The 144,179-nt window shown below is 41.7% G+C and overlaps 2 protein-coding genes across 4 annotated transcripts in view; one reads left to right on the top strand and one right to left on the bottom strand.

The window, feature by feature from the left end:
- The window catches only part of KDM6A (lysine demethylase 6A), a 204,571-nt gene extending 197,361 nt beyond the window's left edge, over window positions 1-7,210 (top strand). Inside the window, 3 exon segments of the mRNA XM_019943503.3 lie at window positions 1,592-1,718; window positions 4,762-4,932; window positions 6,063-7,210. Coding sequence (XP_019799062.2) covers window positions 1,592-1,718; window positions 4,762-4,932; window positions 6,063-6,092 — 328 coding nt within the window. The 3' untranslated portion in view covers window positions 6,093-7,210.
- Window positions 7,211-44,968: 37,758 nt separating this feature from the next.
- On the bottom strand, window positions 44,969-94,492 carry DIPK2B (divergent protein kinase domain 2B). Of its 3 annotated transcripts, none has more exons than XM_073799452.1 (6): window positions 94,129-94,492; window positions 85,839-86,103; window positions 60,082-60,216; window positions 53,428-53,601; window positions 50,077-50,365; window positions 44,969-48,798 (listed from the first exon to the last, which is right to left on the bottom strand). In XM_073799452.1, the coding sequence occupies exons 1-6, from the start codon at window positions 94,362-94,364 to the stop codon at window positions 48,458-48,460; spliced, it is 1,440 nt and encodes a 479-aa protein (XP_073655553.1). In that variant the 5' UTR covers window positions 94,365-94,492; the 3' UTR covers window positions 44,969-48,457. The 3 variants fall into 3 exon arrangements, with proteins under 3 accessions (XP_073655553.1, XP_073655554.1, XP_033705403.1); XM_073799453.1 differs by lacking the exon at window positions 60,082-60,216 and adding an exon at window positions 56,842-56,923 and having other exon boundaries at window positions 94,129-94,266; XM_033849512.2 differs by lacking the exon at window positions 60,082-60,216 and having other exon boundaries at window positions 94,129-94,490.
- Between the last annotated feature and the right edge of the window lie 49,687 nt (window positions 94,493-144,179).

Genomic DNA, 144,179 nt, shown 5'->3' with positions numbered 1-144,179 from the left:
GTTAAGAGTCCTAAATGGCATAATATGTGTGAAGTACCTAATACCATGTTTCCTGTCTTGTTCTTATTTTTTATTTATTTATTTTTATAGTATTGTTTTATCATTTTTTGTTTGTTTTCCCACATGGGAGCATAGTGGAGTCTATAAATCTTCCTATACTTATATATAAATAAGTATAAGGAAGTACTTATAAGTACTTAATTATATACTTATACTTATTTATAAGTATAAGTAAGTATATAAATCTTTCTGTACTGCAGAGTTTTAGGCAGTATTTTCCTGTGAAAAAGACCTTATTTTGAAGCCCTGCTTGGAAAACTTGTTCAGTTAGATCAGTGCCTTCAGAGATGAAGTATATAGGACACAGAGGGCAAAAGGGAGGAACAGGTTCTGTTCAAGAGCTAGCAGCAAAATCTGAATTATATGCTCTCCGTTTTTGCCATGATCTAAATTTTTACTTGCTCCTCCCCTGGCATACATACATACACACATACACACACAGCTGTCCTAGTTTTGACTTGCAACCATAGTCTAAAGCGTTGTTTTGTTTCTAAATAAGTTAAACACACAAGAATTGCTGGAGCCAAACTGACAGAGAAATCCTTTGAAAATGATACTTAAGGGGTTTGCCTTACAACTATAAGGTTGATGTTGTTTTATGTTTGTTAAATAAGTTATCAAATTTTACACATATCTTTAATCTTTTTTATGCTGGCTTTTAATTTATGTGGGTTCTGATAAGTTACAGTACTTTAACCTAGTAACTTGTAAAATAGCAAGGAAGTATGAATTAAGAGAAATTAAATATGCTATTATTTATTATACTTTAAATATTAGTAGTTCCAAGTGAGAGAACTTAGCAAATAATTCCAAGTAGTGACAGCAAACTATAGGAAAATCACAAATTGTGAGAATTCACTATATCATTAGCATCATAAGTATGAGTTTAGAAAAGGTATAAGAAAAGTTCAATTATGTTAATATGAATGAAATATTTCACTGTATTATCTTCAAGTTAAAATCAAGGAATGAAGTGTCTTTTTTCTTCTTCAGCACTACAGTGAAACCATTTTTTGTATGGTGTAGTGACTAAATCCATAAATACTTTTCTGCTTATATACTCAAAAGTTTCAAAAGCAGCCATATAAGTGATGCTGTTTATGAGTGTCTAGGTAGTGTTGATAGAAATAGTGTGCTTTCCTGCCTTACTTAGAATCATAGAGTTCACATCTGGAATTCAGACCCCTTATTTCAAGGATGAGACATTGACTTCCAAAGAGGTTAATTGACTTGCCCAAATAAGAGCCCAAATTAGCAACTTACACTTAAACAAGGTGTCAGGTTATTATATTTTGATATTCAGATATCAATTATTCTCAACTTTAAATGATCTGATATTGTCATTGTCAGACCTGCTGGGCATTGGCCTTATTTTTAAAATCTGAGAATATCTGAGAAATTGATGAAAAAAAATGTGGTTACAGATATTAAAACAGAATCTCTTGGCATTACTTCTATTGATACATCTTTCATGCTAAAAATTTTCAATGTTCAGTTGCTGGTCACAAATAATTTTCCCCCCACAATATAGGTATTGTCTTCTGAGAACTCTGAAGCAGTGTCAGACATTGAGGGAAGCTCTCATTGCTGCAGGAAAAGAGATTATCTGGCATGGGCGAACAAAAGAAGAGCCAGCGCATTACTGTAGCATTTGTGAGGTAAGTAACTGTTCTTATCCACAGTTATTTTATAAACCTCTTACCTCTCCAGTTTTGGTTTCTCTTTAGTTTTTTGTTTTGTTTTTATTTATTTATTTAATTTATTTATTTTTGGCTGTGTTGGGTCTTTGTTGCTGTGTGTGGGCTTTCTCTAGTTGTGGTGAGCGGGGGCTACTCTTCATTCCGGTTCGCAGGCTTCTCATTGCGGTGGCTGCGGAGCACAGGCTCTAGGTGTGCAGGCTTCAGTAGTTGTGGCTCACGGGCTTAGTTGCTCTGCGACATGTGGGATCTTCCCAGACTAGGGCTCAAACCCGTGTCCCCTGCACTGGCAGGTGGATTCTTAACCGTTGCGCCACCAGGGAAGCCCTCTTTAGTTATTTTTTATTTTGTTTTATTTTATTTTATTTTATTTATTTATTTTTGCGGTACGCGGGCCTCTCACTGTTGTGGCCTCTCCCGTTGCGGAGCACAGGCTCAGCGGCCATGGCTCACGGGCCCAGCCGCTCTGCGGCATGTGGGATCTTCCCGGACCGGGGCACGAACCCGTGTCCTCTGCATCGGCAGGCGGACTGTCAACCACTGCGCCACCAGGGAAGCACCATAGTTATTTTTTAAAATGTACTTTTATGTAATGCATTTTACTGAAATTGTTGTGTTCAGTCTTGTTACGTAACTACTATATTAAAATTTAATCTGGTGATACGCCATTTCACTAACTGTGAATTAACTCTAAAAGTATCTACTAGTGTCATTTATCTGGTAGGTAACAGTTGGCCCTCTCTCTCTATCCACAGGTTCCTATCTGTGGATTCAACCAACCACAGATCGAAAATATTCAGGGGGTGGGGTGGGGAGTATTCCAGAAAGTTTCAAAAAGCAAAACTTAAATTTGCCATGCACCAGCAATTATTTCCATTGTATTAGGTATTAATAGGTTATCTAGAGATGATTTAAACTATAGGGGAGGATGTGCATAGGTTATATGCAGTTGCTACACCACTTTTTGTAAGGGACTGGAGCATCCTTGGATTTTGGTATCCATGGAGGGTCCTGGAACCAGTTCCCCATGGATACTGATACAGATGATAAGCGTCAAGTTTAGTCTTGAGATTTTAAACTGGGAACAGTCCAGATGTATACAGATGCCAGTAAAGTGGATATAGTTCAGTATAGCTCCAGGCAGATCATTGTTCAATCCTCTCTGGTACAATTCACAGTACATGGGTCAATCTTCTCCTGTGGCCAAGGCTTGCAAGAGATGCAGAAACAAAGATATGGTACCTGCTCTGAAGGAGCTTACATCCTACTTGGGGAAGACAAATTACAAATAGTTGTAATGTTATATGAGACTGTGGTGAATGCAAAGTTGGTCTTGGTCTTACTGTTAGGATAACACTAAGGGAGAAAATGACCTAATTTTTTCCTTCTAGTATTGGCCTAAGAGTTCACCAAAGTATTAACATTTGAGTCCATCCTTGAAGGATGAGTATGACTTTAGCGGACTAAAAAATGATGACAGTTGGAAGTAGAATGAATGTTGTTATGAGCTATAGGAACAACATGGGAAATGGAATGGTTTCTTCAGAAAACGGTAAATAGTCCAATGTGGCTGGAACACAGACTATGTAAATTCTACATATAAGCCTAGTTGGTAGGAAGTTTGCAGAGCATCTTGAATAATTTTAAGGAATTTGATATCTATTCGGAGGTCATAGAGCCATCAAAAGTTTTTGGGCAGGCACCCAAGTTGGAAAAGTGATTGGAGAGGATGGAGATAAGAAGCTCTTGCAGTGGTGTTAAGAGTTGTTATCCTAAGGCCTAGACTAGAACCTGGCAGTGGGAATATTAAAGAAGGAGAGGAGTACAAAAATATTTCGAAGGTAAAATTCATCAGACAACTCATTAAATGGCAGAAGTGAGGGACAGGTTGAAGGATGTTCACAAATGTTGTAGCTCAGATTATGAGGTTCATGTTGTTGCTCATTGATAGTAATGGAAAACATGGGTAACTCTGGGATTTTAATTAACATAACTTCAAAGAAGACATGAAGTCATGAGAATTTTCTTTCATTGAATACATTCAAGGATATGCCAAAGCCAGGGATATTAATGATCTACTCCAGACCTTGAAATTCTGTAATTCTGATGTTGACTTTTATTTGAGATGATTCAGTCTATCTATCAGCTATTTTAATGCTGTATAACCTGGCTAATCTATCTGGGAGACCAGATAGATTCTAGTTAGGTGTGTTATACCTCAGAAAAATGAATGTATAAGCTTTCCAGTATTTGAGAATGACTTTTATTCTGTACTGTTATTCCTTATCCTGCTTGAGCCTTAGCACCTCATCAGTCTCTCTAACACAGAGGTATTATTTCTAAAATCATGCTATACTCATGACTATACTTTTTGATTGTACTCATACTCCTTAACATGAGGCTTATAGCTGAACATTCACTTACTGTCACTTACCTGTCAGTTTCCTCATCTGTAAAATAATCAGATTATATTCATTCAACAAGTTTGTTTTGAGGTTTGGCTAAGCACTAAGCACTGTGAAATGATATGCTCTGGAGTTACAAAGATGAGTAAAACATAGTCTTCATCTTTGAGGAGCTCAGTCTATTGGGGAAGACAAATATCCATATACAGTGCCCTGTGATAAGTACTATCATTGAGAAGTAAAAGGAAAATAATGATCACTTTCATCTGATTGTATACTAATGTTTTGAATTTAAAACAAATAAATAGGCTGACTTTTATCAAACTTTTGAATTAGGCTTTTGCCAGTGGTTGTAATGAATATGTCATTCCCCAAGGTCACTCCCCTAAATAGACATTACCACCCATGTCTTTGGGTCCGGTGCAAAATAAACCTGATCTATTAAAGATTCTTAAACACTCCTAACTCTTAGTACCCACTCTTAACCAGTGATCACTGTCCACAACTCCATGTGAAGTAGAACTCTATGATTATACTAAAGTAGTACAATAAATAAATACTACTGTCTCTATTGAATGCTTTTTCTCTTGTATAAATAGGTGGAGGTTTTTGATCTGCTTTTTGTCACTAATGAGAGCAATTCTCAAAAGACCTACATAGTGCATTGCCAAGATTGTGCACGAAAAACAAGTGGAAACCTGGAAAATTTTGTGGTGCTAGAACAGTACAAAATGGAGGACCTGATGCAAGTCTATGACCAATTTACATTAGTAAGTGAAATCAACATGTGAGTATATAGTTAGCTGGATAGGGAAGCAGCAGTGTTTGTTCTGCCACCTGATAAGGAGGAGGTAATGAAATATTTAAAATTTCCTTTGGCTCGTCAGATATTGCATGAGTAAACATATCACTCCCCCTCTTCCACTTCCAGGTATTTATTCCTATGAAGTTGGCATATTTCATTTTCACTTTTCTTCCTGGGTGAGACCAGCCCTAAATAATGTCACAGTAATTACATTTAAAAATCTGTGTGCTTTTAGAACACTGTCACATCCTTTATGTCATTTGATAAAATGTTTGTGTTTATAGGTTATTAGTGTCCACAATATGAATCAGTATGTATGCTTTTAAATATACTTCTGCTTTTAGAGCTAACTGTATTTATTTAAAATCTTGTCCTTGCCAGAAGTATTAACTTTATGGGGATATTTGATGGAGCTTAACTTCCTGCAATGTTATATAACCTTATGAAATTCAAGTATCTGTATAAATTGCATACAGTTTTTAATTTTAAACAGCAGATGCTTAGGGGGAAGCATTTTACTCTAGCACATCAGTAGTTTTATGAATAGAAGAGAATTATTGAATTCCCTCAGTACTTTTTCTCTTACATATGTGATCAGAAACTGAACTTTTGAAATTTAGCTCCTCATACTTTCACTTGAATGGTCTTCAGGATTGCTTGAAGAAGAAGAAAATTATCTGGAATATGTTAAACAAAATTTATTATCTAGTTGAGTTAGCTTCTGAAGCAAGTCACTAATGAAATCATAATTGATTTGTTATATTATTTTCCACAAGCCTTCTTTATATTTTTAAGCAATCTCAAAAAATGGTCAACCTAATAACATTCTAAGAGTTTTTGACTAATTGGTGAACAAGTACCAAAAAATGTGGATGTGCTGAGTTGGGTAATGGTCTCAGACTCTTAGGAAACTTGACCAGGTGGGAGACAGTAAGGGAGGTTGGTTTTGCTTGACAGAGTGTGGCAGGCCGTTGAACTTTCTTGAGAATTGTTATTTCCTTTACTTTCATACACAGGCTGTGTTTGTAACCTGGAGCTAGGGAACACTATTAACAATTTGTATACCAAAGTAACATACTTTACTTTTATTTTCAGGCTCCTCCATTACCATCCTCCTCATCTTGATATTGTTCCATGGACATTAAATGAGAACTTTTCTGCTATTCAGGAACTAACCCAGTTCTGCACCACTGGTTTTTGTAGCTATCTCGTAAGGCTGCTGGCTGAAAACTGTGTCTATGCAACCTTCCAAGTGCGGAGTGTCAACCAACTGGACAGGGGAGAGCATTGCTCCTACTCCAGGACTCTCACAAAGCTGATCAGCTGTACTTCAGAAAAAAAAATAATAATTTCCATGTTTTGTATATATCTGACAAAACTGGCAACATCATACAGACTACTGACTTGAAGACAACCTCTTTTATATTTCTCTATTTCTGGGCTGATGAATTGGTTTTCATCTATCTTTTCCCCCTTCAGAATTTTCCTTGGAAAAAAATACTAGCCTAGCTGGTCATTTCTTTGTAAGGTAGTTAGCAATTTTAAGTCTTTCTTTGGTCAACTTTTTTTTAATGTGAAAAGTTAGGTAAGGAACTTTTTTACTGCTTTTATGTTTTTCTGTCTTGTTTTGAAACCATGACGGTTATTACACTTTTGGTTCCTAAATAAAAAGTTTAAAAAATTAACAGCCAAGTCACAAAGATAATGGATTGCACATAGACTAAGGAATAAACCAGATTTGTGATTTTTGTTTCTAATCTTGATGTAAATTTACACTATTTATAAATACATATTTATTGCTTGAAAATATTTGTGAATGGAATGCTGTTATTTTTTCCAGATTTACCTGCCATTGAAATTTTAAGGAGTTCTGTAATTTCAAACACTACTCCTATTACATTTTCTATGTGTAAATAAAACTGCTTAGCATTGTACAGAAACTTTTATTAAAATTGTTTAATGTTTAAAGAGGTTTCTATTGTTTGAGTTTTAAAAAGACTTTATGTACAGTGCCCAGTTTTTGTTCATTTTTCAAATCTGATTATATATATTTTATATATACTTGTATATGTATATATAATATATATAGAAATCTGGATATATATGTATAAAGATTTAGAGCTTAAATTTTTCTCGTTTTAAGTTTCACATCTATGGTAGATTTTTGAGGTGTCTACTGTAAAGTATTGCTTACAAAAGTATGATTATTTTTAAAGAAATATATATGGTATGTATCTTCAAGACCTAAAATGTCAGACTGGTTTATTGTTAAATTGCAATTACTGCAATGACAGACCAATAAACAGTTGCTGCCAAAATGTAGTATAATAGTAGAAAACAAATAGTGATTGAACTTAAGATTTCAAAGGGAATGTTCTATGGGCTTGACAAATCCTGTACATCACTTAGTAGTGTTTTATATGGAAAAAAGATTCAGATGAAGGGCTCTATTTTAGAATGCAAATAAATTAAGAGACTTATTTTTTAATGTTAGGCAGTTTTGACATTTCATGCTTTCCTGCTTGCATGACATGATTTGGGCAGGGGAGGGAGTCTTCCAATTCCACATCACTAATAAAATATAGTAAGCTATATTAGCATTAACACGTCACTTCTAATTACCAATAGTATTTCATTTTATAATAATGGTACCTTGTATTTGGCACATATTCTCATTTTATCATGCTGTTCTCTCTAAGGTTTTTCCAGGAATATTCAATGAAGGCGCATAGAGAATGCTGTAAAGGAAGTTATATATAACTAAAGAGAATTTATAATCCTAACTGGTGAAATGCTGTGCTGACTGCATTAACAAGTGCTCTTTTTCAGATAGTTGTGGAGTATGTTGTCCTCCTAGAAACCGTTTGAAGGCTTTAAAGCACAGAGATATTTTATCCAATTAGTTAATAATTTGGTAAATAATTGAATTTGAATATCTACTAGCAGCAATCATCTCTTAAAATTTCAGAAGGAAATAATTACAAATTTTAGTTAAGAAGCAAGAGTGGTTGTCTAAGTGCTGCTTAAGATGTTTAACCACTGATTTTTTAAAAGAACTCAAGACGGGCTTCCCTGGTGGGCAGTGGCTGAGAGCCCGCCTGCCGATGCAGGGGACATGGATTCGTGCCCCGGTCCGGGAAGATCTCACATGCCGCGGAGCGGCTGGGCCCGTGAGCCATGGCCGCTGAGCCTGCGCGTCCCGGAGCCTGTGCTCTGCAACGGGAGAGGCCACAACAGTGAGAGAGGCCCACGTATCGCCAATGAGGAAAAAAAAAAAAAAAACAAGACAAAACATTTTTGCAAATAAAAATTGCAAGTCAAAGAAATTAACACAACGTTGTAAATCAACTATACTTTAATTAAAAAAAAAAAGTACGTCAACTATCCAGAAGCAAAGATTATAAGAATGCTAAAGCTATGCCTAAATGTTCCTTAACCATTCCTAGTTTATCTTACTAACACAGTGTCTCATTTTTTCTATGGTTTTATTAAGATGGTTTATTGCCAAGATTAACATAAGTTGTCTGACATTTAAGAGTAATTTAGTGGTGTTTCACTAATACAATATTTGGAAGTTAAAGGTTCAGAGTAATACTTGCTCACTTAGTGTTTGAATGGGTAGAGGATAAGAGACAAGTCAAACCTATCAACATTAGTCTGAGGTGTAACTAGATGAACAGAGTCTTATGTAAACTGCTTTCTTTTCTTCAATTTAACTGCTTTAATAACTTACATTTTTCAGGTTGCAGAAGAAATAGCATGCTTTTTTCCTCTCTTTTCTTTTTACTGCTTATATAGGTAAATCCAGCTAAGCACACACTATCTGGGTGCCTTAATAATGAAATGAGTTTGCATCATTTGCACACACATTGTTTAGAGAAAGAAACTAATTATATGACATATTAAAAAAAGGTGTTGATCCAGAAAGTGAGAACTAAATCATATTCTTTTCTCATTGTCACCAGCTAAACAGGAACTCTTACACCATCAGTATAGCAATTTAACTTGTTTAACCCATTTAAGTTAAATCAATTAAATTTTGGCTTCTGTATTTTGAACTAAAATCTAAGTCACTTTTCCAAAGTAGTATTTGACAGTTGGGACTCTCAAATTACTAGTAATAGGCAACTGAAATAAAAGATCACGTAATATTATGAAATTACATTAAATGAAGTGTCTGCTTCTCAGAACTTAAATCTTTAAATTATCATGTGTATTTTCATTTAGTCAATATATTTATTTAGTATCTCCTAAAAAAGAATCTGAATAAGATGTGATCCCTGCCTTTTACTCTTCATACATGCACCTCATATGGGAGATTCATGTAATATGTCAAGCAGAACCTAGAAGAGATAAGAAAGGTGAATAGTATTGATTGGGACTTGCATTTCAGCAGGGTTTGTATCACACCTAGAGCAAGAGGATTTGGGAACTTTGACTAAGGGATTAGAGGAGTGTACTGGAGAGTGGAAGCCCCCGATGTTGAAAAGCCTCCTCTGCCGTGAGAGATGTTTACACTTTACCCTGTAGTTAATGTGGAACCATGCACAGAATTAAGCAAAAGAACAACATTGAATTTGCAGTAGTCTTCGTGCCTGCTTTATCTTCCACATTGCTGCTAGAGGGGCATTTCTAAAACACAGAAATTCAAGGAAGAGGTGATTTGGACTTGGACTTTGGATGTTGTGAGGATGGAAATAGGAGCGCAGATTTGGAAGACAAAAGTAAAGTCCACAGGACCCATTAGATGTCTACCCGTGGGTGGAGGCCCTTCTAACTAGAATGGAAAATCAGAGTAGAACTGCTTGTAACGCACCTAAGTAGTTGAAATTAGGAGAGGCCTGAACCGGAACCATGTATCTTGCTGTCCATCATCGAGGTGGTGCTTAGAGCCAGAGGAGGTAAGATCATACAGGAACTGTATGGTGAGGAGAGGTCGATCAAATACCCACCTAGGAACGTCAGCATGTAAGGGGAGAGGAGATTGCAAAGGAGCAGAAAGCTAAAAGAAACCAGCCAGGGTGATCTTAGACACGCTAAAGTTTTTCAAAAGTAACAATTCCATGTTGCAAAGATGAGGATTAAATGGATTTCTTTGGATTTGGCACAAGATGGTTGGTGACATTTGCCAGAGCACCTTCAGTGGAGCAACAACCGGATGGATTGCAGTGGACGGGAAGAGGTGCTGAATTTGAGGGGGTGGTGGAGTCACTTCGGTCTTCCAAGAGCACCAGGGATGCAATTACATTGGTCTTTGTGAAACAGCAAACAGTCATCAATTTTAAACATTTTGTATCATTGTCTTGAGTGCTTTACACAGTAATTAATAGTTTTGTATATATACCATGAAGCAACCCATGTGGTATTTTGGTTTTGAAAGGAAGAAATACTTTTCAGTTGAACAGGGAAATGAGGATGGTATTTTTTTAGTATGGCCTAAAGATACTTACCCTTTACTGAATACTGTTGCAAAGCATAGTGCTAAGTACTTTAAATATATTCTCTTTAGTCCTCACAATGACCCTCTGATGTACTGTTTTAGCCTCATCTTACACATACGTAAATTGAGGCAAAGAGAGGATCATGTAACTTGCCCAAGGTTTGTGGTTATTAAGTATTGAAGGTAAGATTCCAACTATGTTGATCCGACTCCAGAGCAAGTGCTATTCTACCTCCTACTGCAGAGAAATAGGAATTGCTGAGTGCTTACTCTGTAGTCACGTTTGAAAGAAACTTCATTTTGAATATTTCTTTAACAAGAGAAAAATGTTTTAAAATGTATAACGTATAATTAGGCTGACATTTTTATAGTCCAAACCAGAACCCCTTTGAGATCGAAAAGGGACAATGCTATTAGTTGGGCAGGACAACAGCCAAGAAATGGGGCTATCCTGGGCAAGTTGGGATGTACGTCATAGTGGTTAAGTTTGTGTTAAGAAGAAGCATTTGGGTGCTGGAGAGGGTGTGGAGAAAAAGGAACCCTCTTGCACTGTTGGTGGGAATGTAAATTGGTACAGCCACTATGGAGAACAGTATGGAGCTTCCTTAAAAAACTAAAAATAGAATTACCATATGACCCAGCAATCCCACTACTGGGCATATACCCAGAGAAAACCATAATTCAAAAAGACACATGCACCCCAATGTTCATTGCAGCTCTATTTACAATAGCCAGGTCATGGAAGCAACCTAAGTGTCCATAGACAGATGAATGGATAAAGATGTGGTACATATATACAATGGAATATTACTCAGCCATAAAAAGGAATGAAATTCAGTCATTTGTAGAGACGTGGATGGATCTAGAGACTGTCATACAGAGTGAAGTAAGTCAGAAAGAGAAAAGCAAATATCGTATATTAACGCATATATGTGGAACCTAGAAAAACGGTACAAATGAGCCGGTTTGCAGGGCAGAGACACAGATGTAGAGGTCAAACGTATGGACACCAAGGGGGAAAGAGGCGGGGGGATGGATTGGGAGATGGGGTTGACATATATACACTAATATGTATGAAATAGATAACTAATTAAAAAAAAGGGAACACTGCTACAGATCCTACAGACAGTGAAAGGGTAATAAAGAACTATCACAAACAAAGCATTTGGGGAGTAGTAGTATTTACCTCCTCCTAACATCATATTCCTAGATTTTTGCGCTCTTAGAATGGGAAGGAAGCATGGGTTTAGGTTGCATTAGGACCCTCAATTGTGGTTGAAAAAGACGGTGAAAATGCAAGCAATGAATTAAAGTGGAAATGAGAAAGGAAAAGGAAATTCCTGTTAAGTCTTAGTGATGTCTACTGAGTTGTACCCATCCTAAAACCAAATAATGGCACTTCAACAAACTAACAAGAAAGCGAGTAATATTCTCAATGTAAAGATTAATATGCATTTTTCTAAACTCTTGGTCTGACTACCACTTACCAATCTAGTTTAAGGTGGGAATCTGATTTAACATATTCAAAGTATGAATTATAAGTGTACCAACCTGAAAAAGATGTAGAATCAGTTTTCTCAGGGTTTTAAAACTTCAGTGCCATGTAGTTCAGTGCCATGTAATCACTTCGAAGTGATTAAACATGTCTTAATGTGAACAACAGAAAAATTCCTCATGAACATAGGGACTGTCTTAAGGTATTATAATCATGTGTGTGAAAGTGTAGGATGGCTTCAAATAGATTAAAGGTATGATTAACACCAAGCAATACTCTGAATTACACCTACTTCCAAATGCCCAGTTACAACATTTGTTAAAGAGAGTAAGGGGAAGAAAAGAGAGAGCAAATTCACTGATTTTGTAGGCATGTATAGTTAATTGTACCTAAGCATTAACTTTAGCTCTCCACTTTATGATAGAATAATACACTTGGCAGGGTGAAACTAGATGAGAATGTTATCTTTAGAGAACTTGATATATGTGATTTAAGTGTCATCTTTCATTAAACGTACTCAGATGCAAATTTTGAAATGTCTGCACATGGAAAGGATTCTATGTCTAATAAATGGAAATCAGTACCCAAATCTACAATCAACAAGATTTTCTGGGTTACAGTACTGAAAACATTTGGGAGGGGTGGGGACAAGCTCAAAACGATATGAGTTATTGATACATCAAAAATTTCATTTAAGGAACTTCCCTGGTGGCGCAGTGGTTGAGAGTCCGCCTGCCGATGCAGGGGACACGGGTTCGTGCCCCAGTCCGGGAAGATCCCACATGCCGCGGAGCGGCTGGACCCGTGAGCCATGGCCGCTGAGCCTGCGCGTCCGGAGCCTGTGCTCCGCAACGGGAGAGGCCATAACAGTGAGAGGCCCACGTACCGAAAAAAAAAAAAAAATTTCATTTAAGAAAAACTAAGTACCAAAGGTTTGAAAATACAACTGCTGTATACAAAACCTGGATAGTTTGAAAATATTGATCAGCCTACAAATTATCCTGTCATAAATTTTTCTGTATTAGATGGGGCTCATAGTTCATGAATTGGAATTCCTTTGTAAGATTATCTCCATCTGCTCCTCCAGATAAGGTCTGCACAAAAATTTCATGAATAAAAGCCCACTGAAGAGCCGTGTGTGAACATTAGGTAATTTGCTAGTTGACATTGAAGTTCATGCTAGCACTCTGAAACCTGAATTTTAGGCTTGCTTCAGTATCCATCTAGCTCCCCACCCCCACCCTTTCTTTTGATTTAACTTTATTTTCAAAATATATAACATTTACATGGTTCAAAATGCAAAACTATATTAAAAGGTGTTTTCTGGGAAGTCTTGCTCCCATCCCTTTCACCTTCAGATTTCTCCACCCACCACTGATAAGTAACCATTTTCAATTTATTAACTCATATTTCCTGTGTTTCTCTTTCTAAAAGTAAGTAAATTTGTTATATAGTCTTATTTCCCTTCTTTTTTACACAAGATGTAGCATGTTGTATACATTATTTGGCATCTTGGTTTTTTTGTTTGGTGTTTTTTTTTTTCATAGCAGCTTTGTCATAGCAAAAATGAAAGGAAACAACCCAAATGTTCATCAACAGATTAATAAACAAGTTGTATATTAGCCATACAAAGGAATACTACTGAGCAATTAAAAAAATTTTATTGGGCTTCCCTGGTGGCACAGTGGTTGGGGGTCCGCCTGCTGGTGCAGGGGACGTGGGTTCGTGCCCTGGTCTAGGAGGATCCTGCGTGCCGCAGAGCGGCTGGGCCCGTGAGCCGTGGCCGCTGGGCCTGCGCGTCTGGAGCCTGTGCTCCGCAATGGGAGAGGCTGCAGCGGTGAGGGGCCCGCGTACTGCAAAAAAAAAAAAAAAAAAAATTATTGAATGAAAGATTTTTAAATTCTATAGTGCTTTACAATTTTCAAAAGTTTCACACACATGATTTCATATAATCCCATAACCCTTTAAAAAAAATCCCCTACCCCTATATTGTCTCTCCCCCTGCTCCCCAGCCCTCCCCGCACTACTAACCACTAGTTTGTTCTCTATATCTGGCACCTTGGTTTGTTTTTCTTTTTTCCACTGAATATATCCTAAAAATTATTATCAATTCATGGGACTCCACTGTTGTTTGCATGTACTATATCCAAATGATGGACATTTGAGGGTGTTTTCAGTCTTTTGATATTTCAAATAGTGTCTCAATGCACTTATGCATATGTTGTTTTGTGTTTATGGAGGTATATATCTTCAGGGTAGAGTCCTAGAGGTTTGATTGCTGGGCCAAAAGGTAAGTGCATATATAGTTTTGCTTGATAATACCCTTCATAGCTATACTGTGTTGCACTCACCCCAACAATATATGAACTTGGCTATTTTTCCTACAGTCTCGCCAACAGACTGTATTGCGGAGCCTTTTGGAATTTTGCAAATATGATTGGTGAAAATGGAATCTTAAGATAAATTTAATTTTAATTTTAGGTTGACAGATTTTTCATATAGAGACTATTTGCCTGTGTTTTAAACTTGCTTTTTTATCTTTTGAGATATGGTTGCATACAGTAAGCTGAACAGATCCTAAGTGTACAGTTTGATGAGTTTTGACAAATGCGTACACCATACCTCAATCAAGAATGTATTGCCAAATATACAATGGAGCAAAGACAGCCTCTTCAATAAGTGGTGCTGGGAAAACTGGACAGCTACATGTAACAGAATGAAATTAGAACAGTCCCTAACACCATACAAAAATTAACTCAAAATGGACTAAAGATCTAAATATAAGGCCAGACACTATCAAACTCTTAGAGGAAAACATAGGCAGAACACTCTATGACATACATCACAGCAAGATCCCTTTTGACCCACCTCCTAGAGAAATGGAAATAAAAACAAAAATAAACACATGGGACCTAATGAAACTTCAAAGCTTTTGCACAGCAACGGAAACCATAAACAAGACCAAAAGACAACCCTCAGAATGGGAGAAAATATTTGCAAATGAAGCAACGGACAAAGGATTAATCTCCAAAATTTACAAGCAGCTCATGCAGCTCAATATCAAAAAAACAAACAACCCAATCCAAAAATGGGCAGAAGACCTAAGTAGACATTTCTCCAAAGAAGATATACAGATTGCCAACAAACACATGAAAGAATGCTCAACATCATTAATCATTAGAGAAATGCAAATCAAAACTACAATGAGATATCATCTCACACCAGTCAGAATGGCCATCATCAAAAATCTACAAACAATAAATGCTGGAGAGGGTGTGGAGAAAAGCGAACCCTCTTGCACTGTTGGTGGGAATGTAAATGGATACAGCCACTGTGGAGAACAGTATGGAGGTTCCTTAAAAAACTAAAAATAGAACTAACTACCATACGACCCAGCAATCCCACTACTGGGCATATACTCTGAGAAAACCATAATTCAAAAAAAGTCATGTATCACAGTGTTCATTGCAGCTCTATTTACAATAGCCAGGACATGGAAGCAACCTAAGTGTCCATCGACAAATGAATGGATAACGATGTGGCACATATATACAATGGAATATTACTCAGCCATAAAAAGAAACGAAATTGAGTTATTTGTAGTGAGTTGGATGGACTTAGAGTCTGTCCTACAGGGTGAAGTAAGTCAGAAAGAGAAAAACAAATACCGTATGCTAACACATATATATGGAATCTAAAAAAAAAAAAAAAAAGTCATGAGGAACCTAGGGGCAAGACGGGAATAAAGACGCAGACCTACTAGAGAATGGACTTGAGGATACGGGGAGGGGGAAGGGTAAGCTGGGACAAAGTGAGAGAGTGGCATGGACATATATACACTACCAAACGTAAAATAGATAGCTAGTGGGAAGCAGCCACATAGCACAGGGAGATCAGCTCAGTGCTTTGTGACCACCTAGGGGGGTGGGATACGGAGGGTCGGAGGGATGGAGACGCAAGCGGGAAGAGATATGGGGATATATGTTTATGTATAGCTGATTCACTTTGTCATAAAGCAGAAACTAACACACCACTGTAAAGCAATTACACTCCAATAAAGATTTTTTTTTAAAAAAAGAAAAAGTACTGCCATTGCCCTAGAAAGTTCCCTTGAGTCCTTTTCTATTCTATCACCTCCTCCCTTGCCATTCTCCCAGGCAACCACTTTTCTGATTTCTGTCCCCATATATTAATTTTTCTATTTTTAAACTTCATAGAAATGAAAGCATGCAAAATGTACTTTTTTGTGTGTTTGACTTCTCTCACTAAGCATAACGTTTTTGAAATTCATCTATGTTCATGGGTGTATCTATCAGTAGTTCCTTCTTTTTTTATTGCTGAGTATGATTTCATTGTATGAATAGAATACAATGTTTTTATCAATTCTCCTGCTAATTGTATTGGGTTGTTTCCAATTTTTGCTTCTGATTTTTTTTTTTTTCCGAGAAGAAACATGGCTGGATCATAAGTTGGGTATATATTTAACTTTGTGAGAAATTGTTAGACATTTTTCCGAAGTGGTTGTACCAGTTTATACTTCTCCAGCAATATGTGAGAGCTCTAGTTGCTCTGCATCCTTACAGAGATTTGGTGTTGTTAGATTTCAAAAGTTTAGCCATTCTAGTCGATGTATTCTCCTATGTTTTCTACTAGGAGCCTTATAGTTTTAGTTTTTACAGTTAGGTGTATAAGTCATATCAATTTAGTTTTTGTGTTCTATGAAGTGTTTCAATCAGCTAGTGTAAGTTTTCCAACTTTGCTTTTCTTTTTCAAAGTTGTTTTAGCTTTCTAGGTCTTTTGTATTTCTAGATGAATTTTAGCTTGCCAATTTAAAAAAAATTCTTTTGGAATTTTGACTGAGACTGCACTGAATCTATAGCTCAATCTGTGGAGAATTGACATCTTGACAATATTGAGTTTTCAAACGCATTAAAATCATATTTTTCGGGCTTCCCTGGTGGCGCAGTGGTTGAGAGTCCGCCTGCCGATGCAGGGGACGTGGGTTCTTGCCCTGGTCCGGGAGGATCCCACATGCCGCGGGGCGGCTGGGCCCGTGAGCCATGGCCGCTGGGCCTGCGCGTCCGGAGCCTGTGCTCCGCAACGGGAGAGGCCGCAGCAGTGAGAGGCCCGTGTACCGCAAAAAAAAAATCATATTTTTCCATTGATTTAGATCTTCTGTAATTTCTCTCAGCAGTATTTTGTAGTTTTCAGTAAACAGATCTTCATATCCCTAAGTCTTTTATATTTTTGATGCTACTATGAATTGTGTTTTTAAAATTATAATTTCCAATTGTTTATTGCTATTTTATAGAACTATAAATGATTACTGAATATTGACCTTGTATCCTGCAAACTTGCTAAGCTCATTTATTAGTTCTAGTAGATTTTCTGTAGATTTTTAGGGTTTTCTGCATAAAGAATTATGCCATCTGTGAATCAAGATAGTTTAACTGCTTCCTTCCCTTGTATTATTGCCTTTTATTTCTTTTTCTTGCTTTTTGCACTGGCTGGAACCTCCAGTACAATGTTGAAGTGGTCAGAGAAGACATCATTGTCTGTTCCCAGTTTTAGGGGAAAGTAAGTATGATGTTAATTGAATGTTTTTCAGTGTTTTTCATCTTGTTTTTCATCTTTAGGATGTCCCTTGAAGATTGAGGATGGCCCCTTCTATTGCTGGTTTGCTGAGATTTTAAAAATCAGAAATGTATGTCGAATTTTATAAAATGATTTTTCTGCATTGATTGAGATGATTATATGGTTTTTCTTTTTTAGTTTGCTAATATGGTGAATTACATTGATTGATTTTTTTTTTTTTTTTTTTTTTTTTTTTTTTTTTTGCGGTACGTAGGCCTCTCATTGTTGTGGTCTCTCCCGCTGCGGAGCACAGGCTCCGGACGCGCAGGCTCAGCGGCCATGGCTCACGGGCCCAGCCGCTCCGCGGCATGTGCGATCTTCCCAGACCGGGGCACGAACCCGTGTCCCCTGCATCGGCAGGCGGACTCTCAACCACTGTGCCACCAAGGAAGCCCTGATTGATTTTTAAATGTTAAACTAATCTTATACTCTTGGGATAAACCCACTTGCTCATGATGTTTTATTATTTTATATATTGTTGGATTATATATTTTTGCCAATTTTTTGAACTGAATTGAATTTTTACATCTGTGTTCATGAGGGATATTGGTCAACAATTTTATTTTCTGATAATGTTTTTGTCTGGTTTTGTTATCAGGGTAATGTTGGCCTCAGAGAATGAGTTGGGAAGTATTTTCTCCAGTTCTCTTGAGTTTACGTAGAATTGGTATTTCTAAATAAAATATTTGATAGAATATTTTAATTACAAAATTAATTTCTTTAGTTTATATATTTCTTCTGAAGTGAGCTTTGGTAGTTTGTGGCTTTCAGGTAATTTATCCTTTTAACCTCTGTGGAATCTATAGTTCTGTGTCACTCCTGATATTAGCAAATTGTGCCTTTTTTTTTTCCCCATCAGTTTGGCAAGTGGTTTACAAATTTTCTTGATCTGCTCAAAAAACTAATTTTGTTTTTCATTGATTTTCCCCTATTGTATTTCTGTTTTCTTTTTTCCTTGATTTTCTCTCTCATCTATATTATTTTCCTTCCTTCTGTTTACTTCAGGTTTCTTTAGCTGCTCTTATTCTAGTTTCTTTAGGTGGAAACTGAGATCATTGATTTGAGACATTTTCAGGTATAGTCATTTGGTTCTATAAATTTCCATCTAATTAATGCTTTATCTGTGTGTCAGGGGTCCCCCAAGACCAGGCTCAGGCTTGCTGATTTGCTAAAAAGAATCACAGGACTAAGAAGCTGTTTTATGCAGTTATAGTTTATTACGGTGGGGATACAGATTAAATTCAGCAAAGGGAACACACACATGGGGAGAAGTATGGGAGAGACCAGGCTCAAGGTTCCAGGTGTCCCCTCCCAGTGGAGTTGCCCGGGATGTGCTTAATTCCGCCAGCAACAGTGTGTGACAAATGTACAAAGTGTTGCCAACCAGGAAAACTCCAGGATTTTTATTGGGGGTCAGCACCTGCATGACCTCAGCTACTCAGACTCCAGACCAAGACTCACAGATAAAATGCACGTATTCACTATAAATCACATTAGCAGCATAAACTATCTGGTCAAACTGGTACAGCATGGCCAAGACAGACATTAAAAAAAAAAAAAAAAACCCACAATACTCTTAACAGAACATTCCAAGAGCTCAATGTTTAGTTCCCAGGAGATGGCCAAGAGTTTTTCCTGGGAATGTGCAGAATTTGAGCAATCCAGTCCTACTGAGTTAGCCTTTTTCTTTACAAGCTGCCTTCCACAAACTTGGATGTAATGTATTTTCATTTTCATTCATTTCAAGATACTTTCTGGTTTCCCCTTTGATTTCTTCTTTCAAACATGGATTATTTAACACTGTGTTACTTTAGCTTCCAACTGTTCGGGGCTTTTCAAGATATTTTTCTTTATTTCTAATTTAATTCCACTACAGTCAGAGAATATATTTTGTATGTCTTGAATTCTGTTAGATTAATTGAGACTGTTTTATGGCCTGGAATATGGCCCTTGGTAAATGTTCCATGTGTGATTGAAAAGAATGTATATTCTGCTGTTGGATAGAATTTTCTATAATTGACAGGGCAAGTTTCTTGATAGTATTATTCAAGTCTATTTCTATACTGATTTTCTGTCTATTTTTTCTATCAGTTATTGAGAGAGTAGTGTTGATCTCTACAACCAAAATTGTGGATTGTCTATTTTTCCTTGCACTTCTTTCAGATTTTACTTCATGTATTTTGAAGCCGTGTTATTCATTGCAAAAGCATTTAGGATTGTTATGTTCACTTGATGAACTGACCCCTTTATCATTATGAGATGACCTTTTTTATTCCTGGTAATATTCTTTGCTCCAAGTTCTGTTTTGATCTTTGAGCAAAGATCAAAAAACTCCAGCTTTTCTTTTTTATTCTTGGCCATGCCACGTGGCTTGCGGGATCTTAGTTTGACAGTGAAAGCGCAGAGTCCTAACCATTGGACTGCCAGGGAATTCCCTACTCCAGCTTTTTTTGATTAGCATTAGCATGTTGTACTTTTTTTATGCGTTTGCTTTTAACCTTTAAATAAGGTTTAAATAACCTAAATAAGGTAACCCAAATAACCTTTAAATTAAAAAAATTTTTTTAAATTTTGTTGCTATAACAAATTACCACAAACTTAGTGGCTTAAAGCAACACACATTCATTATCTTATAGTTCTGTAGGTTACGAGTCCAGTATCCATCTCACTAGATTAAGTCAAGGTGTCAGCAGATTGCATTCCTTTCTGGAGTCTCTAGGGGAAAAATCTCTTTCCTGCTCATTTGGGTTGTTGACAAAATTCAGTTTCTTGTTCTTGTAGGACAGAGGTTCCCATTTTCTTACTAAAAACTGAAAGCAATTTCCAGCTTCTAGAGGCTGCTGCATTCTTTGCCTTGTGGACCTCTTCCTCCATCTTCAAAGCTAGCAATGGTTGCTTGAGTCCTTCTTATGTCACATTTCTCTCCCTTATTTTGTCACATCTCTTGGACCCAGCCAGGAAAGCTCCTTTGCTTTTAAGGACTCCTGTGATTAGGTTGGACCCACCTGCGTATTCCAGGATAATATCCCATCTCAAGGTCCATACCCTTAATCACATCTGTGAAGTCATTTTTGCCATGTAAGATAATATGTTCAAGGGTCGGGTGTGGATATCTTTGGAGAGGGGATGGGGGGCATTATTCAGCCTACCACAGGTTGTATATGCCATTTGTATTTAGTGTGCTTATTGATATACTTTGATTTAAATCTACTACTTTGCTCTTTGTTTTTCATTGCTCCCATTTGTGTTTTGTTCTCTTTTTCCTCTTCTTCTGTCTTCTTTTGTATTGATTTTTTATGCTTCTATTTCCTCTCTTTTGTTGGCTTATGAGCTATGTCTCTTTGTTGTATTATTTTAGTAGTTGTTTTAGGGTTTATATTATACATCTTTAAATTATCACAGTCTACCTTCACATATTATATCACTTTAAATATAGTTTAATAACCTTAAAACATTATACTTCTATTTCTGTCATACATTTTACATCACATAGATTATAAACCCTACACACATTGTTGTTAGAATTTTTCTCTGGCTGCTTTAAAGATTTCATCTTTTTTCCCTAGTTTTAAGCAATTTGATTATGAGTGTCTTGGTGTAACTTTCTTCGTGTATCTTTGGCTTGACATTCTTTGGGTTGCCTGAATCTGTGGAATTATAGTTTTCATCAAATTTGAAAAATTTCAGCCATTATTCCTTCAAATATTAGATTTTGAGTCTTCCTTTAAGTATTCTAAGGATTCATATGTTAGGCTACTTAAAATTTTCCCATAGCTCACTGATCATCTGTTCCCTTTTTTTTTGTTTTTTGCCTTTTTAGTTTCTGGGTTTCATATTGGATTGTTTCTATCACTGTCTTTCATTTCACTAAATTTTACTTCCACTGTATCTAATTTGCTCTTGATCCTAACTAGTATATATTTTACATCTTAGACATTGTTATTTTTATCTCTAAGAAGTTTGATTTGGATATTCTTAATATCTTCCATGTCTTCTGCTTTCCTTTCCTTTCTTGAACATATATAATGTAGTTTAATAACTTTAATGTCCTTGTTTACTCATTCTATCATCTATATCACTTCTAGGTTTATTTTGATTGATTTTTCTTGAAATTATGGGTCATATTTTCTTGTTTCTTTGCATGCCTGATGATTTATATTTAATGCCAGACAGTGTGAATTCTACCTTGTTAGGTTCTGTCTTACTTCTATAAGTATTCTTGGGCTTGTTTTGGGATGTAGTTAAGTTACTTGGAAACAGTTTGAAACTTTCAGGTCTTGCTTTTAAACTATATTAGGTGAGACTAGAACAGTGTTCAATCTAGTTCTAATTTTGTCCCACTACTGAGGCAAAAGCATTCAGAGCATTCTACCTGATGCCATGTGATTTATGAGGTTTTTCTAATCCAGTTGGTGGGAACAGGAACAGGAACTATAATTGGCTAAGTTAGCTCCAAAGGACTCTTTCTCTAATCTTTTTGTGTGGTTCCCCTCTCCCTTACACCTTCTGGTCTCAAGTAGTTTCTTCACACCCATGTTGATCCTTTCAGTTGGAAGACTTGAAAGGAATCATAGGCAAATCTCCAGAGATATTGTTTTGTGCATTTCCACCTACTCTGGCGCCCTGGATTTTTAGCTGTCTTGGCCACCTTGAATTCTCAATTCTGTATCTTCAACTCAGGGAAAGTACTGAGTTCTGGGTTCCCTATCTCTTGGTTGCAGTCTGGAAACTCTCTCCAAGCAATAAACTGGGGCAGTGATTACTGTCTTGTGATGCCTGTTTCCAGTGTCTAAAAACTATTGCTTCATATAATTTGTCCAGTTATTTTTTAAGGCAAGAGAGTAAGTTCTGATACTCCATCTTGCTGGAAGCAGAATTCTCTGCTTTTTGTTATAGAACTATTCTCCTTTACTTTTTTATGATTGTTGAATATTATTCCTTTTTCATTGCTGTTGCAAATAGAATTTTCTCTTCCACTATATCTTAGAAATAATAATTGTTTGATATATAAAGACTATTAATTTTTCTGTGTTACTTTTATATTGTTGCCTTCCTAAACTTTTCTTATTATTTGTATTAGTTTCAGCGTTAATTATCTTGGGTTTTACAGATATATTATTTTAACTATAAATATAGTTCTACCACTTCCCTTCCTATTTTTATGCCTCTAACTGTTTTGTTTGGTTGTACTGGTTAATATCTCCGTACAATGCTAAATAGTCACACTCTTCTATTTCAAACCTAATATTGACAACTAACCTCAACTTGTATCAGCTAGGTTTATTTTTAAAGCCTCAGACTGATGTTAAGTTAGGGAACAGTCTGGTGACCAGTGAAGAAAGTCTCTTTTCAAAGTGGGGTTAAATTGAGGGAATCCAGGATCCAATAGTGGATGGTCCCCAGAATGTCTAACAATGTATTGTGAACATTCAAGTGGTTATTATGCTCAACAACATGTATGGGTAAATGAATGTTCTGATCCACTGTGTTCTAAGCCTTTTAGTTTCCCATTGAAGACCTTTCTGTTGCCTTTTCTGCTGCTATTGGATAGAGTGTTCTATAAACATCAATTAGGTCTAGTTGGTTGGTAGTATTCAGATTTTCTATATCTTTGCAGACTGTGCTACTTGCTCCACTGATTATATAGAGAGAAATTTTGATGTCTCCAAGTATAACTGTGTTGTCCATTTTCCCTTTAAATTCTGTCTGGTTTTGCTTCATGTATTTTGGGTCTCTATAGTTAGGTGCATAAATGTTTAGGGTGGCTATGTCTTCTTGGAGAATTGACCTTTTATTGCTGACAATTTTCCCTGTTCTGAAATCTACTCTGCCTGACAATATTATAGATACTCCAGCTTTTTTTGTTTAGTTTTATCATTGTGTGTATGTATTTAATGGGTATGCATTTCTCAGGACAGGAAAGGTATGAACAAGAGATATAACTTTTTTGTATAATTTATATTTAGAGTTCCCATTAACTGACTGAGAGACAACCACAGTCAACTCAGGGTTCAAGACCCTCTCCAGTGTTGAATCTCAGTTCTGCAGGGGACTTAAGTGACACCAAGGCTTGAGGAGGGGGAGTCACTCTGTCAATGCAAACATCTGCCAATATACCTCATTCCCCATTGTCTCCTGTTATCGGGTCACACAGACTTGTTCTTCATCCTGGACATCAGGCCTCTCTCCATTGTTGCCAGCTCTTAGGGCCCCATCCACACTGCTCTCAGCTTCATGAAAATACTTTCTGGGTCTCTTTGTGTTGTATTGGCATGTGAGAAGACTCTGGAAGGCTGCCTTGGGCATTTCTTCCTTGAGTACCCCACATCCGCCCCCCTCCCTTCCCCCTCCATTTCTTTGGAGCTGCCACAATGCAGTTTGATCTGGGGTAGAAGAAATATTCATTTTTATAAGTTTTTATTTTAATAATATATAATATTTTGATATTTTTCTAACTTATCGAAAAATTGTAAGATTAGAACAAAGATCTTTATTCAGATTCACCAGTTGCTTACAATTAGCCACATTTGCTTTGTCATTCTTTCTATGTTGCACGTGTCTTTCCTAAATCATCTGAAACTAAACAAAAAACAAAAATAGAGTAAATCAATAAAATAAAATATTAGTTCTTTGGAAAGATCAACAAAATTGATAAACTTTTACTAGACCAACCAAGCAAAAAGAAGACACAAATTATCAAACCCAGGAATGAAAAGGGAGGGCATTCTACTGACCTTACAAAAATTAAAAGCATCATAAGCAAATGTTATGAACAACTTTAGGCCAACAAACTAAACAATTTAGGTGTCTTAGGCACACATTACCAAAACTGACTCAAGAAGTAGAATCCAAACTTAGGAATATACTCAAGAGAAATGAAAGCATGTCTACATGAAGACTTGTGCACAAATATTCATGACAGCATTATTCATAATAGCCAAAAAGTAGAAAGAACCAAATGTCCATCAACTAATGAATACATAAATAAAAGTGGTCTATCTGTACAATGGAACAGTATTCAGCCATAAAAAGGAATGAGGTATTGGTGAATCTTACAGCATGGATGAACCTTGAAAACATTATGCAAGTGAAAGAAACCAGTCATACAAGACCTCATAGTGTATGATTCCATTTATATAAAATGCCATATAGGCAAACCTATAGAGACAGAAAGTAGATTAGTGGTTGCCTCAGGCAGAGAGAGAGAATGGAGAAATTGCGGGAGGAGAGATAAAGGCTAAAGAGCTTGCAGCTTCTTTTTGGGGTGAAGCAAATATTCTAAAATTGATTGTGGCAATGATCGTACAACTTTGTAGATATACTAAACTCTACACTTTAAATGGGTAAATTTTAAGGTTTGTGAATTATATCTTAATAAAGTTGTTACCAAAGAAAAATTAGAAAAAGCTGAATGGTAACAATAACAAGTAAAGAGATTAAGCTGGTAATTAAAATACTTCCCACAAAGAAATGCATAGGCCCAGATGGCTTCATTGGTGATTTCTCTTAAATATTTAAGAAGAAGTAATGTCATTCCTTTACAAGCTCTTCCATAAAATAGAAGAGAAGGGGACACTTCCCTATGAATTCTATGAAAATAAAATTACCCTGATACTAAAGCCAGACAAAAATACCACAAGAAAGAAAGATCACAGACCAATATCCCATGAACATAGATACAAAAATTCTTCAGAAAATATTATCAAACTGGATCCAGCAACATACACAAAAGAAGTATGCATCATGACCAACTGGGATTTATCTCAAGAATGCAAGTTTAGTTTAACATCCAAAAATCAATTAATCTAATATAACTTATTAACAGAAGTCCAAAACTACACAATCATCTCAATATTTGCCACACAAAAAAATCTGAAAAACTGAATACCTATTCAAGAAAAAATAATCTCAGCAAACTCAGATAGGAGGAAAACTTCTCAACCTGATAAAGGGTTACTATGAAAACTCCACAGCTATCATCACACTTAATGATGAGAGATTGAATGCTTTGCAAGATCAGAAAAAAAGACAAAGATGTCCACTCTCATTTTTATTCCATCATTGTACTGGAGGTTTTGGTCATTTCACTAGGCAAGAAAAAGAAATAAAAGGCACCCAGCAGACTTTTTGAGGGGGGAGGTGTGTTTTTTTTTTTTTTTTTGTCATCTCCCATTGGCATTTCTGGGTTTCCAGCTTCTACAATACCTAGTCCAGGATATATGGAGGCAAAAAGAAACCCAGGGAACTCATGCATGTCATTCTTCAGGACCCTGGGCTCCTAGCCGATCAGCTGCCATGTCTTCTCTCCACCTTTCAAAGTCATTTTAATATTTGTTTTTTTAAAATATAATATTCAGGTTTTCTACCTTAGTGGAAAGGATAGAATGAAGCATGTCCATTCCATCTTGGTCCATAACCAGAGGTCTGGAATATTTATTATTAAAATGTTTATTTTGGAATAATTTTAGATTTTCAGAAAAGTTGCAAAGGTAGTACGGAGAATTCACCTATACTCTTCACCCAGTTTCCCCTAATGTTAACATCTTATATAACCATGTTATCTTGATCAAAACTATGAAATTAACATTGGTACAATTCTGTTAATTAAACTCCAGACTATTCGGATTTCACCAGTTTTTCCACTAATGTCCTCTTGCTGTTCCAAGATCTAATCCAGGATACTACATTATATTTAGTCATCATATCACCTTAGTTTCTTCCAATTTGTGACAATTTCCTGAGTCTTTCCTTGTTTTTTATGACCTTAAAATTTTTGAAACCACTGAAAAGCTCTAAAAAGATAAGAAACTGGCTACATGGGGGGACTTCCAGGGATAGCAAACTAGGTCACTTGGGGCCAGGGGTGAGAGTAAGACTTTTCTCTGTCTACCCTTTAGTTGTGTGCCTTTTGAATTTTGTATTCTCAGTAACCATTAAGATACTGCTTTTATTAGCCAGAGTTCTCCAGAGAAACAAAATCAACAGAATGTATGTGTGTGTCTATACACACACGTATGTATGTATATGTATGTGTGTGTGTATATGTGTGTGTGTATATATATATATATAGAGAGAGAGAGAGAGAGAGAGAGAGAGAGGGACTGACTTATAATGGCTCATGCAAATGTGGAGGTTTGGCAAGTCCAAAATCTGCTGGGTAGGCCAGCAGGCTGGAGACCCAGGGAAGAGTTACAGCTCATCAAAGGCCATCTGCTGGCATAATTCATTCTTGCTCAGAGAGGTTAGTTAGTCTTTGTTCTAATAAAGCCTTCAACTGATTGGATAAGGTCCACTCACATAATGGAGGGTAATCTACTCAAAGTCCATCAATTTAAATGTTAATCTCATCTAGAAAACAGCTTCACAGAAAACATCCATAATTATGTTTGACCAAATATCTGGGCACCGTGGCCCAGCCAAGTTGACACATAAAATTAACCATCAAACTGCTTGTTTTAAAATTATTTGTTTAAAAAAGACATTTGAAGAGTACTGGTCAGGTATTTTGTAGAATATCTCTCAGTTTTGGTTTGTCTGATTTTTTTTCATGATTAGATTTGAGTTATGGGTTTTGAGGATGAACACTACAGAGCTAAAGTGCCTTTCTCACCATATCATATCAGTGGGTTCATGATATCACATAACTTTGTCACTGGTGATTTTGACCTTGATCATTTGGTTAAGGTACTGTCCACATGTATTTTTAGTTTAAAGTTACTATTTTCCCTCTCCATACTCTACTCTTTCAAAGTGAGTCACTAAGTTCAGACCATGCTCATGAGGAGGAAATTAAGCTTTACCTCCTAGAGGGGGTAGAATCTATATGTATGTTACGTGGAATTCTTCTGTAAGGAAATTTATTCTGTAAGGAATAGTTGTACCATCTCCCCCATTTATTTATTCATTCATTTAATCAATTATTTATATCAGTATTGACTCATGGATATTTATCTTATTTTTGGAGTTATAATCAAGTACTACTGTTATTTATTTTGTTGCTCAAATTATTCCAGCTTTGGCCAATGAGAGCTCTTTCAAGTTGGTTCTTGTGTTCTTTTGACAAGCCTCCTTGCATTTTTATGTTTTTTTTTGTTTTTGTTTCTGTTTTTTTGCGGTATGTGGGCCTCTCACTGTTGTGACCTCTCCCATTGCGGAGCACAGGCTCCGGACGCGCAGGCTCAGTGGCCATGGCTCACGGGCCCAGCCGCTCCGCGCACGTGGGATCTTCCTGGACCAGGGCATGAACCCGTGTCCCCTGCATCAGCAGGCAGACTCTCAACCACTGCGCCACCAGGGAAGCCCCCTCCTTGCATTTTTAAAAAGCATTTCCTAATTTTCTGGTACCACAAAATGCTCCAATCTCATCTTGTATTTTCTGTGCCCCAGCCCTAGACTTAGTCATTTCTCTTAGGAGCCCTGGTTCCTTTTATTGATGAATGGTGTTAGAAACCTAGGTCTGGGTGATAGGTGTGCTCATTGCTACTGGGCTGTCACTGCTTTTGGACCCTCTACAATGACAAAACTAGGAAATAGATGTATGTGTACTAATTCATGTATACACATATATCCACAATTCTATTTCTATCTGCATATATTTTAAAATACACATGAGTTCACTGACATTAAAAAGTACATGGAAATTAATGCAAAAAATTAAAATCATTCCTTGCCTTCCCAATCTTCCATAACTGTTTCATCTATAACAACAAAAAAAAGGTGATGTAATTACATACATACACACATAAACATGGGTTTATATTGGTATTGGTGACTTGAATCCAGCATTACAGTGTTCAGTCTAGCCTTCTGTCTTCCCTCTTTGTTTATTTGTAACTACTTACTCTGGTACCATGGCTCCTATTATATACAATTTACTTATTTGTTCAGCCCTAAAATACACGTAAAGTAGTTTCAGAATTACTATCCTGAATCCCTGTGAAGAAAAAACTTTACAAAGTAGAGTACAGTATTTTTATATAGTTCTTTTTGTCTTTAGTCTTTGAGTAGCTAATTAAAATACCATTTTCCAAAGTTACTTTGGTCAGCTCCTTTTATTATACCCACCCACATCGATGAAGTTATGTCATACATCTGTAATACAGTTAGATTCATTTGTCGTAGTCTGCATTCCATCCATCCTGGTCTCCCCTGACAACTTTGTTGAGTTTTTAAAATTTATATACAGGAAAGTTCACTCTATATGCATAGAGTCATGTATCCACCACCCCCAGAAGAGTTCAATCACCCTAAAAATTTGCCTTTGTGTCCTTTCCCAGCTCCTCACACCCCCACCCAGGGCCAGGGCCTTTTTGAAGGGTTGGTTTCCAAGTCTGCAGAAACCCTAACACTGACTCACTGAAACTATTGAGATGAGACAACTGGGGTGCAACAGAACACAAGAATGTGATTTCTTCCTTCTGGCTGCCCTCTAGAGGCTGGATGAGAAGCCTGCATCAACTTCCAGAAGGAACAGAAAAGGTCTGTAACCATCAGTTGGACCTTTGTCTTTCTCAGATACTGTATTTCACACAAGTAGTAAGTGGTTGTGATTATATATGTCTTCCTTCTGGAAAACCATAAAGTCGAAAAGTCTACTTACCCAGACTGGTGGGGAAAAAACGTCTCTTAATATTAAGAACATGACCTCATGACCTAATCTTTAAGCAGCACTGTGAGAGGCCAGAGAGGAGACCTATGTTTTTGAATAGACACCTTGCAATTGACAGTGAAGTAGGTATAACATTTTTCTTATGCGCCACTGTATTCAATTGAAAATATTTCATTTGGTATTTTTGCATCTCTAGTTATTAGCGAGATGGGTTTACGGTATTTTTTTTTCCCCTTTGCTATGTTTGGGCAGGTTTTGGTATCAGGATTTTGCTCCTTTTAAAAAATACGTGTAAGGATGACACACTGGATATGGATAGCGACCCAGATCTGGTCTACTTTTGGAGCTGATAACTGGGGGCAAGTGAGACTGTGAGCCTCATGGGAGTCCTAGCAGGGAAAACTTGAGTGGAGCTTTGTTCTGGATGGACTGGTCAAGCTTTGGAACCAGAGTAGGAGAGCTCCAGGGAGGGGATTAGAATGAGGTGGCAACTGGAAAACACTCAGCTCACCAGGGCATGGATCTCAAGGTGGGGGTTGGGGGCTGGCATTGGATTCCCTCAGGTGGGTTTGATTATCTGGACTTCCAAGAGACCAAAGGTAGCTAAAAGGGTGAACTGTGTCCTTTCCATGTCTGAGTCTAGGGAGATGTGAAGTGACCTTGGAGCAGGAGGGTTTTCTTCTAGGGCTTCAGCAGGGAACTGGTAGCCTGCCTGTTGCTACGGTTAGCCCCTGAGAGATGAGACCACTTAGTCTTCTACCACATTGGGGTCTATTGCCCCTGTTCTTTAGTAACTGGACTTCAGCCCCAAGTAAAACTAACTCATCAAAGGAGTCCCAGAAGCTAGACAAAGGAGGTAATTCAGATCACGGTTAACACATGTTCACCAAAACTTGTTCAAGATAACCACTTGAATAAAAAAAAATGAACATGGGAGGAGTCACTTTCAGTGCAAAATATTTTCTGAGTCAGCATAACTTCCCAACTGCTCAATTCAGGAACTGATTAGAAAAAAAGGATGGTCATTGTTAGGACACAACATGGTGGCTTGTAAACTCAAGTGAAGAAATACTCAAAGCACAGAGCAAAACACAAAGATGGAAAACTTGAGGAACTTGTCATAAATTGGGGTGAATGTATGCATGAATTTCTTTAGTGTACACCCAAGAGCAGAACTGCTAGGTCATAAGGGTATGTGTATCTTCACCTTTATCAGAATATGCTTAACCATTTTCTAATGAGATGGTACCAGTTTGCATACCCATCAGCCATTCTGAGTTACCTTTGCTGCACATCCTCCCCAACATTTGGTATTATCAGACTTTTAAATGTTTGCCAATATGATACGCGTATTGTGTTGTATCATCATGGTATTAATTTGTATTCCCTCTTTAACAATGAAGTTGAACAGTTTTTCATATGTTTATCAGCTATTTAGATTTACTTCTTTGAAACAGCTATTTCAGCATTTTGCTCATTGTTATACTGAGTTGTCTTTTCCCCTTTCATTTGGGTGTAAGTATTCTTTATATATTCTGAATGTGAGTCCTTCGTTAATGAATGAGTTGCAAATATCTTCTTCCACTTTGTGGCTTCTTTATGGAGTCGTCTGATGAATAAAAATTTGTAATTTTAGTGTAGTCAGATGTATCAATCTTTTGTTTTATGATTAGTGCTTTTTGTGTCTCATTTAAGAAAACTTTCCTTGGTCTCATGTCATGAAGATATTCTCCCATATTCTATTCAATAGCTTCAAAGTTTTGTCTACATTTAGTTTTATAATCTATCAGAATGTTTATGTAAGGTGTGAAGTAGGGATCCAGGTTTTTAGCCTCTTTCAATCTGCCAAATATCCTCACATGAGTAGTAATCTTTTATTATCTCCCCCTCGTTCTAATCAAGGACCTCAACTGAACACTCTCTAGCACTTCTCCCCCCTCCTGAATTCTCATTAAACCGACATAGTTCAGATCTTCCCTTTCTCTCATATGGCAAAATGTTTCGTAGAGACAGTGAACAAGATAGTGAACATGGGGCTGATTGTATAATGGATAATGAAGACAAGAAGTGCTTAGTAAGAGGGAAACTACTGAGAGTCAGTATCGGCAGGAAAGGCCCCTCCAGGAGGAGGTAGGCTTCAGCTGGGTTTTGGAGGACGATTAGTCCTAGGAAATCCCAAGCAGGAGAAAGAGCAAATGCAGGGGTGGGCTTCGGCTTGGAGTCTGGTGGTACATCCTGGTTGGTAGTCACTGCCACTGTGATCTGACCCTGTGGCCTGGCACACAGGATCTGCCTAGCTGGATCCCATTCCGAGGGTTGGAGGTGGGACGTGAATGTGAGCAAAGGTCCTGACACCATCAAAACATTATAGCATGATGGTTAAGTATGTGGACTCTAGAGTCAGACCTAGGCTCAAATCCAGGTCCACTGCTTACTAGTGTGTGCCCATGGGCAATTTACTACTATGCGCTGTAATGTGTCCCCCTCCCTAATTCATATGTTGAAACCCTAACTCCCAATGTGATGGCATTTGGAGATGGGGCCTTGGTAGGTAATTAAGTTTGGATGACATCATGAGGGTGGGGCCTTCCGTGATGGAATTAGTGTCCTTATAAGAAAAGTCACCAGAGAACTTGCTCCCTATCCCTGCCGTGTGGGGACATGGCAAAAAGACACTGTCTACAACCACGAAGAGAGTTCTCTCCAGAACCTACTCATGCTGGCACTCTGATCTTGGGCTTCCAGCCTCCAGAACTGTGAGACCATAAATTTCTGTTATTTAAGCCACCCAATCTGTGGTAGTTTGTTATGGTGGCACCAACCTAAGACACTTATCTTCTCTAAGTCATGGTTTCCTCACCCATGAAAAGAATAATATAATATTTACCTCTCAGGGTTTATATGAAAAGTAAATGCAAGCAAGAAACAAACATGCAAATGACAAAATGATTTGTTCCTGGCACACAGTAAACATTCAACAAATCTGTGAAGTTACCCTTAAGGAGTGGAAATGGGGGTAGGGCAAACAGTCAGATATCATCGCAACTTTGGGGAACCCTCTTTAGCATCATAGATTCTGCAAAGGAGACCAGATCAGTTTCCTTGGTCTCCATGGTATGGGGTGGAATCAGTAGTCTTTATTCCAGACCCATCGCTAATACCCTCTCCTGAGTGCCATAGTACAGCTAAGGGATGAATGGATAAGACAGGGCCATCTATGAAGAGGTGGGTTCAAACCCCACAGATGGTGTCCACGTCATTTACGTTAGACTTGCCAGAATCTGAAGAAATTCAGCCAAGCACAAAATTTTAATTAAAAATAAAAACTTGAGCCCAGTCACGGCTCCCATTGCTATTGCATTTCATTGCCATCAGACACACCTGCCTTTGGACAGTTAGAAGCATTGGATGGCTTCCTTGATTGGGAAAGATTGGGGCAGTTCTTTGATGCTCTAAATCTATCTGTGAGCCGGGCCTCTGGCCATCCCTCCAATGTCTAGTTGGTCTCGATGAGGGCTTTGGACCCAGACCAAACTGCCTTGGTCTTCTCTAGGAGAAATGGATTCTTCAGTAAAATGGGGAGTGTACATATGTCCCACGAAGACACGTACAAGAACATTCACAACGGCTTTATTTCTAATAGCTCCAAACTGGCAACAACTCAAATGTCCCTCAGTGGATGAATGGATCAACGATAGATGATATCTCCACACGATGGAGTTCTACTCAGCAATAAAAAGGAATGAAGAACAGATACACGACATGGAAAAACCTCAAAAACATGTTGAGTGAAAGGAACCGGATGCAAAAGAGTACACACTGTGCAATTTAGGTGAACTTCAAGAACAGGCCAAACGAATCTATGGTGGGACCATCTGGAATTATGATGACCTTTGTTGCAGGTGGGAAGGGGCACAGTAGTGAATGGGAAGTTACACGGAGAACGTTTCTTGGGTAATGATGGTGCTCATGTGGGTGTAGAGATATGAAAATTCATCAAACGGTACACTGAAGAGGTACACCTCTTAGATGTCTAAGTCATACCTCAATTAAAATAATAAGAAAGAAAGGGTGGGAAGTGAGGAACGGAATCATCAAACCAGCAGAACACGAAAGGCGGCTAGTTGGAAGAGCCACGTAGGCACGTCCTCTGCGGAAGGGAGCAGGCAGCTGCAGCGTGGCCCCGTGAATGGAGCCAGTGTTCCGGGCTGCTTCGTAGGGGTGTCTGTGTGGAGTCGGCCCAAGAGGGGAGGCCTGACTTGGTCTGGGTGCAGGGGCTGGCTCTACTGGGCCAGGGATTCCTCAGCCTCCAGAAACAAATTATGGCATTGTCTTTCTGGGAAGACAGATAATTTGCTAAAAATTGCACGAGCTTTTGCCAACCCTATTCACAGCCTCTTAACCTTTTGGCAGCTGCTTCAGGAACGTCACAGAGCCAGTTGAGACAGTTTCCAGAGTGTGACAGAGTGGGCGTTAATCCCACAGATTTGCTGCCAAACAGGAAGAAAAATGGCAACTTAAAAAAAAAAAAGGCAAGGACTTCCCTGGTGGCACAGTGGTTAAGAATTCGCCTGCCAGTGCAGGAGACACGGGTTTGAGCCCTGGTCTGGGAAGATCCCACATGCCGTGGAGCAACTAAGCCCATGTGCCACAACTACTGAGCCCGCGTGCCGCAACTACTGAAGCCCACGTGCCTAGAGCCCGTGCTCCGCAACAAGAGAAGCCACCGCAGTGAGAAGACCGCGCACTGCAACGAAGAGTAGCCCCCGCTCACCGCAACTAGAGAAAGCCCACGTGCAGCAACAAAGACCTAACACAGCCGGGGGTGGGGGGGAGAAAGAAAATGGCAAAGGAATAGTGGTTGGAGACTAAGACTGCTTTACTGAAGGGCCAGAGTGCCTCCCAAAGCTGCTGCCCAGTTCTGTGCTGGAGTTTCCTCCTGTTCTCAGAGGGCCTCTCCCACCAACACCGTGGCCTCACTTGCTTGTTCTGTCTACGCTGAGCCGCTTTCTTCATGAGCAGAGTCGCTTGTCCCCTTTCACTCAGCCTAGAGTGGCCCCTGCTTCCCTTTCTTTCCTCCCATGGGTCCCAACAGTGGGACGACAAGTTGGATTTCTCTCTCTCTCCCTCCGTCTTCAACATGTAATTTTCATGCATCTATCCACGAAAAGCTCTATTGTGGATTACTCTTTGGTGTAACAGTAGCCCGAAATTATGCACGTGCAACCTTAACAAAAATTTTTTAATGTAAAAATATTACTCCCCATTTTCTATGAGTACATGAGGGCAATATAAACTATGATTCCCCGCACAACTCACAGCTCTAAGGAGCAACGCACAACTCAAATGGAAACTGAGAGAAAGCAGGCTGCGGATTTAGCACTGAAGCATATAAAACAAAAGGGATGGTCAATGTGAAAATGAGTTTTTCCAACTTTCATTGTTAGTCACCCAGTTTCTGAAATTCTTCTGAAACTTTGTGTGGGTTTCTTTTTAGTTCCTGGGACTTAACTGGAAAATAAACATCAAAACAGCTTCAGATTTTTTTTCAATAAGGTTTTATCTCGGTTTTTTTTTTTAAAAAGCAATCTTGGCGCTGCAAATGAAGTCTGTCTCAAAGTCAAGACCAAGACTCAGAGGCCTTGGTCAAGTCCTAGTTGGCCAGACTGTCTTGGGCATGGCTGGTCCCAGGCCACTGGGCATGCATGAGGGAGAAATCTCCGCTCTTTAAAAATGTCTGCATTTTTTCATAATAAAAAAATACATCTGGGGCTTCCCTGGTGGTGCAGTGGTTGAGAGTCCGCCTGCCGATGCAGGGGACACGGGTTCGTGCCCCAGTCCGGGAAGATCCCACATGCCGCGGAGCGGCTGGGCCCGTGAGCCATGGCCACTGAGCCTGTGCGTCCGGAGCCTGTGCTCCGCAACGGGAGAGGCCACAACAGTGAGAGGCCCGCGTACAGCAAAACAAAACAAAACAAAACAAAACATCTGGATGCCTTTTCTTTTATTCTTGGTCCATGTTAATGCTTTCAATTTTTGTATAGTGAACACATACTTAATATTGTTATTAAAATATTTTTAAAGTTCAAAAAGAATATTTATTAAATACAGAAAAATAGAAATCATTTTCTAAAGAATCCAAAGCCCTTTATCTGAATCCAACCACTGTTAATATTTTGTTATCTTTACTTGCAGTCTTATTTCTGTGCAAAACTTTATTTACTGAAAAAGAAAAAGAAAGAAAAGAAACAAAAACAAAAAACAGGAACAGAAAAACTCAACACATATAGAACATTTTTTTTATCTGTTAGTTTCACTTAGCATTGGGGTCATGGCATTATAACTTCTCTGTAAATGGTATTTTAATGTACTTGCGTATATAATTGTGTGGGTGCAACCCTAAATACATAGGCATTTCTCCACTCTCGGGAATTTAAATTATATACAGCTCTCTGCTATTTAAAATAATGGTGTGATTATAATTTCAATGCATAAGTCTTCTGTTTCTTCTATTTAAAGTCTTCTAGTGTTGCTTTAGAAAAAAAATTTTTGGCAAAGTTATAGACGTATATAGTTTGGAGAGTCATATAGTGCTGCAGGGATTGTTAAAAAAACCAGCTTCCCCCCACCTTTTCCCCTCATTTGCCTTGTCAAACGGCTAACAATATCTTTTAGCTAATTCTTTTGTCTACTTACTACCACTTCTGTAAATAACAGGTTTGAATGGAGACTTCTTGATTTTTCTGTTGTAGGCATTATCTGTTGAATCTCTGCTATGGAAGATACAGACTTGTTTTGCTTTATTTTTGCTCTTCCTAGCCCTCCCCTCCCATGCACACTCTTCCCATACTCCCAATATGAATATATCATCATTCTGGCTAAGTTAATATGTAGTATTGTTAAAAGAAAAATTTCCACAGACAATGTGCTGATCTAGTAGGCTTTTATTCAGTGATTCATGAATTATGGCAGCATCCAATCTAGCAGATAGGAAGGAACTCTGCAGAGCTGTACAAGGTGAGAGATTTTTATGGACCAAAGTGAGCAGAACAAGGAAGTCACACTGGGCATTTGCTGATGGGTTATATGGTGAAAAGGGAAGTGTTGGACCAGGTGAGGTATCTTGTGCAGAGCAGGCAAGCGCTGATTGGCTGACCTAGGCCTTCCTTTTCCGGGAGAGCCGAGCATAGAAACTTCTTTAAATTTTGGCTTGCTGGCATGTGGCTTAGCATGAGTGACTCCATCTTGGGCCTAATCTGGTTACTTTAACAGTTTTGATTCCTATGTCTATATAAATGTCATTCAAAGCTGAGCCATGTAGTATACAATGCTCACTTTTCCTTTCCTGCATAACTTTTTATTTTCTCAGAAGTTCTTAATTGTGTTGTTAAGTCCTTTGCTTGGTTTTCTATGTATTCATTGTTAATTCAAATCCGATGGTCTAAATCTTCTCTCAAAACATTCAGATGTATCAGGTTTGTATGAGTTGCATCTTCCCAAAGGTATGGCTCTTGAAGCCTTCCGACCTGCTCCCCTGTGGACTACACGGCCCTATGCCTGGTGCACAGCTGTCTCCTGGGACCACCCTTTGCCATCATCATCCAGGGACCTCTTCACCTTTCTCCCATACTGGATCCCTTGTTTCCTATATCTCAGGTCTCCTTTATCTTGGTCTACGGTCCCCTTTTGGTAGAACATATCCTCCAATAGTGTCCTAAGACAGAGTGCTTGAAAATGAAAACTTCTGAAAATTTGGGTGTCTAAGATTGGTAGTTTGAATAGATATAGAACTGACTGATTGTTTGGATAGAGAATTGAAGGTGGGAAATAGTTTTCTTTCAGAAGTTGGAAGTCATTCTCTACTGGCTTCTAATGTTGTTAAGAAATACAAGGCTGTTCTGACTCTTGACCCTTCATATGTGATCATCCGTCCCGCTCCCCAGCCTCCGGAAACTTGTAGGGTCTTTCCTTTGTCCCTAGAGCTCTGAACAGTCATCCTTTGTAATGGGCACTCCAAAAGTTCTTCCAATGTAAACACTAATGTCCTTTCATTCTGGGAAATTTAATTTTGTTGTTGATGATTTCCTCCTGTGTGTGTGTGTCTGTCTGTCTGTGTATGTTTCTATTTGTGTATCTGTGTGTGTGTGTCCATGTTTGTGTCTGTATCTGTGTTTGGGTGTATGTGTCTGTGTCTCTATATATGCCTTTGTGTGTGTGCCTATGTCACTGTGTGGTGTCTGTGTGTCTGTCTATGTGTGTGTGTATCCTCTTTGGAAGTCTTATTATTCGATAAGACCTCCTGAACTAATTCTGTAATTAAATTTTTTCTCTCATTTTTAGTCTGACTTTTTGTTTGACTTCCTGGGAATTTTTCCACTGGCCAAACCTGGGAAAATTTGGATCACCCAAAGAAATGATAATAATAAATTATAACCGTTGAATAAAATAAGAATCTCCGAGTCCATATGTATTTATATAAATGTATTAATAAGTAAGTAGGAGGGAAGAAAAGGTTTTTTTACACTAGAATGCCAGCTAATAAATGTAAAAGGAATAATAAACATTTAAAAATCACCATTTGGCAACCATCACAGTAATAATTGATTCAGGCAAGAATCATCAGTGGATGCTAAAATTAGTGAGTGTGAGTTTGATGAATACAGGACATTTACATAGTCTCAAAGTATTTCCTCTCCAATTACAGAGTAAATGTACAGTGGAGAAATCTGGCAGACCTCACCTTAACCAAGTGAATGTCACCAAAAATGGGACAAACTGACCTCATGTATTTTCTGATAGACTGCAATGAAGAGAGCACAGCATCACTTCTGAGGCATTCCTGCCCAAAATAAAAAAAACTAAACTGAGTCATGAGGGAACAACAGACAAATCCAGATTGATGGAAATTCTACAAAATAACCAGCCTTTCCTCTTTAAAGATGTCAAAGTGATGAAACACACAGGCTGAGAAACTGTTCCAGATTAAAGGAGACTAGAGACACATGCCAACTAAATGCAATATATGATCCAGAATTGATCCTGGGCCAGAAAAAAGTTTTTCTATGAAGGACAATATTGGAGAAATTGGCAAAATTTGAATAAGGCCTGTAGGTAGATAACAGTGTTGTATCAGTGTTAATCCCCTGATTTTCAGATTTGTGCTGTGGTTATTATGTAAGCCTTTATTTTATTTTTAGGATATAAACTCTGAAGCATTTAGGGGCACATCTGCAATTTACTCTAAAAGGGTTCAGAAAAAAATGGAGGAGAGGGGTGGTGGGGGAGAGAGAGAGAGAGAGATGGAGAGGGAGAAAATGATAAAGCAAACACAGGAAAAAATTTAACACGGGAATGTGAACACAGGGTATATGGGAGTTATTTGTACTTTTCTTTCAACTCTTCTGAAAGCCTTAAATGATTTTAAAATAGTGTTAGAAAAAAATAGAAAGGAGTGAGGAACTAAAAAGATGACTGGATGCTCTAGACAGTCAGTGGGGTCTGCCAGCTGTGACCTTATGTGGCGGGGGTGGGGGGTGGTTGAGGGACTTCTGATGTTGGGATTTTTTAGCCTTTTCCCAGGAGGCTCACTTGTCAGTTCTCCTGCCTTGGGGGGAAGTGCACAGCCACTGTGCATACATGCGCTTAATCCCCCAGTTTTCAGGGTGACCTGCTGCCCTAGTCTCTGTGCTGTCCCTGAAAACCCTTGGATTGACTCCCTCCAGGGAAGGAGCTTCCGATCTGTTGGATCTTGGAGGGCCATCACCTGGCCATTACCCGGCTGTGAAGGGTTGGAGGATGGGGGAAAACTGGCATCCAATTCCTTCTTAAAATAGCGTCACCCTTATTTCAGCCTTCTCCCTAATTTCTTGAGGGATCTAGAGCCATAAATTCTTCAACGTTTTGAGAGATTCTGTGATGTGAATTGGGATGGTTCTCAGCGTCCTTTGTTGCCAGCTTAGGATTCAGTTCTTTTGGTCCTGCTAAGTTATTTGCTTTCCAGCTTTCAAAATTTTGTTTCTATTTTCTCCTCTCTCATTTCCCCATGTGGTAGTTTATACCTATTAAAAATTCCACTTACTCTCATTTTAGTAGGGGTTACAAGTGTTCAATCCATGATTTTTAACAGTCAGTCTGTGCATAACTCGCTCTGCATTCTTGATTACTTCCTTTGAATAGCGTCCCAGAAGTGAAATTATTGGGTAGAGTGTGCAATTCTTTTTGAGGCTCTTGATGAACATTGCCAGATTGCTTTTCGATAGGATTATATTTTCACCAAGTTTCCATGACTTGCCTCTTTTCCTGAAATTTTGCCTGCCTTGGGTAGGATTATTTTAAAAACACACACACGCACACAAATGTGTTATTTTGACGAAGGAAATATTAACTCACATTTGGCACAATTCGCCCTAAAGAATGATTTTTTCAGAGAGAAGCTCCAGGTAGGGGCATGAGGTGGTAAGCTGGATTCAGCTAAATGGCTGGGGGCAGGTCAGGGGCGGGGTTTGGGTGAGGGTGTGTGAAGGGGGATTTCAACTCTCTACATGAGGCACCATGGTTTGTAGGTAGAAAGGAAGGAATCAGAAGTGAGTGTGTGAGCCCCAAGTCTCTACTGCCTTCCAGTGTGGTAGGGGTAACCCTGGTTCTAGTACAGGCATATTCACTCGGGCAAATTGAACAAAGGAAATGGTGCAGTGGTTCTTCTACTCAATGAGCATCACCCTGGAGTGAGCCCTAGATGGCAGACCTGAATCTTAATTTTATTTATTTATTTATTTATTTTTATTTTTTAAAGTTGAAGTCGAGTTGATTTACAATGCTGTGCCAATCACTGCCATACAGCAAAGTGACTGAGTTATACACATCTGAATCTTCCTTTTAATCCAACTCAGTTTCCATGTGTTTTTCTTAGTCAGGGCCATCTTGTCACACATATAATGCTTTTGTGTTTTGTTTTATGTCTTCTGTTTTATATAGCACAGCCCCAATATGCAAGCCAGCTTCTTTACCTGGTGCTGAACAATTTCTGCTTCATGCACTGAGTTGCTTTTTTGACTTTTTATTTTGGAATAATTTTATTTAATTAATTAATTTATTTATTTTTAAAAATTAATTTATTTTTGGCTGTGTTGGGTCTTCGTTGCTGCACGCGGGCTTCCTCTAGTTGTGGCGAGCAGGGGCTACTCTTCGACGCGGAGCACGGGCTCTAGGGTGCGTGGGCTCAGTGACTGCAGCACGCAGGCTCAGTAGTTGTGGCTCGCGGGCTCTAGAGCACAGGCTCAGTAGCTGTGGTGCACGGGTTTTTAGTTGCTCCGCGGCATGTGGGAGCTTCCATAAAATACTGTGTACTGATCTAATAGATCTTATTGGAATTTCAACAGTTGTCCCACTGAGAAAGAGAAACGTGGACCATTGTAGCTGGGAACCGGCCTGGCATCGTCAGGCCTTCCTCTTGGTGTTGCTCAGAGCTGGCCTGGGCCTCGCAGCTGGGCCTTTGTGTTCTCCTTGAACCTAAACAATTTCTCAGATCACTAACATTAAACAAGACCACTCTGTGACCACGATGAACCAAGACAAAAGAAGTCTACTAAGGTCGGAACACAAACAACGACATGAACATTGTTTAAACAAAAATGACCAAACATCCCCCTATCCTGGCTACTGTGAGTGACTGCTGCTTTCCTAACTATGGCATTACCTTGCTTCATTCCTCCTGCTTTATAGATAAGATCTATTGAGATGTGCAATCATGGATTTACCCCTCTTCCTGATAGCATTCAATCTAGAGCAAAGCCCTGCTTCCTTGAACCCTCCCCCAAATCACCTAAAGAGCCCAAATCTTCTACAAAGTCCTTTCTAACCCCCTCTTACTGAGACACCTCACGTTGCTCCATGATGTGCGCTCTCCCTTGTTTTGATGAGCAATAACTCCATCTTGTGCAACTACAGCAGTGTTGCTGGTGAGTTTGGGCTGGTGGGTATCGACACCACTGATATCCTTTTTCTGCTCCAGGATCCAACTGAAGACCCCACATTGTATGTAGTTCTCATGTCTCCTTAGTCTCCTCCAATCTGTGACAATTCCTTAGTCTCTCTTGGTCTCTCATGGCTAGTGGTAGGTTGTCCCTCAATATGTCTGATGTTATCTCATGATTCAATTGAGGTTTGGCCTTTGGGGCAAGAATACCACCAAAGTGATGCGGTGCCCCTCTCAGTGCATCATATCAGAGGATACCTGATGTCTGTGTGACTTATGACTAGTGACGTTGACCTTGATCACTTGGTAGAAGTTGTGTCTGCCAGGTGTCTTCAGCATAAATTTACTATTTTTCCCTTTGTAATTATGAGTGTGTTGTGGCGAGATAACTTTGAGACGATGCAAACATCCTGCTTCTCATACTATGATCTACTAGTTTTAGCCTCACTGGTGATACCTGCCTGCAAGAATTATTACTGTGGTGTTTGCCAAGTGGTGATTTTCCATTCCCATCATTTCTTCTACATTTACTAATTAGAATTCTACCATAAGGAAGAGCTCTTGCCTCCTCCATTTCTTTACTTATCTGTTTATTTATTTATATCAGTATGGTCTCATAAGAATTGATTTTATTCTATGTGTTATTACTACCATTATTTATTTGATATACAAATTGTCCCAAATTTGCCTCCTGGGAGCCCCTTCCTTTCTGGCAACACAAGAGTATTCCAGGCTCATCTTGTACTTTCCCTGTCTAGTCTTGGAATCAGCCATTTCTCCAAAGAGCTCTGCTTTCTTTTACTGAAGAAACCAAGACCCAGGCACTAGGTACTGGGGTGTCACTGCTTATAGACCCTCTCAGAGACAGAGCTAAGAAATATATTTCTGTACACTCACATCTTAGTGATGTGAGCGGTGGGATGGAAACATACATATGGATGAGTTGATGAGCTCCAAGACTGACCAAGTCCACCAGTGTGCACCCGGACAAACTCCTCTTTTGAGCACGAAGTGCTATTTGGGCATTTTGCCAATTGGTTCTGATGTCTGTCTGCCATTGAGGACCGTTTGTGAGCACTGACTGCTATTTGGGCATTGTGCATACATATGAGAAATCCTTAGAGAGTGTCATACAGAGTGAAGTAAGTCAGAAAGAGAAAAGCAAATATCGTATAATAACGCATATATGTGGAATCTAGAAAAATGGTATAGATGATCTTAGTTGCAAAGCAGAAATAGAGACACAGACGTAGAGAACAAATGTATGGATACCAAGGGGGAAAGGGGTGGGGTGGGAGGAATTGGGAGACTGGGATTGAAACATATACACTATTGGTACCATGTATAAAATAGACAACTGAGCGGAACATGCTGTATAGCACAGGGAACTCACCTAGTGCCCTGTGATAACCTAAATGGGAGGGAAGTCCAAAAGGGAGGGGATATCTGTATGTGTATAGCTGAATCAGTTTGCTGTACAGTAGAAACTAACACAGTGTTGTAAAGCAGCTATACTCCAATAAAAATTAAAAAAAAAAGAAAGCCTGAGTTCATAGTGATACCTCCAGTTCCAGTCTAACATCAGACTTCAAAATTGGAAGGAACACAAAATTCCCTCTTTCTTGACTTGTAACTCCTTTCTCGAGCCATGAGAAGCCCGTCTCTCACCATCCACAACATATTTACCTGCTTGCTCAAAACTTAGTTTCGGAATTGCTAACCCAGATCTTCATGAGAAAAATATTTACTGACTAGAGCACAGATTTTGTGGATGGTTCTTTCTTTCCTCTCTCTTTTTAAATTGAGGTAAAATTCACATACCATAAAATTAACCGTTTTAAAGTGTGTGTACACTTCTTGATGTTTTTCGTCTTATACTATGTAGTCAAAAGGCTTAGTTTCCAAGTTACTTAAGTTAGTTCCTCTGTGTAGTTATTTTATTCATTTGTAATACAGTTGGGTCCATCTGTTATTCTTTGTATTTCATTTTAGTTCAACCCACCTCCTGGTTGATCTTAACTATTTATTTGTGGGTTGTGTGAGGTATTCCCATGGTTCTAAGAGTCAGAGTTATACAAAAAGGCATGCTCAGAAAAGTTTCACTCCCCCCTCATCCCTGCTGCCCCACTCCCATTCCTCTCTTCTTTCCACTGCATTGACACCCACCCCCTGCAGGGAACCAATCTCATTAGCTTCTGGTTTATTCTTTATTTATTTTTAAATTTTTTTTTTGTTGTACGCGGGCCTCTCACTGTTGTGGCCTCTGCCATTGCGGAGCACAGGCTCTGGACGCGCAGGCTCAGCGGCCATGGCTCACGGGCCCAGCCGCTCCGCGGCATGTGGGATCTTCCCGGACCGGGGCACGAACCCGCGTCCCCTGCATCGGCAGGCGGACTCTCAACCACTGCGCCACCAGGGAAGCCCCCTGGTTTATTCTTTAGATCTATGTATCTATACACCCACACATGCATATACACACACACATACATATGTGTGTATGTGTGTGTGTGTATATCTTTTTTTGCATCACAGGTGAACGGATACGTAAGTGTTTTCTTATATCTTCTTCTTTCTTACATGAAAGGTAGCATCCTATAAATACCCTTGTGAGCTTTTTTTCCCTCACGTCATACTATATCTTGCAAATCATCCCATGTCAGTTCCTAGAGACCTTCCCTATTCATTTGTAGAACTGCATAGCACTCCTTTGTGTGGATGTACTGCAGTTTATTCAACCACTCTCCCATGTACGGGCACTGAAGTTGTTTTCTGTATTTGCAATGACAAACAACGCTGCAATCAATAACTTCGACGTACTAATTTTGGTGAGAGAGGCTGGCACAAGATCTGAAAGCAGACGAGTCTGCTTCCAGAGCCGCTGATCCCTCTGCGCTGCCACAGGCAGCTCAGACCTGAGACGATGCCCTGCTCACCCTAGTGGGCTGGGGGTGCTCTCTCTCCTTGTCTGCTTCTACAAAGAGCTCCAATGGGCGGGTCACTGGTTGCTCAGCTCCCCTTTGCTGGCCTATTCCTCTAAGTTGTCTTCTTAGAGGGTCATTACATCTGCAAATCAGGGCCCTCAGCCTGGGTGTTGACCATCCCGCACAGTCCGCAGATGCAACCATTTTTTAAAAATGACGTGAAGAGCTGCAGACCGATCTGACTATACTTGTGTGCACGTGAGCTCAGCTGTGTCAATATATGTGAGCAACAGGCCTGAAGTGGGCAGGAAAGCCACATCACCACACACAGGCAGTGAGCTGTGAGCTTTCAATGGGCCAAGAGGGATACTTGAACCTCTCGGATACTAAGCGCGGGTGGACTTCCCAAGGATCCCAACGTTACCTGCTCAAGGAGGATTCCCTCCTGAGCCTGGTGGAGACCTAGGCTGTGGAGGCGAGTGTAGTGGCTGCCCGGCTGCCATTCATGATCATCCCAGAGTCTGGAGAGTGGGAGGGAAGAAAAATGGCCCCAGTCAGACTGTCCGGCAGCCTGCGGCAGCCTGGTGGTTCCTTTGGTCTGGAGCAGAGCTTTGGGACAGAGATCAGCGTCCCTCCAGAGAGGCTGCAGCACTCACCTTGGCTGTGTGAGGAGCCCTTTCTGCCAGGAAGCCCTCTGCTCTTGCCCTACATTTACCATTAAATATAGAACGCCCGTATGTGCCAGGCTCTTGAGAAACAGTGTATTATTTAAATAGGATAATAACCCTGCAAGGGTAAATCTTTTTCTCATCTTTTTATGAGTGAGGAAAGAGAGACTCAGAGAGGTTAAGCAGCTTGCCCAAGGTTACACAGTAACCAGCAGAGTCACGATTTGAAGCCAGGTCTGTCTGATTCCAGGGCTCTAGACCTTTTCAAAATGAATACAAATCCAACAAAGTATTTATTTTAGCTCTAGAGGAAACATTCAGGCTCATGCAATCACTTATAGGCAGAAGTTAGATGCTACAGGGGAGGACTAGGAAAGCAGGAGACCTAAAAATTGTCACTTTGAGCAAATCGCTTGAATCAGTTTCCTTGTTTGAAAAGTAGGACTTGCCCGCAGAGCTGTGGGGACGCTGAGCTGATAGCTGAAGCCAATGGAGTCTGTTCTCCTATGTCAGTTCCTTTGCCATGATGGTTATTAAATATTTTATATCACCTCTGGCTCCACAGATACTCCCCTTGGTTGTGGAGATCAAGTGAGACCCCAGTAAACTCCAAGAACCCTCTACACAGAGGTTAATTAGTATTCGCAGGCAGCCAGGGCTGGCTTCGTGGGCATCAACGTACAGTCGTACGGGGCCTGCACTTAGGTTAACACTCTGCTGGCCCCATCTTGCAGTTCTCAGTGACAGGAGGCCCCACGTTTTCATTTTGCAGGGGGTCCCACAAATTATGCAGCCGGTCCTGCAGGCAGAAAGACAGTGGCTGGCGAAACGCAGAAAAAATAATGCCTCCAATCAGATTCCAGGGGGATGAGAACATAGTACGATGGCTAGGTCTCTTGAGGGTTGACTCACTTGTCTCCTGGCTGTTGAGGGGAAAGAGCTGTTCTCGAGGATGTGGCTGCGGCTTGTATATGTTCAACATGGTGTCTTTGTCCGTTTGGGCTGCTGTAACAATACCACAGACTGGGTGGCTTATAAGCAGCAATTATTTCTCACAGTTCCGGTGGTCAGGAAGTCCAAAATCATGGGGCTGGCAGACTCAGTGTCTGGAGAGAGCAAGCTTCTTGGTTCATAGCCAGGACCTTCTTGCTGTGTCCTCACATGGCGGAAGGAGTGAGGGAGCTGTCTGGGGTCTCTTTTATGAGGGCATTCATGAGGGCTCCACCCCCATGACCTCCAAATACCATCACGTTGGGGGTTAGGATCTCAGCCTATGAATTTTTGCGGGGGACACAATAAATCAGTCTAGAGCACATGGTGTATGAAGAGCACAAAAGAAAAAGGATTGAAGAACACAGTCATTATTCTCAGCAAGAATATTTTCTGAGCACGTGCTCTGTGCCTAGCCCTGTGCTGGTTGCTACGGGGAATACAAAGAGCTCTGTGCCACTAGCATCTTCAGGGAGCTCCCAGCTGGATGGGAAGGCGGAGCACAGATCTCTCTGGAATACCCTTGAGGTTAGCCTCAAATGGGTGCGGGCCTGGGGTTCAGGGGTACAGAGGTAGGATTCAGAAAAGGCTTGCTGGGAGCTGGGCTGTCAGGAAAAGCTTTGGGTCAAGGTAGGACTCAGGGTCTTCAATGATGCCCAGGACTTAGTCAGTGGAGGAACGGAACCGTCCAAGCCCCAGCCCTGGTTATGGACGCATAACACACTCCTTCCTGGTGGGTCTGGCTTTTGAATCCATCACAATAGACTGGAGCTGGGGAGCATTGCAAGTTGGGTTCTCTGGAAGCAGACACTAAGAGTTCGGGGTATGTGTTTGTTTCCTGTGGCTGCTATAACAAATGACTCCACAGCGAGGGCTTAAAGCGATAGAAATTTGTCCTCTCCGAGTTCGGAAGGCCAGAAGTCTAAGATCAATTTCACTGGGCTCAAAAAGCAAGGTGTTGGGAAGGATGGTCAATCCTCGCTCTCCAGACCAAGCCAGGAAGCAACTGTCTCAAAGACTCTCAGGCAGCCCAAGCCTGCCCTCCCAGAAGCTTGGCCTGGCATCCTCACTGTTACGGTTGCCCCAGAGGTAGTGCCCGGAGCAGTCAAAAGGGAACTCCCAACCGCACCGCGGTGTACCACCGAACAGGACTTTCCTTGGCTACTCTTTAAATGTGAGTGGAGGGACCAGAATTGGGCAGGACAGAGGCTGAAGGGGAAGGCAAGAGGAGCCTGGACGGGTAGCAGGAGTTCTGGAACTATCCCAGCAAGTCACTCTTCCTCCCTGAGCCTCAGTTTCCCCGTCTGCAGCGTGAAGCCTATTAAGCCAGGCACTCTGACCTTAAAGGTGGTGATTCAGAGGTAGAAAAGAGGAAGCCGACTGAGAGGTGCCTGGGGGGTGGAGGGCTGGCAGGGAGGCTGGGCAAAGGTCCAAGGAAGCCCCACTAATGTTTGAGGGGCCCGGGCAGGAGTATGCACAGAGACCCACATACCACGTGGCTAAACATTTTAAAGACACAAAGCAAACTGCTGAATAAAATATATTCCGTTGGCTGACCTTGAAAAACTATTTTTAGAATGACCTGTAAGGCCAAGTTTGAATGAAAATTCTCAGACTACTTAAGAGTCCTGCCCTGGAGGCCACGGTGTGGAGAGAGCTGGCCCTGGTTCCCGGCTGTGGCTACAATGAGAATCTTCGAACTCACAGACCTTCTGCTCCAGGGAGCAGAACTGGCTGAGCGCCCTGCGCTGTGCTTTGAAATCCATCTTTGCGGTTGGGCTGAGGCCACGCTTCCCACGGGCTGTTCCCTGCCACAGGAATATGAGGGCTCTCCATTCTTGCGAAGCTCCTCTGATGGCTGGCTTTGCCTCGAGGACACCCTGACGGTCTCGCCGAAGCTTCTTTCGGTTGTGCAGATGGCAGTCTGGGATGCCCCAACCTGACCTTCTTGCCCTTGCTTGGGGGAGGGAGGGGTCAACCTTACAGCCCGGCCTGATGGCTCTCCCAGCCTTCTCCGGCTCCCTCCTCCTTTCCTCCCCCCCGCCAGGCATCTTCCTTAATGTTGATACAATCCTTGCCCATTTAATCCTGTCTTGACACCTGGTTCTCAGAGGACCTGGACAAACACATTGGCCCCCAGCCCAGCCCTCTTCTCTTCTTACCCCTGGCTCCTTCCCACACCATGAAGTGCCTCTCTGGACACTTCTGGGACAGAAGGGCCTTCCGTCCACGTGTCCCCTTGTCCTGCAGTCTCCTCACCCTGTGGCAGCGCGGGGAGCGTAGCAGGAGGGCTAGGGCAGGGGTACAGTCTTCCCTCCGTGCCAGCCTTTTGACCTCCACGGCTCTGTCACATTTGCCCTGGCCGTGCATGCTTCTGGAACATTCTTTGTAACCACCTGGGCTGGGGGGAGGGAGCACGTGTCCCTGGCCCTTCATATCTCTGTGTTTTTGCACTAACTCAAGAGTCTGGTGGAGAAGAGAGAAAAATGAGGCTCAAAGAGGCCGAGTGAGCGTCCACACCTGGTTCTTCCGATGCCCACCCTTGGGCTCTTCCACGGTGACCCAGCCAGTGGGGGTAATCATGCCACCCGATGGCACGACTGCCCTCTGATGTTTGGCATGTTCCTTTCTCCCTGGGAAACAAAGGTACCTTTCTCCCAGTGTCTAAAAGGGAGCAGCTTCTTTCAACCATGCAGCAAGCGAGCAGGCAGCGGAAGTTCCAAGGAAGTGGTCCCCGGAGGCCAGCAAGGCTCCAGCCCCTCAGAACTTATCATTATACTTGCAGTCTGGGTAGCGGTAGGCAAATCTGGGGTCACAGGTTCTTAGGGGCCTCAAGATGTCCTTCAGCCGGCTGGCGGCTTGGAGGACCTCGGGGTCTGGCCGGGTTCCCTCCCCACAGCGAGCGAGCTCGGCGTCTATCTCCTCCTGCACCGGGGACGGGAACTTGGCCTGGAGAAGTGGGGGCAGCACCTGGCCACACACCAGCACCAGGCTCTGCTTCTCAGGGATGGTGTCGCAGGAGGGCAGCTCGGTCTGGCAGCCAGAGACCAGGCAGCTGAAGATGTCTTTATTCTCTCCCGCCCTGGAGGCCGCTTGGCTGCCTACAAGAGAATGGAAGACATCACACACCCTACAACCTGTTCTCCTTGCGGGAAGGCGTCACTAATGAGAATTGCTGGGCAAAGTGGTTCAGACTCCTAGCATCTCCTGTCACCAGGAGATTTAGGGCTCAGGGACACAATGGCACCTGATGAGACCCTGGGGGGAACTCTCTTGGCTATAATAAGGTGAGGCCTGGGACTTCCCTGGCGGTCCAGTGGTTAAGACTCTGTGCTTCCACTGCAGGGGGGCACGGATTTGATCCCTCGTCGGGGAAGTAAGAGCCTGCATGCCACCCAAAAAATTAAAAAAAAAAAAAGATGAGGCCTGGGGATGGAAAACGCACTTCTTCCTACCAGAACTTGGGCTTCTAATTGCAAGGCTCTCATGCATATCGTGATTCTCCCATTATTATGACTGAATTAGGGAGCTCAGGAAATTCCTAGGGCCGGTTTCATGTGCCCTCTTTAAACACAAAGTTGGGAGAAAGAACAGGTAATCCAGAATATGCCTTCCGTGGGTTGTAGGGGGACTGCTATTCAGCGGTTCACATTCCCGAATATTCTGGTATCAGCCCCACTTCTTCTCATTTGATTCTTCTTGATAAAGGCAAATCAGGACATGAGTAAGCGTAGTTTAATTGGTCTATCTTTGTAGGCCTTCTCATATAAACAAAATCAGAAATTGGAAATTAAAATCCTCTGTCCTACGATTGGGCTCAGAATATCTAGTCACCATTACAGACTGCGATGTTCAAAGGGTTCTAGAACCCTGGATGAGCCTGTGCACATCATCAAAAACACGATTCACTCATACACCTCATTCGGTGCCATGTTTTTCAATTTGAAAACTTTATAAAAAGCAAAGGTGCCCAGATGGATTGCGAAATGTACCACTGAATCAGCCAGATAGTTCAGATAAAGCATCTGATGAGAAAGGCTCTGAGGGGGAGATGTATGTCCCCGCGCTACACAGACCCAATCGGACAACGGCAGTGCCCTCAGAGGGTGAAGCTGGGGCCATAGCACAGTGCAAATCTCCTCCTCCTGTACTGACAAGGTCAAGTCCGGTTCCCCTTTGGAGCTGGAGCAGAGACTTAAAACGGGGAGAGGGACTCTCCTGTCCCAAACTTGGGCTGCTCTCACTATGACACAGGGAGACTGGCGAGGCCCAGTGGTGTGAGCCACACCCCACCCCCAGGCCCCGTTGTCACCCCTCCCTAGCGCCTGTCACCCTGGCTTCCCCTCTGACAGCTGCTCAGCCAGGCCCATGCTGGGTACCTTCCTGCCTGTCGATGACGCCCAGTGCGCTGGCATCCCGGATGAACAGATGCCCGTTGTTGAAGATGCCAAACATGTCCACATCCACGTGGGTGAAGTAGAAGAAGTAGTTCAAATCGTTGCTTCTCAGGGACTCCAGGACACCCAGGAGCTGGTAGGCCAGGTCGGCCGCCTGGTCTGCGGGTGCACCATAGAATTCCTGCAGCGGGCTGGTGCTAGTGCTGACCAGAAATCTGCCGCAGGAGCCCAGGTACCTGGGCAGTGGCCATCCCTCGGCACCCGGGAAGATCTGCCAAGCGAGAGGAGGAGGCATTAGAGGATTAGAGAGAAAAACCTCCTGAGACAGTTCCCTCCCTCTCTCTCTCTCCCCCTCCCTCCCTCCCTCCCTCCCTCTCTCTCATTCTCTCTCTCTCTCTCTCTCCAAGAGCAGACAGAAATATCAGCCTTACTCAGGTACCCAACGTCTCAAGACACGTCAGCAAAGCATCCCTTAACCTTGTTTATACCTCTTGGAACATGGCAATACCTTGCTCCCCCCGTCCCTCCCCCCACCACTTTTTTATTCCATTGTTGATGGAGGGCTTCAGAAAAGGCAGCTCTTCTTTCCATATTGTAGATTGCATTTCAACAAATTTGCCCCAAGCGAGGTAAGAGAATGCCGATGCCCTTGCTACAATTTTAGAGGGTATTCAGGCTTCAGGGAAATGTGTTTATTTGAAGAGTTGTATAGTTGAAGAAATATGACTAGCATTTCAGATTTCACAGACATCACGGCTTAGGAAGAGGTTATGGGGGGGAAAAAAAGAGGGTCAACTTAAGGCTGATTTAAAGAAAATATTTAAAAAAATAACAGTGCAGGCAGTAGATTCTGGGATAGGGCAAAAATTATGAAGGTGACCCTTGGGTGACTCAAGTTTTGGGAACTGCTGCACTGGCCCTGGGCGTGGTCCTGGGCAAATCTGCCTGGTTGGGGTAATTACACACTCACAGAGACTCCCCAACTGACTGGAACGTTCTGACAGCCTAACACTGGTCTAGGGAAGCACACAGCTCTACCCAGTTTCCTCTGTCTCCTTGTAAGAGCTCCAGGAGTTTTGGATTAACATATACACACTACTATATATAAAATAGATAAACAACAAGGACCTACGGTATAGCACAGGGAACTCTACTGAATATTTTGTAATAACCTATAAGGGAAAAGGATCTGAAAAGAATATATATATATATATATATATATATATATATATATATATATATAAAACTGAATCACTTTGCTGTATACTTGAAACTAACACAATATTGTAAATTAACTATATCTCAATTTAAAAAAAAGAGTGGAGGGAATATCCTAGCTTTTTTTTTTTTTGACTATTTACTGAGGCAGCTATATCTAGAATGGTGTTTCTTTATGGGAGAAATGACAGAAACTATAAATATTAACACTTTTTTCCCTCATTTTCCTTCTTAAAAAAACAAAGTCATCCCCCTTTCTGATGATTTTCTGTGGCCTTCTGCCATTTTAACCCGCTCACCATGTTGTGAAGAACCTTTTCTTGTCCCCCCGCCCCGCCCACTGGGGCCTCTCCACTGTGTGCCATGCAGAGAGGCCCCCGGCCCCCTGGCGATGTCTAAATGTGCGGCCATGAGTCATCCCGGGCTTGGGGGCAGATCGACGCCATGCCCTTCCTGGGCGGAGCTCAGGGTGGATGGAGACTCCCAGCCCAGACCTCTCAGGAGCCAGGGCTGGAAGCAGCCAGGTCACCTGCCTTGGCCACTAAGTGTAGGACAATTGGAGAAGAAGGCCTCTGAGCGTGAAGGAAAACCAGCAATTCCTTCTTCTCCTCTAGGATTTCAAATGCCAACGTTAGTAGGCAGCTTTTAGCAGGAAGAGCGTGGACCCTGAAGTCAGACAGCTCTGGGTTTGGGTTCCATTGCTGACACTGGCTAAGGGACTGTGGCCAAGTCACTTCACAGCTCTGGGCTCCACTTACCTCATCTGGAAGAGGGGACAATTATAATATTCCTGTGGGGTTGTCGAGTTGTGAGCATTAAATGAGATAATGATGTAAAACATTTAACACAGTGCCTGGCACATAGCTAGTGCTCAAGAAATGAGTTGTTATTATGTACTTAGCCATCATGCCTTTGGCCAATAATATATAGTTAATATATTATATATAAAAATAATATGGGGCTTCCCTGGTGGCGCAGTGGTTGAGAGTCCGCCTGCTGATGCAGGGGACACGGGTTCGTGCCCCGGTCCGGGAAGATCTCACATGCCGTGGAGTGGCTGGGCCCGTGAGCCATGGCCGCTGAGCCTGCGCGTCCGGAGCCTGTGCTCCGCGACGGGAGAGGCCACAACAGTGAGAGGCCCGTGTAACGCAAAAAAAAAAAAAAAAAAAAAAAAGTAATTATATATTATATAATATCTCATAAATAATTTTAATAATATAAACAATTAGAATTAAATATATTATAAATAATTAGAACAAAATTATATAGTATAAATAATATAAAAATAATAATTATATTATAAATAATTATATTTATTTATAAATAATCATAATAACCAATATAATTATTAATTAGAATGATTAATATTAACACAATACTACAGATAATTAAAATATAATCTCGATATAATTATTATAGTTATTAAAGTCGATATAATATTATAAATAATTATAATATAATATAATTAATAACAATACTAATTATTATTAACTGTTGTGGGGCTTCCTCCTCCTCCACCCCCTCCCCTTCCTGCACCTTCTTCTTTGCCTCTTTCTCCTCCCTCTCTTCGTCTCCTGCCCCCTCTTTTTTTTTTTTTTTTGCTGTACGTGGGCCTCTCACTGTTGTGGTCTCTCCTGTTGCGGAGCACAGGCTCCAGACGCACAGGCTCAGCGGCCATGGCTCACGGGCCTAGCCGCTCCGCGGCATGTGGGATCTTCCCGGACCAGGGCACGAACCCGTGTCCCCTGCATCGGCAGGCGGACTCTCAACCACTGCGCCACCTGGGAAGCCCCTCGTACTGATCTTTGAGACACCTGGTCAAAGTTGCCCTCCTCCACAAAGCCCTTCTGGGCTGCCTCTGGCCGTGAAAGTGGCCATTCCCCGCCACCCCTCCACCCCAGCTCCCACACCTCTTTCCTCTGCAGCAACCACAGCACTTCCCCACTGCAGAAGCCAACACATATTTACTAAATGCCACAAAGGTACTAATGTGGGCTGGTGGCCCCAAGGTGTGCAGTGATGGCAGAGACAGCTCAACCCAGGGCCTGCTCCCTCGGAGCCGGAAGTGAACCCGATCCCTGGACGGGCTTTCCGGGGCCGGGGGTCCCTGCATACCTGTAGGAGGATGGGATGGGCGTTGACAGCTAGCGTGTAGAGGAGACGCAGCTTGTCGCGGTCCGTGAAGTGGTCCATGAAGATGCTGCCAGCGTCGGCCACCTCCGCATAGCGCCGGACCACGCGATCCAGGAGTCGCTGTGACGGGCAGCGCAAGAGGGGGCTGGGCAGGCCCTGCAGCAGGTGGGAGAGATCCCGGGAGGAGGAAAGTCTGCTGAGTGCTCGTGGGCGCCGGCAGGACCGGCACGGGTAGGCCCTGCTATTGGGGGAGATCGCGGGGTTGTGGGGGACCAAGTAGGCCCTGAGGGGGTCTGGGGGGGTTATGGAGCACAGTACCCCTGGGGGGCGTGGTGGGAGGGCCCTGGGCAGGCTATGTGAGGGAGGGCGGGAGTTGAGAAGACACTGCCCTCCCAGGCCTGTCGGGCAGGGGAGACCATCAAATGCCCAGCAGTTACCACGTGGTGCAGAGGGAGCTATGACTGGTGTGAGGTCAGGGAGATATGGGAGCCCACAGGAGCAGGGCCACACCAGAACTTTTGGAGGCACTGGCACCTCCAAAATCCTTTGCCTTCATGGGCCCCTTCCTCCATAAAAAATATTAAAAATGATATTTTACAACTGCATTGGTACAAATGCCTTAATATTATATATTCAAACATGTTCTTGGATCTAAAAGATCGAGTTTTTCTTATGATTTTAAAAGAAATCAAAATATATTTGTGGGCCCCTCAAAGGCTTCTTGGAAGACAGTGAAGTCTAAGTGGAGGCCTGAAGCAAGGGTAGAGTTAGCATGCAAAGAGGGTGGGAGGGTATCTGTGCAGAGGCAACAAGCTGTACAAAAACCTTAGTGACGCATATGACTGCCCAGAATAAAGATTCCATTCTCAGCTTCCTTTGCAGCTAGGTGTGGTAACGTGACTAGGTGCTGGTCAATGAGATATAAGTAGAAATTTCTGAGAAAGGTCCTTAAAGGGAGCGGGTGTATCCTTCTTTACTCCTTCTTCCTTCCTGACTGGAATGTGGAGGTGATGGCTGGTGCTTGGGCAGCCATCTTGGACCAGGGCATGCTAAGTGTTGTGGAGCAGAAAAATGAAAGTAGCCTGGATCTCTGACAATCCCAGAGCCACTATATCAGCCCTGGACAGCTATGTATCAGTTTTTTTTATGTAAAAGAAAAGTATATTTTGATCTTGTTTAAGCCACTGTTACTTGGATTTTTTGTCACATGCAGCTGAGTCTAATCCTAAATGTCACAGAAGAAAAGAATGGAGGCAGGAAGATCAGTTAAGAAGATGCAATGGTCCAGGTGTGAGATGAGAGAATGAAAAGATTTGAGGGTAGTAGAATCTACAAGTCTTGGTGATCGGCTGAATGGGGGAGGAGGCCAAGGAAAAAGGAGGTGTCAGAGCTCGTACCCAACATGAGGGTGGACACCAGAGGTATCATTTGTGGAGGTGATTTTAAAACATGTTCACAAACTCTTTGACACTCCTCCCATCGAGGGTGGAGTCTAATTCCCTTCCCCTAGAGTATGGACTGGCTTTGGTGACTCTAGTGACTGGAATGCTTATGGGAGTGATGCTGTATGACTTCTGAGCCTTGGCCATGAAAGGAGATACAGCTTCTACTTGGCTCTCTCTTGTACCCAGCCAGCATGCTGTAAAGAAACCCAGGCTACATGGAGAGAAAGCAAGACCCTTAGCTCTCACCCAGATGAGTGCCTAGTTGACAGTCAACCTCCAAATTGCCAGACACGTGACTTGGCCATTTCGGGAATGGGTCCTCCAGTGCTGTACTGAACCACCCCAGCTGATGCCATGTGGAGCCTCGTGAGCCTTCCTACCAAGCCCTGCCCAGATTGAATATTTGTGAGCAAAACTGATGATTCCTGTTGTTTTAAGCCCCTGGTTTTGAAGTGGTTTGTTACTCAGCAATAAATAACTGGTATATTTGCTGAGAAGGTTCTGGGCCATCTCTAGAACTATAGCTGGAAGAGGCTCTAAACCCATCTGGTACCCCAATCTCCCTTTATGGTGGAGGCAGCTGCTTCCCAAGGTCCCACTCACAGAGTGGGGCTGCATCTACTCCTGTTTGGTTTGTGCTGGCCAAGTGCAAGCCCACAGTGATATTGGCCAATGGCAAACAGAATTAGGAAACCAAACATTTCCAATAAAATAATGATTCATTATTTTATTGGAAATACACACTTTCTGGGGATTGCCCATTGCTCTGGAGTTTCCAAATCACTACTCCCTTCTCTATACATGGGCAACAGGGCTAACTCACCATCTTCCAATGAAAGACAAAAGGAAAACCAAACACTGGCCTTCTGTTGTCCCTCCCCCTCTCATGCCCGGTTTCCTTATCCTTGCATTTCCTGTCTGGTGACATCCCTAGGGAACCAGCCAGTGGGTCAAGGTCTTCACGGTGTGGTGCAAGTGACCGGGCTTTTGCTCTGCTGCACTGTCACCTCACAGGGGTCTTCAGTGCACGGTGGTACCGAGAGAGATTGTCACGCTTCTCCACCTCAATCTCTAATAGTTTATAAAACAGTCAATGAAATTTAATGGGTACATCATTGTGATGGTCAGTTTTATGTGTCAACTTGGCTAGGCTATGGTGCCCAGTTGTTCAATCAAACACTAATCTAGGTGTTGCTGTGAAGGTATTTTGTAGAGATGGTTAACATCTACAGTCAGTTGACTTAGTAAAGGAGATTATCTTTGATAATGTGGATGGGCCCGATCCAAGAAGTTGAAAGGCCTTAAGAGCAAAACTAAGGTTTCCCTGAGGAGGAAGAAATTCCACCTGTGGACTATAACATCAGGTCCTGCACAAGGTTCTCCAGCCTGCTGGCCTGTCCTATGGATTTTGGACTTGCCAGTCCCCCAATCTCATAAGCCAATTCCTTGAAATAAATCTGTTTTATATATATATATATATATATATATATATATATATATACATATATACATACATATATACACACATACATATATATCATATAATATTATATGTTATATATAATTATATTGCATATTATTATTTTATATAAAATTTATTATATTAACATTTATACTATATTTATTAATATTGGTTAATAAATTATTAATATTGTATTTTTGTGTAATATATTATCATAATACCATATGTACATTACATATATATAATATATACACACACATACACTGGTGCCAAGGGAAAAGCACTTGTTCTGTGCGGAAACAACAGCAACTGAGATGGAAATCTAGCTTTGCTTTCACTTTTGAAGCTTCTAGTGAAATCTGAGTACACGAGAAGTAACTTCCCCAATGAGCTGTCTGACCTTCGGTTGGCTTTTATCCACATCCTGTCATGTGTTTTCTCAAAAAAATCACCAGCAATCAGCGGTGTCCCCATTTAAAGGGTTCTTACCGGAACAGAAGCGTGAAAGTTAAATTGTCTAGACATATGATTCTGTGACTCTGATGGAGAGAGCTGTGCTTGTTGTTCCTCCCTAGAAGCCAGAGAGAGATAAGAGAGTTCAAGAGAGCAGGAGGGGGCTTTCCTCAGAGCAGACCACAACTTAGAAGTCATGCGGATCTTCAGTAACCTACCCGGAATTGCCCTAGTCCTTCTCAAGTTCCATGCCATGGGTGAAATCTACCCAGCTTGAGGGTCCCGTTGGAAGTGGAAGATGGCAGCAGGGAGACAGCATCTCGGTTGGGGTTTGACCGCCTGCCATCACAGAACGTGGGGCACACGCAGCCCATTCCCAGTGGTCCTGTGTGTTGGTGAATTCCGGAGGGTGGCAAGGGAGCTGCATGTGGAGGGCTGACGCAGAAGCCTCTGTGGTGATCACTGTTTGAAACCATGGTTGGCAGGACACAGTTGGGGAAAGGAGGGTAACATTTTCTGGAAGTTCTAAGTGTCAGGCCATATGGCAAGCCTTTCACAGACATTATCCCGGCATACACAGGGACTTTTAGCTTTCAGTTTTCTCTTGCCCTGTGACTCTCCTGGAAATTTAAAGTGATTGATTTTAAAAAAGCTTAAACAGTTTGTGGAAAATGCAGTGACATTAAATTTCGCAGCTCGTGCTGGCCAATGCAAATGGTAGACTGCATTATCAAGTGATCTAGTAAAATGCTCCCATTTTCCAGATGAGAATACTAAGGGACCAGGAAAGGGAGGTGACTTGTTAAAGATCATGCTGCTTATTGGTGCACATTATCCTCAAGTTCATTTCCCATATTAATGATCCCACTTGGTTCTGGATGACTTTCAGCTGTTTCCACAAAGCAAATGCTACTCGAAAGGCCAACATTTATGAAGCAACCTAAATGTCCATCAACAGATGAATGGATAAAGAAGTAGTATATATACACACACACACACACACACACACACACACACACACTGGATTACTACTCAGCCATAAAAAAGAAAGAAATTTTGCCATTTGCAGCAACATGGATGAACCTGGAGGGCATTATGCTACGTGAAAGAAGTCAAACAGAGAAAGACAAATATTATATGATTTATCACTTATATGTGGAATTAAAAAAACACAACAAACTAGTGAATATAACAAAAAAGAAGGAGACTCACAGATATAGAGAACAAACTAGCAGTTACCAGTGGGGAGAGGGAAGGAGGGAAGGGCAATATAAGGGTAGGGGATTAAAAGGTACAAACTATTAGGTATAAAATAAGCTACAAGGGTACATTGCACACCACAGAGAATATAGCCTATATTATTTAAGAAAATCAAAGCAAAGATTTACCATCACTGAATACACTTTTTCTGATGAAAAAAAATATGTAGAAGAAAGAACACTAGCTGCTCTTAGAAAGAGAAATCTAAGAAGTCGGCTTTCCTTTAAGATTGGAAGTCAGCAAGCTGAGGTCACAGTGCTAACAAGGCACGGTTTGATTCAGGAATCTGACCTTCCTTCCAAGGACATATCCAACTAATGAAGAGCTTCATGCTGAAATGAGAATTAATTTTCACTTCTCAGATAGAATCTGTTCTTTTGTTCTAAGGCTTTAAAGAACATAAAAATTAGGCAAATAAAAATTATGTTTGCAAATTACGGCACACCTCTAAAGATAGCAGATGTGCTAACTCCAGTCACTTTATTCCCCTCCTTACCCTTTCCAAGGGCTACCACCATCTTCCCCATCAATGGATCAGGACACAGGCGGTGCCCACACTGACTGTAGAGAATGGTTAGCCCGTGTACTTTTTTCCATGCACCAAGAGGATAGACGTTTCCAAAGTTGGCCATCATGGGCGTGTTCATTGTGAGATATTCAAATACCATGGAACTGTACAGTGTGAAAGTAAAAAAAAAAAGTTCATGTTGCTGCCCACAGAGGCCACCATTGTTCTATGTGGGGATGTACGAATACACACATGTAGTGATGCCAGAAGAAAAAAAAAGATTGGAAGTTAGCTTTTCCGCTAAGAAGGTTGCCCTGGCCAGCTCAATTTGGAAAGCTGAGGGAAATCTTGAACAAATGAGTTTTTACTTTGAGTGAATTTACTTTTATCAAGCTCTCCTAGCACCCAGGGAGAAGAGAAAGTTCTAGTGCTAATAAACCTGCGAGTTGTCTTTCTGGTTGCACACCTCAACACTTTTCACATGATTTAGTTGTTAAATACGCTTGTGAAGCAGGGTTTAGGTTAATTATGTATCCTAGTTAATCAATGTGTCCTAATTAGAACAATGACGATTCAATAACTGTATCAGTTGTGGATAATTAACCGCAAAGTTCCCAAATATGTCTTCAAGCTGCATTGTATTCAAAACCATGAAAATCCTTGTTTGGTTTATGTTATTAAGAGAAACAGCTCACGGTTCTTTTCCAACTTCAGTAGATGGATTTTTTCCCCCTCTTTTATTAAAGTTCTTTCTGATTTTTTTTTTTAATCTGAAACCCAGACTCAATGTGGTTTGTTAACTTTTCATTCTACAAATGCTGGCCACCACAGTGATTATTTTGGAGAAACCCTCTGGGTAATTTTCAAAGTTCAGACATCCAAAAATGTCCTCATAAATCTCAGTCTTTTATGTTACTTTATGATGCAGCTCATCTCAGCCGCTGTTACGAGGTACCATAAGATATTGTAGCCTTATAACAGGCCCCTTGCCCCACTGGGAAGTTTCTCTCTGGTACCGTTCGCCTCGGCTGAGCAATTTAGGTTCCCTGCAACTTAGTCACTGATGGAAAGTTAGTCACAAAGGGTAGAAGCAGGGACAGGAAGTCAGCCAAGAGTGGGGCCAGAATTTGGAGTTTGCCTTGGATCATCTCAGAGTGGATAACATACCCTGCAGCGTTGACTAGATGTTAAAACAACATTAAATCAAAAACTAAACAGGCTTGGTTGGGCGGGGTGAGGGATATAAAATGTTTCCCTCACACCGGAAGGCCTGTCTCTGACAGAGCTCCCATTGCCACATGAAACAGAGCCTCTAGCTCTGTGACATCCTTTCTTTGGGCGGGGTTTCTGTTTGTTTAGATTCTTGATACTCCGCAGAGTTTCTGGGTTGAGCCCTGATAGAATGTTTGAGAAGTTCTGTTTAAATCGATGGGGAGGTCTCCCAGTTGAGAAGTAATGAAGATTCCCCCCTGAACGGGTGGAGTTATGTGGTTTACCCTTTCTCCTGCCTCTACCAGCGCCTCCTGGTGGATCTCCTTCACGTCTAACCTCTCCAGGCCACTGCCTGCCTCCATTCCATCTTGGAATTCATTGGCTTGGGGTGGGGTCTTTGCCTGGATAGGTGGGCAGCCTTCACCCCCCAGCTGCAAAGGTGAAAAACTGGATTCAATACCAACTTCGAGAGGCAGTATGACAAAGTAGTTACAAGCCTGTCCTTTAGAGGCAAGCTAGCTGGCTTCAAATCCCAGCTCTGTCTCTTAACAACAGCCTGACCTGGGGCAAGCTCTTGAATTGATCTGTGCCTTAGTTTCCTCGTGTGTAACTGAGGGATAATATAATAATAATAAGGGGACTCTGTGACTTATCTTCTAAACCTGGATAGTTTTGAGAGTGAAAGGGATGAAATTAATAATTAAATCGGGACAGCTGGCGTATGTTGGAACTGTCTCAAGCAAACCTGAATGTATGGTTACCCTAATAATTGTGGTACCCACCTCATCAGGATGTTGGGACGGTCAAATCTACGGGGAAAGTGTCTGGTACGTTGTTGGGGTAGCTAGTAAAGTAGTCTTATTCAGGCTTCAGAGGTGGCGCTAGGCCTCTCTCTGACGGGACAATGACGCTAAAGCAGGCTGCATGCCAAACTGCTGAGCTACACCCAGGCCAGCAGGGGTGGCGCCGGCACACACTGTAAACCACTAGATAAGACAAGGAGTAAGTCACGGGACTTCTTGCACCTTGAGGGCCTGGCCAGCCCCCAGGGATCAAGAACATTCCAAATACTGTATGCTAACACATATATATGGAATCTAAGGAAAAAAATGTCATGAAGAACCTAGGGGTAAGATGGGAATAAAGACAGAGACCTACTAGAGAATGGACTTGAGGACACGGGGAGGGGGAAGGGTGAGCTGTGACAAAGCGAGAGAGAGGCATGGACATATATACACTACCAAACGTAAGGTAGATAGCTAGTGGGAAGCAGCCGCATAGCACAGGGAGATCAGCTCGGTGCTTTGTGACCGCCTGGAGGGGTGGGATAGGGAGGGTGGGAGGGAGGGAGACGCAAGAGGGAAGAGATATGGGAACATATGTATATGTGTAACTGATTCACTTTGTTATACAGCAGAAACTAACGCACCATTGTAAAGCAATTATACTCTAATAAAGATGTAAAAAAAAAAGGGGGGGGAAAAAAAGAACATTCCAAGACTTACGAGTTAAGACCAAGGCATCTATGACAACAACCAGAGCTACAAACTTGCACGTAGGCTGACTGTTATCAGCCTGCGGCCTGGTGCTAAAAGCTGGGCTCCTTCAGTGACAAACGTCACCCGTGGGGTGGAAGCACCACCGGGGACCTTCCCAACTGGGACTCCAGATTGCTGTTCAAGGCACCTCCCAGCGCTTCTTGGACCTGGATGTAGGTGCTTCCCCAATTCGGTGATGTATAAACCTCTGTCTTTACTATTCCTTCTTAGTTAGTTATACTATTCTTTTCTTAATTAGTATACTGTAATCTTTGTTAATTCAATAAACTCTCTCTAAATTCTTGTTTAACTGAGTGTAGAGTGATTATTTTGCCAGCGAATCCTAAGAACCTTGAAACCTAAAGTAAGGCTTTCGGCAAAACATACATGGGAAGGGCTCTATGAGTATTTGCTATTATTTGCCCCAAAGATAGCACCTTTCCCAATTTTCCCACTTCTGTAAGTGACCTTACCATTCTCCCAGTCTTCCAGGTTAGAATATCTGGAGCTATTTTCAACTTCCTTATCTTAACGGCTGGTCTCTCTCGGCTTTGATTCCCTATGTCAAGTTGTGCTGTCATCATTGTGATCTCTAGCATTGTGTTGTGTCCATTTGTGTCATCAGTCACCTCTCCCCCAGCTTGTGCTCCCCCGGGGCTTAGCTGGCCTGGAGGTGTGCCTTTAGGCAAGTCCCTTTCCCTTTCTGAGGCCGTTTCCTCATCTCTCACGTGGGCATTATGGTAGATGGTTGGTTTACACCAGGTACGTCACTCGGTTGCCTGGCTCTAGCTGGCCCTCTGGACATTGTAGGTACCTGATACTACTTTCCTGGATGCGTGATAAACATCTCACTGTGCTTTACACACTGTGGAGGGCTTTGTGAACACAAGGTAGTGTTGTCAGTTCCAAGGGTCAATGGTAAAATGCCCCCTCCCCAAATTTCACAATAAAATGGATCTCTGAGTAGGAAATAAGGTTGCCTTTGGAGGGTCAAACAAATGTACTCCACATCATGACTATGTTGACCCAGGACTGTCTTTAAATTTGGAAAAAAACAGTTGGGAACCCCAGGAAACCCTAGTCAGGGAGCTCAGTAACTTCAGAGAGAAGGGTTGGGGAATGAGTGTTATCATCTTGTCCCCTATTTGGAGTGGGCAAATAGACATAGTGGTTGGTAAGATTGGGCACCCAGACAGGAAAATCCGAGGGTCAGGAGTTGGCTTTGGGGTCTGGGGAAAAGGGCACCCAGCCCGTGGTCTCCAGCAGCCTGTGGGCAGGTGGCCAGGCCACTGAGGATCACTTGGTTGACTTCCCTCTCGGATCAGTGCTCACCCAACAGGTTTCTGACTACGACTTATCTTCCACTGAGGAACCCTCCTTAGTGGTGGAGCCAGGATTTGAACCCAGGCCTGAATCCCAGGCCAGACTGTGCTGCTTTCTTGCATTGAAACTCAGCCTCTCCTCCCTACTTTCTTCACCAGAAGCTGTGTTTTGGGGGCCTTGTCCTACTTTCGCTACACAGCCTCACTGACCTCACTCCCTTGCCCATCCACCCCGCATACCACTTTTAGGTCCTATTTGTGGAAAGATCCACAGTCTTCAAGTCACTTTTCTTTAGAAATGTAAATTCTCGGATTCTGCCTCAGACCTGCACAGTCAGAAGCTCTGGGGCTGCGATTCAGCAGTGCCAGTGTTAACCAGCCCTCCAGGGGATTCTGATGTCCGCTCAAGTGTGAGAACCACTGTCTTATAGAATAAAATTTAGCCCCCCACCCCCCTGCCCCAGTCCTACCATTGCAATGTCTACCCACTGCTCTTGACCCGTACTGTAATCAGGGGGCATGACACTTGCCACTTCCCACAATTACATCTTATTCTCATTTTCATGGCTTTGCCCAGGACACTCTTCTTTTATTCCCTGGAAGATATGCCCTGGTCAGGGCTACCTCCCCTTGCCTACCTGTGCCCCTTACTGTCAAACCTTTAGCAGTCAGAGGCTCACTTGGTGGTGATCCTGGACCCTTCTTCCATGGGGTAGTCAACATCTTGGGTGACCCTGCTGGTGGAAGTGGCGACTAGCTTTCTCCTCCTATTGGAGTCTATCTCTTTCTTCCCACCTCATCCGTCATCCATCTTCCTCCATTCAGGGGCCCCAGAGGCTTTGCCATTGAAGCATTTGTGGGCTGCTCCAAGATTTTCACTGCGGCAGATGAAATAATCATTGTGGCAGGCAATTCAGCTGATAGTTGGGACAGGCAGGGCAGCTGACACAGAGTAAAACACGTTATTTCATGGTCTGTCATTTTGATTCAGGTATGCCAAGGTTGGTCATAATTCTCCACTGGGCCATTTCATTTTATAGGCTGCTGTTTTTTTTTCTTTCTCTCTTTCTTTCTTTTTAAATCAAAAGACAGGAAGCCAAGTGCTTGTGACAACTCATTTGTGCATGCAAAGTTGCGGAAACTCCCAATGAAACTCAGTAGCTTCTGCAAAGGTCCTGTGGTCCAGGAGGCTCAGAACGAATTCTGATTGTCAGGAAAACCTTCAAACCAGCCTCGAGTTTGCCTGGGGGGAGGGACTACCAGGCTTCTTTTTATCCCCACCCCCTCTGTTGAGGTTGTACCCCCTGTATCAGCCAGGGTTCAATCAGAGAAGCAGAATCACTAGATTTTTTTAAAAAACAGGATTTGAACTTATACAATTGTACAAGCAGGTTAAGTAGTCTCTGTAAGGCTGTTGATCTCCCATATGATGCTGGAGCTTGAAGTCCATAGGCAGGCAGTTGAGAAGGGAAGACAGACGCAAAATGGGGGAAGATCAAGGACAACATGGAACCCACAAGCACAAGATGGAGCTCATGACAATGGACTGAAAGCCATGTCAGTTCTTATTGCCTCTGAGCTTGATGGTGTGGAGACCTGAAGAAGCTGGGGCCCTTTGGCATGAAGCTAACCCTAGCCTGGGAGCCAGAGAAGATGAAGCAGGAGCCCAGGGGAAGGCAGAGCAGACATGCAATACGGTGTGTGAGCCACAAAATGGCCACTGTTGCCCTTCCGCCCTCCCAAACTCCCAACAGAATCTCTCTGACTGGAAACGTAAGGGAAGGGAAGTCTGGGAAATGTAGTTCAGCCTGGTCATGTTGACACATTCCAAACCTACCTCATCACCTTTGGCTCCTTTGCTTCTCTCTTGGTGACTTTTCTGCGACCTTACTGAAGTATCTCACTGGACCCCAACCACCCTAAGTATGTATTTGAGGAGTGGCGGTTTGTCGTTCTGAGGAAAGCCTGGATAGAGGCACAGGCTCGGATAGGCCGCTCTGGGCCAGGGTTGTGGGTGAGGAGCTCTCTGTCAGATGGGAGCCAGTGATGGACTGTCTGGTTAGGTCCTGGTTGGCTGAGCCTCCTTTCTGTTGCCAACCCCAACCCCTATTTCCCCCACCTTTGGTGCCCTCACTCCCCTGCACCCTGGGTATCTTCACAGGGTACCGTCTACCAGGTCCTTTCTGAGATGGAGGGTAGGGTTAGGAGAGAGAGAAAAGCAGCCACTTCCTAGAGAATGGGTATGAGAAAGTAGAACAAGAGGCCCTGGAGAGAGAGGCTGCAAAGCCCAGAATGGCCAGAGCTGAGTGTTTATCCTGACAAGGAAGTGCTAGCCATCCAGACTAAGGTCGGTCACTAGACTCAATGGGTCTTTGGACTGCATTGCAGGGAGAACCAAAAGGAATTTGGGGAGTCTTCCCACAACTCAAATATACTGTCCTAACCACTCATGTGGGTTAGGAAACTTGTCAAAACTCCCCCGAGGCTGTTGCAAATCATTTATTAAACAAAAATTTATCAAGCCCCTACTTTATAGAAGGCATTGTGCTAAGCACGGGAGTCACACATTTAAATAAGAGAGGGTCCTGACCTCCAAAGAACTGGTACTCTGGTGGGGCAGAGTGACATTTATACTACAAAGTTCAGTACAGGGCAAGATGACACAAATGCTACAAGAGGTGTAAACAAAGTGCTGTGAGAATACAGAGGACAGAGCAGTAGGGGAATCCAGGAAGGCTTCACAGACGAGGTGGCATGAACATGGTCTTGAAGAATGAGTAGGATTTTGTCAGGTGGACCTCTAACGTCAATGCATTTCAAGCTGAAGGATCAGAATTGAGCAAAAGCAAGGAACAGACTTAAAGGCCATATCTGGCCAATGGAATCATCAGGAAAGAAAGTTGGGACCAAACTGTGAGGCTCTTGAAAAGCATATTTAGGAATTTAGGTTTTATTCTACAGATACCATACATAATCTTAGAGGCAAAGCTTATTGGCCCTGAAGATGCAACGAACACCCTCAAAAACTGCTGATGGGAGTTCAGTTCAGTTTGGTAATTTAAAAGATTTAAAAAGATTAAATTAAAAAGATTTTAAAATGTTCATACCCTTAGACCCAGTAATTCCACCACAGAAAGTAAGGAAGCAGCAAAGCATAGTACTTAAGGGTATGACTTCTGGAATCAGGAGATAGACCTTTGTTCAAATCCCAGTTCCAACCTTTTCTAGCCAGGTGATCTTGGGCCAGGTAAATAAATCTCCCTAAGCCTCAGATTCCCCATCTGTAAAATGAGAACAAGGATATCTCATAGGTTGTGAAGATTAACTGTGACAAATGTGTATGAAATGCCCCTGGCCCATAGAAAGTAGTCAGTACGTGGTGGTTTTGAAAAGGAAATTTGTCTCAAGAACATAGCACAGGGAGATCAGCTCGGTGCTTTGTGACCACCTAGAGGGGTGGGATAGGGAGGGTGGGAAGGAGGGAGATGCAAGAGGGAAGAGACATGGGAACATATGTATATGTATAACTGATTCACTTTGTTATAAAGCAGAAACTAACACACCATTGTAAAGTAATTATACTACAATAAAGATGTTAAAAAAAGAATATAATATAAAGTTCAGGCAAAGATGTTGCAGAAAGATGGTCATCAAAGTATTATTTATAATAATGACATCAAATGATATAAACACTAGTGAATAACATTATGGTACACCCACGTGATGAAATGGGGCTTATAAAGAATTTTAATGATATGGGGAATAGTATGTGATATAACATTAAGCCATAGAGAAATATGCAACATGAAACATATAACTTATTTTTTCTTAAGTTAAATCTGACTAGAAAAAAGACTAGAAGTAAAAACACCAGTGTGTTAACGGTGATTGCCTCCGGGTGGTGGCTTAGAAAGCAATTTTTCCCCCTACTTCCTTATGAGTTTTTTTTTTTTTTTTTTTTTTTTTTTGGGTACACGGGCCTCTCACTGTTGTGGCCTCTCCCGTTGCAGAGCACAGGCTCCGGATGCACAGGCTCAGCGGCCATGGCTCACGGGCCCAGCCGCTCTGCGGCACGTGGGATCCTCCCGGACCAGGGCATGAACCCGTGTCCCCTGCATCGGCAGGCAGACGCTCAACCACTGCGCCACCAGGGAAGCCCCTTATGCGTTTTAAAAAAATATACTTTATAAATTTTTATAATAAGTATATGTTATTTAATAATAAAAAGAAGGGAATTCCCTGGTGGTCCAGTGGTTAGGAATTGGCGCTTTCACTGTCAGGTCCCGGGTTCAATCCCTGGTTGGAGAACTAAGATCCCGCAAGCCGTGAGGCATGCCCCCCCCCCCCCAAAAAAAAGTTAAACATTGAACTGGGAAGGGAAAGATATGTTATTTTGAGAGTGTCGCAGGTAGCCAGGTTGAGGATGTGTCTGAGAAAGGAAAGGTGAGAGGCAAGGAGACAATTGATGGGAAGAGTTGAGGGTGCTGCATAGGAGAAGGACTTGGCTGAAGGTGTTCTCTGTGCACAGCCAGGAGGTCTGTGTCAAGGGAAGGAGGTCTGTCATGGGGGAGCTCTTGCAGGAAAACGTGCTCAGACAATATGATGGCCTCCTGAGCTGTGAGGGCTTGAGGTATTAAGGTGAAACAGTCAGCTAAAAGGGGAAGCCCTAGATTGTTCACCATTGGGTAATGGGCAGGACTTCAAGGAGGACAGAGAGATCAGATGGACCCAAGGATGATGAATATCAAGAATTAGGTAAGCCCCATGACTGTAGCCATCTGATCCTATAAAAATCAGATAGCTTCACATCTAGGGTTCTTTAGACCCAGAACTGTGAGGAAAGGACTATAATTTTAGGGTGAAAAGAAGGTGCCAATCTCAAGATGCTAGAAGGCAGTTAGATTGGTTGGTTAATTAAAAAGTCATTTGTAGGGAATTCCGTGGCGGTCCAGTGGTTAGGACTCCATGCTTTCACTGCTGGAGCCCGGGTTCGATCCCTAGTCGGGGAAGTAATATCCCACAAGCCATGCGGAGTGGCCCCCCCCCAAAAAAAAGAAAAAGAAAAACAGAAGAAAAAAGTCATTTATATTCTAGAGACGCCCCCCCCCCCCCAAAAAAATGGCATATATGCTGTCCACTGTCTTGTCCCCAGAACTGGAAAGTGTCACAGGTAAATAACCACCTACTGAATCTGAATACATGATGTTGTACAGAAAGTCTCCACCACAGCCAATGCCATTTGGGAGGCCCTAGATGCCAGGTTAGCCTGAATCACTGACCTTCCCAGAAGCCTCTTGGTAGGAGGCAGTGCTTACCTAGAGAAAGTGGAGGAAGGGCAATTGGTTCTTGCTTTTCACCTTTTCTTTTGGTGTCTCATCTTCCCTTTGAGGTGCTGTGCTCAGAAGTGCTTGGGCCAGCTTACCAGGCAAGCCCTTGGGGGAATCACCCCTCCTCCTCCTGAGCAAGAGGCCCCCCATCTATTTCTTCCTCCCCTGCCCTGGGTCAAAATGCCTCAGCCATCTCTCTTCCAAGATAACTATGGAGAGATCAAGCCCTGGAGAAGCTAATGGATAACTGTGTCACCATCCCTCTCACCCAAATTAGGTAGACATTTCTGGTATCAAGAGTCATATTCCAAGGAGTAGAAACCATGGGACTTTCAAGCTTGTTAACACCTGAGTCATGCCAGTAAAGATGCTCTCTTGGGGAAAGACGGGACTTTCAGAGACTCTGAAATCTGACAGCCTCTAGAGATGACCAGGGAGTTAGCACAGGTGTGGATCAAGAGTCACCCTGAAGCCATGAATAGTGAGTGGTGAATCATGTCCTATTCATTCACTCATTCAATCACTCCTCTATTTCCCAAAGATTTATGAAGTGTCTACACAATGTCAGACATGTGTGTGGGAAGACATTGATGAATAAGATGCAGTGCCTCCCCTCAAGTAGTTCCCTGTCTGGTTGGAGAGTCAAAAAAAGAAAGAGAGAGAGGGAGAGAGAGAGGAAGGAAGGAAGGAAGGAAGGAAGGAAGGAAGGAAGGAAGGAAGGAAGGAAAGAAAGAAGGAAGGAAGGAAGGAAGGAAGGAGGAAGGGAGGGAGGAGGGAAGGAAGGAGAGAAGGAAAGAAAGAAAAAGAAAGAAAGGAAGGAAAGAAAGAAAGAAAACAAGGCCATGTACTCTATAGAAAGTGTTTTTCTGGTCTGCTGTAAGTGTGTTATTAAGTCAGATTCTCCTCTGGCTCTCATTGCAGGCTTGATTCCTTTCATATGTGCTGGGCTGAAAGCCACAGGTATTCCCCACACTTTCTTCAGCATTGAAATAGTATCCAAAATGCCAAAGCCTTTTAGAATAAGGTGAGAGTTTCAAAAGCAAGAAAGATGGCTTTCATAGCTATATTTAGGATTTGCATATATGAATGCAATAGCACCAGTTTTTTTCTCTCCTGGACAGTAGATCATTTTGAGATTTCTAGTGCTGGCCATAACAGAGTAACTGGTATCAGTCTTACCCTTCTGATGCAAATAGCTATAAACCCACACAAAACATATAAAACAACTGTTTGTGGGAGTTGGACCACCACCCACATAGGGCAACAACCCTTGAGAGAAAGGATGCACATGAGCTGAGCCCCACATTCACACTGTCTTTTCCCCCAAGGACATTTTCCAAGCTGCAGTGCAGGGTCTTGCTGGGTAAAGGAAACAGCAATTAGGACTTGGGGCTGCCTGAGTAGCTGGGATTTGGGGGACAGGGTCCTATAAAGGAAAAGCCACAGAGAAGGAGCGCCCAAAATATATGTGAAAGTTTCCCTCAGATCTTTGGCCAACTTCTAAGCTGCATAAGAACAGGGTGGGACTCTAGAGCCCTAGCAGAGAACCACGTTAGAAGGCTATATCCCTGAGCAGAGATTTCAGAGGCCACATAGCACTGGAGAGATGGGGGTCTGGGCTAGACATCTTAGTGAGCACCCTGGGCTTTTGATTGGACCTCAGAAAGTCCACATTCCAGTGGTAAGGCTCAGGTCCTACCAGCAAGGACCATGTCCTGGGAGTAAGGGCAAAACTGAAAGAGACCTGCACTAACAAAGTCTTAATCCCAGCCTCAACAGGATTAAGGCAGTGGTTCTAGACTGGGGGCAATTTTGCCCCACAGAGGACATTTTGGACAACATCTGGAAACAGTTTGGGTTGTCACAGTTGGGGGTTGTGATGCTACTGGCATCTAGGGGGTGAAGGCTGGGGGATGCGCTAAGCATCTTAACAAATGCACAGGACAGCCCCCATCCCAATTCCCTAACAAAGAATGATCCAGCCCCAGATGTCAATAGTCACAAGACTGAGAAACCCTGGATTCAGGTGAGCAATTTCGTTGGCTGCTAGAGCAAAACTCAACCATCTTTAGGAGAAGACAATGTAATTTCGAACCTCTACCATGTGTTATCCTTAAAATCCAGCATACAGTTAAAAATTACCAAAAAATGTGCAGAAGCAAGAAAAACTAATTGATAATCAAGAAAAAAGAAAACAACCAACAAAAGCAGAAGTAGAATCAGAGATAATCTGGATTTTAGAATTAGCAAGTATAGAATTCAAAGTAACTGTGATTAAGATTTCAAGAGAATAGAAGAAAAGACAGGCAAAATTAATGAAAGGGAGAGAATTTCAACAGAGAATTGGAATCCACAAAAAAAATTAAGTTGACATTTAGGAATACAAAATGCAATATCTGAAATTAAGAAGTTACTACTGGATTTAACACCAAACTGGGCACAGCAGAACATAAGATTAGTGAGCTATGTATGAGAGAGAATACATGAAAGCTTCTAGAAGTAAACAGGGGGATACCTTTGTGACCATGGGATAATAGAGATATTTAAAAGAAAATAATTGATAAACTGGACTTCATTGAAATTAAGAATGTCAGTTTATCAAGAGATACCATTAAGACAGTGAAAGGGCAAGCCATGGGCTGGGAGAAGATATTTGTAATACATATATCCAACAAAGAACTCATATCCAGAATATAAGTGTAACTTTTACAAATCAGTGAGACAGACAACCCAATAAAAAATGGACAAACAGGTTATGCCAGGACTTTACAAAAGATGGAATCAAAACAGCCAATAAATATATGAAAAGGGCCCTTATATTGTAAGTTATGAGAAAAATACAAATTCAAACCACACAATGAGATATTGCTAGACACCCACCAAGATGACTAAAATAAAAGACTAACAGTATCAAGTGTTGATAAAAATGTGGAACAACAGAACTCTTCCGTTGCTTATAGGAGGAAATCAGTACAACTACTTTGGAAAACTGTTTGGCAGTATTGACTAAATCTGTCCATAGGTACAGTTATAACCCAGAAACTTCACTTCTGTATGCTTACGTTCACCAACTGACATAAATAAGGATGTTTGTTCATCAATGGTAGGATGAATAAATTGTGACATCATCACACACATCGTGGAATATTCTACTGCAATGAAAAAACAAACTACTGGTCATGCAACAACATGGTTAAGTAGCATAATATGTTGAGGACATACTGTGTGATTCCATTTAAATGCAGTTCAAAACCAAATAAAAGTAATTTATGGTGATTTAGGTCGAAATAGTGATTACCATTGGGAGGGGGTGAGGAGATCAACTGCTCCAGTTTGCCTGGGACTGAGGGGTTTCCCAGGATGTGGGACTTTCAGTGCTAAAACAGGGATAGTCTCAAGAAATTCAGATGGTTGGTCACCCTAGAGGCAGTCTTTTTAGGGAGGGCACATGAAAGAGCCTTCTGAGGGGCTGGAAGTGTTCAGTATATTGATGTGGATGGTGGTTACATGAATGAATACATGTATAAAAATTTATCTAGCTCTGCATGTTAGATTTGTGCATTTAAATATGTAACTTACACTTTGAAAAACTTTGAAAAGAACTCTATTTTACAAAGAATAGAGTGAAAAGAAACTAAAGACGTTTTGAGTAGGGCCATGGGGAGAATCTTGGTGGGTAACAAAGTAAAGGCCCAATTTTCATTCTTTTTTTCTTTTTAAATATTGACATATGTCGTGAATTTTAAAATTTATTTATTTATGGCTGTGTTGGGTCTTCGTTTCTGTGCAAGGGCTTTCTCTAGTTGCGGCAAGCAGGGGCCACTCTTCATTGCGGTGTGTGGGCCTCTCACTGTCGCGGCCTCTCTTGTTGCGGAGCACAGGCTCCAGACACGTAGGCTCAGTAGTTGTGGCTCACGGGCCCAGTTGCTACGCGGCATGTGGGATCTTCCCAGACCAGGGCTCGAACCTGTGTCCCCTGCATTGGCAGGCAGATTCTCAACCACTGTGCCACCAGGGAAGCCCCGAATTTTCATTCTTAATGTTTGCTTGTCTTCTTTGACAGGTATTGGGAGTTTGATCTGAAAAGGGTGGAGCAAAACGGTGGTGAACAGGTATGGGAAGCCAAAATGCGTAAAGGAAGCTTCCATTGTTTGGAATGAGTTGTCCCACCTGGAAGATTCACAGAGACCTTGCAAACAATATCACTGAATCTTGGGCAGTGAATGCAGAGAACAGAAAAGGCATGAAAATCCATTTCTGATATTCAAAGGAGCAAAAGGGTAGATTTTACAAATTACTGGATCATAGGAAATATTCTAAGACAGGGTATTAATAGGATGATTTGTGCACCTCTAGAAGAGGAAGTGATGATCTTAAGTAGTTACTGAGGATTCATTTAACTGAATCATTCTAGACTATTTTTTCTTTGACATGGTTAATTGATTTTTAACCATAGAAATGCAATAGACTTAGAATATATAGACTTTAGTGAGGAATTCAATGGTAAGTCTTAGGATAACTCTTTTTTTTTTGTCTGGATTGGGTCTTCATTGCTGTGTGCAGGCTTTCCTCTAGTTTCAGTGAGTGGGGGCTACTCTTCGTTGCGGTGCGCGTGGGCTTCTCATTGCGGTGGCTTCTCTTGTAGCGGAGCATGGGTTCTAAGCGCATGGGTTTCAGTAGTTGTGGCTCGTGGGCTCTGTAGTTGTGGCTCGTGGGCTCTAGACCGCAGGCTCAGTAGTTGTGGCACATGGCCTTAGTTGCTCCGCGGCATGTGGGATCTTCCTGGCCCAGGGATCGAACCCGTGTCCCCTTCATTGGCAGGCAGATTCTTAACCACTGGGAAGTGGTTATCAGGGAAGTCCCTCATGATAACTCTTAAAGGAGACTGTGAATTAAGATTTTGATGGCATAGAAAATTAAGATGATTAGTAATTGGTTAACTGAGTTTACCTAACAGTGAACGGATTCATCCACATAGAGTAAGAAGGCTTTCTCTTTGGCCCTGTTCTATTTAATATTTTTATTAATGACTAGGACCTAGATAAAAGTCGTGTTCATCAAAATTGAACGTGATATGTAGTTGGGTTGATAGTGACTATAAGTAACACAATCAAGGTGACAGGCTGGAGTAATGGATTTAATCTGAGAAGATCATACTTAATGGGATAAATAAAAGGTTCTGTTCTTGAAAACTAAAATCTAGCTGCACAAGGGGTTTTGGCTGACACAACTTTTCACATGTACCAGTAGGAAGGGAATGACCAAGATAGCAAAGAGAATTGGGAATGTTTAGATTGCAAAACCAGGATTTAGGAGGTGAATGTATGGGAGGGGGAAATGTTACGTTTAACACCAAGGAGTAGAAATAACTTAATAGTTAAAATTAGTGAAAGCTACAAGAAGACAGATTTGAGATGCACTTCCTAATGATCCGTTTGGTTCAAAGAAGGAACAGGTTGTTTCTGAAGGTAGTGAGTTTCCTGTCACTGTATGGTAGGACAAAGAATGGAAATAGTGTGAGAATTTGAACTGGTGGGCTTTCGAGGGTCTGTGAACTCCAAGAATCTATGACATATGTGTGGTTCAGTGGGTAGTAATCTATTTTGATCTTTAACAAATTGACCTATTGCTCTGTGGTCTGCTGTCTCATGTTAGGACCAAATTGACATATAGATCCCCAGTTTTATGTCTTTTTGTCTTATTCCTCCCCATTAATGACCAAATTTGTATTGAGAGCTGCCTGACACAACACTGGATTGGCTTCCAGTTATCCTCTGAGCAGTGATTTGGCAAAGCAAATCATAGATTAGGGATATGTAGAGTTTTAAATCATTGTTATTTTCTTGATATGATTACTATTTCAGTTTTTTGCTCTGTGGTTCAAAAGATAATGTTTTTAAATGCCAGGTTTGGTAGGTTTTGGGGCTTCCCCGTTTCATTATTGTTTATGTCTGATTTTATTGCCTTTTAATCAGAGAAAAAAGCCTTCGGTATCTCTACTTTTTAAAATGTATTGAGGGGCTTCCCTGGTGGCGCAGTGGTTGAGAATCAGCCTGCCAATGCAGGGGACACGGGTTCGAGTTCTGGTCTGGGAGGATCCCACATGCCGCGGAGCAACTAGGCCCGTGAGCCACAACTACTGAGCCTGCGCGTCTGGAGCTTGTGCTCCGTAACAAGAGAGACCGCGATAGTGAGAGGCCCGCGCACCGCGATGAAGAGTGGTCCCCGCTCCCCGCAACTAGAGAAAGCCCTCGCACAGAAACGAAGACGCAACGCAGCCAAAAATAAATAAATAAAATGTATTGAATGTTTTTGTGGCCTAATAAACAGTTTTTAGAATGTGACCAATATATCAATTATTTCTATCATTAATTTTTTCAAGTGAATATCTTTATAGATATATATACCATATAGCTTAACCTCTGCTTACTGCATATTATGTGGACACACGTAGAGGCATAGCCAAACCCCAGGACTCTGAGCCAAGTCACGCTATAGCAAAAGCATTTGTCCCAGAGTACATCACGATAGGGATAGCGAGATAGCAAGGAAAGAAATCAAAGAACAAAGGGTGGCTTGATTTATTTAAGAAGGTGCTTGGTTGGCTAACATCTAAGTTCAGGGAAAGTGGAGAGCCCTGTGAAGGCTAAGTCTGCTCTAGATGGTCCATCCTGGTGACTGCCCAGGCTTCAGTAATGCTTTGGCTGGGAGCTGCCTCTGTTCTGCATTTGAGACTCATTGAGAAGGAACCACTGGCAACTCATCTCATGTATACCTTCCCTGAGTCTTCTCTTGCCTCCTTTTTCTTTTCCAACTTGTCTGTGTCAAGGCTGGGGAAACCTTTCATTGTCTCCTTTTCACTCGTGAGATCCATCAAGAATAATTTAGGAGTCATTTTCGAGGACAGGCTGGGTGATCTATGAGTCATTTTTCTATGAGCCTAGGATACAATGGAGACCTGTAGATTCATAATTTAGCCACTGTCTTCTTCCAAAGGATCCCTTTGCCACAAATGCTGAGGTGACGAAGTCTCGGTGGTTTTAACTCTAAACATATCCCGTGATTCAAAGTCTTATTTGTTTCAACTCTCAACAATTATATGATGGAAAGGAGAAAGTGGACTCTGGGTTGGTGGGTTGCCTCCAGAAACTCGCATGGGCAACAAAAAAGAAGCACTACTACATCCCCACAGTCGCGGAGAGCCAAGTCTCGCGATCTCATAGTCACAAAGGGGCCCTGCTTTCCGAAGACCGTTCAGCCAGAGAGTGTGCGCTGATGTCCTGCGAATATTGCTCTGTGTGATGGCGCTTTTAGTTGCTTAAATTTCCTCTTCCATTTCAGCTTTGATTTCCATGTCAGTTAGATAAGTATGAAAATGGTACATCTACCCATCAGCTGTTCTCCTTTCGGCATCAATATAGCCATGTCATTTTTGTAAAAAAATGAATGCAACTTTTTGGAAGGGTCTTTGACCTGGTAGTTTGTGAAGGATTAAAATATTTATAGTCTGAAAACTAGCTGTGACTACAATATAAAATTTCCATCTTCATTCAAACACTTTATCATAACCTGTCTTGTATCAGAACTAATCAAATCTGGTCTGTCTCCCCCATTGGGGTGTCATCTCTCAGAGTGCAGGGACCTTGTCTTGACAGCCTTATACCCTCCTAGGGCATAGCATATGTCCTGCAAACACCCCTTAAATATTTTTGAATTAAATTCAAACCAAAGGGGAATTTTATTATTCGTTTAGCAGTTACCTCTAAAACTATATTCTGATTAAATGGTTAGCATGCATTTTGGTTACTTTGTTTATTTCCCTTATTGTATTTATGTGAATGAGACCAAGGAAGTAAAATTGCCAGGCATCCTGGTTTAAACAAAGCTCCCTGAACACTCTATACCACCATCTAGTGGGAGGAAAATCTCCATGGTCATCAAGCCGGTTCCCAATTGAGGAAGAAACGGGATCTGTGTATAGAACAATGTCAATAGCAGCTGGCAGTTGAGGGGATGGGAGGGGGACACGATGGAGGAGATGTGTTTTCCTCTGATTAGCCACGTGCTTCTGAGGGGGGTTGCCTCTTTGTGCCTGGCGTAATAGCAGAGGAAGCCTTCTTTGTGGTTTTGCGAACAAGCGCATCATGACAAACCCTGGGTGCTGTTCTTGGCTGTGGTTCTATTTGTGGGCTAGTAATTTAGGCTGTGAGATATTCCCATTAGAACGACACAGCTTTTAGAGGAGAAAAGTCACGGTTTTATTAGCGTGTTACACACACACACACACACACACATGCACACACACTGCATTGTTTCACCCTCTTGCTGATTCCTGGTCCTGTCCCACTTCCTGGCAGCCCCTTGCTACAGTGTATTACCTGTGGCTCAAGAGAGTGTCCTTAATACAAAGTTGCACTTGGCCGTGCAGGAGGGGAAGCCATGAACTGGCTGGCTCAGATTCTGATGGTAATCACTGGGGCTTCTCATCCAAGTTGACTTTCTTTATTCATAAGCAGGACTGACAGTCAATGTATACAAGTTTTTGTTTGAGCACTTGTTTTCATCTCTCTTGATTGGATGGGTGACTTTCTTTTCTCCCCACCTTTGGTGATGCTGGGTCTATTTGAAAGCACTTGATAGGTGAGTTTTGCTAAGAAGAAAAGAGCAGGAATTCGGGTACTGCCTGGATAAGGTCTGGGAGGGAAAGGATACAGAGCACCTTGTGCTTGCTGTGGGATCCTAAGGGCAAAGGGTCTCTGGAAAGGACAGGAGGGTGAAGAGACAGTGCCATAATTGGATGGCAATGACCTTGAGCTTGGTGGATGAAAGAAGCATGGGTTTGCCCAGAGTTTATAAAATGGCTACTGATATTTTTCTGGTTTTTATAAGGAAAGGAAAACTCTCTGGTGGGGATGAAAAGATGGACTAGGAGATCCCCCCCTCAAAAAAACAAAAAGAAAGAAAATGGTTATGATTTTAGCTGTGTCTAAACAAGGTGCTGTTAATAGATGCCTTTTTAGTAGAAAAAAGGAAAAGGAGTACCTTCAAGACGGCGGAGGAGTAAGACGTGGAGATCACCTTCTGCCCCACAGATACACCAGAAATACACCTACACGTGGAACAACTCCTATAGAACACCCACTGAACGCTGGCAGAAGACCTCAGACTTTCAAAAAGGCAAGAAACCCCCCACGTACCTGGGTAGGGCAAAAGAAAAAAGAATAAACAGAGACAAAAGAATAGGGACGGGACCTGCACCAGTGGGAGGGAGCCGTGAAGGAGGAAAGGTTTCCACACACTAGGAAGCCCCTTCGCGGGCGGAGACTGCGGATGGTGAAGGGGGGGAGCTTCGGTGCCTCGGGGGAGAGCACAGCAACCGGGGTGCAGAGGGCAAAGCGGAGGGATTCCCGCACAGAGGATCGGTGCCGACCGGCACTCACCAGCCTGCGAGGCTTGTCTGCTCACCCGCCGGGGCGGGCGGGGCTGGGAGTTGAGGCTCGGGCTTCGGAGGTCTGATCGCAGGGAGAGGACTGGGGTTGGCTGCGTGAACACAGCCTGAAGGGGCCAGTGCACCACGGCTAGCCGGGAGGGAGTCCGGGGAAAAGTCTGGAGCTGCTGAAGAAGCAAGAGAACATTGTTTCGGGGTGCGCAAGGAGAGGGGATTCAGAGCACCACCTAAACAAGCTCCAGTAATGGGCATGAGTCACGGCTATCAACTTGGACACCAGAGATGGGCATGAAACGCTAACGCTGCTGCTGCAGCCACCAAGAATCCTGAGTGCGAGCACTGGCCACACCCCCCCACCATCCCTAGGAGCCTGTGCAGCCCGCCATTGCCAGGGTCCCATGATCCAGGGACAAATTCCCCGGGAGAGAACACGGTGTGCCTCAGGCTGTTGCAACATCATGCTGGCCTCTGCCACAGCAGGCTCACCCTGCATTCCAATTATAACTACAATACCCCTCCCTCCCCCGCCACCTGAATGAGCAAGAGCCCCCTAATCAGCTGCTGCTTTAACCCTGTCCTGTCTGGGTGGGAACAGATGCCTGAGGGCAACCTACACGCAGAGGTGGGGCCAAAACCAAAGCTGAACCCCAGGAGCTGGGCAAAGAAGGAAGAGAAAGGGAAACTTCTCCATGCAACCTCAGGAGCAGCATATTAAATTCCCACTATCAACCTGATGTACCCTGCATCTGTGGAATACCTGAATAGACAACAAATCATCCCAAAATTGAGGCTGTGGACTTTGGGAGCAACTGTAGACTTGGGGTTTGCTGTCTATGACTGATTTGTTTCTGATTTTTATATTTATCTTAGTTTAGTGTTTAGCACTTGTTATCATTGGTGGATTTGTTTATTGGTTTGGTTGCTCTCTTCTTTATTATTATTATTTTATATTGAAATAATTTTTTTAATTAAAAATTTTTTAATTTATTATTATTATATTTTTTCTTTCTTTTTCTCTCGCTTTTCTTCTGAGCCATGTGGCTGACAAGGTCTTGGCACTCCGGCCTCATGTCAGGCATGAGCCTCTGAGGTGAGAGAACCGAGTTCAGGACATTGGACCACCAAAGACCTCCCGGCCCCATGTAATATCAATCGCCAAGAGCTCTCCCAGAGCTCTCCATCTCAACGCTAAGACCCAGCTCCACCCAACAGCCAGTAAGCTCCAGTGCTGGATGCCCCATGCCAAACAACTGGCAAGACAGGAACACAACCCCACCCATTAGCAGAGAGGCTGCCTAAAATAATACTAAGTTCACAGACACCCCAAAACACACCACTGGACATGGCCCTGCCCACCAGAAAGACAAGTTCCAGTGCCACCCACCAGAACACAGGCACCAGTCCCCTCCACCAGGAAGCCTACACAAGCCACCGAACCAACCTCACCCACTGCGGGCAGACACCAAAAACAATGGGAACTACAAAACTGCAGCCTGCGAAAAGCAGACACCAAACACAGTAAGTTAAGCAAAATGAGAACACAGAGAAAACACAGCAGATGAAGGAGCAAGGTAAAAACCCACCAGACCAAACAAATGAAGAGGAAATAGGCAGTCTACCTGAAAAAGAATTCAGAGTAATGATAGTAAAGATGATCCAAAATCTTGGAAACAGAATGGAGAAAATACAGGAAACATTTAACAAGGACCTAGAAGAACTAAAGAGCAAACATAGAATGATGAACAACACAATAAATGAAATTTAAAATTCACTAGAATGGATCAATAGCAGAATAACTGAGGCAGAAGAATGGATAAGTGACCTGGAAGATAAAATAGTGGAAATAACTACTACAGAGCAAAATAAAGAAAAAAGAATGAAAAGAATTGAGGACAGTCTCAGAGACCTCTGGGACAATATTAAATGCACCAACATTCGAATTATAGGGGTCCCAGAAGAAGAAGAGAGAAAGAAATGGTCTGAGAAAATATTTGAAGAGATTATAGTTGAAAATTTCCCAAACACGAGAAAGGAAATAGTCAATCAAGTCCAGGAAGCCTAGAGAGTCCCATACAGGATAAATCCAAGGAGAAACATGCCAAGACACATATTAATCAAACTATCAAGAATTAAATACAAAGAAAAAATATTAAAAGCAGCAAGGGAAAAACAACAAATAACATACAAGGGAATCTCCATAAGGTTAACAGCTGATCTTTCAGCAGAAACTCTGCAAGCCAGAAGGGACTGGCACGACATACTTAAAGTGATGAAAGGGAAAAACCTACAACCAAGACTACTCTACAGCAAGGATCTCATTCAGATTCGACGAAGAAATTAAAACCTTTACAGACAAGCAAAAGCTGAGAGAGCTCAGCACCACCAAACCAGCTTTAGCACCACCAAACCAAATGCTAAAGGAACTTCTCTAGTCAGGAAACACAAGAGAAGGAAAAGACGTAGAAAAACAAACCCCAAACAATTAGGAAAATGGTAATGGGAACATACATATTGATAATTAGCTTAAATGTAAATGGATTAAATGCTTCAACCAAAAGACATAGACTGGGTGAACGGATACAAAAACAAGACCTGTATATATGCTGCCTACAAGAGACCCACTTCAGACCTAGGGACACATACAGACTGAAAGGGAGGGGATGGAAAAAGATACTCCATGCAAAATGGAAATCAAAGAAAGCTGGAGTAACAATTCTCATATCACACAGAATAGACGTTAAAATAGACACTATTACAAGAGACAAAAGACACTACATAATGATCAAGGGATCAATCCAAGAAGAAGATATAACAATTGTAAATATTTATGCACCCAACATAGGAGCACCTCAACACATAAAGGCAAATGCTAACAGCCATAAAAGGAGAAATCGACAGTAACACAGTCATAATAGGAGACTTTAACATCCCACTTTCACCAATGGACAGATCATCCAAAATGAAAATAAATAAGGAAACACAAGCTGTAAATGATACATTAAACAAGATGGACTTAATTGATATTTATAGGACATTCCATCCAAAAACAACAGAATACGCTTTCTTCTCAAGTGCCCATGGAACATTCTTCAGGATAGATCATATCTTGGGTCACAAATCAAGCCTTGGGAAATTTAAGGAAATTGAAATCATATCAAGTATCTTTCCTGACAAGAACGCTATGAGACTAGATATCAATTACAGGAAAAAAATCTGTAAGAAATACAAACACATGAAGGCTAAACATACACTACTTAATAACCAAGAGATCACTGAAGAAATCAAAGAGGAAATCAAAAAATACCTAGAAACAAATAACAAAGAAAACATGACGACCCAAAACCTATGGGAAGCTACAAAAGCAGTTCTAAGAGGGAAGTTTATAGCAATACAATCCTACCTCAAGAAACAAGAAACATCTCAAATAAACAACCTAATTTTACACCTAAAGCAATTAGAGAAAGAAGAACAAAAAAACCCAAGGTTAGCAGAAGGAAAGAAATCATAAAGATCAGATCAGAAATAAATGAAAAAGAAATGAAGGAAACAATAGCAAAGATCAATAAAACTAAAAGCTGGTTCTTTGAGAAGATAAACAAAATTGATAAACCATTAGCCAGACTCAGCAAGAAAAAAAGGGAGAAGACTCAAATCAATAGAATTAGAATTGAAAAAGGAGAAGTAACAACAACACTGCAGAAATACAAAGGATCATGAGAGACTACTACAAGCAACTATATGCCAATGAAATGGACAACCTGGACGAAATGGACAAATTCTTAGAAAAGCACAACCTTCTGAGACTGAACCAGGAAGAAATAGAAAATATAAACAGAACAATCCCAAGCACTGAAATTGAAACTGTGATTAAAAATCTTCCGACAAACAAAAGCCCAGGACCAGATGGCTCCACAGGTGACTTCTACCAAACATTTAGAGATGAGCTAACACCTATCCTTCTCAAACTCTTCCAGAATATAGCAGAGGGAGGAACACTCTCAAACTCATTCTATGAGGCCAACATTACCCTGATACCAAAACCAGACAAAGATGTCACAAAAAAAAGAAAACTACAGGTCAATATCACTGATGAACATAGGTGCAAAAGTCCTCAACAAAATACTAGCAAACAGAATCCAACAGCACATTAAAAGGATCATACACCATGACCAAGTGGGGTTTATCCCAGGAATGCAAGGATTCTTCAATATACGCAAATAAATCAATGTGATACACCATATTAACAAACTGAAGGAGAAAAACCATATGATCATCTCAATAGATGCAGAAAAAGCTTTCGACAAAATTCAACACCCAATTATGATAAAAACCCTGCAGAAAGTAGGCATAGAGGGAACTTACCTCAGCATAATAAAGGCCATATATGAGAAACCCACAGCCAACCTCGTTCTCAATGGTGAAAAAATTGAAACCATTTCCACTAAGATCAGGTCCAAGACAAGGTTGCCCACTCTCACCACTATTATTCAACATAGTTTTGGAAGTTTTAGCCACAGCAGTTGGAGAAGAAAAAGAAATAAAAGGAATCTAAATCAGCAAAGAAGAAGTAAAACTGTCACTGTTTGCAGATGACGTGATACTATACATAGAGAATCCTAAAGATGCTACCAGAAAACTACTAGAGCTAATCAGTGAATTTGGTAAAATAGCAGGATACAAAATTAATGCACAGAAATCTCTTGCATTCCTATACACTAATGATGAAAAATCTAAAAGAGAAATTAGGGAAACACTCCCATTTACCATTGCAACAAAAAGAATAAAATACCTAGGAATAAACCTACCTAACCTCCAAATATACAAGTAGGTCATGCAGCTCAATATCAAAAAAACAAACAAACCAATTGAAAAATGGGCAGAAGACCTAAACAAACATTTCTCCAAAGAAAATATACAGATTGCCAACAAACACATGAAGGGATGCTCAACATCACTAATCATTAGAGAAATGCAAATCAAAACCACAATGTGGTATCACCTCACACCGGTCAGAATGGTCATCATCAAAAAATCTACAAACAGTAAATGTTGGAGAGGGTGTGGAGAAAGGGGAACCCTCTTGCACTGTTGGTGGGAATATAAATTGGTACAGCCACTACGGAGAACAGTATGGAGGTTCCTTAAAAATCTAAAAATAGAACTACCATAGGACCCAGCAATCCCACTACTGGGCATATACCCTGAGAAAACCATAATTCAAAGAGTCATGTACTACAATGTTCATTGCAGCTCTATTTACAATCGCCAGGACATGGAAGCAACCTAAGTGTCCATCGACAGATGAAAGGATAAAGAAGATGTGGCACATATATACAATGGAATATTACTCAGCCATAAAAAGAAACGAAATTGAGTTATTTGTAGTGAGGTGGATGAACCTAGAGACTGTCATACAGAGTGAAGTAAGTCAGAAAGAGGAAAACAAATACCATATGCTAACACATATATATGGAATCTAAAAAAAAAAAGGTTTTGAAGAATCTAGGGGCAGGACAGGATTAAAGAGGTAGACATAGAGAATGGACTTGAGGATACGGGGAGGGGGACGGGTAAGCCGGGACAAAGTGAGAGAGTGGCGTGGGCATATATACGCTACCAAATGTAAAATAGATAGCTAGTGGGAAGCAACTGCATAGCACAGGGAGATCAGCTCGGTGCTTTGTGACCACCTAGAAGGGTGGGATAGGAAGGGTGGGAGGGAGACGCAAGTGGGAGGGGATATGGGGATATATGTATACATATAGCAGATTCACTTTGTTATACAGCAGAAACTAACACAACATTGTAAAGCAATTATACTCTAATAAAGATGTTAAAAAAAGAAAAGGAAAGAAGGAAAGCTTGTTTAGCTGTATGTTAATGCACGATGACAAAATTGGTAGAGCAAGTTTTAGCACAAGAAATTGAAGAAAGGGACCCACTTATTAACAACAACACTGCCATACGTATCTATGGTGATGGACTTTTTCTAAAACATCTTCATATCTATAAGCTCACTAATATGAATGAATCTGGTAAAGCAGGTACTATTTGCTGCCTTTTGAGAAACAGGGAATCAAGGCACCCAGCACAGTGTCTGGTGATAGTAGGCATGCAATTAGGATTTCTTAACTAAGTGAAGTAGAGTCATGTGAAATCAAAGATTGTCAGAACTGGGAGGGCCTTTGAGATGATCCAGACACCTCCCCCCAGCACAGTTTTGGAGGACGAATGTCAGGGCAGAGTGGGGAAGTCCTAGACTTAAATGCAATGTCAACTGGTCAGTGAGTGAAGGATCCAAGTCAATAGTCTGTCCTTTGTCCCCATATAGGCTGTTATCATAACATCCACTACAGCACTTTGTGGTGGTTTGTGTTCTTGTCTGTCCTCACCATTGGGCCACATGATCCTGGGGGACAGAGCTTGTGTCTGATTCATCTTTGTCACATGGATGAACAGGAACCAGAAGCTCTCTGCTCTTCCTGGGTCTCTGAGCTCCTTCATGTTCTGCCGCAGCTGTTAGTGGCAGAGTCAGGACTCAACCACAGTTTCCAGACCCCAGGGATCCTTTGCCCCTACCACAATGTCTATACTCATCAAGGTAGATGGCATTAAATGTACTGGGCAGGTTGCTTTGGACTTCCTAGGCCTCCTGGGATAATCCCCACTGTATTATGGAAGTGTCTAGAAAATGAAGGAAAGAGGGAGTCTTCCTTAGTTCAAAGCCCAAGGCCAGTTTAGCCACTTTCTGCGGAATCTCAAGTGTATCTTGTGCACCAGGATGTTCTGTCCTTTGGTACATTTGCTAGGTCCCAGGTGGAGGTATCCAGGGCCGGTGCCTTGGGGGAAATGTGCCTGTCAGCGTGGGACCAGACAGCAATGGGGGCAGGGAGAAGTGATGGGATTTTCAAGGGGTTCTGAAACAAACCCTTGTATATCTTGTTTTGCTCTTCCTGGGGCCTTCTATTTGCTCCTGAGCACGTATTTGAGGCAAAGCAGAGGAGGTCTCATATTAGTCCTTCCCATGCCTCAGTATTAGCTGTGGTCAGCCTGAGAATGGCAGATGGTGGGTACCCAGGCCAGTGCATGGAGGTTCTGTCTGCAGAAAGAGAGGCACAGGGGCATTGCACCTAGGGTGTGTACCATGGTGTGGGCTTTGATATCTGTCCTCTGTCTTCTGGTTCTGCCCAGTGTTGAGAAGCTCCCATAAGGTTCTTCCCACCTGAGCCTCCACTTCCAGTTTCCCACACCAACTCCAAGACCCTTAGGTTGGGTCCTGCCACCACCTCCCCAACCTGGCAATAGTTTGACTTCCTCTGGCTTATTTTCTCCCCACTCCATGCCAGTGAGATTCATAAAGTGCAGAGTACAAAAGGACCACATTGGAAAGCTCAATATCAGATGATGGCCATGTCACCAGCAGCTCGATGCCTCTTGATTTCAAGGCAGTTTCCACACGACTTTAGAGTAAAGCCACATGGTCTTGCCACGTGGTCGAGATATGCAGGGACCAGTGATTCTGCTTTGTTCTGGGTTGCTCATCTCAAAGAGACCAAAAGGAAGGTCTGTTAGTGCTCAGAAGTTACCCAGGCAGCCTTATGTGCCCATATGAAGGGGCTAATGGCCTGGAGAGTCCAAGAAACAGACTTGGCATGCCCCTGAGGGATGCTAAATCCTCCAGCCTCATCATGACAGGGAGACTGAGGTGAGCCTCTCCTCTCTCATCTTTGCTGAAGGTGAGTGGCTCCTCAATCCTTTGAGGCAGCATCTTCTGCCCCAAGGGGCCAGCTGGATGTGTGTGGAGTTACATGACTGTGCTGGTCCGGATGAAAAACACGATACCAGTGGTGATAGTGCAGGAGGGGACAAATGCAGGATAAGATGGCACTGGCAACGTGCTGAAGTTCTGAAGGCAGCCTACTCGTGGGAGTGGGTAGGAGCTCTCAGATGGGAGGAGGGAGCTGTGTTATCAGAGTCTGCTTTTGCAGTGACTCAGGTTTGGTTCTTCTTCATGGTGGGAGATCAAAGAGGAAGCTGATTTTCAAAGTGGGGTCTCTGGATCATGAAACGGGATGCATATGGGAGCTTCTAAGAACGGTCACCGTTTAGGGGTTGGCAAACATTGTGGTGGGGTGGGGTAAGGCTGGTGAGGGTCATCCGTCCTTCAGACCAGAGGTGGGAGCTGGGAACTGTTTTCCAAAGAGTCGCTGAGAGTCATATCAGAGAGAATGGAGAATGACAATGGGAAGGGTCCCTATAACTAAACCTGTTTAGTTCCTGTCTTGTCACAAGCCATGCTGTTACATGACATTGTTTTGTCCCACTTTAGACAGACTACAATTCCTTTTGCCCAGACTGAGATGTGAGCTGGGAACGGATTCTGCACCCTCTCCCCACCCCCGGGGCCAGTACTCTCACCTGCACCAGGTCCGGTGTGAGGCGCTTGGCCTGCAGCCATTTCTGGAACCTCCCTGTTTTCCGCAGAACGCGCTCAATGCTGCAGGTCTTTGGGGCAGCTGCGGAGGCACAGATTCTCCTGTCCGAGATCTCGTTTTGGTGTTTGCTGACCAGCCTTGAGATCTCCACGGGGCGCCAGGATTTGAAATCATCCGAGTAATTTACAGGGTAAGAAGGCAAGTCGTCGGGAATCAGTCCAAGGCGTGAGGCCAGCCAGTTGTCAAACCTGGAAGAATAGCCCTTTGGGGATCAGCCTGGGAGCTGGAGAGAGGGAGCAGGGACTAAGCAGGGACGAGCCACACTGCCAGAGCCAGCAGAGCCCGGGGACAGGGAGATGGGGGAGAACATCTGCTCTGATCCATTTCTTCTCCTTAGACTGGGAAGCTCCAAGCTCTCCTGTGAGAGGACTATTTGTGTTTCCTCAAACTTAGGGAAGTGTATATGTGATGTCAGAAAAGGTGAGGGATCTGCATACCGAAACCAAACTTTTATCTTTTTCATCCAACTGGCACAGAAGGGCTAGCCATGGCTTTCTGAACTTCTACTCCACATGAAGGCAGCAGCTTTACATATGCTGGTACCTTTGATTCTCCTAATAACCCATCCCCACTTTACAGATGTGGAAACTGAGGCTTGCGGAGCTTAAGTGCCTTGCAAGTTCAGATAATATGTTGCTAAGCAGGGATGCAAACTCAGGGCTGCCTGTTAGAAAAACCCATGATCTTCCTGCTTCGCTGCACTGGTTCTAGCAAAGGCCCACTCTGTGAACAACGGCTGGGTCTTGAAACCACAGTTCGTGAAGAGGCTTCTGGTCCTGAACTGGGGAGGGCACTGCCTCTTCATATCCAACCCCAAAAAGCCCCATCAATTTTGCTTTCAGTCCACAGATAAGTTATCAGTACCAACCAAGTGTCAGGGAACAGTGGCTGCTAAAGGGTCACCAAATTCAAAGCTATGTGGGATCCAGGAGGTGTGATTCCACACAATGGAATCCTCCTCAGGGGAGAGGCACTGGCCTATTACCATTTGCTGATTTTCTAGGCACCACCTTGACCCTTTTCTCCAGTCATTCCTCCATCTGTGTGCCGACAGTTCCATCAGGGAAGAATGTTCAATCTCCTGATTAATGTATGAAAAAGTACTAAGAAAATGTGTCTCTTCATTATTATTAATAATTGAGGGTTATACTGCAAATGAAAATTAGGCTTATATGTTATACATTTAATTTATTTTTTTAATTTATTTTATTGTAGTATAGTTGGTTTACAATGTTGTGTTAATTTCTGTTGTACAGCAAAGTGATTCAGTTATACGTGTATATACATTCTTTTCCATATTCTTTTCTATTATGGTTCATCACAGGATATTGAATATAGTTCCCTGTGCTATACAGTAGGACCTTGTTGCTTTTAATTTAATTTCAATAAGAATCTTTAAATTCTTATTATTGGGCATTACTGGGCGACCTCATGATAATGAGTTTTGGAGGAACTAGCTCCAAACCCTACATTGTATTGTTTTCTCACTTATATGATACAGTTACCCTCTTAGGGTAACTAAGACTCTTAGACTGAAAGCTTTTCAAAGAAGGTGCTCTAAGAAACTGTCAGTAAGTACCTTCTGCAATGCAGGACCATTCAAACTGCAGTGGAAGTAGGCACAAAGAATTCCATTCAAGGACATTGCCACAGATCTGTTTAGAAAGACCAGACACCGAAAACTTGCAAGGAATCAACTCTATTGGAATTTTTAGGACAACCATGGGAAATGATCCTCCCCACTGGGAGAATAAGGAAGGGCCTAGGCCTCCGAGGCAGGCCTGTTTCCTGTAGCTACTCTTGTTCATGGGGGTTCAAACCACCCCTCCCCAAGGGCACTGTGACTAAGGATTTACAACTAGGTGGCTCTCTTTGATAACAATAACAGCGATACACATTATGAATCACTTTAGCAGTCACTTTGCTGAACTCTGTATGTGCATTAAGTCAGTTAAACCTTTCAACAAACCTATGAGGTCAGCACTGCTATTACCATGCAGATGAGGAAACTGAGGCACAGAGAAGTTCAGTGATTTGCTCCAAGTCACACAGCCAGGAACTGGAGGAAGTAACCTTCAGGGCTCCAGAGCTTGTACTCTAAACCACTTTGCTGCTACTTAGTCCTCTATCATCTATTTTATGAATTTGTGCTTGGTAACAGACGGGTAACATTATTAGGAGTTATAGCTAGCAGGGTCCTTAAAGATGATTTTGTCCCTGTCCCCCTTCCATTATATATATATATATACATATATATATATGTATATATATATATATATATGTATATATATATATTTAATTCTTTTCCAGATTCTTTTTCCTTATAGGTTATTAATTCTCCGTGCTATACAGTAGGTCTTTGTTGGTTATCTATTTTTTTAAACATCTTTATTGGAGTATAATTGCTTTGCAATGGTGTGTTAGTTTCTGCTTTATAACAAAGTGTATCAGTTATACAGATACATATGTTCCCATATCTCTTCCCTCTTGCGTCTCCCTCCCTCCCACCCTCCCTATCCCACCCCTCTAGGTGGTCACAAAGCACCAAGCTGATCTCCCTGTGCTATGTGGCTGCTTCCCACTAGCTATCTATTTTACACTTGGTAGTGTATATATGCCCATGCCACCCTCTCACTTTGTCCATTATATTTTGAGGATGAGAAAATTGAAGATGACTTGTCTGAATAATCATAGAAAATTAGTGGCAGGGGAGGACAGATCTCAGGGGTCTCTGTCTCCCAGTTTGTGGGGATGGCATGGAGACGGATGCCCTACCCTGTGGGATAACCTCATTGTCCTCTTTTTCTGTCCCCACCTTCTGAGGAGGCTCTACTGAAAGGACAGCACTGACTTGGCAGGTGACTGTAATGGATCCCGGTGCATGTCCAGCCATGGCTTGAGGTGTCCCATGAGGACCAACTGAGGACAAATAAACAGGTTTACAGGCCACACTTCTCCCCCTTTCCAAATGGTAATAACTTAAGGATGCTGAATGGGAAACAAATGAATATTCTTACAACTTTGATTACCTACTTTATTAAACTGAAGAATGTCAGTGAGAAAATGGGCCCTGCTGTTTATTCACTAAAATGTTAATATCCTAGAATTTGGAAAACCACAAAATAGAGGCAGAGTTCTAATCTTCCTTCTGAACTGACACCATGGGCATGTTTGTAGTGACCCTGGCTGAGTTCCTCACTGGGTTAAAAGATGGACAAGCAAGATCATAGTTTCCCAGAGCTGGAAGGAAGAATAAATGTCATGTGGTCCCATCCCTGCAAGCTCCTCAACATGGAGAGCAGGCTGGGGGTGTAGGGGAGAGTGATAACATTGGAACGAGAATGTATATTTCTTGTGTTTGCATCCCGTCAAACACTAAGTTTGTAGCCACGCCTCCCTAAATATTTCGTGCCTCTCTTCCCTCTTCTCTACCCCTCAGGACACTTAAAACATCCAGCATCTTTCCAAAGCTCTCAGAATACAGTTCATACTTCACAAGGCTCTTCCTAAGCCCATCTCCTGCTGCTCCCCTCACAAGCTTGCGTTGGTCTCACCAAACCACTGACCATCCTTGGCTAAGCTGTATTGTTTTGGGCCTCTGAGCCTCCACTCATCTTGTTATATGCTGATCCCTTTATCTGAGACACTTTCTCTTTCCTCCCTGGATAATCCCTACCCGACACATTAAACCCCAGACAGGTATCATCTCTTCTGATTCTCACTCCCTCATCCCCCCAGTCTGAGATAGGTTCCCTCCCACATGCTCCCATGACATCCTGTGTAGGACATTTTGTATAGTCCTCATACTCTGCTTTAATCATTGGTTCATGTCTCTGTCTTCCTTCAGGGCCAGGACTGGGCCTCCTTCAACTTTGTAACTAAGTGCCTAGCAGAGTGCTTTGTTCCAAGTTAGTACCCAATGATTTTAGTTGGATGGATGGATGGTTGGATGGGTATTTGAATGAACAGATGGTTAAGTGAGTAGAGGAATACATGGAGGGATGGACGAATGGGATGCACAGAGTGAAGGTTGGGTGGAAGAATGCCTAGAGGGATGCTTGGATGAATGGGTGAATGGATGGATGGATGGGTGCATGTATGGAGGATTGAATGTGTAGATGGATATTTTTGCCTTAAGCTCTGGGGCCCTGAAGCTCTCAAGATCTCTGAATTCATCTGAGGAAGTGAGTTAAAGCAGTAATTACTATCACCTTCTGAGGTGAAGGAGAAAGACAAGGGCAAGGGAGAAGGGAAGGCAAAAAAAAGCTTAATGATTTACTTATTTTGCTGTGAGTCATCCACCACTCAGAAGTATTTAAACATTCTTTAAGACTTTGGGAATGAGGGGTGAGGATGTAAGGCCATTTGGGTACAGTAAGGAAGGCAAGGTAAGACGTCCATCCTCGTAAGAGCTGAGGAACCCTTAGGAGTGATTCTGATCAGAAATACTGCCATTAAGTACCCCATACCCCACACTTTCACCTTACCTGTTACTCGCACATATGCAAATACTGATCAATCAGATCCTGGTAGAACTTGCCAGTTGGGGTGGTCACTTAGAATTTTATATATAAGGATATATTCAGTAGGAAGAATATGTAAATCAGGTTGACTCATTTTTCTAGCTTCCCTTAACTTTTTCATTCATGATTTGAAAGTCAACATGTAATGCATGGAAAACTGGTACTGAAAACATTCTAATGGTCAAAGATCATTGGTTGTGTATGGGAAGCATCAGATTCATGATTACCATTCTTGCCAAAGAAAAGATAGGGAAAGAAGGAAAGGTGACATCCTTCCACCAGTCATGTGTCTTCAGCCTACCCAGCCAGCCCGGGGAGCTCACCCTCTGTTTGTTGCTGAACAACAAGCATTGTCCAATCCTTATTGAGGACCAGGACTGGAGTTCTAATGCTTGCCTGGCTATAGCATTTCAGTCTAACATCTGAAAGTTTTGGATGGGCTTTCTCCTAAGGTAGCATTATGACCAGTTTTAAAAGTGGAAAAAAAAAAGTGGAGAAATGTTTGGAGATGAACAAAAACGATGAGCAAACACACCATTGGAAAGAGAGGCAAAGGATGTGAACTTGTAGACAATTTAGCAAAGAAGAAATACAAACGGGCAAGAAGCCTGCAAAAAGGGCTCAACTGAGAAGAAATCCATAATAAAAATAATAGTAATAGTAAACACTTGTGAGTGTGCAAAAAGTAAACTCTATAGGTAGAAGTCTCCATTTGGAGATATATATATGTATATATCTCATAATCCTAAAAATTCACTGTATTTTTTGACCCAGAAATTTCACCTTTAGGAATTTGTTACAGGAATTAATCACTGATGTGCATAAAAGTCTAGCCACAGGGATCTTCAACATAGCACTGTTTATAATAATGAAAAGTGAAAAAAAATCCCTTGTTACCCCACAATAGTTGATTAGTTAAATAAATTATGGTTGATTGATGCAATCGAATACCACGAAACCACTAAAAATCAAATTGTGGAGAAGAATAGTTAATGTGGAAAGGTGTTCCGATACATGGTTAAATAAAAGTTTCCAAAAGGGTATGCACAGTATGATCACATTTTTGTTGAAAAAATTTTAATCCATACTTAGAAAAAAGGTGGTAAGGATCATATACCAAAATGTTAACTAAACATTTTGAGGAATTGTCTGTGATTTTTATTTTGTGCTTGCTTTAATCAATATTTCCTGAAAATTCTAAAATAAAGAGATATCACTTTTAAAATAAGGAAAATACTATTTACAATGTAGAGAAAAGGCTATAACAAGTGCACGTTCCCAGAGCCACTTACTACCTCTCGCTGCTTCCTTGCGCTGAGGATGTGATTTCTCAACGTGAAGCATTCCAAACCTCAACCTGCCCCGCCTGGTGTTTCCCTGCTTGGATCTGCACACTTCCCTTTCAGGTGGGCGCACGTGGAAAATGAATTCTGAGGGAGCTGAAGTAATATCCTGAACTCAACTGGAACACAAACCTGTTTGGGGAAATGCTTCCTGAATATGGTCATTACCTGACTGATGAGAAAAACCTCATTTCTTTCCACTTGAAGAGCCGACTGTAATATTCATACACTCTTGTTTACTTATCTGGAGGAGGATATGAATCTGGAGCTCTTCCTCAGTTGAATCCCTTAATTTCCCTCCCTCTTATCTTAAAATATGTCCATATTCTTACTGCCTTCTTTCTCCAAGGAATCAGTGCCACTTCCCCTGTGTTTTTGGTCCTCTCCATCCCATTTCTTAGGTGGGAAATCTTGAGTTCATTTCCAACATCTTCATTTCCTGTCACATCGAGTTGATCAACAAAATGATTCTCTAGCTGAACTGACTTGCATCCTTCCTGCCCTGCTTTGTTCCCAATGATCTTTCTCTTGGACTAGGAGAACTGGTCTGACAGCCCCTGCCAGCATCACCAGGCTGTTCTGCACACTGCTTTCCAGAAGATCTTTCCAAAATACAGGCCTCATCTTGTCCCCACCCTACTTAACATCCTCACCATTGCCTGCTGTACAGCTTCCTCAGTTGGAGGTCTTTCAACTTTTTAACATTCAAAATGCCTTAAAAAATGGTCTAATAGGACATGTACACACTACTATATATAAAATAGATAACTAATAAGGACCTATTGTATACCACAGGGAACTCAATACTCTGTAATGACCTATATGGGAAAAGAATCTAAAAAAGAGTGGATATATGTATATGTATAACTGATTCACTTTGCTGTACACCTGAAACTAACACAACATTGTAAATCAACTATACTCCAATAAAAATTTTTTAAAAATGTCTAATAGGAAAAGTTCACATCCACTCCCTATAACATCTACCATCTCACAAAAGAAGTTCTTTTTGTTGGTATTTTCTATTTGTTATTTCTGTTTAGTAACTTAGTAGAATACTCAAATATGTCTTTGGTTAATACAGATTGGAAATAAAATTATCGTAAATGAATGCCTTCTGCTTAGTCATCAAATCTTACAAGCCAGAGGCAGGGCCTTGGGGGAAGGCATAAGAGAAGAGGCCTATTACAAAGGGTCTATTGAAAAGGCTGGAGACCACTGGCTCACAGGTTAAGTCCCAATTCCTTGGTATGGCATTCAAGGCCCCTGGCCCCATCTGACCCTTCCAACCTCCTCCTGCTGCCATGCCTCCACATGTGCCCCATGCTCCAGCCACTAAGACTTCTCACCTCTTCCCACACCGCTGGGCCTTTGCTCAAGCTGATCCTTCTAACTTAAGCCCCTCTCCTCCCACTAAATTTCAGCTCATCCTTCAAGGTCTTGCTCAGAACACCTTCCCCTGGAGAAGCCTTTCTCCAGTCCCCATTTGGAATTAATATCCTCTCCCTGGACCTCCCCGAGGTCCCTTACACTTCACTTCTGGCCTGCATCAGATCAAGCCTTATTGTTATTTGTAACACCGTTCCCCTTCCCTGATATCCCGGAGGGCAATGACCAGAGTTATAGCAATGCCGTTACAGCACGTGCTGGGTCTTGGCCATAGTAAAGGCCAAGTAAAGGCCAACACATCGACTGTGTGTTGGCAGGCCTGAATTCCAGAGTGTGGTACTATATTCTTTGGTGAGAGCCAGGTGCATTGAGATTTACTGAACTTAGGTTTTCCTCTGATCAAGGCAACATCTCACAGCAGAAAACTTGTTCAGAAACTTTGGAGCAAACTGCCTCGGTTTGAATTCCAGATCTGCCACTTATGAGGTGGTGACCTTGGGCAAGTCACTGAACCTTGCTAGGTCTCAGTTCACTATCTGAATCATGAGTGCAAAACACTAACTGCCAGGATTGTTGTGAGGAGAAAATAAAAACAGCTTTAAATTGTCTGTCACATAGTAAGCTGTCTATAAATTTTATTTCCTTCCCACTATGAGAAATGAACTTGGTAAACTCAATAGTCCCAGGCTACTCCATTCATAGAAAACTTTAAAACTTTAAGCTCCCATTTCCAAAGGAAACTTTGGATTTAGCATTTAGAGCTGGAATTTGGCTTTACACCTTACCCCCTTCCCATCCCAACTTTAACTCATTCCCACTATGATTAAATGGCTTTGCTTCAGCTCCCACCCATAAATTCATAAATTACATCCTGACTTGATTTCAAGAAACTCCTGGACATCATCACATGAAGGGAACAGAATTTTGCCCCTCAGAGTTATCTGATTGAGATTCTGACCTTATTTCTTCTTTAAAGAACTTCTTGCAAATAGATGTCCCGATGCAGGCATTACATTTATCAAGACCGAGGAAAGTCCTTCCAAAATTGTAGCTGGTTCTGACTCGGGGCACCAGAGTAGGAGAGGGAGAAGCCGGCGAGGAGACAGAGTAGCTCAGGCCTGAGACCCACAGCAGCAGGGCTGGCCAGCCCGGGTGGAGGGCTGCAGCTTCAGGCCCCAGCCGCGGCTCCATCATGGGCTTGGGACTCCAGCTGCAGCCCTCGGCTGCCCACTTAGGGCTGTGCAGAGGCAGGTCTTGGCAAAAGAGAGAGGGCTGGCTTCAGGGCGCTGACCCCATCCCAGCTTCCCAGGTTTCTGTTTGAGGATGCTAAGGAGCTTGGGGCTAACGAGGCTGGGGAGGAGGTGAGGAAGTCCATGGAGGATGCTGATAACACCGTTTCCAGAGTTACTCTTCCTCTGCCCTGGGGCGGCTGCTGCAGCCTGGGGAGGGGCTGACTAGCAGATTTCGGGAAGGACAATGGCCAGGGCCTCCCTGTGCAGTCTTTTTGACAAACACAGGATATCCTGGCTGGGCAGGAAAGGTCCATGCAGGATGTATGTCCGACCTGGTTTCCACCTGGGAGTGTCAAAGGATCTTGAAGGTCTCCGCCCTCCACTGTTTTAATTCTGGGTGTATCTGTCCCTATGGATCACACACACACACACACAAACACACGCACACCAGCCCCTCCCCGGCCCCCTGCAGTAGATAATTTGGCCTGTCCCTTAACCAGCCATATTTGGCTGTGAAATAACTAGAAGTCATTTTGCCGGCCATTAAGGGACACATTTGATACTGATTTGAAAGGTGAAGGCTTTTTACTCCTTAGGGAACAGACAAACGCAATCTGAGAAGAAAGGAGGGGAAAGGACCCGGTGGCCTCTGGCATGATAAGGGGAGGACCAGAAAGATCCTTCTGCCTGCACCCAGCTGTGTCTGTCCCTCTCCTCCTTGCCTGAAAGTCCCTCTTCCTTTACTGCCTGACCTCCCTTCTCAGTGGCCGGCCTGACTTGGTGGGATATGACTGCCCCAGGATGGCCTTCCTCATGACACCAAGAAAAGGTCCACAGCATGGAGCAGATGGCAGTGCTAATTTAGGAATATGTAGAGAGGACCAAATCAGGGAAGGCAGGCTTGGGTTGGGAGAAGGAAAAAAAAACTGGGCATGGCCTCAGGAGAATTGGGGAGTTTTGCTAAAGATTGATGGGAAGAGCAGGGTACGGGCAGTTCTCTGATGGTTAAGCATGTGCTTATTAGCTAGCTGTATATGCTCCTCAGTCAAACGTCATGCTTTTTTTTTTTTTTATCGTGGAGTTGTGAGAATTCTTTATGTATTCTAGATACTAGTTCTGTGTTGGTTATGTGGCTTGCAAATATTTTCTCCCAGGTGGTAACTTGTCTTTCGTCTTCTTAACGGGGTCTTTTGCATTGATAAAAAGTACAGAAATACTGAAAAAAAGGTACAGGGCTAAGTACAGATCCCTGGGGAAAGTGCTGCAAATGGTGTTCCAGATTCAATGTGATTTAACAAAATATATATTGTACTTACTGTTACCTCAAGGTTTTAATTTAGGTCCTGCAGGTGATCTCAGCAGCAGGGGAGCTAAGAGCCCAGGCAAGTTGCTCATGGACAGTACAGCAACACGTTGTAGGAAGGGCACTGACTAAAGTTACTAACTGTTCCAGTTTGCCCAGGGCTGTTGGTGTTAGTCCTGGAATCTCAGGTAACCCCTTAATCTTGGGAAAACTCGAATGATTGGTCGCCCATATGAGGACCTGATAGACCTCCCATAAGAGTTGTATGAGATGAGATCTCAGGTGTGCCATTTGGCTATTAGGTTGAAGGACAACATTAAAGGTTGGAGGGCTTGAGAGGCACCTTGGAGGCAGACCTGTAGATCACACACACACACACACACACACACACACACACACACACACACGAGGTTTTTTTAAAAACTTAGTTAACTTTAACTTTTTCTCATGTCATTAAATATTCTTCCATGAGACCATTTATAAGTACTGCATTCCATTATATAGATGTCATACAATTTATTTAACAAATCCCTTATTTTTGACACTTTGGTTGCTGACGGGTAGGATTTTGACAGCTGAAACTCCTGAAAATGATGGAAACCAGGTTTTTTTCCTCACTTCCAAAATGCCATGAATTGTAAGATCTACCATCAATTTAAATAGCAGCGTTTTAGAGGAAAAATATAAAAAACACTATATCAAGTATCCATTAAAAAGTGCTCTAAATTATCCCTATAACTTTAAATATATGCTACTTCCCATTTTTGAATCATGACCAAATTTTGGTTGTGTTTTTCACATTCAGAGTCTGAACGTATACTGAGTTGCTCATTTCAGGGGACTTGCTGCTTTTCATAATGTTCTCATGATTCTTAGTCTCTTTGGTACCTTTAGTGATATGGCAAGTATAGCAGGTAAGATTTTCAGTCTATACGTTCAGATGTGAAGACCTACAACGTTACATTTTATAATTCAACCTAATTTTTATTTTGAGCCCTCCATTCTGGATTGGTGGGAAGTCTTAGCATGGTTATTTCTTGAGTTCTTCCCTTCTCTTCTGGAATTTCATTGTGGTTCGGTGAGATTTACTCAACATTCAGCCACTGGGTGGAGATGTTTGGTACCACTGCCCGCCATGGGGCCTGTTATGATTAGTCCAAGTTGCTTCTTAATCCCTTCAAACTCTACTTGGGGCTCATGCTTCAGCCTGCAAGACCGCCCACCACGCCTTTAGATGAACCTTGAGTGTCACTTCCTTTCTGGGGTTTGCCACTCCCTTACTCTTGCATTCCTAGTCCACCAAGAGGCCATATTTACTTTCTAACTTGCCACATTCTCCCCCTGAAGGAATGAGAAAGGGACTGTCTGCTTGAATTGGTAGGGGATGGGAGGGGCAGAAAGAGGAAAATACAAGGGTAAAAAAACACAGGTTACTGTCTTCAAATGCTTTTCTGCCACACAAAATATATCAGGTTTTGCTTGCATGACTTATTTGGTTGGAACCATAGTTTCACTTTTTCCCATAATTGAGTTATTTGTCACTAGAAGTTAAAGAGCTTCCTTAAGAGTCAACCAGCCCCTGGGACAGATTTTTCAGAACCTAGCAACAATTCTTCATGATGTATACTCCACCAGGGCAGAGATTTTTTATCTCTTTTGCCTCAAGCCTCCAGAGCAGTTTATAGCATATGCTGCCTCATTTTAAGTAAAAATTAGGGATCCAAGTTAATATACAGCTGCAATGACAATTAGATGAACTAATCCCTTCTACACATTGCAAAATTCTCAGTCACAGGCAGCAAGGAGCCTTTTATAACTTCTTCTTTAATTCCGAGGCTGACAGTTTTCTTGTGACTTTGAGTATAAGGGGCTTCCTAATTTCAGAAACACTGAAGATTAAAAAAATCTGTGGCTCAGCACTGAAGAAATCTGCAAGGCAGCCGACTGCCAGGAGGAGAAACAATAAAAGAAGTATTTTGATTTGTTTGATCCCAGGGGTGGGACACATGGGCAAATGGTGAGGCATAAATGAAGGACCCCACTGAAGGGGCCTTGGCTAGGAGGCCAGTGGTTTGGAGTGGCAGGGAAGGTCAATGCGAATGATGTGGGATGGATTAATGTGTGAAGGACACTGGGCATGACATGGAGTCGGTTTGAAGAAATGGTGCCTGAGACCAAGGACATGGCAGTAGGAATGAAAGCAAAGGGATAAATGTGAGGGGTAATAAGAAGCATGGTCTCCATGACTTGGAAACTGAGTCAATGAAGAGAATAAGGGAGAAGCAAAAATCCACGGAAACTCAGAGTTTTCAAATCTGGCTGTCTAGGAAAATATAATACCATTGATAGGTGCCGAGAATGAGGAAGATGAGCTGGCGTTGGAGGAAGATACAAATCCTGGTTTTGGATCTTTGAATTTAAAACATTAACTGCTAACATAGGTCTTATTAATTGATCTCCATGGATATGATTGCTTTAGAATATCAGAATGTGCCCAACGAAACTATTACCCAGTTCTCATATTTCCATCTTGATGATAAGGATATAGCCTTAGATTTTGATAAATATCTTACTGAAATCTGGTACTATATCACCAGCGTTCTCCTGACGTGAGTATGCCAGACTAGTAATGTAAAAAACAGTGAGATGAGCTATCACGGGATTTTCTTGGTGAACCCCTACTGACCCTTACTGATCTCCACTGCCCATTGTAAGTGCTCACAAACAGTAGTTTTGCTCAGTATCCAGCCTAGACTTTCTAGAGGTCACCTTAAAAAAACCCCTGAACATCTTCAGTCTTCTGGCATCTCCCTTATTCAATATTGTAGCAGCTGTGGAGGTGTGCTGCTCTATCTCCTTTCATGAAAGAAGGTGTGGATCAACCGTGAAGAGTGCAGTTAGCTGATGCTCCCCAACTGTTAGCCCTTCAGGATCCAGCTCAGCTTTTGAGCTGAGGCCAGACTCTTCCTGGGCAGCCCCTAGCCAATGACTGAGCATAGTGGAAGTAGTAAGGTCTGGCCATCTCTGCCGATCAGAATTCCTTTAATGAGGAATCTGTGGTCCAGAGCTCCCTGCTAGGTTGGCTGAGGCTTTGTCAGATCTGCATCGTGGTTTTAGGTACTCCCTGCCCCAAACGGCTTCCTCTCCCCAGGCATCTGCAAATCTCTAAACCTCTTGCACTCCTAACTGCATCTCAAGAGTCTGATTCCTGGAGGGCCCAAATGACACAAAAATGATTCTTCTATGCTCTCCTGACATTAGTCCTAGGATCAAATGTCTAAGTTTATTTTTGGAGGGGGGCTGAGAAATAATTTGTTTAACATGAAGTCCCAAGGAAGAGATCTCATAATTCCCTCAGCTCTCTTGGGCTTTGATTCTTTCTCAAAAAATATTAACCCTACTCTTTAATATTTAAAAATTGTTCCCCTTGATGTAAAAGGTGGCAACCTGATAGGGTTCAGCTTTCTCTCTGTCTGCACCATCTTATTCAAGGGGGTAGATCTATTCTTTTGTGGTTCTTCTTTAGATGAGCATGGTTAAAAAATTTTGCCCTTAGCATGTTTACCATCCCTAGTTCCTCACTTTACAATTTTCCTGACCAGGACTTTAAAATCTCTAATAATACCTTACAATGTGGAGACTTCTGTAGTTTTATAAAGCACTTTCATATTTATTATTCCCCTAGATTCTTATAAGAAACTTGTGAAGGAGGAGGATGCAAAGCTAATAATTATTATTATAGATGAGGAAACTGAGGTTTAGAGATGTTTAATGGACAACAAATGTCACACAGCTAGTACGTACCAGACCTGAGGCTTGAACTCAGCTCCTCTGAAAGCATAACACAGGGCACCATCTACTCTACCACAATGCCTCTCGAGATGTGGCGTGAGTTTGTACTGGTGGTTTCAGGGAGTCTAATTTGCATCCCCAGATGTGCAGAAGTGGCTCTGGGTTCTCAGAAGGCTTTCCACATATTTTGGGAACATACCCAAGGAACATGGCATCCTTCTGAATCAGTCACATGGGACTAACCTGTGCCCTCTTTGCTCTGCTCATCAGGGACCAATGCATGAATTGCTGGTGCCTGTGAAGATCTGTATGTTGTCATGAAGTGCCAGCAACTTCAGATGTCCAGGACTCACCTAGGAGAGGTTGCCAGCCATTGGGCTTCTTGGTACTGTTTCTCTTCCTCCATAACCCTGTGTTATTTTTCTCTATTCACCATCACCCTTGTGATGCTGGGTTTGATTTTTCTCTGCTTTCTTTCTTTCTTTCTTTTTTTAAACATCTTTAGGAGTATAATTGCTTTACAATGGTGTGTTAGTTTCTGCTATATAACAAAGTGAATCAGCTGTATATATACCTATATCCCCATATCTCCTCCCTTTTGCACCTCCCTCCCACCCTCGCTATCCCACCCCCCTAGGTGGTCACAAAGCACCGAGCTGATCTCCCTGTGCTATGCGGCTGCTTCCCACTAGCTATCTATTTTACGTTTGGTAGTGTATATATGTCCATGCTACTCTCTCACTTCGTCCCAGCTTACACTTTTCCCTCCCTGTGTCCTCAACTCCATTCTCTACGTCTGAGTCTTTATTCCTGTCCTGCCCCTAGGTTCTTCAGAACCATTTTTTTTCTTTTTTTTTAGATTCCACATATATCTGTTATCATACGATATTTGTTTTTCACTTTCTGACTTACTTCACCCTGTATGACAGACTCTAGATCCATCCACCTCACTACAAAAAACTCAATTTCATTTCTTTTTGTGGCTGAATAATATTCCATTGTGTATATGTGCCACATCTTCTTTATCCATTCATCTGTTGATGGACACTTAGGTTGCTTCCATGTCCTGGCTATTGTAAATAGAGCTGCAAAGAACATTGAGGTACATGACTCTTTTTGAATTATGGTTTTCTCAGGGTATATGCCCAGTAGTGGGATTGCTGAGTCGTATGGTAGCTTTATTTTTAGTTTTTTAAGGAACCTGCATATTGTGCTCCATAGTGGCTGAATCCATTTACATTCCCACCAGCAGTGCAAGAGGGTTCCCTTTTCTCCACACCCTCTCTAGCATTTATTGTTTGTAGATTTTTTGATGATGGCCATTCTGACTGGTGTGAGGTGATACCTCATTGTAGCTTTGATTTGCATTTCTCTAATGATTAGTGATGTCGAGCATCCTTTCATGTGTTTGTTGGCAATCGGTATACCTTCTTTGGAGAAGTGTCTATTTAGGTCTTCTGCCCATTTTTGGATTGGGTTGTTTGTTTTTTTGTTATTGAGCTGCATGAGCTGCTTGTAAATTTTGGAGATTAATCCCTTGTCCGTTGCTTCATTTGCAAATATATTCTCCCATTCTGAGGGCTGTCTGTTCGTCTTGTTTATGGTTTCCTTTGCTGTGCAAAAGCTTTGAAGTTTCATTAGGTCCCATTTGTTTATTTTTGTTTTTACTTCCCTTTCTCTAGGAGGTGGGTCAAAAAAGATCTTGCTGTGATGTATGTCATAGAGTGTTCTGCCTATGTTTTCCTCTAAGAGGTTAATAGTGTCTGACTTACATTTAGATCGTTAATCCATTTTGAGTTTATTTTTGTGTATGGTGTTAGGGAGTGTTCTAATATCATTCTTTTTACATGTAGCAGTCCAGATTTCCCAGCACCACATATCGAAGAGGCTCTCTTTTCTCCATTGTATATTCTTGCCTCCTTTATCAGAAATAAGGTGATCATATGTGTGTGGGTTTATCGCTGGGCTTTCTATCCTGTGCCATAGATCTATATTCCTGTTTTTGTGCCAGTACCATACTGTCTTGATTACTGTAGCTTTGTAGTATAGTCTGAAGTCTGGGCGCCTGATTCCTCCATCTCCGTTTTTCTTTCTCAGGATTGCTTTGGCTATTCAGGGTCTTTTGTGTCTCCATACAAATTGTGCAACTTTTTTTTCTAGTTCTGTGAAAAATGCCAGTGGTAGTTTGATAGGGAATCTGTAGATTGCTTTGGGTAGTATAGTCATTTTCACAATGTTGATTCTTCCAATCCAAGAACATGGTATATTTCTCCATCTGTTGGTGTCATCTTTAATTTCTTTCATCAGTGTCTTATACTTTTCTGCATACAAGTCTTTTGTCTCCTTAGGTAGGTTTATTCCTAGGTATTTTATTCTTTTTGTTGCAATGGTAAATGGCAGTGTTTTGATAATTTCTCTTTCAGATTTTTCATCATTAGTGTATAGGAATGCAAGACATTGCTGTGCATTATTTTGTATCCTGCTATTTTACCAAATTCATTGATTAGTTCTAGTAGTTTTCTGTTAGTGTCTTTAGGATTCTCTAGGGATAGTATCATGTCATCTGCAAAGAGTGACAGTTTTGCGTCTTCTTTTCCAATTTGGATTCCTCTTATTTCTTTTTCTTCTCTGATTGCTGTGCCTAAAACTTCCAAAACTATGTTGAATAATAGTGGTGAGAGTTGGCAACCTTGTCTTGCTCCTGATCTTAGTGGAAATGGTGTCAGTTTTCCACTATTGAGGACTATGTTGGCTGTGGGTTTGTCATATATGGCCTTTATTATGTTGAGGAAAGTTCCCTCTATGCCTACTTTCTGCAGGGTTTTTATCATAATTGGGTGTTGAATTTTGTTGAAAGCTTTTTCTACATCTATTGAGATGATCATATAGTTTTTCTCCTTCAATTTTTTAATATGGTTTATCACATTGATTGATTTGCATATATTGAAGAATCCTTGCATTCCTGGGGTAAACCCCACTTGATCATGGTGTATGATCCTTTTAATGGGTTGTTGGATTCTGTTCACTAGTATTTTTTTTGATGATTTTGCATCTATGTTCATCAGTGATATTGGCCTGTAGTTTCCTTTCTTTGTGACATCTTTGTGTGGTTTTGGTATGAGGGTGATGGTGGCCTCATAGAATGAGTTTGGGAGTGTTCCTCCCTCTGCTATATTTTGGAAGAGTTTGAGAAGGATAGACATTAGCTTCTTCTCTAAATGTTTCATAGAATTTGCCTTTGAAGCCATCTGGTCCTGGGCTTTTGTTTGTTGGAAGATTTTTAATCACAGTTTCAATTTCAGTGTTTGGGATTGTTCTGTTTATATTTTCTATTTCTTCCTAGTTCAGTCTCCGAAGGTTGTGTTTTTCTAAGAATTTGTCCATTACTTCCAGGTTGTCCATTTTATTGGCATATAGTTGCTTGTAGTAATCTCTCATGATCCTTTGTATTTGTGCAGTGTCAGTTGCTACGTCTCCTTTTCCATTTCTAATTCTATTGATTTGAGTCTTCTCCCTTTTTTTCTTGATGAGTCTGTCCAATGGTTTATCAATATTGTTTATCTTCTCAAAGAACCAGCTTTTAGTTTTATTGATCTTTGCTATTGTTTCCTTCATTTCTTTTTCATTTATTTCTGTTCTGATTTTATGATTTCTTTCCTCTTCTAAGTTTGGGGGTTTCTTGTTCCTCTTTCTCTAATTGCTTTCGGTGTAAGGTTAGGATGTTTATTTGAGATGTTTCTTCTTTCTTGAGGTAGGATTGTATTGGTATAAACTTCCCTCTTAGAACTGCTTTTGTAGCTTCCCATAGGTTTTGGGTTGTTGTGTTTTCATTGTCATTTGTTTCTAGGTATTTTTTGATTTCCTCTTTGATTGCTTCAGTGATCTCGTGGCTATTAAGTAGTGTATGTTTAGCTTCCATGTGTTTGTATTTTTTACAGACTTTTTCCTGTAATTCATATCTAGTCTCATAGTGGTGTCATTGGAAAAGATACTTGATGCAATTTCAATTTTCTTAAATTTTCCAAGGCTTGATTTGTGACCCAAGATATGATCTATCCTGAAGAATGTTCCATGAGCACTTGAGAAGAAAGAGTATTCTATTGTTTTTGGATGGAATGTCCTATAAATATCAATTAAGTCCATCTTGTTTAATGTATCATTTACAGCTTGTGTTTCCTTATTTATTTTCATTTTGGATGATCTGTCCATTGGTGCAACTGGGGTGTTACGTCCCCCACTATGATTTTGTTACTGTCGATTTCTCCTTTTATGGCTGTTAGCATTTGCCTTATGTATTGAGGCGCTCCTATGTTGGGTGCATAAATATTTATAATTTTTATATCTTCTTCTTGGATTGATCCCTTGATCATTATGTAGTGTCCTTCTTTGTCCCTTGTAATAGTCTTTGTTTTAAAGTCTATTTTGTCTGGTATGAGAATTGCTACTCCAGCTTTCTTTTGATTTCCATTTGCATGGAATATCTTTTTCCATCCCCTTATTTTCAGTCTGTATGTGTCCCTAGGTCTGAAGTGGGTCTCTTGTAGACAGCATATATACGGCTCTTGTTTTTGGATCCATTCAGCCAGTCTATGTCTTTTGAATGGAGCATTTAATCCATTTAAATATAAATTAATTACCAATATGTATGTTCCTTTTACCATTTCTTAATTGTTTTGGGCTTGTTTTTCTATGTCTTTTTCCTTCTCTTGTGTTTCCTGACTAGAGAAGTTCCTTTAGCATTTGTTTGTAAAGCTGGATTGGTGGTGCTGAATTCTCTCAGCTTTTGCTTGTCTGTAAATGTTTTAATTTCTCTGTCAAATCTTAATGAGATCCTTGCTGGGTAGAGTCATCTTGGTTGCAGGTTTTTCCCTTTCATCACTTTAAATATGTCCTGCAAGTCCCTTCTGGCTTGCAGAGTTTCTGCTGAAAGATCAGCTGTTAACCTTATGGAGAGTCCCTTGTATGTTATTTGTTGTTTTTCCCTTGCTGCTTTTAATATTTTTTCTTTGTTTTTAATTTTGTTTAATTAATATGTTTCTTGGCATGTTTCTCCTTGGATTTATCCTGTATGGGACTCTCTCCCGAAGAGCGGTGCTTCCTGGACTTGATTAACTCCTTTCCCCTTTCCAGGCATAGAGGACAACATACTTCAGTCTTTCATATCCCCTAAGTACTTTCTCAGCTCCTTTCTGTTTTACTTACGATCGTTCTATAATTTGAATGTGAAATGTTGAACATTGACCCATAATTAGGGTGACAGAGACTGTGAGGAACTCCAATGTGTGGAGCTGGTTGTTTACTGTCAGGGTCTCTGAGAGCTACAGCGTAGTTATAATGGGTCGAATTAGTAGTTTGTCTAGATATTATGCTCTGCATTATTCTGCAACAGTTCCACTCTCTATTGATTGCATCTAGCCACTCTTCAAATCCGTTCTATCGGTTGTGAGAGCATTGTTCCATGTTTGCTGAAGAGAAGGAATGCTAGTGTTTGTTAAAAGGAGTTCACATGAATTTTGGTTGATGGTTATTTCGAGAGGTTTTGGACATCTTAGGACAATCATTACATAGATCTGGATTCAGAAGAACAACAAGGCTTGCCGATATTTCCTCTCATTATTCTGATATTAGGGTGAGGTTGTTGAATACCTTGGGACTTCACTTGTTGTATGTTATGGGGGTTTGTGGATTTTTGCTTACCTGAAACTGTGTTAATTGCAGTCTCAGTTTTTGGGCTAGGAGTTTCTGTGTTTGCGCTACGTTTCGCAGCTGCGGCTCATTTCCCATGTGTGTGTGTCCCCAGTGGTAAGGTTGGTTCAGTGTGTTGTGTAGGTTTCCTGGTGGAGGGGACTAGTGCCTGTGTTCTGGTGTATAAGTCTGGATCTTGGCTTTCTGGTGGACTGGTCCATGTCTGGTGGTGTGTTTTGGGGGGGATTTGTGGCCTTATTATGATTTTAGGCAGCCTCTCTGCTAATGGGTGGGGTTGTGTTCCTGTCTTGCTAGTTGTTTGGCATAGGGTGTCCAGCACTGTAGATTGCTGGTTGTTGAGTGCAGCTGGATCTTAGCATTGAGATGGAGATCTCTGGGACAGCTTTCACTGTTTGATATTATGTGGAGCTGGGAGGTCTCTGGTGGACCAATGTCCTGATCTCAGCTCTCCCACCTCAGAGGCACAGGCTTCACACCTGGCTGGAGCACCAAGACCCTGTCAGCCACACGGCTCAGAAGAAAAGGGAAGAACAAAGAAAGAAAGAAAAAAAATAAAATAAAGTTATTAAAATAAAAAATAATTATTAAAAATTAAAAATTAAAAAATAATAAGAAAAGGAAAAAAAAAGAAGGAAATAAAGAAGAGAGCAACCAACCCAAAAGACAAATCCACCAATGAAAACAAGTGTTAAAAACTATTCAAAAGAAAACTGGCCAAAACAAAACAAAACAAAACAAAAAAAACGGACAGAGAGGATCCTGGGACAATGGTAAAAGCAAAGCTATACAGACAAAATCACAAAAGAAGCATACACATACACACTCACAAAAAGAGAAAAAGGAAAAATACATATATATCATTGCTCCCAAAGTCCACCGCCTCAATTTTGGGATGATTTGTTGTCTATTCAGGTATTCCAGAGATGCAGGGTACATCAAGTTGATTGTGGAGATTTAATCCGTTGCTCCTGAGGCTGCTGGGAGAGATTTCCCTTTCTCTTCTTTGTTCTCACAGCTCCCGGGGTTCAGCTTTGGATTTGGACCCGCCTCTGCGTGTAGGTCGCCGGAGAGCGTCTGTTCTTTGCTCAGAGAGGACGGGGGTTAAAGGAGCCGCTGATTCGGGGGCTCTGGCTCACTCAGGCCGTGGGGAGGGAGGGGTACGGATGCGGGGCGAGCCTGCGGCAGCAGAGGCTGGCGTGATGTTGCACCAGCCTGAGGCGCACCGAGCTTTCTCCCTGGGAAGTTGTCCCTGGATCCCGGGAACCTGGCAGTGGCGGGCGGCACAGGCTCCTGGAAGGGAGGTGTGGAGAGTGACCTGTGCTCGCACACAGGCTTCTTGGTGGAGGCAGCAGCAGCCTTAGCGTCTCCTGCCCGTCTCTGGGGTCTGCGCTGATAGCCGCGGCTCGCACCCATCTCTGGAGCTCGTTTAGGTGGTGCTTTGAATCCCCTGTCCTCGGGCACCCGGAAACAATGGTCTCTTGCCTCTTCGGCAGGTCCAGACTTTTCCCCGGACTCCCTCCTGGCTAGCTGTGGTGCACTAACCCCTGCAGGCTGTGTTCACGCCGCCAACCCCAGTCCTCTTCCGGGGCTCCGACAGAAGCCCGAGCCTCAGCTCCCAGCCCCGCCCGCCCCAGCGGGTGAGCAGACAAGTCTCTCGGGCTGGTGAGTGCTGGTCGGCACCGATCCTCTGTGCGGGAATCTCTCCGCTTTGCCCTCCACACCCCTGTGGCTGCGCTCTCCTCTGCGGCTCCGAAGCTCCCCCCTCCGCCACGCGCAGTCTCCGCCCGCGAAGGGGCTTCCTAGTGTGTGGAAACATTTCCTCCTTCACGGCTCCCTCCCACTGGTGCAGGTACCGTCCCTATTCTTTTGTCTCTGTTTATTCTTTTTTCTTTTGCCCTACCCAGGTACGTGGGGGGGTTTCTTGCCTTTTGGGAGGTCTGAGGTCTTCTGCCAGCGTTCAGTAGGTGTTCTGTAGGAGTTGTTCCACGTGTAGATGTATTTCTGATGTATTTGTGGGGCGGAAGGTGATCTCCATGTCTTACTCTTCCACCGTCTTGAAGGTCCCTCCTCTCTGCTTTCTTATTCTGGCTTCGCTTTTGGATATTTTTCTTCCATCTTGCCGAAAAAAACCCCCAAACAAACAAACAAACAAAACCAGAAGAAAAAACCCTACCTCCTCTCCAGTAACTTAGCTCCTAGAAGATGGTCCTCAAACCCTGCCACCTCTCCTGAAACCAGGAGACTAGTTTTTTTGCATCTTCTGTTATCCCAATGGTCAGTGGCTCAGGCAGGAAGGCAAATGTAGATATGTCCATCAGGCTATCGGACGCCTTCTTACATTGCCCATAACCCTTGAGTAGCAAAAGAAATGGTTATCTTTTATGGCTTCTGTGAAAGCTCTGCCCTGAACACCTCATGAAGCTGACCTTTTGAAACTTAGGCTGCTGCAGAACTCTGGACACTTTCTGCCCCTCAGTGTGTCCTTTGATGCTGGACATTTGGTTCCTCCCCTGACAGAGAGGAAAGAGAAGGAACACTTGAAGGAGCCTATGTTACTTTTTCAAATATTGTGTCCTTTTATTTTTTAAATAATAAAAGCAGTACATCTTCTTAATAGAAAACTTGGTAGATGAAAAAAAATTAAAGTGAACATTAATGGTTCTGGGTATGAACTGTAATTTTTTTTAATGCATTTACACCACACTTGCTTTTTTTTTTTTTTTTTTTTTTTTTTTTTGGTGGTACGCGGGCCTCTCCCTACTGTGATCTCTCCTGTTGTGGAGCACAGGCTCCGGACACGCAGGCTCAGCAGCCATGGCTCACGGGCCCAGCCACTCCATGGCATGGGGGATCTTCCCGGACCGGGGCACGAACCTGTGTCCCCTGCATCAGCAGACGGACTCTCAACCACTGCGCCACCAGGGAAGCCCCATACTTGCTTTTTAACTTAAAAATACACTGAAATAATTTTCTGTGTCATTATTTTTCCTAAAGCGGAATTTTTCATGGATGTATAATATGTGCCGTAATTAATTGAACCAGTCCCTATTATTAAGACATCTGCTAAAAATTATGCAGGATTTAATTTCTCAAGTGGCAAAGTTTCAAAACAAACATTTTGGTTTTATTCCTGAAATCTTGGAAGGTATATCAGATAGGATATCTGTAACTGCAAATAACAGAATATTCCTACTGATATTTGTCTAAATACTACAAAATCTATTATCTCATGTATGAAGTCCAGAGATTTAGTGGGCTCCAGCAGCTCAAATACGTCATCAAAGAGACAGGATCTTCAGTGGTTAGGACTCTGTGCTTTCACTGCCGAGGGCACGGGTTCAATCCCTGGTCTGGGAACTAAGATCCACAAGCCGTGCCATGTGGCCAAAATAATAATAATAATAATAATAATAATAATAATAATAATAATAATAAAAAAAGAGACAGGATCTTGCCATCTCTCCACTTTGCATGTTAAGTCAGTCCGTTTTCCCTCCAGGCTGGCTCCCCTGTTCATAAATTGGTGGCTGCACTTTGGGGCCTCACATTCAGACATGTCAACTCCTAGTAGAAGAATAGGAGACATCTCTTTTCTTGGAGCAAGAAACTGTTTCCCAGAAGTCTCTCTTCAGATCTCATTGGCTAGAATTGGATAAAATCCTACCCCATCACTGTGAAGAGGACTGAGATTACCATGTAGGAGTACATTTTCTTGCAGGGTGGACAGCTAAACCAAAACAAGGTGTGGTTAGGGAGGAAAAAAGTAGGGAAATGAATGCTGGCTAGTAGTGTCTTGGTTTGGGTTCCCCAGAAACGAACTCTGAAACAAGGATTTGAGGATTGAGAGGTGATCTCAGGAAATACTGGTAGGGGAGGAGGGAGCTAAGAGAGGGAAATGAAAGAAGCCAAGAAAGAGTACATTGCCAAGCTAGCTGCCACTGTGGGCAACTGGGATTCAGTCCTACTGGGGAATTCTGGGAGATAGTGGAGAGCACACACATTGGAGTTATTCCAACTGAGGGGCAGGGAGCTGGGGTATTACAGATCAACTCTCATCCGCCATTGGTTGAAGGCTGCTCTAGGGGATATTAATTCCATGGTAGTTCCAGCCTGCCCCACATAGGCTGTCAATAGTCAGAGGAAGATCTCAGTCAAAGTGTTGCACTGTTTGAAGTTGGAAGCCATCAGTCAGGATGGGAATGAAGGAAGTACCAAGGGCAGGTGGGCTGAACATCCACAGTTTCCACCAAGGTGAGAAGCCAGCAGTGTGTCCTACCATAGGCACCTAGGGAATTACTTCGGGAAAAACTTTCATCCTCCAATGTTAGGACTAGTTAATACATCAGGAAGAATCACAGAACTTTAGAGCTGGAAGTAATTGTAACAATTATCTAGACTAGTTTAACCTCTTATGCCATTTTAACTGGGGCCAAAAGAGTTCAATTGATGAGCTTGGGGTCAACGATGGCAGATCCTGGGGTAGGAATGCTGGCAGGACTAGTGTTTAGGGCAATGGCAGAGCAGGAGTATTAATTTTTTGGCAAGAATTTATTTCAAATATTGAAGTTGTTATTATGGAAGCATTCAGAATTCTGTTATGCTTCCTTATATTTATTTTACTATTTGAGTTTATTTTGAATTATAGTATATACGGGGTGGGGCATATAATATTTTTAGGGCTTCTTCTGAAGTTCCTGATCTAGACTTAAACCCAGGGGTCTGGGTTCAGTTTAGTGAGCACCGCCCTACATACACCAGGCTGCTCCTCCCAAGGGAAGGACTTTCACTGCTCTGCCCTGGGGTTGATGTCAACATCAGGCTCAAATGGGCCTGGGGCCACCTTGATCTTCTGAGAGTATTGTCCTCCAGATTGACTCAGCATCAAGAATTGAGCTGTTCCACAAAAAAAGAACAAAATAATGCCATTTGCAGCAACATGGATGGACCAGAGATTATCATATTAAGTGAAGTAAGTCAGAAAGAGAAAGACAAATACCATATGATACGTGGAATCTAAAATATGACACAAGTGAACTTATCTACAAAACAGAAACAGAATCAGATACATAGAGAATAGACTTGTGGTTGCCAAGGGGGAGGGGGGTGGGGGAGGGATGGACTGGGAGTTTGGGATTAGCAGCTGCAAACTATTATATATAGAATGGATAAGCAACAAGGTACTACGGTACAGCACAGGGAACTATATTCAATATCCTATGATAAAACATAATGAAAAAGAATATGAAAAAGAATGTATATATAATCACTTTGCTGTGTGGCAGAAATTAATACAACATTATAAATCAACTATACTTCAATAAAATAAATTATAAAAAAAAAGAATGGAGCTGCTGAGTGGGAAGATACATGTGGATGAGCCTTGGTGTTTCTTGAATTGTGTTCCATGAGAAAACAAATCTAAGAATGCTCATAGGTTTTACAAGAATAAAGGCTTCTCTGGTTGTATAAATGTGGTTTTGCTGCTTTTGTGTTTAACTGCAGGGCTTTTTAGAGCTCTTAAAACGTCAAAATGTTCTATGAAATTCCAAGAGAAGGGAATAGTACTCAATGTTTCCTACAAGTTTTTGAACAAGGAACACTTTCTAGCAGAAACTTTCACAAGCTAGTGTTCCTCACATCCCCTCAGAAATGCTAAGATGATCTCTACCTAACCAGTCTTCCTGTGAAAGTCTTAGGTTGCCTGATTCCTCTTATAGTATGGAAAGCTCTGGATGGGGAATTGAGGCCTGGGCTATGTTTTCTTTCCTAGTGGGACATGGTATTATTGATGTTGTCATAAAGTATATTTGTGCTTAGTTTTCCAGGAGTGGTTGAGGGTTTGTGTCAATCCAGCTGTAGTTGCTTACTCTGCCTGTCTTGTGATCGAAACCAGATGACTTGCACCAGACAAAATGTGAAATCAGATGAGCCACAGCAGTTATGTTCCAACCAGTGGAACAAACTTCAATGGCCCCTGAGGACCTGGGACTGGGGACAATCCTTCCGGTTTCTTTTTAATTGTGTTTCCTTACTGTCTTCTCTTGGAAAAGGCTTCTGTGGTCTGCATGAGATCAATCAGTTAGTGTCTGCTATTTGCAAGGTCTTTTGCTCAGCAAAGAGATGAGAGCCAACAGGCAAACTCTTTGCACAGTTGCCAAGGATGGTTGAAATATGATCCTTAACAGCAGACCAGCAGGTTAGGATGGGCCCTCAGTGCTTTTCTTCAGAAGTCTTCTCATTCCCAAACCATTTTCAAACTGCAGTTTCCTTTCCTTTCTTGTGAAACACTCAAAAGAGGCAGCTTTTTGTTGTGGAGGAGCAAATCTGAGTTCTGTGCCTTGACTGCTTATTGAAAGAGAAAGAGTTGGGGTGAATTGGGCTCCCCCAACCAGCTCCTCATAGGCCTGAACTAACAGATACACAAACTGTGTGGGGGTCCCCTGGCTAATGATCACAAGTACATGCTCCCAAAGTGGCTTATTATCATCTATAGATTTAGCCAATACTATAGCTGGAAAAATCTTTGTACCCTGCGGCACTTCTGTTAGTCACGGGCATTAAAATTGGCAAAAAGATTCTACAACATGAGAGAAGGGAGATGTGGCATTTCATGTGGTAGCTTTGTTTTTGTTTTTTTTTTTGTTTTTTGATGTGCAACATAATGATTTGACTTACATATGTCATGAAATGGTTACCACAATAGGTTTAGTGAACATCCATCATCTCATATACATACAAGTTTAAAGAAATAGAGAAAAAACCCCTTTTTTCCTTGTGATGAGAACTCTTAGGATTTCCTCTCTTAAGAACTTTCCTATATAACATACCACACTGTTAATTACCTTTATCATGTTGTACATGACATCCCTAGTACTTATTTGTCTTATTACTGAAAGTTTGTACCTTTTGACTACCTCCCTCTAATTCCCTCTCCCCACTGCCTTCTGCCTCTGATAGCCACAAATCTAATTTCTTTTTCTATGAGTTTGCTTTTGAAGTATAATTGGCCTACAACACTATGTTAGTTCCTGGTACACATATACTGATTCAATATTTCTACACATTTCAAAATGTTCACCATGATAAGTCTAGTTGTCATCTGTCACCACACAAAGATATTACATAATTATTGACTATATTTCCCACATTGTTCATTTCAATGAACATTTATTTTGTAACTGAGTTTGTACCTCTTAATCTCCCTCACTTATTTTACTCCTGTCCTCTGGCAAACACCTGTTTGTTCTCTATATCTATGATTCTGTTTCTGTTTGGTTATGTTTGTTCATTTGTTTTGTTTCTAGATTCCATATATAAGTGAAATCAGACAGTATTTGTCTTTCTGTGTCTGACTTATTTCACTTAGCACAATGCCCTTGAGGGCCATCCATGTTGTCAAAAATGACAAGATTCATTATTTTTTATGGCTGAGTAATATTCAGTTGTGTATATACACAACTTCTTTATCCATTCGTCTATTGATGGACATTTAGGTTGCTTCCATATCTTGGCTATTGTAAATAATGCTGTAATGAACATAGGGGTGCATATATCTTTTCAAAATAATGTTTTCCCTTTCTTCAGAGAAATACCAAGAAGTGGAATTGTTGGATCATATGGTAGTTTTACTTTTAATTTTTTGAAAAATGTCCATACTGTTTTCCATAGTGGCTGCACCAATTTACATTCCCACCAACAGTGAACAAGGGATTTTCTTTTCTCCACATCCTTGCCAACACTTGTTATTTCTCGTATTTTTTCTTCTTTTTTTTTTTTTTTTTTTGCCATACGCGGGCCTTTCACTGTTGTGGTCTCTCCCGTTGCGGAGCACAGGCTCTGGACGTGCAGGCTCAGTGGCCATGGCTCACGGGCCTAGCCGCTCTGCGGCATGTGGGATCCTTCCGGACCAGGGCACGAACCCGTGTCCCCTGTATCGGCAGGCGGACTCTCAACCACTGCACCACCAGGGAAGCCCATATTTCTTGTATTTTTGATACAAGCTGTTCTGACAGGTGTGAGGTGATATGTCATTGTGGTTTTGATTTGCATTTTCCTGATAATTAGTGATGTTGAGTATCGTTCATGTGTCTGTTGGCCATCTCTACGTCTTCTTTGGAAAACTGTCTATTCAGACCCTCTGTCCATTTTTAAAAATCAGGTTGCTTTTTTGATGTTGAGTTGTATGAGTTCTTTGTATATTTTTTGATAGTAACCCTTATTGGATATGTCATTTGAAAATATCTTCTCCCATTTGGTAGGCAGCATTTTCATTTTGTTGATAGTTTCCTTCACTGTGTAAAAGCTTTTTAGTTTGATGTAGTCCCATTTGTTTATTTTTGCTTTTGTTTCTGTTGCCTGAGGAGACATATTCAAAAAAAAATATTGCTAAGACCAATGTCAAAAAGCATATGTCTATGTTTCCTTCTAGAATTTCTAGGGTTTCAGGTGTTACATTTAAGTATTTAATCCATTTTGAGTTTATTTTTGTATATTGTGTGAAAAAGTAGTCCAGTTTGGTTCATGCAGCTGTTCTACTATTTATTGAAAAGACTGTCTTTTCCCCATTGTATATTTTTGCCTCTTTTGTTGTAGTTTAATTGCCCATGTAAGTTTGGGTTCAATTCTGGGCTCTCTATTCTGTTCCATTGATCTATGTGTCTGTTTTTGTGCCAGTACTATACTGTTTTGATTACTGTAGCTTTGTAGTATAGTTTGAAGCCAGGGAGCATGATACCTCCAACTTTGTTATTTTTTCCCATGATTACTTTGGCTATTCAGGGTGTTTTGTGTTTCCATACAGATTTTAGAATTATTTGTTCTAGTCCTGTGAAAAATGCCAGTGGTATTTTGATAGGGATTGTATTGAATCTGTAGATTGCTTTGGGTAGTATTGTCATAGTAACAGTATTAATTCTTCCAATCCATGAGCATGGTATATCTTTCCATCTGTTTGTGTCATCTTCAATTTCTTTCATCAGTGTCTTATAGTTTTCCAAGTACAGGTCTTTTACCTCCTTAGTTAGATTTTTTCCCAGGTATTTTTTTCTTTTTGATGATTGTGAACGGGATTGATTTTTAACTTCTATTTCTGATAGTTTGTTGTTGGTGTATAGAAACACAATAGATTTCTACATATGAATTTTGTATCTTGCAACATTACTAAATTCATTGAGTTCTAGTAGTTTTTTGGCCGTGTCTTTAGGATTTTCTATGTATAGTATCGTCATCTGCAAATACTGACAGTTTACTTCTTCTTTTCCGATTCAAATGTCTTATTTCTTTTTCTCATCTGATTGCTGTGGCTAGGACTTCCAATACTATGCTGAATAAAAGTGGTGAGAGTGGGCATCCTTGTCTTGTTCCTTATCTTAGAGGAAATGCTTTCAGCTTCTCACCATTGAGTACGATGTCAGCTGTGGGCTTGTCATATATGGCCTTTATTACATTGAGGTATGTTTTCTCTATACCCACTTTGTTGAGAGTTTTGATCTTAAATGGATGTTGAATTCTGTCAAAAGTTTTTTTTACATCTATTGAGATGACCATATGATTTTTATTCTTCAGTGTGTTAATGTGTGTATCACATTGTTTGACTTGCAGATACTGAACCATCATTGCATCCCTGGAATAAATTTCATTTGATCATGGTGTATGACCCTTTTAATGTATTGTTGAATTTGGTTTGCTAATATTTTGTTGAGGACTTTTGAAGCTATGTTCATCAGTGATGTTGGCTTGTAATTTTCTTTTTCTGTGATATCTTTGTCCAGTTTTAGTATCAGGGTGTTGCTGGTCTCCTAGAATGAGTTCAGAAACGTTCCCTCCTGTGCAATTTTTTGGGAATGATTTGAGAAGGATAGGTGTTAACTTTTCTCTAAACGTTTGGTAGAAATCACCTGTGGAGCCATCTGGTCCTGGACTTTTGTTTGTCAGGAGGTTTTATTGTTTGTTTGTTTTTGCTGATATTTAGTGGTAATTTGTCTGTTCATATTTTCTATTTCTTCCTTGTTCAGTCTTAGGAGAGATTGTACATTTCTAGGAATTTGTCCCTCACAGCCAATCACTGTCCCCAGCCTCCATTGCCCTGTTGCCCTGTTGCCCTACAGAGCTGGAGGGGCTGTGGCAGTCCACCACTGTTAGAGATAAGGACAATCCTGATGCACTGCCTGTGTAAGCACCAGCACTGGCCACCCCTGCCCCACTCAGACACTGTCCTGTGTTAGAGTCTCTTCAATGTCCCATAGCTGAGCTCTCTCCCTGGTTGTGGCAGCCCTCGCTTCAGTGCAGAGCTGGGAGGTGATGTAAGTGGGCTGGAGTGTTTGCTTGCCTCAGGCTGGGGCACGCCCCAGGGTAGTCACAGGAAACTGGGCAGTCACTGGAGCAGTCCTCAATCCGCCCTCTTCCCCTGCCTCATGAGCAAGCCAGCACTTGTGTGGTCCTCACAAGTGGAGTCCAGGCTTCCCACAGCCTTCCTGTTAGTCTCAGTGACCCTCCAACTAGCCAAGGGGCTTGTCTCCCCTGTGTTGGACCCCAGGACTGGGATACCCAATATGTGACTCCAACCGCCCACTCTCCAGGGTGGGGAATCTCCACCTGTGTAATCCCCCTTTTCTTCTGAGTCTCCTCCCAGGGACACAGGTCCTGACTCAATCGTTTTTATTCCCTTCCTGCTTGATTACATATGTCTTAAAGCCTTGGTTGTACAGGACTCTTTCTGCCAGTTTCCAGTTAGTTTCCAGTGAGAATTTTTCCACACGTTGATGAATTTTTGATGTGTTCATGGGGGGAGGTGAGTTCCATGTCCTCCTTCTCCACCATCTTGATCAATCCCCCAACAGTAAGTGTTATTTAGTGAAACATTTGATTCATTTATATGTATGGGTCATGATGTAAAATATTTCTTACTCAGAGTCATGGTTGAAAAAATTGAAAAACACAGTTCTAGGATATCAGTCCAAAAGCATGGGGGACACTTGTGAGGATGAAAGAAGATGATTCAGGCAAAGTGCCAAGAGCTCAACATATTCAGCTGTTGTCAGGATGGGTTACAGAATTTGTGGGGCCCAATGCAAAATGAAAATATGAGACATCTTTTTCAAAAAGCAGGAAAAATGTGCTATTAAAGGTACAAAATATAAAGCCTTTTCTTCTCTTCCATAGTCTCTCTTTACACTTGTCATGTTCCTTTTATTTGCTATTTTTAAAAATTTACTTATTTACTTTTGCTGCACCGGGTCTTTTCATTGCGGCATGTAGGATCTTTAGTAGTGGCAGGCATGTGGGATCTAGTTCTCTGACCAGGGATTGAACCCTGGCCCCCTGCATTGGGAGCGTGGAGTCTTACCCACTGGACCATCAGGGAAGTCCCTATTTGCTATTTAAAGTCCTGTTCCCTTGGGCATGCATCTTGTGGGTTAAATGCAGACCTGAAGGGTCTGTGAACAGGGACCCTGGGGCTTTGCCCTGAGACTGGGTCCATGTGGCTCTCCAGCTTCTGGGTTCCCTCCCCCCTCCAGCTGCCAGATTGACAAGCAATACTGTGTGGCAGTGAAGTCTCTCCAGGCAGCTCCCCTTCCAAAGGGCTCACTGCTACAATCCACAGCAGATGAAAAGGAATGACTCCCAAAGGACTGCAACCTCTGTGCCTAGACCTGCTCAGTATCTGGATTGGTGGTGGGTGAGAGGCTTGGCTTCCCAACACCCCCTGAGTCATCCACTAAACGTGCTGAGGAGCTGTTAGCCCTGGCAATGACCCCAGCCACCTTGCCCCACCTTGAGACACCACAGGGCACATGTGCAGGTTCGCATGCCTGTGCCTAGGTCCTTGCTGGGGGCAGGGTGCAGCAGTGATCCTGGGTGGCCGGGGGCAGGGGGGCAGTGGAAACCATCCCAGGGAGATGGGAGGCCCTAAGCCTCTGGAGCATGCTCCATTGTCCCATCTGACTTCACTTAGGAAACACCAATGCAAAGGTAAAATTATTAAGAATGTCAAGATGGTGACCACAGAGCATTAATCTCCAAGTGTGAGGCTGGATCAGGGGTCCCCAAGCTCATCCCCAGGTTCGATGATTCACAGGGAGGGTGCACAGCACTCAGCATATGGTTGTACTCACAACTAAGATTTATCACAGCAAAAGGAGACAAAGCACAATCAGCCCAGGGAAAAGGTGCATGGGGAGAAGTCCAGGGGAGACCAGGGGCAATTTTCCAAGAGTTTGCTCCCAGTGGAATCACAAACGACTTGTGACAACACATGTGAAATGTTGCCAACTACAGGTGGTCCTTATAGATACAGTGCCCAGGGTTTTTACTGGGGGCTGGTCACATAGGCACCCCTTGCTTCACACATCCCCGAATTCCAGACTCCCAGAAGGCAAGCAGGTGTTCAGCATAAACCTTAATGTTTGCACAAACAGTCTAGGCACAGTGAGCCGCCCTTATCAGTTCTGGGAATGGTGAGAATCCTTCCGAAATCCAAGTTCCAGGACTCCAGCCAAGAGCCAAACTTGCTAGCAGCCCTTTCCAAGGATAAGCAGTTGGCCTGCTGTGTTAACTCTTTTCAGCACAGGGAGCCTTCTGAATGTGGGCCCTGTGCAACCACAGAGAAGCTGGCCCTGGATGCTCTCCTTCTGCTGCTGTAAGGAACCCTTGTCCCAGGAAAAGACACAGGAGATTGAGGAGTGCAGGCTGCTCTCTGAAGATGGTGGGCACAGAGAGGAGTCTTTGAAGACTTCAGGGTCAGTGGCTGTGAGGGCAGGGAGTTTTGGCTATTTGGCTCTGTGCCCTCTAGTGTAGGGTGGAAAACAGAGGCTGAAAGTGCCCATTTTCACGTTCTGTCCCTTAACCACTGACAGAGAGTCTCTCCTTGACCAAACTTTAGTCAGGCAGGCTCTTCTGAACCCTCTCCTCAACTCAGCCTTGACTTTTGGGCTTCTGTGTTCATCTCTGCATTGTCTAATTTTAGCAAGAATCCTAAGTCAGTTTAGCCAGAATCCTCCATCCTTCATATCTGATTACCCTCCATGTCTGATAGGGTTCCTCATACCCCACCATCCCCCAGGTGATGTCTGATCACTCTGGCCTGACCTGTGAGGATTCTTAGTAATTTTCCATCCTCTGACTACCCCTCTTTCCCCCACCCCCCACCCTGCTACTAACCTGTCCCTGCTCCTTGACTATAAATTCCCACCTTCTTTGCTGTATTCAGAGTTGAGCCCAATCTCCCTCCCCCACTGCAAAACCCCATAGCAGTGGGCTCTACACCTCTAGCAATGGTACTGAATAAAGTTTGCCTTACTGTTCTCTAACAAATGTCATGAATAACTTTTTCTTTACCACTGCCAGTCACGCCCTCTGCTTAACCTAACCCCTACGAACGCAGTGTCAGTATGGGAAGAGACAAGAGGAAAATATGATTAAAAAAATCAAAAGTGATAGCAATTACTTGTATCAGGAGATTAAGCAGACACTACTATTTCTTGATACATGTGCCCTTTGTTACTTCTCTGACTAAGAAGTGCACCTTCTAGAATTTAAAGAGAATAAAAACTTGAGAGTCTATGTGTGTTAGTTAACCACTGCTGCATAACAAACCACTCTAAAACATAGTGAGTGACTTAACACACCAACCACTTACATGGCTCACAAGTCTGTAACTTGGTCTGGGTTCAGCTGGGCAGGTTCTTCTGTTGGTCTCAGCTGGGCTCCCTCGTACCTCTGCAGTTGGCTCCCCATCAGCTAGTGGCTGTGTTTCTAGAGTTTGGATGGCAGTAGCTGTGGCAACAGGGCTGACTGGGTCATGAGGCTCTCAGGCCAGGACATGTTTACATAGAGGCAGGTAGGTTTTCAGGAGAAACAGGCGATGGCAAGCTCCAATGCACAAGTTCTTTTGAAGTCTCTCCTTGTGTCACATATGCCAATACCCCATTGGCCAAAGCAAGTCATGTGGCCAACCCAGATGCAACAGGTGGAAAAATAGATTCCATCTTTTGATGCGGCAATCTATAATGTGCCTTTCAGGGGCATGAATGCTGGGAGTGGAAAAATTCATAGCCTTCTTTCTAATCTACACACTATGCTATTGATTCACTAGAACCCTATTTTAGGAAACAGAGAAATCAGTTACAACTGGTATAATCTTTAAATTGGATTCAAAACCACTCTAGGATTGGGTGCTCATTTATTCTTTTATGAAAATTGAGTCATTTTAAAGAAGTCTGAATCAAATATAAAGAAGAGCAAACAGCTCATTTTTAGGGGGCCGAAACAGTTTGACAACAACAACAAAATGCACACACACAAGCATTGATTTACTTTTCATTATAGGAAAAAACGTAAAACTATAAACTCTGTCTGAAAATTAATAGACATATCAGCAGAACACACTGGAACTCTCTTTTAACTCTTTCTGCCTAGCCAGAAGCCATTAATAAAGCCTGTTTATCTGTTTTGTGTTCTTTTCTTTTAGTTTGCTATTATTATACCATACTGTGGGTTGTTCTCTCTCCTCATTACTCACACTTGAAATGTAGAGCAAGAAAGTAGCTTTCTTCTTTTTTTTTTACAGCTTTAACAGAAGAATTAAAGTCACACAGAATGTGTGCTGTCCCCTGAGTATTTAAGTTTTTAAAAAAGCAGAACTTTACATCTCTAAAATTGCCCTCAGGAATCTTAATTTGGACTTGACAACACTCACACAATGGGATTTTGATGCTTTTACTGTCAATAAACTTTAAAAATATGTCTTCTAATTCAAATACAGCCTCTGATTGCTTTTCCTTCTTCCTGCAAATTATATGTATTCAAAGGCATGAGAGCTAGCTCTTAGAAACGTTTAGCAGTCAGGCACAGACTAGGCTTTGGCACAGAAGGCCAGGGAGAACACTCTGGGGAGTGAAGACCCCTAGCCTCTGCCCTCTCCAAGGCAGAAAGTACCCTAGGAGGCGTCTCTTCACCCAGGGGCCTGGACAACCAGGCCTGCATTTCCTGTGGCCAGTAGCTGGTGGCACTGGGGTCATTCCCAGGGGTTGGTGCCCATGTTGAGTTGGAGGTCAGAGGGAGGGCACCACCTCTTGGTATACACACTGCTGTAGGCACGTTATGAGGGGACTCACAAATGCTTTTACTTTACTCCTTTGAGCACGAGCCCTGTAGAAGAAATTGTTTTAGTCTGCTCAGGCTGCCATAACAAAATATCATAGAATGGGTGGCTGAAATAACAGACTTTTGTTTTTTCACAGTTCTGGAGGCTGAAAGTCCTAGGGCAGGGTGCCAACATGGTCGGGTTCTGGTGAGGGCCATCTTCCTGGCTTGCAGAGGGTGCATTCTCACTGTGTCCAAACATTGCCTTTCCTTGATGCATGCACGTGGAGAGAGAGCATTTTTGTATCTCTTTCATATCTCTTCCTCTTCTTATAAAGGCACTAATTCCACTCATGGGGGCTCCATCCTTATGACCTCATATAATCTAATTACGTCCCAAAAGTCCCACCTCTAAATATCATCAAATTGGGGGTTAAGGCTTCAACCTAGGAATTTGGGCGAGGGGCAAAATTCAGTCTGTAACAGAAGTATTGATCTGTTGATGGGGTAGGGAGGGATCAGAGATCCTGGGGGCTAGAAAACCTCACTCTACAGAACAATAATTTGCTTCTGGTACCCCCCTCCCAGTGCAGGTACCCAGGGCCAGCCTAAGAGCTCTTGAACTGCAGGCTCCTCCTCCTGCCCAGAACTACTATTGCTGAGCTTTCACAGCAGCACAGGGCAGCTAGCCAGGACCCTCTGGAAGGCTGGAAGCCACGCTGAGCACAGGAAGCTCTCCATATTCCCTCTTACTTCCTCTGGATATACCCTGTTACTCATGTAACACCAATAGACTGCATTTTCTAAAGATGGTTTAAACAATATCTTCCATCCCATGTGCTCTTCTATACCAGTGCCACCCCCATATTAAGAGGTAGAGTCTCTGTCCCATCTACTTGAAACTGATGGACTTTTTGACTGCCTCAACCAATAGAATGTGAAGAAAGTGATGTTGTGTGACTTTTGGGGGGGGTTGTGCTTTTTTTTATTGTGTTTTCAATGGAGAAATATATCATCTGTTTACAAAATAACTCTTGAAAAATACGAGGAGTATAGATACTATAAAATAAAGCTAACTCCAGTCATGAGACACTACGTACAACATGCGAAAGCAACAGTCTGATATTCAGGTTATGAAAACTAGAATTAAAAAGTCACTACAGGGCTTCCCTGGTGGTGCAGTGGTTGAGAGTCTGCCTGCCGATGCAGGGGACACGGGTTCGTGTCCCGGTCTGGGAGGATCCCACATGCCGCGGAGCAGCTGGGCCCGTGAGCCATGGCTGCTGAGCCTGCGCGTCCAGAGCCTGTGCTCCACAACGCAAGAGGCCACAACAGTGAGAGGCCCACGTACCACACACACACACACAAAAAAGTCACTACACAGAAAATGTCCAAGTTCCCAGCTTGGCAAAACTTGGGTGCAGTTATATGAAAGATTTAATAAACTGAATTCTTTTTTCTCCAATGTATAAACAAAATGACAAGACTAAATCTATGTGACTTTGGAGGTGTGATCATGAAAATGCTCTGCACTTCCATCTTAGTCTCTTGGTTTGCTCATTTGTGGAATTGGCCATCATGTTCTTAGGAAACTCAAGCGAGCCCATACAGAGAAATCACATGAGAGCCATGGAGAGTTCTGGATGATACCCAAGCTGAGGTTCCAGCCGATAGCCAAGTCACCCCCAGCCTTTGAATCTTTCCAGTGAAGCCTCCAGAAATTGAAGAGCAGAGGTAAGCCAAGCTGTCTCTACTGTCTTCTGCCCAAATTCCTGATCCATAGACTCCATGAGCAGAACAAAATGTTTCTTGGTTTACATCACCATGTTTAAAGAGGTTAGTTATGTTGAAATAGTGACTGGACCAGGGATTCCTACTTGGGATCCACAATCAGAAGAAAACGCACAATCCTATCCTAGGGAAGCAGCATTACAAGTAGGGTGACCAACAAAGAAGACATACAGATGGCCAAGAGGCACATGAAAAGATGCTCCACATCACTAATAATTAGAAAAATGCAAATCAAAACTACAATGAGGTATCACCTCATATCGGGTAGAATGGCCATCATCAAAAAATCTACAAACAATAAATGCTGGAGAGGGTGTGGAGAAAAGGGAACCCTCTTACACTGTTGGTGGGAATGTAAATTGATACAGCCACTATGGAGAACAGTATGGAGGTTTCTTAGAAAACTAAAAATAGAATTATCATATGACCCAGAAATCACACTGCTGGGTGTATACCCAGAGAAAACCATAATTCAAAAAGACACATGCACCCCAATATTCATTGCAGCACTATTTACAATAGCCAGGTCATGGAAGCAACCTAAATGCCCATCGACAGACAAATGGGTAAAGAAGATGTGGTGGGGGAGCTTCAAGATGGCGGAAGAGTAAGACGCGGAGGTCACCTTCCTCCCCACAGATACATCAGAAATACATCTACACGTGGAACAACTCCTACAGAACACCCACTGAACGCTGTCAGAAGACCTCAGACCTCCCCAAAGGCAAGAAACTCCCCACGTACCTGCGTACGGCAAAAGAAAAAAGAATAAACAGAGACAAAAGGATAGGGAAGGGACGTGCACCAGTGGGAGGGAGCTGTGAAGGAGGAAAGGTTTCCACACACTAGGAAGCCCCTTCGTGGCGGAGACTGCAGGTGGCGGAGGGGGTAAGCTTTGGAGCCGCGGAGGAGAGCACAGCAACAGGGGTGCGGAGGGCAAAGTGGAGAGATTCCCGCACCAGAGGATCGGTGCCGACCAGCACTCACCAGCCCGAGAGGCTTGTCTGCTCACCCGCCGGGGCTGGGAGCTGAGGCTCGGGCTTTAGTCAGAGCGCAGGGAGAGGACTGGGGTTGGCTGTGTGAACACAGCCTGAATGGTTTAGTGCACCACAGCTAGCTGGGAGGGAGTCCGGGAAAATGTCTGGACCTGCCAGAAAGGCAAGAGACTTTTTCTTGCCTCTTTGTTTCCTGGTGAGTGAGGAGAGGGGATTATGCACCCAACACAGGAGCACCCCAATACATAAGGCAAATACTAACAGCCATAAAAAGGGAAATTGACAGTAACACAATCATAGTAGGGAACTTTAACACTCCACTTTCACCAATGGACAGATCATCCAAAATGAAAATAAATAAGGAAACACAAGCTTTAAATGATACATTAAACAAGATGGACTTAATTGATATTTATAGGACATTCCATCCAAAAACAACAGAATATACATTCTTCTCAAGTGCTCATGGAATATTCTCCAGGATAGATCATATCTTGGGTCACAAATCAAGCCTTGGTAAATTTAAGAAAATTGAAATCGTATCAGGTATCTTTTCTGACAATGTTATGAGACGAGATATCAATTACAGGAAAAAATCTGTAAGAAATAAAAACACATGGAGGCTGAACAATACACTACTCAAAAACCAAGACATCATTGAAGAAGTCAAAGAGGAAATCAAAAAATACCTAGAAACAAATGACAATGAAAACACGATGACCCAAAACCTATGGGATGCAGCAAAAGCAGTTCTAAGAGGGAAGTTTATAACAATACAATCCTACCTTAAGAAACAAGAAACATCTCAAATAAACAACCTAACCTTACACCTAAAGCAATTAGAGAAAGAAGACAAAAAAATCCCCAAAGTTAGCAGAAGGAAAGAAATCATAAAGGTCAGGTCAGAAATAAATGAAAAAGAAATGAAGGAAATGAGAGCAAAGATCAATAAAACTAAAGCTGGTTCTTTGAGAAGATAAACGAAACTGATAAACCATTAGCCGGACTCCTCAAGAAAGAAAGGGAGAAGACTCAAATCAATAGAAGTAGAAATGAAAAAGGAGAAGTAACAACTGACACTGCAGAAATACAAAGGATCATGAGAGATTACTACAGGCAACGATATGCCAATAAAATGGACAACCTGGAAGTAATGGACAAATTCTTAGAAATGCACAACCTTTCGAGGCTGAGCCAGGAAGAAATAGAAAATATGAACAGATCAATCCCAAGCACTGAAATTGAAACTATGATTAAAAATCTTCCAACAAACAAAAGCCCAGGACCAGATGGCTTCACAGGAGAATTCTATCAAACGTTTAGAGAAGAGATAACACCTATCATTCTCAAACTCTTCCAAAATATAGCAGAGGGAGGAATACTCCCAAACTCATTCTATGAGGCCACCATCACCCTCATACCAATACCAGAAAAGATATCACAAAGAAAGAAAACTACAGGCCAATATCACTGGTGAACATAGATGCAAAAATCCTGAACAAAATACTAGCAAACAGAATCCAACAGCACATTAAATGGATCATACACCATGATCAAGTGGGGTTTATTTCAGGAATGCAAGGATTCTTCAGTATAGGCAAATCAATCAATGTGATACACCATATTAACAAACTGTAGGAGAAAAACCATATGATAATCTAAATAGATGCAGAGAAAGCTTTTGACACAATTCAACACCCATTTATGATAAAAACCCTGCAGAAAGTAGGCAAAGAGGAAACTTTCCTCAACATAATAAAGGCCATATATGACAAACCCACAGCCAACATAGTCCTCAATGGTGAAAAACTGAAACCATTTCCACTAAGATCAGGAACAAGACAAGGTTGCCCACTCTCACCACTATTATTCAACACAGTTTTGGAAGTTGTAGCCACAGTAATCAGAGAAGAAACAGAAATAAGAGGAATCCACATCGTGAAAGAAGACGTAAAACTGTCACTGTTTGCAGATGACATGATCCTATACCTAGAGAATCCCAAAGATGCTACCAGAAAACTACTAGAACTAACCAATGAATTTGGTAAAGTAGCAGGATACAAAATGAATGCACAGAAATCTTTTGCATTCCTATAGACTAATGATGAAAAATCTAAAAGAGAAATTGAGAAAACACTGCCATTTACCATTGCAAGAAAAAGAATAAAATATCTAAGAATAAACCTACCTAAGGAGAAAAAAGACCTGTATGCAGAAAACTATAAGGCACTTATGAAAGAAATTAAAGGTGATACAAACGGAGAGATATACCATGTTCTTCTTGGATTGGAAGAATCAACATTGTGAAAATGACTATAGTACCCAAAGCAGTTTACAGATTCAATGCAATCTCCAACAAACTACCACTGGCATTTTTCACTGAACTAGAACAAAAAATTTCAAAATTTGTATGGAAACACAAAAGACCCTGAATAGCCAAAGCAATCTTGGAAATGAAAAACAGAGCTGGAGGAATCAGGCTCCCTGTCTTCAGACTATACTACAAAGCTACTCTAATCAAGGCAGTATGGTACTGGCAGAAGAACAGAAATATAGATCCATGGAACAGGATAGAAAGACCAGAGATAAACCCACACATATATGATCACATTATCCTCGATAAAGGAGGCGAGAATGTAGAATGGAGAAAAGACAGCCTCTTCAATAAGTGGTGCTGGGAAAACTGGACAGCTACATGTAAAAGAATGAAATTAGAACACTCTGTAACATCATACACAAAAATAAACTCAAAATGGATTAAAGACCTGAATGTAAGGCTAGACAGTATAAAACTCTTAGTGGAAAACATAGGCAGAACCCTCTATGAGATAAATCACAGCAAGAACCTTTCTGACCCACCTCCTAGAGAAATGGAAATAAAAACAAAAATAAACAAATGAGGCCTAATGAAACTTAAAAGCTTTTGCACAGCTTAGGAAACCATAAACAAAGTGAAAAGACAACCGTCAAATAGGAGAAAATATTTGCAAATGAAGCAACAGACCAAGGATTAATCTCCAAAATTTACAAGCAGCTCATGCAGCTCAGTATCAAAAAACAAACAACCCAATCCAAAAATGGGCAAAAGACCTAAATAGACATTTCTCCAAAGAAGATATACAGATTGCCAACAAACACGTGAAAGAATGCTCAACATCATTAATCATTAGAGAAATGCAAATCAAAACTACAATGAGATATCATCTCACACCAGTCAGAATGGCCATCATCAAAAGATCTACAAACAATAAATGCTGGAGAAGGTGTGGAGAAAAGGGAACCCTCTTGCACTGTTGCTGGGAATGTAAATTGATACAGCCACTATGGAGAACAGTATGAAGGTCCCTTAAAAAACTAAAAATAGAACTACCATACGACCCAGCAATCCCACTACTGGGCATATACCCTGAGAAAACCATAATTCAAAAAGCGTCATGTACCAAAATGTTCATTGCAGCTCTATTTACAATAGCCAGGATATGGAAGCAACCTAAGTGTCCATCAACAGATGAATGGTAAAAGAAGATGTGGCACATATATACAATGGAATATTACTCAGCCATAAAAAGAAATGAAATTGAGTTATTTGTAGTGAGGTGGATAGACCTAGAGTCTGTCATACAGAGTGAAGTAAGTCAGAAAGAGAAAAGCAAATACTGTATGCTAACACATATATATGGAATCTAAAAAAAAGAAAAGGTCATCTTAGTGGCAAGGCAGGAATAAAGACACAGGCCTACTAGAGAATGGCCTTGAGGATATGGGGACGGGGAAGTGTAAGCTGGGACAAAGTGAGAGAGTGGCATGGACATCTATACACTACCAAACGTAAAATAGATAGCTAGTGAGCAGCAACCACATAGCACAGGGAGATCAGCTCGGTTCTTTGTGACCACCTAGAGGGGTGGGTTAGGCAGGGGTGGAGTGAGGGAGATGCAAGAGGGAAGAGATATGGGGACATATGTATATGTATAACTGATTCACTTTGTTATAAAGCAGAAACCAGCACTCCATTGTAAAGCAATTATACTGCAATAAATATATTTAAGGAAAAAAAATGAAGAAGGTGTGGTACATATATACAATGGAATATTACTCAGCCATAAAAAGGAATGAAATTGGGTCATTTGTAGAGATGTGGATGGACCTAGAGACTGTCATACAGAGTGAAGTAAGTCAGAAAGAGAAAAACAAATATCATATATTAACGCATATATGAGGAATCTAGAAAAATGTTACAGATGAACTGGTTTGCAAGGCAGAAATAGAGACACAGATATAAAGAACAAATGTATGGACACCAAGTGGGGAAAGGTGAGGGGTGGGATGAATTGGGAGATTGGGATTGGCATATATACATTAATATATATAAAATAGATAACTAATGAGAACCTGCTGTATAGCACCAGGAACTCTACTTCACTTTGCTGTACAGTAGAATGTAACACTACATTGTAAAACAACTATACCCCAATAAAAACCAAAAACCAAAAACCAAACCAAAACAAAACAAAACAAAACAAACAAGTAAGTGACCACCTATCCTGGTTGCCTGCGACTGAGCAGTTTTCTGGAACGCAGGACTTTCAGTGCTAAATCCCAGGAAGTCCTGGGGAAAACTGGGGTGAGCTGATTATCTTAAATGAGGGTTAAGCCCCTCTAGGAAGGAATAATCAGTGCAAGAGATGGGTCTTTCCAGGGGTGGAGGATTTTTTCCAGCTTTATTAAGATATTTGTATAAGGTTAAGGTGTACAACATGATGATGTGATACACATATATATAGCAAAATGTTTAGCACAATAAGGTTAGTAAACACATGTTTCACCTCACATAATTACCACTTTTTTTGTTGTTATGGTGAGATAATTTAAAATCTACTCTCATAGAAACTTTCAAGTATACAATACAATATTGTTAAGTATAATCACTGTGCTATACATTATATCACTGGAACTTATTTCTTTTATAACTGGAAGCTTGTACCCTTTGACCAACAGACATCTCCTCATTTCCACCCATCCTGGAGGACTTAAAGATGCACATAAAGAGCATTTGGAGCCTTATTTGCTTAATAGAAAACATTAAAAAAATAAAAACTTCTTAACCCTTAGGGATTAAGAATCTGGGTTGGAGAGTGGGAAAAGGGAGGAATTTAAGGGTGCATTTGTGTGTGTGTGTGTGTGTGTTGAGGAAGGTAGTTGTCATAGGAGAGGAAAGCTTCCATGCTGCTCACTTCTCAGGAAGCTGTTACTTGCCTGAGCAGGGGCGGGACTATGGTGAGGCAGGTGAGGTACTTGCCTCAGGTGCAGAATTCGAGAAGGTGCCAAAACAGTCAGCAATCAAGATGTATAGTATTTTAATGCAATATTTTAAAAAATCAAATTGGCAATCTATAGCCCACAGGGCAGCCGCCTGTTATGATAAATAAAGAACCAAGGCCAGTATTAGGGTGAGAGAGTGAGGCAGAATTGGATCCTGTCTTTATGCAAAATATTGCTATTTTCTTCATCATGGACATTTTTCCACAGAAGACATACAGATGGTCAACAGGTACATGAAAAAATGCTCAGGGAATGTAAATCAAAACCACAATGAGATATCACCTCTCACCTGTTAGAATGGCTATCATCAAGATGACAAAGAGATAACAAGTGTTGACAAGGATGTGGAGAAAAGGGAACCCTCCTGCACCATTGGTAGGAATGTAAATTGGTGCAGCCACTATGGAAAACAGTATGAAGGCTCCTCAAAAAATTAAAAACAGAACTACGATATCACCCAGCAATTCCACTTCTGGGCATTTATCCAAAGAAAACAAAAACACTATCTCTAAAAGAAATATGCACCCCTATGCTCATTACACCATTATTTACAATAGCCAGGCTATGGAAGCAACCTAAGTGTCCACTGATGAATGAAAGGATAAAGAAGATGTGGTATATTTATACAATGGAATATTATTCCACATAAAAAGAATAAAATCTTGCCATTTTTGACGACGTAGATGGCCCTTGAGGGCATTATGCTCAGTGAGATAAGTCATACAGAGAAAGAAAAATACTGTATGATATCTCTTATGTGGGGAATCTAAAAAAACATTTAGCGATGTTGAACATCTTTTCATGTGCCTCTTGGCCATCTGTATGTCTTCTTTGCAGAAATGTCTATTTAGGTCTCCTGCCCTTTTTTTTACTGGGTTGTTTGTTTTTTTGATATTGAGCCACATGAGCTCTTTGTAAATTTTGAAGACTAATCCCTTGTTGGTTGCATTGTTTGCAAATATTTTCTCCCATTCTGTGGGTTGTCTTTTCGTTTTGTTACAATGAGATATCACCTCACACCAGTCAGAATGGCCATCATCAAAAAATCTGCAAACAATAAATGCTGGAGAGGATGTGGAGAGAAGGGAACCCTCCTACACTGTTGGTGGGAATGTAAACTGGTGAAGCCACTATGGAGAACAGTATGGAGGTTCCTTAAGAAAACTATAAATAGAGCTACCATATGATCCAGCAATCCCACTCCTGGGCATATATCTGGAGAAAAACATGGTTTGAAAGGATGCATGCATCCCAGTGTTCATAGCCAAGACATGGAAGCAACCATCAACAGATGAATGGATAAAGAAGATGTGGTACATATATAGAATGGACTATTACTCAGCCATTAAAAAGAATGAAATAATGCCATTTTCAGCAACATGGATGGACCTGGAGATTATTGTACTAAGTGAAGTAAGTCAGACAGGGAAAGATATATGATACCGCTTATATGTGGAATCTAAAAAAATGATACAAATAAACTTACTTACAAAACAGAAGCAAACTCACAGACTTGAGAAAGAACTTATGGTTACCAGGGGGAAAGGATGGGAGGGAGGGATAGACCAGGAGTTTGGGATTGACATGTACACACTGCTATATTTAAAATAGATAACCAACAAGAACCTACTGTATAGCACAAGGAACTCTGCTCAATATTCTGTAATAACCTAAGTGGGAAAAGAATTTGAAAAAGAATAGATACATGTATATGTATAACTGAATCACTTTGCTGTACACTTGAAACTAATACAACATTGTTAATCAATTATACTCCAATATAAAATTTAAAAAACCCCCACCAAACTCATAGATACAGAGAATGGATTGGTGGAGGTTTCTAGAGGCAGGGGTAGGGGGTGGGAAAAATGGGTGAACTGCCTTTTTTTTTTTTTTAGTGTAAATAAATTGAATAATTTATAATAATAATAAATAAAAGACTAGTGGTTACCCCTGTGGTAGTATAGACTTTGGGAATGTTTGGGGGTGTAAAAAATATTTCATTAAGCTGTTATTTATCTTAATTTCTGAGATTTTGGCACTACCTTAAATGTTGTGCTCTAGTGAGAGCCTCACTTGCTTCACCCTAGTTCTGATACCAAGCAGGACCCTGTGGGACTCCTGGGCACAAAGGCCTTTCTGTGTTCCCCATTTCTTGATTATAGGAAATAGGCTTCATTCAGCCTCCATGACATTCCCTGAGTTCCAATGGGCAGGTTCAAACAGATGCTAATTAGGGAAGGAAGGGGATGCAGAGACAAGGAGGAACAGTCAAAAATAGTGCAGCCTTGGGGCAGGGTCCTGGTTCCCCCTCAAGGGATACACAAACAATATCTTTGAGCTGTTTTGCAGACACTGAAGCCCCCACCAGGTGGGAGAAGTTAACTCTATGCTGCCCACAAGCACGTAGACCCCGTACCGGTTGGAACCAGAAGGCTGATGATGCCAACTCCCACTTACCTCACCACCAACCAATCAGAAGAATGTCCACCAGCTGACCATGCCCTCTTTGAAGCATTATTATAAAACTTCTCACTACCCCCTCCAGGTTGGAACACACAGTTTTTGAGGGCATTAGCCCACTGTGGCCCCCTTTGCCTGGCAAAGCAATAATGCTATTTTTTTTTCTACTTCACCCAAAACTCTGTCTCCGAGATTTAATTCAGTGTTGGGGTACAGAGGCCAGATTCGGCTTCAGTTCTCCCACCTTATTTGGAAAACCCCACCTCCTAACAGTAGCCAGAAGCTGTTGGCCACCCTCTTGAAGGTCTTAGACCCCCTTTGCTGGTGTGGTACGCCTCTCTCCCACCTTCTGTGGGCTTTGCTCCTAATGGCCTGCGCTTTTGACCTTCTGCAGAGGCCCATCCTTGGACTGCTGAGGCCAGAAGTGCCTGAAGATTTTTGTCCTTGGGTTGACCTTTAGCCAATGTCTGACAGATACAGAAGTACAAAAGCTCAGCTCGCTTGCCTCCGGCCCTCTTAAACTCTGAAGAGCAGTTTTTGCCTCGGAGCTCTGTGCAGTAGCAGCTGAGGCTGGAGCATCACCTAAACTCCCATCCTTGCTTGGCACTGTCGCCTGATCCCTTCCCAGTTTCTCTCAGAAGCACCTTCTGCATAAATCACGTCTGCCTGAGTTCTCATCCCAGAGGCTGCTTCTGGAAGAATCCCACCACTCAGTAAAACTTAAGAGCCCAAACTTAAGAGCCCGTAGAACTCTTGTTTTTTTCAGGTTCTGCCTATGAAGTAAGGTTTCCTTAGCAACGAGATTCATCACTATGGCAACTGTGAGTCATGGTTACCAAGGGAAACTCGACTTTCTGAAAAGAGAGATCGGCACTCGTCGCTTATCTTGGTATTTTTTTTCCCCCTCAATTCTACTTTTTCTCTCCATGGGAGTTGTGTGTGGGCTGTAGGGTTCTTTGCTTCTCTTAAAATGGTTCCTTTTAATGAAACTTGCACGATCAGGCATGTGACTGGAGAGACCACTGCTTGGTTGCCCCTTGAGAGTGCCATGACCCCAGCTAGACGCCAGGGTGCAGGGCACCCACAGATGTGGTTGGTCCACAGAGTGAGGTCAAGACATAAAACAGCCCAGTGTTCTATAGCCACTCCACTCTGCCAGACTCTCCCCTGAAGTACCCAGGGAAGGGGGTGGCTGAGGGCGGGGGGGTGCAATTGTAGCACCTCAATATATGAAGCTTTACCATAATTTCAAATTGATGTTTCAGTGAAGGATGTTGGTACCTATGTAATGTATTTTTAAGTCAAAAGGACCTATGAAAAGCAGCTAGCTCTTCGAATAAGGCTTTGTTCTCTTGATGGTAAACTGTTTTTGCTTTTTCCTGAACGGGTCTCTCTCTTCAGGGCTGACACTGTGTGTGGTCTCCTGCTAGCTCAGGCTGCCTTGGCTGATGAGGAGGGCTAGCAGACTGGCAGGTGCCCTCTTGCCATTCTGTCCTGCTGCCTACTGGTTTCTCAGGAGAGAAGTGCAGTGCAGGGGTCAAGGCTGAGAGAATGGAGACACCTTGCTGGCTTTATTTTAAAAAAGCAACTCACAACACAAAAGCCCTCTATTATTCTAAAAAACCTTTCTCTTTCCTGTTCTACTCTCTGTTTCCATGGAAATGGAGCTAGTCACCAGCCAGTAAGTCAATGGCTGCAATGGTTGTATATTGTTCTTTGTTCTCTTCTTCGTGGAAGGAAAACACCTTGATTTCTATTTGTCCTCTTTGTCAGTGACAAGGTACTGTCATTGTAAAGCCCCAGATCAGACACTGAGTCATGACTGGGGCCAAGGAGAGGAGAATGCACGGGCTTTCAGAAGAAAGGCCCTCTTCTTCCTCTTTGCCACCAAGCCCTGGAATAAATGCATCAGGGACTGAGATGGGGGAGGGGGGCAGAGTTGATCCAGTCCCCCTAACCACTAAGTTCAACCAGCAGACTCAGTGATGGAGGTGCTCCCTGGCTTGACATCGAGACTTAGCTGTTTGGCTGGTTGTTTCCTTGGGGAAGAAATAACTCAGGGTGAGTCCATATTGAGGCAGAGTAGATTAGTGCCAGTGTAGTGAGCACCACTGGCACCCCACCCAGACCCCTTCCATTCCTTTTACAAATGCTGTGTGCCCATCCCCCAGCATGTTCAGGCTTTGCTGCTCATGACTGGAACCCGTGACCTTCAGAGGCTTGTCCCAGGGCACAAGACTCACTTCATCTGTATAGATGTAATTTGATTACATCTGCAAGACCCTACTTCCAAATAAGGTCATACTCACAGATGCTGAGGGTTAAGATTTCACCAAATGTTTTGGGAAGACACAACTGAACTCACATCGCAGTGCTATCTTTGTATACGTTTGTCCTCTCTGATAAGATGACATTTGAGCAAAGACCTGGATAGAGTGAAAGGGTCAGCCAGAGTGAGCTATGTTGTTATTAAGAAGAACAGTAAATGAAAAGGCCCTGAGGCAGGAGCAGGCTTGGTAGACTCCAGGAGCATCAAAGAGGCCGGTGTTTCTAGAGTAGAGTGAGCAAGGAGGGAGCGAGGTGGTAGGAGACAAGGTCAGAAAGGTAGCAGAGGGCTAGATTGTGTAGAGTCTGATACACAGCATGGAGAGGACTTTGGCTTTGACCCTGAGAAAGATGGGAGCCACCGAAGGGTCGTGAGCAGAGGAGGGATGTGATCTGACTTATGATTTTCAAAGATCCCTCAGGCTGATGTGTGGAGAATAGACTAAAGGGAAGGGATGGGGGAAACAGATTGTCCAGAGAGGAGGCTGTGGTGAAAACCTGGGTGAGAGGTGATACTGACTTGGACCAGAGTTGTAGCCTGGAAGGTGGCAAGTGGCTGAATTTTAGGCATATTTGGAAGGTAGAGCCCAGCACAGTAACTGCTCATTTACCCTCTCAGCAACATAGTGAGGTAAGCACTTATTATCCCCATTTTACAAACAAGTAAACCAAGGCTTGTTTTATTTTATTTTATTTATTTGCTTTAGTTTCTTTTTATCATTCTTGGTTCCAAGATGTAAGTCATATGACAAGTCAGAAGGGCTGTTTGAGTCTTAGAAGCAGAAGAGAAATTAAGTAAGGGGTGATCTGCTCAGAATGTCAATGTGGAAAATAATCAATGAAGTTGCTCCATATTTGGATATTTGAATGATTAACTCAAAGTTTTAGTCTCTCAGTTGTGTATGATCTGAAGCATGAAGAGATATCAAAAAGTTGGATGTCTATTCTCAACCACAGGTCACTTGACCAGGGGGAGAAGCCTATCATATCACCTCTGTCTGCATGGTCTCCTCACCCATTTTCTTTTATACCAGACTCCCTCTTTTACCAAATATTTGTAAACTTAGTATTGCTGGTGTCTCCCACTACTGAAAGAGCCCTAGGCCTGTTTTAATCAGAAAGCTTAATAAGCTTGCCCAGAGTCACTCAGCTGCTAGTATGAGGTAGAATGAGGCCTGGCACCTAAGTCTGTCCAGCACTGGCACCGAGGTCTTAACAACCGTGGTAAAAGTTCAACATCCTCTTTGCTGTCACGCTGCTTGGCTGTGGGCTGGCAATGTGGCCTGTAGGTAGAAAAGAGTCTGTAGTGGGCTGGATGGTGGCCCTCAAAAAGTCATGTCCACACCCTAACTCCCAGAACCTGTGGTGTGATCTTATTTGGAAAAAGGGTCTTTGCAGATGTAATTAAGTTAAGGACTTTAAATGGGGAGATTATCTTGGGTGCACCTGAAATCCAATGACAAGTGTCCTTATAAGAGACAGAAGAGAAGACATATGAGCTGGGGAAACTGGAGATTATCGAAACTCTCCGAACTCCCTTTTTCTCATCTCTACTTTGCAGGGGAATAACATAGTCCTTGCCGGGCTCTGGGGAAGATTAAATTAAATAATGTTTTGAAATGTCTGTAGGGCTGAAGGACAGAGCCAGCTGGCCACCGGCTTGGGACACCGCCCTGTCACAATTAGGCTCAGGATGAAGCAGGTGTCCTCAGAAGGAAGCGAAAATTGAGCGGAATTATTATCAGATGAAGTATTCTTAGAAGCCAATTAAGTCTTAGACTATTATCTGGTCACTTTATTTTTTTATTTTTTTAAATTAATTAATTTATTTTTGGCTGTGTTGGGTCTTCGTTTCTGTGTGAGGGCTTTCTCTAGTTGCAGCGAGTGGGGGCCACTCTTCATCGCGGTGTGCGGGCCTCTCACTGCGGCGTCCTCTCTTGTTGCGGAGCATAGGCTCCAGACGCGCAGGCTCAGTAATTGTGGCTCACGGGCCCAGTTGCTCTGCGGCATGTGGGATCTTCCCAGACCAGGGCTCGAACCCATGTCCCCTGCATTGGCAGGCAGACTCTCATCCACTGTACCACCAGGGAAGCCCTATCTGGTCACTTTAAACTTATTCTTATTGGAATACATATTAATGATATGTTAGTACAATTAATTACTTCTTCTTAGCTTAAGCAAATTAGTGTGCATTTACATGACAAGCAAGAAAAAAGTAAGAGTGTTACCTGCAGGATATCGGAACCCCCGTTGTGTGTGCGCAGGAGTGGCTGTGATTTGAGGTGAGCGGGGAGAGTCTCCTTGTGCTATATGCCAAACTGCAAAATCTTAAAAAGCACTGACATTTCCTTCCTTAAAAGCTTTCTGAAGACTGTTGTACATTCATTTGGCAGAATGGGAGAGAAAGTTGTCAGATAAAGTGCTGTCAGGAACCAGATGATTTGGTTGGCACTTTGCTACCTCTCAGGGAGCAAGGTCTTCATGAGACCTGGCAAGGGGCTAGGGTGGTGGTTTGAAAACATGTCCACAAATTCATGAAGCCTCCTCCCATTAAGAGGTGGAATTTAACTGCCTCCCCCTTGAACATAGGCCGGCTTTAGTGACTTGCTTCTAAGGAACAGGATGCAGTGTTGTTTCCCAGTCTATGTCAGAAAATTCAATACCCCTTCTGTGTGGTTCTCTCTCTCTCAGGACACACACCTTTGGATCTCTGAGCCATCATGTAAGAAGTCTGGCTACTGAAGTCACCATGTTGGAGAGACCATGTGGAGATAGAGATGTTTAAGGAGCCCCAGCTGTTCCAGGCTCTAGCCATTTGAGTTCTTGCAGCCCATGCAGAACTGTGAGTGAAGAGGCCTTTGAGATGCCCTCATCTCTGGCCACCATCTGGCTGCAACTACATGAGACACCCTGAGTGAGAAACCACCAAGCTGAACTCAGTCAACCCCCAGTCCGGGAGAGAAAATAACAAATGACTGTTGTCATTGTACGCCACTAAGTTTGGGGTAGTTTGTTATCCAGCAGCAGATAACTGGAACAGAAGAGTGTATTTGGATGGTGACTTGGGGGGAGGTGGAAGGAGAAGGAAAATGAATGGGATAGTGGAGGTGTGATGGGCTGTAGTGGTTGAGGACATTGCAGGTGGAGAGCTCTGGTTGGCCAGTGAAATTAGCCATATTTGTTATTCATTCATTTGCTCAAGTTTATTGAGGCCCTACTTTGCTAGACACTGAGTATAGAGAGAGACACAAGATCCAGTATCTTCCCTTAAGAAGCTTATAATCTAGTAAGGTAAACTAGGGAAACAGACACAATCATCCGAGATGTACATTATATAGAAGTAGCATAGGAAATGAAAAATCATTTTTATCTGGGAAGGGTACAGGGATACCAGGGAGTCAGGGAAGACTTCTTCAAGGTCATAGTTTTGAGGAATGAATAGAAGTAGAGGTAGATTTACTGTGAAGCTAATGAATTTTAAGCTATAGGGCCCCTTACATGCACGGGCTCTTTCCAAGGCCCTAGGATGGGCCATAGTAATATACACATACAGTTCTATATTTTTGCAAAAATTTAAAAAGTAAGATATTTTTAAACTGCAATTTCTGAAGACCTTATATTAGTTAAGGTTCTCCAGAGAAACAGAATATTTATTTATTTGTTTGTTTTATTTTTGTTTGTTATAAGGAATTGGCTCATGTGATTGAAAAGTCCCAAGATCTGCAGTTGCCAGCTGGAGACCCAGGAGAACTGGGAGTATAGTTTCAGTCGGAGACCAAAGGCCTGAGAGCCAGGAGAGCCAATGGTATAAATTCCACTCCAAGGGCAGGAGAAGACCACCGGCCCAGCTCAAAGGTCAGGCAAACATAGTTTCCTCTTACTCAAACTTTTTGTCCTACAAACCTTCAACTGATTAGATAGGACCCATACACATTAGGGAGGACAATCTGCTTTACTCAGTTACCAATTCAAAAAATTTTTAAATTTTTATTGAAGTATAGTTGATTTGCAATGTTGTGTTAGTTTTTGGTGTGCAGCAAAGTGATATATATATATGTATATATGTGTATATATATATATTTTTTCAGATTCTTTTCCATTATAGGTTATTACAAGATATTGAGTACAGTTCCCTGTGCTATACAGTAGGTCCTTGTTGCTTATCTATTTTATATATAGTAGTATGTGTATGTTAACCAATTCAAATGTTAATCTCAACCAAAAACTCCCTCACAGACACACTCCAAATAATGTTTGACCAAATGTTTGGGCACTCCATAGCTCAGTCAAATTGACACATAAAATTAACCATCACAAACCTCTGTCTTGTTTCATTCTGACTTTTACTCCATGACACTTCCCCTCATGTTAGGTGGTGTCAGATAGTATTGGAGTGGTGTCTAATTCTGAGGATCTAACTAAGAGGAAATTGAGATGGGGTTACATTTAGTTTGGATTTAGTGGGATAAAAATTGACAAGTTGTATAAAGTCACTTCTGTGTACAGTTAAGTTATTGCTAGCCACCCTGGTGTAGGAATAGCTTCAAGGAGTACCTTTACCATCCACTGTGTAGATTCTCTTGGCATTGTGATATGGAAGATCAGGCACTGAGATTGTGTCATGATATGAACATATGCTTGTATCCAGCATCAGAATTACATGGGTAGCGTAGAGAAACATTTGTGTTCTGATGGAAAACTATGCATTGTCTAGGGGACACTGCTCTTAATTATCAGTTTCTGATTCTATGGCATAAATTGAAAATAAACTACAGCAATGCAAAAATAATTCTTTTCTAAAGACATGCAAATTCCGTCCTATCTGGTAAAAGATTCAACTGACTTCCCTAACCCCTGTAGAAAAATTAGATTATAAAGTCTCTTGAAGAACCTCTGTTCTGATCAGCTTACAAAGACAAATAAGCACTTATGTAAATTGGATAGACCCCAAATTACCAAAAAACAAGGAAATTGAACTTCTGATACTTTAAATGTGCCAGAAGAAAAAAAATTCTTACAGAAACTAATTCAAAAATGTTTAAGAATCCAATTTCTTAATCTAGGTAAATCTTTGGTAAATAAGACTAATTTACTGTTTTTGGTAAAATAAAAACAGTTACATCTTCTCTATGAGTGTTAAAGTATAATATAAGCACACATTTTATTCTACTTAGGTATGTTCTTCTTGACTTATGAAGATTTAGTGACCAGATAAACTAGCATTATTGTTTAAGGTTATGAAAAATGTAAATTTGTGTTTCACTAAATTGAATTGTTATTCTCATAAATTTTATTTCAACTGAAATTATGCTTCGTAGTATGCCCACTTGAGATAATTCCCAGGATTTTTAGGATACTCCAAAATTGGATTGTTATTACATTGATAATTAATAGATGTTCATTGGATACCTAGATCATTTCTAAATAAGTTAGAATACTGAAACAGTGGTCATTAAGCATAACTTTAAATTTATATCCCTTTGTTTCTTATTTTTATGTGCTATAGAGAGGCTATATCTTTGGGTCTGTTAAGTAATGTGTTGATTTTTGCCACATTGAGAGTTTGTATGAAGAATGTGTGTGACTATAGAAAGTTGCGTTAACGTGTATTCATGAGCTCTAAAATCCTCACATACAAGTTCCTCTACCCTCTTATATCATCTGACTGGAGACTGTAAATTAAATTGACAAAAGACAGATTAACAGAAGAAAAAACAGAGTTTATTTGTGCGTGCAACATGCACACATGTGGGAGAGCTCTTGATGAATAACTCAAACGGGTGGTTAGAATTTGAGGCTATATACCAACTTAGTAAGTGATGGGGAGAGCAAGAAAAGGCACTTTTCAGAACAATTTTCAGGAGAACAAACAGGAGATAAAGTTTGTGATGATATTTGTCTATACAGGTATGAGTGGTCTCCTTCATGGGCCATAAAATTCTCCTGGAGAAGGAATTTGGGGTAGGTTTTATTAGCATTCGCCCTTCTGGGAGTAGATCCAACCCGAAGAGGAATTTATGACAGCCTTATTTCATAGAAGTTCCTGCTTTTAGTCAAATAAGGGAAGTTCTGAGAGAGTGTGGTTTTTTTTCCCCCTGCATCTGTTGAATCTCAAAAGCCTTCAGCTTAAAATAATCTTTATACCAACTCTGGGTTTCCTAATAGGTCCCCATAGTTATAATGAATATAGATGATTGAAACTCCACTTGGGAGTAATAGTTTCAGAGAAATACACTTGTGGATATGCTTCTGTATTTCAAGGAAAATAGTAGTTTTGCCTTAAAAACAGCAGTTCTCAGAGTTTTGCTTGTATTTTTTTGGGGGGGGTGTCCTGCAAAACTCTTTATACTCTTCAACCTTGTTGAGGACACCAAAGGGGTTGTTTGTTGTTGCTGTTTTTCTGGGTTCTAACTAATGATACTAACGTATGCTAACACATATATATGGAATCTAAAAAAAAAATGGTCATGAAGAACCTAGGGGCAAGATGGGAATAAAAACGCAGACCTACTAGAGAATGGACTTGAGGACACGGGGAGGGGGAAGGGTAAGCTGGGACAAAGTGAGAGAGAGTCATGGACATATATACACTACCAAATGTAAAATAGATAGCTAGTGGAAAGCAACCACATAGCACAGGGAGATCAGCTCGGTGCTTTGTGACCGCCTGGAGGGGTGGGATAGGGAGGGTGTGAGGGAGGGAGATGCAAGAGGGAAGAAATATGGGAACATATGTATATGTATAACTGATTCACTTTGTTTTAAAGCAGAAACTAACACACCATTGTAAAGCAATTATACTCCAGTAAAGATGTTTTAAAAAAAAGGAAATAATTAGGTTTATTTGATAAGTTACTATTAATGAGTTGCATGAAGAGTTGTCAAATCAGAAGAGATGCTTAGCTTTCTCTAGGTTAAATTGGCATAGGTAAATTTTTTAATAAAAGTATTTTAGAATTTGGACATTGTTTGGGAAGTTCCTAGAAATATGTCAATGCCCTCACTCTCTAGAATACGATGCTGTATCCTAGAGCCCTGAGGTTGCTTTGCGAGATGACAGTAGTCAATAACAGTATGGTGTCACCAGTCATAATTTTGGGTGTTATTTAAAATGCTTTTTTGGCTACAGTCCTTCTTTTTACATTTACATTTAGGCCAATGGTTTTCAATTAAAGGTGCCCATTGGACTTACCTATGGAGTTTAATACAGATGTCTAGGACCTACTCCAGACTCATGGAATCTCTTTACTTGATATTCTTGATATATTCTTGGTATATTCATGATATATTGTTTTAGGATTACTATATGATATGATATAATATTACACCATATCGACATTGTATTATATTATATATTATGCCTCAATATTTTTTCTCTGTAAAAATGTTTATCCATTTTTATAAATCAGATGCAATGTTCATTGTCTTCCTTGAAAATAGTCTTAATCATAATACTTACAGACATTTTGTCTAGAATTTTTTGGATTGGCTTTATTATTCTGTTTTTCATGCCACAGAACTAAACACATTTCCTTGTCAGTTGCATTATTCTTGCTATGAACTCTTGTCAGATCTTTCACTTTTGAAAATTATCAGTAGTAAATTGAATGCAGCTATTTTGAGTCTCTGTCATCTACAGATAATTTTTTTTCAGTTGTTATTTTATTCTGATGTTTCTCAGAAGGTACTGCAATCAGCACAGGCCAAACTTTTTGTCTTCAACAAAGAAGGAATGTCTCAGAGTCTTATGGACAAGGACTCTACTGGGTACTTCAGAGAAGAGACTCTTGGCTACAGGCTTCCAGTGGCATCACTTAGAAAACTTTGAGACCATACCAGTGGGCTGAATTAGTCAAGGTAGGCTCTAACCCAAGATACAGAGGAACGAGAATTACACATAACCAAATGCACTGAAGAGAGATGACAGTTTTGTTTGGACTATTACTGATGCTATTTTTAAAAAAATTTTTATCTTATATTGGAGTATAGTTGATTAACAATGTTGTGTTAGTTTCAGGTGATGTTTGCTGTAGTCTGAATGTTTATGTCCCCTCCCCCCCAAATTCATGTGTTGAAACTTAACCCCCAATGTGATGGTATTAGGAGGTGGGGCCTTTGGGAGGTGATTAGTTCATGAGGGTGGAGGCCTCAAGAATGGAATCAGTGCCTTCATAAAAGAGACCCCAGAGAGCTAGTTTGCCCTTTCCACCATGTGAGGACACAGTGAGAAGAAGCCCATCTATGAGCACGTGGGACCTCATCAGACTCCAAATTGCTGGTGTCTTGATCTTGGACTTTCCAGCCTCCAGAACTGTGAGAAGTTTCTGTTGTTTATAAGCTACCCAGCCTATGATATTTTGTTATAATAGCTTGAACAACTAAGGCAGTGTTCTATTTTCTATTTATAAGGAAGCCCTTTCTCTTTCTTCTTAAGATATCTGTAACCCATAACGATTTGGCAGATTCTGCTTTTGAAAACTGAAATGAAACATTTGTAAAAGATATTTTGTCCTCTCTGTTTGACTCCCTTCAGAATTCAGAAACTCTTATTGCGTCTTCTTCCTTTTTATGGCAATATCATTATTTGCATAGATTGTACCTGTTTTTTTTTTAAACCAGAATATAATTGGAAAAAATTGGTCATGCAACCAAGGCCTTCCTTGAAATGTCATATTTGAGAATGATGTTCATTTAATCAGGTACAACCAGCCCATTATGAGGAATTAGGTTGGCTTTATGGAGCCAGTGCTGACAAAGACCTCTGGGAAAAACTGGCCTAGTACCTGGCTCACATGATCCCAGCCTTAGAAGCAGTGAGGAAGCCATTTCCTGGCTGTCTCCAGAAACTTAGGATAAGTTGAGGGAACATCAAGAAAAAAGGTATTTACTCAAATTTATGGGTTCGGCTGGTGACCAGAACCCATAACCTGGTGGCAAGAGTTTCTTGGCGTGGCTTCCTAACTTCAGCACAGCAAATAAGAAGAGGCATTTAAAAGTCAAATCTGAGACTCCCTATGAAAATTTCCAGCAAACTTAAAGAAGGCTTAATATGTGGTGGGTTAACCCTCTTGCTGCATCTATGTAAGTAATCAGGCCACACCTAATGAGACAACCTTATTTTATGATCATGAATAATCTTTATTATCTTTATTTGAGATTACTTTTGATGTCAAGTGGGGAGACTGTAACAGAAAAAGTACTTCAGTGGAAAACTATGCTTTGTCTAAAGGACATTCCATCAGGTTATCAGATTCTGGGAACCATTTTACAACTCTATAAATTGTAAATACAGTAACAGTGATACAAAATAACTCTTGGCCATAGACGTGTAAATTCTGTTCTGTACTGGAGAGGTTCAACTGATCTCCCTCCTTGACTGTGGATAAAACCAATTCTGCCTCCATTTGCCGATTCATTTCAATATTCTTTTACGCCATATAAACTCATGCTTTTTGGCCTCACCTTCATAACATCTGCTTGGATCCTTATTGATTGAGTTAAAGTAAAATTTTTAACATGTATTCCTTTTTATATTAGTATAAGAGTTATGCTTTTACCTTTTCTGGAGTATTATCTTTTAACGGTAGTGAGGAAAAACAAAGTTTGAAATGTACTAAGGCTCCTAGAAGCTAGTCAGATGTGTAACATTCTGAGTGGGGGATTTGGTTTTCCAAGATGCCTAGTCAAAGCAGATTTTTCCTGTTAGGAAGTATTTAATGATGCAGCAAATACAACCATAAATGGGCTTTGGAAGTGGATCAAGTTGTTAATTAATAAAATTTGTCTGTTTTTGGGGAGGAGGTTTGTGATGCTTGTGTTACATGCTTTAAACTTTATATAGCATATGTTTTTAGATTTGTAATTTGATGGGATATATTTCCTAATTCTAAATAGCTATTTACTATTAAATCTAATCTTGCATTGCTAATATTGTGTTCTATTTCTTATTTATTTTTGTAATAACTTCTTTTTTTAACATTTTTATTGGAGTATAATTGCTTTACAATGGTGTGTTTGTTGCTGCTTTAGAACAAAGTGAATCAGCTATACATATACATATGTTCCCATATCTCTTCCCTCTTGCATCTCCCTCCCACTCTCCCTATCCCACCCCTCTAGGTAGACAAAAAGCACCGGGCTGATCTCCCTGTGCTATGCGGCTGCTTCCCACTAGCTATCTATTTTACATTTGGTAGTATATATATGTCCATGTCTCTCTCTCACTTCATCCCATATGACCCAGCAATCCCACTACTGGGCATATACCGTGAGAAAACCATAATTCAAAAAGCGTCATGTACCACAATGTTCACTGCAGCTCTATTTACAATAGCCAGGACATGGAAGCAACCTAAGTGTCCATCGACAGATGAATGGATAAAGAAGATGGGGCACATATATACAATGGAATATTACTCAGCCATAAGAAGAAACGAAATTGAGTTATTTGTAGTGAGGTGGATGGACCTAGAGTGTGTCATACAGAGTGAAGTAAGTCAGAAAGAGAAAGACAAATACCACATGCTAACACATATATATGGAATTAAAAAAAAAACAGGTTATGTGTTCTATTTCTTAAAGAGGGCCTCTAAATGTATAAGCTTTAGGTTCTACAACACTTGGATCCTCATCCCCACCCAAGGCATGTGTTTTGTTTTCTTAAATGTAGGCTTTTAAATTTGGAATTGGTTATGATCATTGTCCCTTTCCACTCTGAAATTTCCTCTGTCCAACTTCCCCTTGTGTCCAGTAGCCTTGGAGTTGCAAGCAACAGGTGTCAAAGAAAAACCAGAGCTTCACAGTAGCTAAAGCCATAAAAACAGATGTTATTCAAGACTATTGCAATAGGGAAAAAGAGACCTCAGTGTAGAAGTAGGCTCAATTCAGAATATAGCATGGGCAAGTGGGAATTTATAGCCAAGGAGCAGGGAGGGGGTTGATGAATAAAAAAATTACTAAGAAGAAACATCAGTGTAGAAGAGGAGATTCTGCTTAAACT

This window comes from Tursiops truncatus, chromosome X, assembly GCF_011762595.2.
Source record: "Tursiops truncatus isolate mTurTru1 chromosome X, mTurTru1.mat.Y, whole genome shotgun sequence".
Lineage (NCBI taxonomy): Eukaryota > Metazoa > Chordata > Mammalia > Artiodactyla > Delphinidae > Tursiops > Tursiops truncatus.
Note: the sequence above shows the minus strand (reverse complement) of the source record. Positions and strands in the feature narration are given on the sequence as shown.

What these genes read in the sequence shown, in the direction of transcription:
- DIPK2B (XM_073799452.1), bottom strand. Translation starts at nt 94,364, where the DNA reads ATGATGGAGCCGCGGCTGGGGCCTGAAGCTGCAGCCCTCCACCCGGGC. An exon ending in ACCAGGAGGCGCTGGTAGAG is followed by an intron (nt 53,602 to 60,081) that starts GCAGGAGAAAGG and finishes CACCTGCTGCAG; the next exon opens with GGCCTGCCCAGCCCCCTCTT. An exon ending in CGTCATCGACAGGCAGGAAG is followed by an intron (nt 48,799 to 50,076) that starts GTACCCAGCATG and finishes ATTCTCTTGTAG; the next exon opens with GCAGCCAAGCGGCCTCCAGG.